This window comes from Mustelus asterias, chromosome 9 (assembly GCF_964213995.1).
Source record: "Mustelus asterias chromosome 9, sMusAst1.hap1.1, whole genome shotgun sequence".
NCBI lineage: Eukaryota > Metazoa > Chordata > Chondrichthyes > Carcharhiniformes > Triakidae > Mustelus > Mustelus asterias.
In genome coordinates, this window is record NC_135809.1 from 28,377,976 (window position 1) to 28,522,154 (window position 144,179).

The 144,179-nt window shown below is 42.8% G+C and overlaps 1 protein-coding gene across 1 annotated transcript; it reads left to right on the top strand.

The window, feature by feature from the left end:
• Positions 1–31,876: 31,876 nt before the first annotated feature.
• Positions 31,877–113,327, top strand: tfec (transcription factor EC). The gene is made up of 8 exons (XM_078221169.1): positions 31,877–31,944; positions 76,428–76,676; positions 82,632–82,730; positions 96,402–96,534; positions 101,495–101,551; positions 101,663–101,738; positions 102,638–102,785; positions 109,595–113,327. The coding sequence occupies exons 2-8, from the start codon at positions 76,584–76,586 to the stop codon at positions 109,970–109,972; spliced, it is 984 nt and encodes a 327-aa protein (XP_078077295.1). The 5' UTR covers positions 31,877–31,944; positions 76,428–76,583; the 3' UTR covers positions 109,973–113,327.
• Positions 113,328–144,179: the final 30,852 nt, after the last annotated feature.

Sequence of the window (144,179 nt, forward strand, 5' to 3'; positions counted from 1 at the left end):
GTTTATCCCTAATCCTCAAATAATGACCCCCTACTTCTGGACTTTTACATAAAGAACATTGGAGGCTGGGTTATTTAATATATTCAAGGCTGAGTTGGACAGATTTTTGATTGACAAGGGACTTGAGGGTTATGGTTGACAGGCAGGAAAGTGGAGATCAACCATGCTGTTATTGAATGGTGGAGAAGTCTTGAAGCACTGAATGGCCTAACACTGCTCCTAGTTCCTATGTGCTCACATTGCCTCTCCTCAATCTTCTTACCAAAATGTATCACTTCACACTTCTCTGCTTTAAACATCATCTGGGATGTGTCTGACGAATTCACCAGTCTTCACTTGGGAAGCTAATCCTTCCCGATGGATTTCATCAATCTAGTGCTACCCTGGTTAATCCCAGCTTCAGAGATTTTCAACTGGGTTGGCAAAACACTAAATTCAGCACCTAGAATGCATTCAAAATAACAATAAAACAGGAAAGTTTAGAATTATTTTGATAATTAATTGGCATTTGAATGGCGGAGGAATAATCTGCCTGTATAGGGGTAACCTCAAGGACATGACGGCACAATATGTGTGGCATAATTTGACCATTTTCATAGTGCAGAGAGGATTACCTGGGCTTATTAACATTCCCCTAATGTCACAATGGTCAGAGCACATTGTTTTTGGGATCACTGAGCAATTATATGTGCCCTTCACTTGCTCAATCAACATCAAACCATAAACTGTATAATTCCCTTCTTCCGTCTTTTACTGCCACAGGAATGGAGTCTTGGTAGCTCAGCCTCTTTAGTGTCATTAGGAGGATTGCAAATTCTGGGTAAGTGGCAGTAGGAGGACATTTTAACTTTGTTTTGGTGTAACTCCTAATTTACTCGCCTTTTTCTGCTGGCTCAGTAATGTCCCGCAGCCGTGTAGACATTATGAATTATGTAAATATGAAATTGAAGTGATTCAATAAGGTTTTAATGATTTTTTAAAAAGTTCCATGATGAAATAAAAACTCTGTCACAATTTCTCAACATCCAGATATATTCTTATAGAAAGATTTTAAAAATTAACTTAATTGTCTAGTATAATGAACAGTTCATATGAAGTGTACTAACGCTATTTAAATAAAAATAGGGTCTGAAGTAACTATAGTTTCTAAAATAAAGGTGGCTTCAATAGAATAAGCATGCTAACAGAATATTGAGCTGATTTTGACTAAAATGGGTCTAAAGGTTGTTGAGACCTCGCACCATTGCATAGCAGAATTGCATACGGGCAACAAGGTGGCACAGTTGTCAGCATTGCTGTCTCACAGCGCCAGGGACCCGGGTTCAATTCCTGGCTTGGGTCACTGTCTGTGTGGAATCTGCATGTTCTCCCCATGTCTGTGTGGGTTTCCTCCGGGTGCTACGGTTTCCTCCCACAGTCCGGAAGACGAGCTGGTTAGGTTGTCATGCTAAATTCTCCCTCAGTGTACCCGAACAGGTGCCGGAGTGTGACGACTAGGGGATTTTCACAGTAACTTCATTGCAGTGTTAATGTGGGCCTACTTGTGACACTAATAAATAAACTTTAAAGAAATACAGAAGTCCAGTTTAACCATAATGTCTACCAACATAATAATGTTATTGATTTGTCTTTATTTGTAAGTTGCCAAATGAAACCTTAAGAAAAATCTAGTGATTATCTTTAAGAAGATGCTGTGTCATTGAATGGTCATGGGAAGCAAGCCATATTCTCCTGTGCTTTCAGGAGCTGAAAGAGATTTAAGTAAACCATGCAGGGCACAACAGAAATGTCCGTTGACCTCAGGCAGGAATTTCCAGTCTTGCTCTAGCGAGTCCATAAAATCTTGCCCAGGGTCTTTGAAGGATCCAAATGCATTTTATCTCATGGCATTATTGACCTTGTTAAGTCCAGCAACTTCCTAAAACATAATTACTCAGACAGAACAACCAAGAAGACTAAGAAGCTAAGTTGTCTCTTTTTCCCATTAAATCGTTGGATAGCAATTTGAAGGTCCTATATAGGGGAGACATTGGAGTAGTGACGGACATTTCATCACTGACTCTAATAGCAGCCCTATGCCATGTTAATGGCCTGCTATTTCAGATAGGCACTGGTCAGGTCAAACGCAGAGCCTTTTGTGTTACCTTTCAAAGATGGCAGATGAATATCATAGTCACATGCACGGAATAATTTTGATACTATTTATGAATGCTCAGTAAACAAATCACTACGTTAACCATGAAACGTTGACAATACATTTATAGCAAGTGCAAGGCTGTTAATACAAAAGTTGTATTTATTTAAAAGTAGTTTGTGAGAAATTGTGAGTTAAACTGTCCAGTTTTGCAACAGTACTGATATTGAACTTTGTTCTTCTGTGCACGTTGTAAGAAAGAAAATATTTTCTTTTTAACACACTGGAGCAACAGAAGAGAAGAATAGTTTCACCAGATGATCTGAAGTGTTTGAGTAAATTTAAAACTTTCTACGCCGCTTGTATTTTCATGGAGTTTTAAGAGTCCGAGTACATTTTACTTTCTGACATTACTGATCTTATTAAACCCAACAACTTTCTGAAACAGTATTACTCCGTGTAGCAGGTGGCAGCTTAAGTACCTCTTCTCTCCAAGTCTTCAGTTTATTACCAGTGTTTTAATCCTATTACTGCTAACTGAGTGAAGCCTGCGGTTCTTTTCGATGATGCAAAGTTGAAATCATAATGAGAATCAAAGGGGAGTAAGGAATCTCGTTAATACCAGTACTTAGCTCTCGCCAGCTTAGTTCAAAAAATTACTTGTTTTGATTGTCGGGGAAATTTTAACATAGCCAGACAAAGCAATATATAATCTTCTTTTGCGCACGTTAATATTTAGATACCCGACAGTGAAATAGAAACAGCAATCTAAATCTGTGCCTGAAAATACATCAACAGCTAATTCATATATGTTAGAGTAGAGATGATCATTGAATCAGGGAATGGTTACAGAATCCTTCTTCTGAAAGAGGCCATTCGGCCCATCGAGCCATTAATAGAAGGATATGGTCCCCGGAACTCTAAGGGGTTTTAGTTCAGTCGGGCAGGATGGTCGGTGCAGGCTTGGAGGGCCAAAGGGTCTGTTCCTGTGTTGTAATTTTCTTTGTTCTTTGTACTTTGAGCCTGCACTGACAACAATCCCACTCAGCCCTATCCCTGTAATGTATTTACCCTACTAGCCCTCCTGACACTAAAAGGCAATTTAGCCAATCAACCTAACCTGCAAAGAAGGAGGTCATTCAGCTCCTCACCCTTGTGCTGGCTCTCTGCAAGAATAAACCAGCTGGCCTTTCTCCCTGCCCCTCTCTGTATCACTGCAATTTTTATTTCCTTTCAAGTACTTACCTAATTTACTTTTGATAAGTTAACAACCAACCTGAATATATACTGGAAGAATGGAACTAAAATACCTGGACATAGACTTGACATGTATTGCATTTTTTGTATTCATGCAGGTATAATTTGAATATGAAGTCTCCCAAATCCAATTCAGCAAACAAGTGTGGAGCCATCTTGATGAGGTTGGCTGCTATTGTTTAGGCTCCATACCACTGGCGGTATAATAATAGTTTGATGTCATGCAATGTTTAGAAAGTTCCCTATGCTATATGCTCACATTAAAACTTAAATAGCATTTGGATATCAATTGCCTGGCTGAAGAATGATACACAAGCAGCAACATTTTCTGAATCTATCAGTACTGGTTTGAGATGAGTAGCTTCAGTATCATTATACCTTTCTATAAAACAAAATTCAGAACACAGAAATTCAATATGATGTAGAAATACAATTATTCTTGAATTGCGTTGGTGTAAAACTATCTATGTGTCAGATATTACATTGAAGAACACACGTGGCCAATCTTCCTACACCATTGCGCATGATGTGGGTGAAATTGGTCAACACCAGAGGTAGGGTTTTGAGACCCTGCCAAGGTTGGAAGTAGAGGCGGATGAGGCTCGGAAATACCAGCTCTGACCGATTTCCAACCCCATTCCTGGTTCTGGCATGGTTGGGGCTGACAGGTTTGGGATTAGCAAATTTGGGGTTGGCAGGGTTGGGGGTGGCAGCATTGGGGTTGGCAGAGTTGGGGTTGGCAGAGTTGGGGCTGGCAGGTTTGGGATTGGCAGGTTTGGGGTTGGCAGGGTTGGGGGTGGCAGTGTTGCGGTTGGCAGGGTTGGGGTTGGCAGGGTTGGGGCTGGCAGGGTTGGGGTTAACACAGTAAGAAGTTTAACAACACCAGGTTAAAGTCCAACAGGTTTATTTGGTAGCAAAAGCCACACAAGCTTTCGGAGCTCTAAGCCCCTTCTTCAGGTGAGTGGGAATTCTGTTCACAAACAGAGCTTATAAAGACACAGACTCAATTTACATGAATAATGGTTGGAATGCGAATACTTACAACTAATCAAGTCTTGAAGAAACGAAACAATGTGAGTGGAGAGAGCATCAAGACAGGCTAAAAAGATGTGTATTGTCTCCAGACAAGACAGCCAGTGAAACTCTGCAGGTCCACGCAACTGTGGGAGTTACAAATAGTGTGACATGAACCCAATATCCCGGTTGAGGCCATCCTCGTGTGTGCGGAACTTGGCTATCAGTTTCTGCTCAGCGACTCTGCGCTGTCGTGTGTCGCGAAGGCCGCCTTGGAGAACGCTTACCCGAATATCAGAGGCCGAATGCCCGTGACCGGTCACGGGCATTCGGCCTCTGATATTCGGGTAAGCGTTCTCCAAGGCGGCCTTCGCGACACACGACAGTGCAGAGTCGCTGAGCAGAAACTGATAGCCAAGTTCCGCACACACGAGGACGGCCTCAACCGGGATATTGGGTTCATGTCACACTATTTGTAACTCCCACAGTTGCGTGGACCTGCAGAGTTTCACTGGCTGTCTTGTCTGGAGATAATACACATCTTTTTAGCCTGTCTTGATGCTCTCTCCACTCACATTGTTTCGTTTCTTCAAGACTTGATTAGTTGTAAGTATTCGCATTCCAACCATTATTCATGTAAATTGAGTCTGTGTCTTTATAAGCTCTGTTTGTGAACAGAATTCCCACTCACCTGAAGAAGGGGCTTAGAGCTCCGAAAGCTTGTGTGGCTTTTGCTACCAAATAAACCTGTTGGACTTTAACCTGGTGTTGTTAAACTTCTTACTGTGTTTACCCCAGTCCAACGCCGGCATCTCCACATCAGGGTTGGGGTTGGCAGGGTTGCCTTTCCCACGAGATGAGCAGCCAATTTGACTCATTCATGGCAGGTCATGGAGGCTGATTGGGACTTTCAAATCAGTTATCCATTTCTTCACACGACTGGGGGGCAGTTCAACTGCCCAAAAGAAGGACCCAGTGTTCGACTGTAATGCCAGCACCCCCGACAGACCTACAGTCCTTCCTTCCTGGTTGGAAGTGCGGCCAAAGACCATCTAGTAAAGGCATTACACAGCCTCTGTACAGTGGTAGTCTGGCTGCTTTTTCTATTTTTGAATGAAGTGTTGAAGCAAGTGGCTGAGAGACACCTTCATGATGTTAGAGTGTCAGCCATGGCTCCATTGGTAGCACTCATGACCATGAGTGACAAGCTTCCAGGTATAGGAGTTTGCTGCGTGCAGATTGGTTGCTATATTTCCTAAATTACACAGTGGCCACACTTCAAAAGTACTGCATTGCCTGCAAAGTACTTTGAATTTGTTTTCTTCTGTTTTTTTTTACTTTGTGGATTACAGGGTCAAAGGTAGGGTTCTGAAGACTGTGGAGGAACAGAGAGATCTTGGGATCCATATCCACAGATCTCTAAAGGTTGCCACTCAAGTGGATAGAGCTGTGAAGAAGGCCTATAGTGTGTTAGCTTTTATTAACAGGGGGTTAGAGTTTAAGAGCCGTGGGGTTATGCTGCAACTGTACAGGACCTTGGTGAGACCACATTTGGAATATTGTGTTGCAGTTCTGGTCACCTCACTATAAGAAGGATGTGGAATCGCTGGAAAGAGTGCAGAGGAGATTTACCAGGATGCTGCCTGGTTTGGAGGGTAGGTCTTATGAGGAAAGGTTGAGGGAGCTAGGGCTGTTCTCTCTGGAGCGGAGGAGGCTGAGGGGAGACTTAATAGAGGTTTATAAAATGATGAAGGGGATAGATAGAGTGAACGTTCAAAGACTATTTCCTCGGGTTGATGGAGCTATTATAAGGGGGCATAACTATAGGGTTCATGGTGGGAGATATAGGAAGGATATCAGAGGTAGGTTCTTTACGCAGAGAGTGGTTAGGGTGTGGAATGGACTGCCTGCAGTGATAGTGGAGTGAGACACTTTAGGAACATTTAAGCGGTTATTGGATAGGCACATGGAGCACACCAGGATGATAGGGAGTGGGATCGCTTGATCTTGGTTTCAGTTAAAGCTCGGCACAACATCGTGGGCCGAAGGGCCTGTTCTGTGCTGTACTGTTCTATGTTCTATGTTCTAATTGATGCATGGACTCAATAACATGCAAAAATGCCGTTGGGATAATGAATCCTGCAAAACCTTTCCGGGTTGATACTTATTGTTGGGTATTAGAGCAAACTACTGCCTAGGAAAGCAACCCTCCTTGTCAAACTTGGGAGAAAGAAATCTGGAACTTTCTAGCCCTGAGTTTAAAATACTTCCCCATGCGCAATCATGCACAATGGTATGCCACATGTTTATTTCAGAGGTGAATGGATCAGGATTGCCAGTCACATAAGAGAGTCACATCTTAGAAAGAACTGAATGAACAAAGACTTTGGATGCTTCAGCTGCCATTATTTGCAATATGTCTTTTTTTCTCCTGGTTTTTGTTTGGATGGATTTTCTACCATTTCTGAGAGATCTGCACTGCCTGGTCAAAGGCGTACCTGCTATTTCCGGTCCAACCACATAGCTGCCACCAAACCAGTTAAGAATCTTCTTCCATTTTCAAAATAATTTTTGCGAGTCTTATCTGAAACATAGGTCTTTGGGCGGTGGGGGGGGAATGGTCATAGAATTATAGAACTCCTCCAATGCAAATGGAAGCGATTCGGCCCATCGAGTCTGCACCGACCACAATCTCACCCAGGCCCTATTCCCGTAGCCCCACGTATTTACCCTGCTAATCCCCTGATACTAGGTTCAATTTAGCTTGCCCAATCCACCCAACCCGCACATCTTTGGAGTGCGGGAGGAAACCAGAGCACCCGGAGGAAACCCACGCAGACATGGGGAGAATGTGCAAACTCCACACAGACGGTGACCCAAGGCCAGAATTGAACCCGGGTCCCTGGCGCTGTGAGGCAGCAGTGCTAACCACATCAAACAAACACAATTCATAGGATTGATGGAAACAACCAGACGAAGAAAGAAATCTGGTAAAGGCTATTAGTACAGAAATGTTAATTACTCTGACTATCAAAGCAGCTTTCTAAAATTGCCACACAGCAGTAAATGCATAATCAGATTTGCTCGTCCTACTTAACAGCCAGAGTTTTGTCAGTTCTTTGTTGGGCCACAGGATGGAGCTTATTCTAGAAGCGATTTGTTTCACTTTGAATCGGAGACAGAGAAAGAAGTGGTGATGCCCCTGCCCGTCAGTGATGACAGTACAAAAGCCAAAGGCCTTGTTTGCTTCCCTCAATCACCCTCCATCCACACAGGAAGTTTAATGATAAACAGGTAAAATAGAAATCAGAATGATGAAATCTTAAAGGTTAATGGATGATCAGGAGCTATTTTCATGATGTGATCAGATAATTAAATGTGAGGCATGGCCTGGAAAGTGTTGGCATTCATGGCATGATGACCAAGAAAGGAAACTTGATAAAATACTGATTGGGAGTGTTGGAGGTAGTGGGGATGCAGGAGGGGTTGAAGGAGGAGGAGGCAGCAATATATAATAATTTATGTACACTGTTGTTTACATTTTGAGTTGCCCACTTTGGTTTATTTGCCTCATGCTTTGGTAAATATACAGGCAGTCTTGATGCTGTCCATGAGTTCACTATCACCATGCTTCAAATGGTGCTGGTATAGTGAAATTATTTGCAGTATGGCCAGCAAAGGTTCAACTTTTTAGTTTAAAATATATACCATTATCTTATATCCAGTACATTAACTTTCTGAATCTTGCTGAAATATAGTGGGTGATTGCTCCTTTCATTTCAAAGACCTGACACAATTTTAAAAAGAGTAAATGCTGGTAATACTTTGCAGTCACTTTATTTAAACAAAGTGAAGGTTCCCACATATTAAAAACCTCAACTAGAATCAAACTGTGGCATAATTAATATGGTTTACAGAGACATGGGTAGGCAACTTGCTGAATAATTAGGGACAGGCATGCGTAACACCCACCCTATATCTGCGGTAGCACAGTGGTTAGCACTGCTGCTTCACAGCGCCAGGGACCTGGGTTCAATTCCCTGCTCCGATCACTGTCTGTGCGGAGTCTGCACATTCTCCCCATGTCTGAGTGGGTTTCCTCCGGATGCTCTGGTTTCCTCCCACAGTCCAAAAAACCTGCTGATTAGGTGCATTGCCATGTTAAAATTCTCCCTCAGTTTACCCGAATAGATGCTGGAATGTGGCGACTAGGGGATTTTCACAATAACTTCATTGCAGTGTTAATGGAAGCCTATTTGTGACACTGATAAATTAACTTAACTATAACTTGAGGAAATGTCAATTTAGTGATTTTTTGAAATGTAAGACAGTAGATTTTCTCCAAGTTATATAACTGCAATTTAAAACTAGCTGCTCAAGGTACTTTTATTGCTGTTTTTATTTAGTTCAATGATAGGACATTAATGAAACAAGTTTAATTACAATTTTGCTCCAACATTTCAAATATCCACAATTTTACCAGAACAAGTCCACAAGGTATTTTAAACAAATTTGAAACTGCTACTGTACAAATGAACATGTATTCTGTTTAAGCTGGTGCAGGAACAGATACATACCACTACACCAGCTTGCCAGAGACTAGGCATATTTTAATAACTAGCCTCATATGAAGTAGGTGTCACAGTCTTTCTCTTCCACCAGTAACTGGTTGCACATTAAAAGAGGTTAAAGTTAAAGTTTAAAGTTTATTTATTAGTCACAAGTAGGCTGACATTAACACTGCAATGAAGTTTCTGTGAAAATCCCCTAGTGGCCACACTCTGGCGCCTGTTTGGGTACACTGAGGGAGAATTTAGCGTGGCCAATGCATCTGACCAGCATGTCTTTCGGATTGTGGGAGGAAACCGGAGCACCCGGAGGAAACCCATGCAGACACGGGGAGAACATGCAAACTCCTCACAGTGACCCAAGCCGTGAATCGAACCCAGATCCCTGGCGCTGTGAGGCAGCAGCGTTAACCATTGTGCCACCGTGTTGTGTTCCCCTCCTCAGGTAGGCAGCCCATGGGATAAATGGGAAAAGTCGGTTGTTCAACTCAGAATCACAGAATTGTTATAATGCAGAAGGAGGCCATTTGATGCATCGTGTTTGCACCAGCCCTCCGAATGAGCAATTCACCCAGTCCCACTCCCCCGCCTTCTCCCCATAACCCTGCACACTCTTCCTTTTCAAATAACAATCTAACTCCCTTTTGAAAGCTTCAATTGAATCTACCTCCACCACTCTCTCTGGCAGCACTTCCAAAGTTTAACCACTAGCTCCTTGAGTAAATTTAACTGTCTGCCTGACCTGTTTGCTCATGAGGAGGTGAAAGCTCCTGTTCTGCACCTATTCAGTTTGTTTGTCCTTTGAAAGAGAATCCCTGCAGTGCAGAAGGAGGCCATTTGGCCCATCCAGTCTGTACCGACTCTCTGACAGAGTACCTGACTGAGCCTCTACCTCGCTCTCTAACCCCATAACCCTGCACATTGATCATGAGCAATCCACTTAACCTGCACATCTTTGGACTGTGGGAGGAAACAGGAGCACCCGGAGGAATCCCACACAGACACAGGGAGAATGTGCAAACTTCACACAGAAAGTTATCCAAGGCAGGAATAGAACCCAGATCCCTGGCGCTGTGAGGCAGCAGTGCTAACCACTGTGCCACCTTGCCGAGATGAACATGACCATGTTCTTCAAGAAGGTTTTGCTGCAAAAGAACTGGATAACTACATACAACTGAATTTTAGACAAGTTGCTAGTTTGGGGTGTCCTCTCCTTGGGTTTTCTCTCTGCCTCTGATGTGCATTTTGCTTTTGAAGGTGGCCACACTGTTTTTTTATTTGAATATGTCAGATGCAGCAATCCGTGGCAAACTTCTCTTCAGACTTGAAGTCAACATCAAAGATCCTAAGTAAAGCTTTTCGAGGGTTAGTGTCGCACTTCCTTTGACCACCATGAGAGCACACCCCAAACTCAAGTGGGGGGGAATTTTCCCATCCTGCCCGCCACAGGAATCGTAGTGGGCATGGGGAGGGAGGGGGAGCATGGGGGGCATGGACCATGCAAAGGTCAGTTGACCTCAGACACGATTTTCTGGTTTTGGGATGAGCGCGGGTGGAAAATCCGAGGAAAGTTTGCTTTGGTAAGCGAGTGTCCAGACATTCTGGCTACATGGCCAGTCCAACTTAATTCTCACTGTCTCAATATGGTGCGATACTTGGCAAGTAGGCTGGGTTGAACACTTGTGTCGGGTTTAAGTCCTGTCCTCTGATTTTCAGGAGCTTCTGAATGCAACGCAGGTGTAAATGGTTGGGCTTCTTGACATGACGCTAATACACAGTCCATAGAACGAAGTGTGCAGGACTAATAATGCTCTATAAACTTTGATTTTGTTTGGCAGACTTACTCCTCTTTGATCCCAGACTAATGTTCAAAGTCTGATACATTTGCTTTGGTGATTCTTGTATGGGAGCCATTGTCAAGAGACAGGTCAAGAGAATGTGCCACTGAGACAAGTGAACTTACCACTGCTGACAGGTCTGGTCACAGGCTGAAAGCTTGGGCTCATGATAGGGATTTCCTGGAGCAGGCTGATACACTACTTCAGCTTTCTTCATGTTGATCGTAAGGCCGAAGTTGGCACAAGCATTGGAGAACAAGACCATGCTAAGCTGCATTTCCAGTTCTGAACTGAGAGCAAGTACACGGTCATTGGCAAAGAGGAAATATGCTAATGGAGATCTTATGCTTTGTCTGGAGCCATTTCAGATGAGCAGTTACTATCCATGTCCATGTAATATCTGATTTTGATGCAGGATCACCATCATGGCAGGCATTGGAGAGCATGACAGAGAATAACATGCTGGAGAAGATTAACTCTAGTACACAGTGCTGTTTAATTCCATTCGTGACTGGGGATGGGTTAGAAGACTCACCATCATCCAGTACACATGTGGCCATGCTGTCATGGAACTGTCGAACCATTGTGATATATTTCTCAAGGCAGCCAAATTTCTCCATTACCTGCCAAAGGCCCTCATGGCTGACTGTGTTAATGCCCTTGGTCAGGTCGACAAAGTAGAGATCAATATTCTGTTCTTGGCATTTTTCCTGGAGCTGTCTAACTGTAAACACTGTATCAGTGGTTCCTCGACCCTTTCTGGAACTGCACTGATTTTCTGGCAGGAGATCCTGGTCAAGATGTTGCAGCGATGATTTTGCCAGCGATGGGAAGGAATGAGATTCCTCAATGAATCCTCAATGATTGCCACAACATTGGCGAGTTCCTTTCCACTTGTACGAATGGACAATAGAGGCTCTTTGTATTCTTGCTGGATGGCTCCTTTCTTCTACATAGACTGAAAGAGTTCAGTAGCTCCTTGACCAGATATTAACCTTTAGCCTTGTCAATCTCAGCTGGGGTAGCAGCAGCTCTTGGAGCTTTGCCACGAGACAGGAGTTTGATTGTGTTTGTTGTTTCTAACAGCTTGGGAGGGTTGTTAAGAGAGCAGTTGATGAACCAGTAAACTGGGGTCTGTAAACATATTTCAGTGCATTATAGAATCTCTTCCAGGCTTTGTGGTATGCATACGACTCAAGTTGGTCTGTTTTTTTGATTCAGCCAAGTGTTTTGCATCACTCTGAGTTTACAATGCACAGACCTGCAGATGTTGTAGTGGGCGTCATGCTGGCGTAGTGATGACTCATCATTGAGGTAAGCCCAGTAGACACCAGGTTCCTTCTCCACTAGTTTCTGGATTACTGGTTCATCTCCAGTCCTCCTTAGTGCTGGCAGGTCAATGCTGCTAAAAGAAAAAGCCCAAATTCCAAAGAGATGGGCATAGCTCTTTAACCATATCCTCAATCGAACTTCATCCACCAATGAAGAAGTAATCGACAAGCTGCCACAGGTTGCCATCAACTGCCTTCTTGATGACCCTCCCACACTGTGAATAAAACCAAACTTACAAGAGGCACAGCCAAGAGCCTCCAGAGCAGTGAAGTACACAATATCTCTGAGTACACTCTATCCCTGAGTACACTCTATCCCTGAGTACACTCTATCCCTGAGTACACTCTATCCCTGAGTACACTCTATCCCTGAGTACACTCTGTCCCCGAGTACACTATGTAGGGCAGGTGGTAGTACAGTGGTGTTGTCACTGGACAAATAACCCAGAGATCCAAGTAATTCTCTGGGGATCCAGGTTGGAATCCCACCACAGCAGATGGTGGAATTTAAACTCAATCTGGAATTAAAATGATGACAATGAAACCATTGTGGATTGTCATAAAAACTCATCTGGTTCACTAATGTTCCTTAAGGAAGGAAACCTGATGTCCTTAGCTGATCTGGCCTACATATGACTCCAGAGCCACATCAATATGGTTGACTCTTAAATGCTCTCTGAAATGGCCTAGCAAGACACTCAGTTGTATTCAACCGCTATGAAGAAAACACAAAGGAATGAAATCAGACGAATCACCAAACATCGAACTAGGCACCAGAAATGACAATGGCAAACCCAGCCCTGTCAACCTTCCTAACATCTGGGGACTTGTGCCAAAATTGGAAGAGCTGTCTCACAGACCAGTCAAGCAACAGTCTGACATAGTCATACACATAGAATCATACTTTACAGATAATGTCCCAGACAATGCCATCACAATTCCTGGGTACGTTTTGTGTCACCGGCAGGACAGATCCAGCAGAGGTGATGGCACAGTGGTATACAGTCAGGTGGCAGTTGCTCTGGGAGACTGCAACATTGACTCTGAACCTCATGAAGTCTCATGGTACAAGTCAAACATGGGCAAGGAAACCTCCTGCTGATTACCACGTACCATCCCCCTCAGCTGATGAATCAGTACTCCTCCACATTGAACACCACTTGGAGGGAGCACTGAGGGTGTCAAGGGCACAGAATGTACTCTGGGTAGGGGACTTCAATGTCTATCACCAAGAGTGGCACGGTAGTACCATCGCAGACTGAACTGACCATGCCCTACGGAACACAGCTGCTAGAGTGGGACTGTGGCAAGTGGTGAGGGAACCAACACGAGGGAAAAACTTATTTGACCTCATCTTCACCAACCTGCCTTCCGCAGATGCATCTGTCCATGACAGGATGAGTAGGAGTGATCACTGCACCGTCCTTGTGGAGATGAAGTCCCATCTTCACATTGGGATACCCTCTATTGTGTTGTGTGACACTATCATCGTGCTAAATGGAATAGATTTTGAACAGATCTAGCAACTCAAGACTGGGCATCTATGAGGTGCTATGGGACACCAGCAGCAGCAGAATTGTACTCAACACAATCTGTAGCCTCATGGCCCAGCATATCCCCCACTCTACCATTACCATCAAGCCAGGGGATCAACCCTGGTTCAATGTAGAGTGCAGAAGGGCATGTCAGGAGCAACAACAGGCATACCTAAAAATGAGGTGTCAACCTGGTGAAGCTGCAACACAGGACCACTTGTGTGCCAAACAGCATAAGCAGCAAGTGATAGACAGGGCTATGTGATCCCACAACCAACAGATCAGTTCAAGCTCTGTAGATCTACCACATCCAGCCATGAATGGTGATGGAAAATTACACAACTCACTGGAGGAGGAGGTTCCACAAATATCCCCATTCTCAGTGATGGGAAAGCCCATCACATCAGTGCATAAGATAAGGCAACAATCTTCAGCCAGAAGTGCCGAGTGGATGATCCATCTCGGCCTCCTCCATAGGTCCCCAGCATCACAGCTGTCAGTCTTTAAGGAACGGTTGTTAGGGCTACAGGACAAGCATGTGCCTGTAAAAAAGAAGGATAGGAAGGGTAGGATTAGAGAACCGTGGATAACCAGGGAAATTGAGGGACTGGTCAAAAGGAAAAGAGAGGCGTATGTTAGGTCCAAGCAGCTAAAAACGGAGGGAGCTCTGGAGGAGTATAATGAAAGTAGGAAAATACTCAAACGGGGAATTAGAAGAGCAAAAAGGGGTCACGAAATGTTCTTGGCAGACAGGATTAAGGAGAATCCCAAGGCATTTTATTCATACGTTAGGAACAAAAGGGTTGTAAGGGAAAAAATCGGACCTCTCAGGGACAAAAGTGGGGACTTATGCTTGGAGCCCAAAGAGGTAGGGGAGATCCTAAATGAATACTTTGCGTCGGTATTCACTAAGGAGAGGGATGTGTTGACTGGGAGTGTCTCGGAGGGGAGTGTTGAACCGTTGGAGAAAATCTCCATTACAAAGGAGGAAGTGTTAGGTTTGTTAGAGAATATAAAGACTGACAAATCCCCAGGGCCTGATGGAATCTATCCAAGGCTGCTCAGGGAGACGAGAGGTGAAATAGTTGGGCCTCTGACGCAAATCTTTGTCTCGTCACTGGACACAGGTGAGGTCCCAGAGGATTGGAGGATAGCCAATGTGGTCCCGTTATTTAAGAAGGGTAGGAAGGATAACCCGGGTAATTATAGGCCGGTGAGCTTGACGTCCGTGGTGGGGAAGTTGTTGGAGAAGATTCTTAAAGATAGGATGTATGCGCATTTAGAAAGGAATAAACTCATTAACGATAGTCAACATGGTTTTGTGAGAGGGAGGTCATGCCTCACGAACCTGGTGGTGTTTTTTGAAGAAGTGACCAAAATGGTTGACGAAGGAAGGGCCGTGGATGTTGTCTATATGGACTTTAGTAAAGCGTTTGACAAAGTCCCTCATGGTAGGCTAGTGAAAAAGATTGGATCCCATGGGATAAAGGGGGAGGTGGCTAGATGGGTGGAGAACTGGCTTGGTCATAGAAGACAGAGGGTGGTAGTGGAAGGGTCTTTTTCCGGCTGGAGGCCTGTGACTAGTGGTGTACCGCAGGGCTCTGTATTGGGACCTCTGCTGTTTGTGATTTATATAAATGATCTGGAAGAAGGAGTAACTGGGGTGATCAGTAAGTTTGCGGACGACACAAAACTGGCAGGACTTGCAGATAGTGAGGAACATTGTCAGAGGCTACAGAAGGATATAGATAGGCTGGAAATTTGGGCAAGGAAATGGCAGATGGAGTTCAATGCTGATAAATGCGAAGTGATGCATTTTGGTGGGAATAATGTAGGGAGGAGCTACACGATAAATGGAAGAACCATAAAGGGTGTAGAGATGCAGAGGGACCTGGGTGTGCAAGTCCACAGATCTTTGAAGGTGACGTCACAGGTGGAGAAGGTGGTGAAGAAGGCATATGGCATGCTTGCCTTTATAGGACGGGGCATAGAGTATAAAAGTTGGGGTCTGATGTTGCAGATGTATAGAACGTTGGTTCGGCCGCATTTGGAATACTGCGTCCAGTTCTGGTCGCCACACTACCAGAAGGACGTGGAGGCTTTGGAGAGAGTGCAGAGGAGGTTTACCAGGATGTTGCCTGGTATGGAGGGGCTTGGTTATGAGGAGAGATTGGGGAAACTGGGGTTGTTCTCCTTGGAAAGACGGAGGATGAGGGGAGACTTAATAGAGGTGTATAAAATTATGAAAGGCATAGATAGGGTGAACGGTGGGAAGCTTTTCCCCGGGTCGGTGGTGACGTTCACGAGGGGTCATAGGTTCAAGGTGAAGGGGGGGAGGTTTAACACAGATATCAGAAGGACATATTTCACACAGAGGGTCGTGGGGGCCTGGAATGTGTTGCCGGGCAAGGTGGTGGAGGCGGACACACTGGGAACGTTTAAGACTTATCTAGACAGCTATATGAACGGAGTGGGAATGGAGGGATACAAAAGAGTGATCTAGTTTGGACCAGGGAGCGGCGCGGGCTAATTGTTCCTGTTTTCTCGTTTCAAGGCTTCATTCTACGATCATCTTGCTGGTGCCAGTACAGAGTGAGACTGCGGATAGTTGGGAACCTGTCTCGGGGGCAGGGGATTCATATGGTGTTCGTGGAAGTGGAAATGACTAGGGTTGGGAAGCATTTTCCGATCGGGGCCATTGTGATCTCCTGGACTCGTTTCGATCGCCTCAGGGGGTCGGAGAGGAATTTCCCAGATTTTTTTTCCCCATATTGGCCCTGGGGTTTTTCACTCTGGGTTTTCGCCTCTCCCTGGAGATCACATGGTCTGGAATGGGGGGGTGGGGGTAAGTTAATAGGTTGTAATGAACAAAGCATCGTAGCTGTGAGGGACAGCTCGGTGGATAGGATATTGGTATGTAGATAGGCTGGAAAATTGGGCGGGGATCCTGGATTCAGGATTCAATCCTGGACCGGGGAGCGGCGCGGGCTTGGAGGGCCGAAGGGCCTGTTCCTGTGCTGTATTGTTCTTTGTTCTTTGTTCTTTGTTGTCTTCAACCATTTCGATTCATTTGAAATGATATCAAGAAACGGTTGAAGGCACTAGATACTGCAAAGGCTATGGACCCTGACAATATTCTGGCAGTAGTCCTGAAGACTTGTCCTCCAGAACCTGCCCTGTTCCTAGCCAGGCTGTTTCAGTACAGCTACAACACTGGCATCTACCCTTGGGCTGACAAGTGGCAAGAAACATTCATGCCACACAAGTGCCAGGAAATGACCATTTCCAACAAAAGAGGATCAAACCATTCAATAGTTTACCATCACTGAATCCTCCACGATTAACATTTGATTTGAGTTGATTTATTATTGCCACATGTATCAGTATATAGTGAAAAGTATTGTTTCTTGTGCGCTATACAGACAAAGCATACCGTTCATAGAGAAGGAAACAATAGAGTGCAGAATGTAGTGTTACAGTCATAACTAGGGTGGAGAGAAAGCCTTGCAACTTAATGCAAGGTAGGTCCATTCAAAAGTCTGATGGCATCTGGGAAGAAGCTGTTCTTGAGTCGGTTGGTACATGGCCTCAGACTTTTGTATCTTTTTCCTGACGGAAGAAGGTGGAAGAGAGAATGTCTGGGATGCGTGGGGTCCTTAATTATGCTGGCTGCTATGCCGAGGCAGCGGGAAGTGTAGACTGAGTCAATGGATGGGAGGCTAGTTTGCATTATGGATTGGGCTATATTCACCACCTTTTGTAGTTTCTTGCGGTCTTGGGCACAGCAGGATGAGTGCGTATTCATCAGGTGAGTGAGCAGTGCTCCGAAAGCCCGTGATTCCAAACATGCCTATTGGACTTTAACCTGGTGTTGTGAAGCTTGATTTCAATCCTGCGGCCTGTTGAGATGAAGGAGGGTCACTCATGTGGCCCATTCACTTGCCTAACTTGCTCATCACTGATCTCGGAGGTCTTGTGGCATGTTTGAACACTGTCGCTTGTAATGATGGACAATTACCACAGTCGCTAATATCCAAACAAGAAAATTATCAAAACATAATTGGTGTACGATACTGTTCAGAGATATTCAGTGCATCCTTGTAGTGTAACTAATGGGCTTCAAAGTCTTTCAAGAATATTGCATTGGATCAACTACTGTGCTAGGTATTTGCAGAGAGAAAATGCCTTTAAAACTTCAAAACTGCATGAGTAAAAATATCAAAGTACCATAATGTAAGAATGTGAGGTCAAAAGATTTGTGCCAGGAAGCTAATGCCTCATGAAATCTTTGGCTTGAGAGGCTAACTTGAAGACTGTTCAAAACAAGATTATTTCACATATTAATTGGAAAACTTATAATATATATAAGTTTTTAAAGTTTATTTATTCGCGTCACAAGTAGGCTTACATTAACACTACAATGAAGTTGCTGTGAAAATCCCCTAGTCGCCACACTCTGGCGCCTGTTTGGGGACACTGAGGGAGAATTTAGCATGGCCAATGCACCTAACCAGCACGTCCTTCAGACTGTGGGAAGAAACCGGAGCACCTGGAGGAAACCCACGCAGATATGGGGAGAACATGCAAACTCCACACAGTCAGTGACCCAAGCTGGGAATCGAACCTGGGTCCTTGATGCTGTGAGGCAGCAGTGCTAACCACTGTGCCGCCCTAAATCAGATGAACATAAATATTCTGGTGATATTGACTGGGAAAGCTGTGTTTTACAGATTCATCCATTTCACAGTTGCTTCATTTATCTCTCCAACACATCTATGATGAATCATATATTTGTCAGCTTCAATCCTACTGTGGAGTCCAAATAAAATTTATTACTGTAAAGTTTACAAGTGTGATAGGAACCATCTTTATCAGTTTCTTCTCTTCCCCTTCTTTTCTTTTTTGAGTCCGATAATATGTTATCTAATTGTTCTTTATGACCCTTACACTGGCTTGAATGCTTCAGTCTTGCTAACTGCTGTGGTGATTAGTGGAAAGGATTGTCTGCATCACCAGTTATTCAGGGCTTTTAGTATGCTGTTAATTCACATGAAGCTCCACAACCATCTGTTCTTGGTTTGTTCGGCTGCAAAGCTTTATTCTTACTGCTGTGCCATTTAGTTGGCAACAGTGTATCTCCTGTCGGAGTTGGAACCACATAGGAAGAGTTTTAGAGGATCCTTAGAGCAAGGAGACAGGTGGGGAAGGGGAAGACATAATTCTAGCAAAAAGATGATGGGTGTCAAGCCCCTAATGATTTCTCCTCATCCACATTATAGAAATGTTTAGCTTTCTAAATGTGGAACTTAGTACCACAAGTAGCAACAAGTATAGATGCATTTAAGGGGAAACTAGATAAACATGTGGGGAAAGGAGTATGGGGATCTGCTATTAGGGTTGGATGAAGAAACATTGGAGAAGACTTATGTGGAGAGCCAATATGGGACTGTTGGCTTGAATGATCTGTTGCTATGTTGTAAATGCTACGCAACACTTCTATTCCTTTGACTGCAAAACAGCTGCCTATCTGAAGTGAAGTCTGTCACTACAAATTAATTCTGGCAGGTGCCAATTTGTGGGAGGTATGAAGGACAAATGAGCTCACTCGTCATGGTATGTCAGGTCATTGTCTTTTCTTCAAGATTGCATTTTGTGGTTTCGCCAGCATTTTTTTTTCCAGGACTGAACTGCAGAGTGTGCAATAACTGCAAAAGTTAGATGGTTCCTCTTTCAATCAGTGTCACACAGTTCTAGTTATTCTGTGTAAGTGAGGAAATGTAACCCAAGAATTGCTCCTGGAGTTGCACAATTCTGTCAGTGGTATGAATTCAAAACCTCCTCCGCACCCTATAACCCAATAAAGGTACCAGTGGGTGTAGGAACAGCATTGTTTGTGAATGAAAGTTTGAACAAGTTTCTTCCTGATCAATTCAGTAAAAAAATCAGATGAAAGAGTTTTTTTTAATAAAAAAAGATTCTCAATAAATAGAAAACTGTTTTCAGATTAAGATAACAATGGTAAGCAACATTTTAATAGTACACCAATGCAGTTTAAAACAGTTTGTGGGGAGTGGTTATAGAGTTTGAATAAAATTAGCATTATATTAATAACAATAATTAATTGAGACTTTTAGTGAAAATTATGATTTGTATTCTTGAGTTTATATAAAGTTACAAACCCTTAGGAAACAGATGCTCAATGACAGTGAAAACTCTCTTGTCAAGATAGGTGTGCTTAAGTTTGAACACAATCCTTCCTGATAACATTAATCTACAATTCCTCTTAAGATAGTTTCAGATTAATTTAATGACATTATGCAAACAAAATATGTCACTCCGTTAATTATGTTTATTTATTAGTGCCACAAATAGGCTTACATTAATGTTGCAATCAGGTTACTGTGAAAATCCCCTAGTCGTCACACTCTGGTGTCTGTTTGGGTACAATGAGGGAAAATTTAGCATGGCCAATGCATCTAACTAGCACATATTTCAGACTGTGGGAGGAAACCGGAACACCTGGAGGAAACCCATGCAGACACGGAGAACATGCCGGGAATTGAACCCTGGTCCCTGGTGTTGTAAGGCAGCAGTGCTAATGACTGTGCCACTATGTTTTAAAGGGAATGTACTATCAGTAAGAAAGTGCAGAGAAACATAGCAGCAGGAGTAGGTCGTTCAACCCCTTAAGCGTGTTCTGCTATTCAATTAGATCCTGGCTGATGATTTATATCTTTTCACGCAAGTTCTACCATATCCCCGGATAAATTTTCCTAACAAAAATCTATCAATCTCAGTCCTGAACATTTCACTTGACCCAAAACCCACAGATTTTCATTTGAGTGATGTCTAGATTTTAACTACTTTTTGTGTGAAAAGGTGGCTTCAGATTTCACTCCTAAATGGCCCAGCGCTCATATTAAGATTGTGCCATCTCGTTCTGGATCCCTCGACCAGAGAAAATGGTTTCTCTATCTACCTATTGAATCCTGTTACCATCCTAAGCACCTCAATTAGATCGCCCCTCACCCTTCAAAACACAAAGACACTCAAGGGAAGTTTATCCAATCTGCCTCATAAAGTTGGTTTATCTGTTTAGGATATAGGGGAACTCCTCTTATTCAAACACATCAGACAATTTCCATTTTGCAACGATTGCATTTTTGAATGTAGACAGAAGTCTGCAGCATAATTATACAAGGATGATCTCGGATTGCAATCAAGCACTTGAACCATATCCAAGCTTTATACGGGATTAGTAACATCTTTTTGCATAACAGCATTTCAGGAAAAAAATGAGATTAAAATCATAAGTGTCAGAAATTGAGCTCTTCCACTCAAAACTTGAAAGGGTTAGTTTAGTGAACTAGGAATATTGAGTTCTACACAATTGAATCCATTGTTCGGGAATATTGACAATGAATGTAGCGATCCATTTGCGCAAGGAGAAAGCCGAGCAGTTGGAGCCCTAACATTGTGCAGAGGATGAGCAGTCCAGGGCCAGTGGCCAATGGCCTCCACTGGTGAGGAAGAATTCCACCGCAAAGCAGACCCACAGGCAATGCCTCAAATCCCCTCCTCTCCACATTGCGGCAGGCGACCTAAAGGAAACTTTAGAGCAGAGATTAGAAAAGAACTTGGGATGGCGTACAAAAAAACACCAAGAATTGGATTAATTGGCATAGCACAAGGTGGCTGGGCACAGTTGGGGAAAGTGTCAGTCTTGGAAGAATCCCTACCAAGTACGAGTGTCCATGCAATTAGCTGTTCGAACTCTAACCCTTTCAGAATAATTAATGAATAACAGAGGGGATCAGGACAAAGACACAAAGTGATTTGGTGAGTCCTAGCAAGTAATACATCAAAGAATGTTGGTAATTGGCCCTGTGGATTTCATTCTTTGCCCTATTTCTTTCAATTCATTGACTCAAAATAATGGGTTCAGGTTCATTATCAACAGGTTTAAGTACTAAGATTCCAACACTCCAACAAAGCTCTGATTGTGGCTGTACTTGTGGCTAAGTAGTAGGTATAGGTCTGACTGCGTATGTTTGAAAGGTAACACGGTCGCTTAACAGTGATTTTTGAATCTCTCTGCAAGTTAGACCGCTAAACTACGGCCATTTATCTTAGTCAAGATTTCCTAAATTTAATGATGTTGGAATACAGCTGGTATGGGCAGGTAGGTACTGTGCCAAGAGCTTCTTTACACTTTTTAAAAAAATCACTGTGAGCCAATCTTTACTAATTTATAAGTCTCCAGGGATAACTGGATGCTTTTAAAATAAACTATCTGTTATCGTGCAAATGGCATGTACGATGTATCGAGGAATGATTTATAATTAATTTCCGAATAGTACATAGTTTTAAGATGAGCTTGGATTTCAAGCGGATCTCAGCATTTTATCATTTGTGCTTGTCTTGCAAAAAAACGCTGTGTGTGATGTGTGTCAGCGAACAGTTTTGCAGTTGCTCATTTTGCAATGCCTCTTGTGGGTTAGTGGTTAAGTGCAATAGCGAGAGGTTATTTCATACCCGAGTGTGAATGTGGAAATCTGAACAGTTGCAGTTTTCAAACTAATCTTAATACTGATAAGTAACACAAATTGATGCCGTTATCAAGGAACTGGTGCATGAAACAAAATCCATTGGTTTCAGTTTAATAATGGCTGACCCTTTTTTCTATTAAGCATACTCCGTAGCTTAGAAAGCAATATCTTAATAAAAACTATAAGTCAGTTAGGAGGCTTTGATTGTCATCAAATTGATTAGATTTACACTTTTTATTATCAAGGGTGATAAAAGGAAGGTTTTGGGTAAGAACTCTGTGAAAAGACTTATCTGGAAATAAAAGTTTATTTAAATAAAATAATCACTGTCTAAGCTGCTCCTCCATAATTTTAATTTTAGATTTCCTACGCTTACAATTATTCACTAAGGGGGGAAAGAAAAGTATTGCATTTATGTATCATCTTTCCCAACCTTAGGACATCCCAAAGTACTTCTGCACGTTCTCCCCGTGTCTGCGTGGGTTTCCTCCGAGTGCTCTGGTTTCCTCTCACAGTCTGAAAGATATGCTGCTTAGGTGCATTGACCATGCTAAATTTTCCCTCAGTATACCCGAACAGGCGCCAGAGTGTGGCTACTGGGGGATTTTCACAATAACTTCATTGCAGTGCTGATGTAAGCCTACTTATGACACTAATAAATAAACTTTAACCATTTGAAGAACTTGTTTTGTGTTTTCACTGCTGTAGGACAAGAAGATAAAGGCTATTCAAAATAATTGTGCATTTCAAATTGTTTAAAACAGTTTAAACATTTGCAGAGATTTACAAAAAAGGATCAGCTGTTTGTTTATTCATGGATATTTTCATTTAAATTGAAAACATTCTCCAATAACACTATTTTCCACTAGGAAACTGATCCTTCCCAATATGATTGTATAATACCTCTAATTGCAGATACATTTTATACCATGCATTAGAAATATGACTCTTACTATCCTGGCTCCTTGTATAGATTTTCTTCCATCATTGCGTCCAATACTATTTCAGCTCCTGATCTTGCATTGATTTCACTCTTTTTTATAACTCAGGTATCCGCGATTTCTGGCATTGGTGTAAAGTCTATCGTGATGCCTAATTGTAGTTGAAACTTTCAGCAGGATTCTCAAAGCTCTTTTAACTTAGACAGTGGTCAGGTGGCTTCACACAGGGTAGTTCAGGAAAACAGTGGCCACATTCCACGTGCAGTCTCAGATAGATCTGCTGGCCTGAGCTGCGTGCTATGGTATCACACCATCACATCCCACCAAAGAGAGATTCAAATTCGCCATTCCCACTGAACTGTTGTAAAACGATTTTAAAAAACCTGTATCAGAGGAATATGGAGGTAAAATAGTATCCAGATAAATGGTTATAGATTAATTTAATGAAGAAACTCTAAAAATGTGGTTGCATTTTTTTATTCATTTGTGGGACATGGGCGTTGCTGGCTGGCCAGCATTTATTGCCCATTCCTAGTTGCCTTTGAACTGAATGGCTTGCTAGGCCATTTCAGAGGGCAGTTGAGAGTCAACCACATTGCTGTGGCTCTGGAGTCACATGTCGGCCAGACCAGGTAAGGACGGCAAATTTCCTTCCCTAAAAGACATTAGTGACCAGATGGGTTTTTCCAACAATCGAGAGTGATTTCATGGTCATTAGTAGATTCTTAATTCCAGATATTTTTTATTGAATTCAAATTCCACCAATTGCCAAGGCGTGATACGAACCCAGGTCCCCAGAACTTTAGCTGAATTTCTGGATTAATAGTCTAGCGATAATGCCACTCGGCCATCACTTCCCCTGTATTGTCTGTAGCTGTCTGTGACTATTACAAGGGCTACAGGCCCTCTTTAGATTCCAGGTGACAGGAGTGTACTGGTGAGAATTGTGTGAGGCACTTGAGACTGTGCCTGCGGTCAAAGAACAGGCAGACAATGCATGAGATGTGAGGTGTGGATAGATGCGGGTTCTAATAATGGTGAGTGTGCAAGTGTAAAGAAGGGGTGTCGTGAGGTGTGGTGCAGTGATTGTAGGATATTGAAGGGAATCAGGGAATGGGTAATCTTGAGTGGTGTGAGTCTCATGATTAATGAAGCTGTAGGTGCTGGAGATGTGAGCAGAGCATAGGAGAGCAGTATTCTTATTTTGCCCTACCCACTGTGATCATAAATCTCTTCTATATTTTAGCAACGCCCTGGGTACAAAACACCTTTCACATCCTATGCCACCTCTTTCCATTGTCAATGGAGTTAATACCTGCAAGGGTTTCTTGCCATCAAGATTGAAAAGGCCTCCACCCTCCCCAACTCTCCCCCCCACCTCCCTGCATGGTCCCCCCACCCGAGCAAGGTCCCCCCTAACATCCCACCTTTCCATCGCCTGTATCTCCAAGGCAGCATCCCTGAACCTTGATGCTCCTTCAGCTCTTGTTTCAGCATTTTCTCCCTTCATGTGTTCCCTTGTTATCTGTAGCCAGAATGTCCAGAATGTCCCTCCCCTTTAAGGGAGTGCTGGCTGCCTTCAAGTGGTGTCAAATACCCCTTCCCTGTAATAGATATCTAATGCATAGAATGGATGATGCTGTGTGTATAATTGCATGATCCCGACAGCATCCCACTCTTTTCCGGGTTTCACCTGGGTGATGGGGGGGGAGCACCTCTGCACTTGGAAGGTAAGTAATTAAGATATTCAAATAGCTCATTAAGTATGGTTTACCCTCAGTTCTGGATGAAACAGCTAGAGTACCTATTTCCTAACCTTGCAGCTACTCTTCAAGGTCACCATGACAGATCCACAGTGAGGAGCTGTTTCAGTGAAACTTATAAGCTGGCTTTGATCAGTGAAACTGAAGAGTTCCAGCCTTGTCCAGGAAAGAGGTTGCTGTTCAAAGCGCTTCTTCTCTCAGGGAGTGCTACCACTGGTGATTTCCAACTTCTTCGAAGATCTATCTAGCACTTCACTCAGTGGCACTTTCCCACTGCCTGCCTTCATCACAACATGGGAGCAGGTTTCACAGCTCCACCTTCCACCTCTGATGAGGGATAAGAAAAACAACACTATAAACAATAACAGTTGCACCAGTAGCAACAGCTGCTTCCTCCTTAGCCATGTCCCAGCAGCCACTTCTCCTTAGCCATATCCCAGCAGCCACTTCTCCTTAGCCATGTCCCAGCAGCCACTTCTCCTTAGCCATGTTCCAGCAGCCACTTCTCCTTAGCCATGTCCCAGCAGCCACTTCTCCTCAGCCATGTCCCAGCAGCCACTTCTCCTCAGTCAAATGTCCACTCACAGGGCATATGGGATGAACATTGAGATCCTGTTGGGAGGAGGTGAAACCTGCAGTGAAAGGGTTACAGGATCATCTGCCACGAAATGTGGCACCAGGGCCTCAGGAGACTCAAACTTTCACAGCAGGTCACTGCTGACATCTGCAGTCTCCCAGAACAATATCTCATTCCTAGTGGGCCAATTGGGCATGCTTTGCCAGTGACAGATAGGGTGCCTGTCATTGGATGACCAATGTTCCATGAGTGAGTAACTCACTCCCTGAAGCCTGTCCAGTATCTACAAGACACAGATTGGGAGAGGTGAAAAATTCCCCACCTGTCTGGATAAGTATAGCTTCAAAATTACGACCAAGCTCAACAACATTCAGAACAAAGAAGCCCACTTGATTGGCACCTCATCGCAACCTTAAAACTTCACTCCCCCCCACCACCACTGTCGCACAGTGGCAGCATTGTGTACCATCTGTAAGATGCACTGCAGCAACTCACCAAGACTTTTTTGACAGCACCTTCCAAAATCCATAACATCGGTCACCTAGAAGGACAAGGGCAGCAGATAATGGACACCAACATCTCCAAATTGCCCTCCAAGCAATGCACCATCTTGTCTTGGAACTATATCACTGTTCCTTCACTGTTGCTGGACCAAAGTCCTGTATACGTGAACTATGATTAATATAAATGTCAGGTGAGACACGAAGGGCCCGATTTTACCATCGCGTTGCGCCTGTTTTTGGGTGTACAAACTTGGTAAAGTCAGGCATAAGATGAGAAGCACGATCCGCGCCCACCTCCGCGCCAGTTCCCCCTTTACCAAGGCTTAAAAATGGCCGCGATCAGGACCGCCCCTGAGACGGGCGCGACGGCTATTTAGATGCATTTGCATGCATTTAAATTGACTTAATGGGCTGCACGCCCAACTTTACTGGCACTTCCCCCTTTACCACCGCATTTGGCCATCTGGAATCGGCGCGAAACAGACATGCTCCATAGAAGTCCGATTCGGGCGCTCCAGTTAGTGAAGAGGTAAGTGTCTAGCATCCGACGGCTCTCTGCTTGAGATCAGTGGGGTGGGGGTGGGGGGAGAGTCCACTGCCACTCTGCCTGAGATAAGTGGAGGAGAAAGGGGTCCACTGCCACTCTGCCTGAGATCAGTGGGGAGAAGGGGGGATGGGGTCGCGATCTGTCTGGGTGGTGGGGGAGAGGTTGGATAAGGGGGTCAGTAATGTTGTGGGGGTGGGGCAATGTCTGTGGGGGCTAGGGGGAGGCACTATCCGGCCCGGGAGGAATGTGGCAGGGGAGCAACATTCTATCTTTTTTTTCTGCGCATGCGCAGTTGGAGGCGCCAATCGGAGCTGCAGGATTTTGGGAGCCTTAAGCCCCACCTACAGGCTTGTGCAGCATGATTTGGAATTGCTGATAATTTTTCCAGGCAGAGCGCGTGTGGGACCACCTCAGAACAGGCAGCGGAACCCCCCCTTCCTCCCATTGATCTCAGGCAGAGTGGCAGCGGACCTCCCCCCCATCCCACTGATCAAGCAGGGAGCTGTCGGATCCATCTCCCCCCGCCACCCCCCCCCCCTCCCCGCAACCGATCTCAAGCAAAGAACCCCCCCGCCCCTCCCCGCAACCGATCTCAAGCAAAGAACCATCGGACGCTCAGCACTTCCCTCCTCACTAATTGGAGCGCCCGAATCGGACTTTTATGGAGCATGTCTGTTTCGTGCCAATTCTGGATGGGCGAATGTGGTGCTAAAGGGAGGGGGCCGGTAAGGTTGGACGTGCAGCCGATTAAGTCAATTTAAATGCATGCAAATGCATTTAAATGGCTGTCGCGCCCGTTTTGGGCACAGTTCCGATCTCGGCCATTTTCGGGCCTTGGTAAAGGGGGAACCAGCACAGAGGTGGGCCCGGATTGCACTACTAACACCTGACTTTATCAAGTTTTTGCGCCTGAAAATGGGCACAACATGATGATAAAACCAGGCACGTAGTGTGCCTAATCAGAGGATGAGGTGCTGTTCCTTCAGTTTGTGTTGGGCTTCAATGGAACTTTGCAACAGGCCAAGGATGGACATGTGGGCATGAGAGCAAGATGCTGAGTTGAAATGGCAAGCGACAGGGACGTTGGGATCATAGCTTGCGGATGGAGCGAACATATTCCACAAAGTGATCACCCAGTCTAGATTGAGTCTCCCCAGTGAGATCAGTGAATACAGGAGGCCAAAATGAAAGAGGTGCAAGTGAAATGTTGCTTTACCTGAAAGGAGTGTTTTGGGCCTTGAACAGTGTGAAGCAGGGAGGTAAAGGGGAAGGTGTTACACCTTCTGCGATTGCAAGGGAAAGTGCCATGAGCAGGGGATGAGGAGTTGGAGGGTGATGGAGACATGGACCAAGGTATCACGGAGGGAGCAGTCCCTGCGAAATGCTGATGGGGGCATGGGGAAGATGTGTTTGGTGGAGGCATCAAGCTGGAGTTGGTGGAAATGGCGCAGGATGAACCTTTGAATGCGGAGGTTGGTGGGTGACATGTGAGGACAAGGAGGACCCTATCATAGTTCTGGGAGAGAGGATAAGGGGTGAGGGGCAGAGGTGTGGGAGATGGATTGGACCCAGTTGAGTGTCCTGTCAGCCACAGAGGGAGGGAAACTTCGGTTAAAAAAATAAGGCAGACATGTCAGAAGCATTATTTTCGAGGGTGGCATCATTTGAACAGATGCCACCTTGGATGTCATAGGAAGTTCTTTGCTTTCCAACATGGCCATCATGTTTCATAAACAATCTTTAGTGGTATTGCTCTTTGACCAAGCTCTTAGCCATCCTTGCTAACACTTTCTTATGTGGCTTGGTGTCAGATTCTGTCTGATACCATTCCTGTGAAACATCTTAGATTGTTTTACTACATAAAGGCTCAGTTTGAATATAATTTGGTGCGATTGTTTTGTTGAGAAGACCCACTCAGCGTCAACATCCATTCTGCCCCGTTTCTGCTGGGTGCAAGGTGTTAAATGCCTCCCGTAACTTTTGGAGACTCTATTCTTCCCTCCACAATTACCTTCCGGTGCATCGAATGTACTTAGCCAGGTCCCAACAACTGACTAGCTTTTCATTTTTTAGACTTGATGCACTTTTATCTAAGGTTCCATATAAAGATCTTGGAGCCAGAGATTGCCACAATGTGGAAACACAGGTTTGGTAATTTGGCTGATTGAAGTCAAATGGAATTTTCTTGCTAGTACGAGAGAGGGTGTTTTTTGATTTAGAATGATAAATGAAGAGAATAATGATGACTTTGACATGCATGCACTTGATGGTAGATTGGAGACAATGAGAAAAGCAATCGATCACCAAAATATCTTATCAATCTGATGACAGGGACACAGAAGTGCAAACTTGACTTCACGCCAGCCCCCTGACCCAAGGTATCTTGAAACCAATGAAGTGATTTTGAAGTGTAATCACTGGCGTAGTGTACGAAATAGACACTAACCTTTGCAAGAATCTATGTACTGCTCTTTGGAATAGCACACACACTTAATGTTCAGTACTGGCTGCTAAGGGGTTAAAGCTATACCGAGGCAGAATTCTGAAATACCAGCTTAATGATCTTAATCACTGACTTAAACAAAGTTTATTTTTTTTCCATAATACCATTCCAGCAAATAGACCTTCAAGAGTTCAGCACATCTCCAGTAATGGTGTATTGGACCATTATTGATTTAATCTGCATTAAGTCTTTCTGTCTGAGTAGTTGCCGCTGTGATGAAAGAATGGCGTCACATTGAATTAGTTGCACTTGTTCGTGATTTCCAAAACATTCTTTCATTCTACACCTATCAGTAGAGGGTTGTTAGTATTTACTTGGATAGACATATACAGAGGTCTACGCTTTATAACATCTGAAGATTCCTTGTGCCCTCCATCAGCAGAAGATTATTCTCGGTGCTGATGTGTTTAAGTGCAGAAAATGACCTTCTGGTGGTGGCAGAAACAATAAATCTTCAGCTGCTGTGATGTACGGACCTCTGCAAGGCATATCTTATTAATAGTAACAATTTTAATAGTATCGCTGAGAAAAAGACATACGGTCAAAATGTTTCTTGTCTTGCATTTATCAAGACAGGTGCAAGAATACCAAATTTTAAAGGGAGCAATAATTTATACCGAGAATCATAGAATAATAGAATCCCTACAGTGCAGAAAGAGGCCATTTGACCCATCGAGTCTGCACCGACCACAATCCCACCCAGGCCCTGTTCCCGTAACCCCACATATTTACCCTGCTAATCCCCCTAACACTAGAGTCAATTTAGCACGGCCAATCAACCTAACACACACATCTTTAGACTGTGGGAGGAAACTGGAGCACACGGAGGAAACCCTCGCAGACACGGGGAGAATGTGCAAACTCCATACAGACAGTGACCCGAGGCTGGAATTGAAGCCGGGTCCCTGGCACTGCGAGGCAGCAGTGCTAACCACTGTGCCACCGTGCTGCCCCTTCACAAGAAAAGGATGTTGATTGGTTGGCGAGTCGGCTTTGAGTGGTTGAGACGTTGCCATGGGAAATGGATGAAGATGATATGTTTCCCCCATGCTTTTGTTGAATTCAGCAAAGGTGCAATGCCTGGACATGTTTCTTTTGCCTGAAGGCGACATGTCAATGCAGGGATACATGCATGTCAATGAGTAGGAAGTAAATACTCTAGCTCGACAAAATGCTGTTGTTCCAGTTATTGTCACAAAGACACTAGCTCCCTGAAGACAAATAGGGTAAAGGTTAGATAAATGTTGAGAAATATTATTCTGTGCCTTACAGAAACATAGATTAAATCAAATGTTGGGTTGGGATGCAAGGTCCCTTAAGAACATGATCCTGAATTTTACCCTCCCCTAGGCAGGTTCTAGGTGGGAGGGGAGGGGGGGTGCGGGTCTGCGTGAAATTGCATGGATGGGATTCCCACTGGGATCCCACCTGTCTCAACCCGGTTACAATTTCCAGGGCCTTGGATGGGAAGCCCATGCTTGCCCCAATTAAGACCCTTAAGTGGCCACTTAAGGAGCTTTACTTGCTGAGCCTCAATTTTTAGGCTGATGGTTGGATGACAGATCAGGACAGCAAACCCGAAAAGGAACAGAATTTGACCTCGGATGGGAAGGTGGTTGGGGGGGTTGGGGGGGTTGGGGGGGTTGGGGGGGGGGGTTGGGGGGGGGTTGGGGGGGGGGGTTGGGGGGGGGGGGTTGGGGGGGGGGGTTGGGGGGGGGGGGTTGGGGGGGGGGGTGGGGGGGAAGGAATGCCTCCATCAGAAACCCCCTGGGGACCTTCTTCCTCAGCCTTCCCACAGGCCTATCTTCCAGGACTGCTATCCCCCCCTCCTTGGTGAACTCCTCCCCCCAGGCTTTCCTTATCCAGGGGCCCATGACACTTACCCTTCCTCCAGTGCCCAAGTACTGAGTTCCAGGCAGCTTGCTGAAGTGCCTCTTCTGGCCACTGCAGCGCTGTTCCTGGAGGGATTGGAGAGCTGCCATTCAATCTGATTCCTCTCAGGGAACCAGCAGCAGCCCCCCCACCCCGCCCACCATTTTGAAAATTCAGGCCATGGATATATGTAGATTCTAGCTTGATAGTAATTGAAGTTAATTCGAGCAGTGTTTTTCTTTCAGAAGTGATGTTAAAAATGGAGAAGTACTACTTAGTTAAGTTCCTAAAACAGAATGCTTCTCACAAGCTGCTAACTTTTAATACAATTATTTTGTAAAAAAGACATTATAGGCTGGAATTTTACCACCCCACCCATCACGGGAAACAGAGCGGGCAAGGGGCGGACAATGGAAAGGTCCGTTGACCTCAGGTGGGATTTTAGGGTTTCGGGACGAACGAGACCATAAAATCCTACCCTTAGTGTGTTAAACTATTCAAATGAAAACATCTGACAAATTGTGCATCAGCATTACTCAAATCACTTTACTTCAAAAGTAAAATGATTAGATTTGAATTAAATATGTTTAAGCTCCATGACTTGACAACTTCTGTCATAGCGAGAGTAAATTCAATGTAGTTTCAAAGCAACTGGAGTTTGAAAAAGTCTCCCATCCACATTTTACATTTTTTTTCTAATCTCTTCAGTTTTTCCCTCCCCCAGTCATAATATTCAGCACTATGACATAATCATGCTGATTGCACAAGGGTCGAACAAATGATTTCAGCACTTTTCAAAGCAAAAGCACCAGAATTCTCACTAGTACTGTAAACAAGTCGATTAGGTACTGTCTCTTCCTGCTTCAGCTTCAACAGAGGATCTTACTCAGTACTTTCTTGTGACTTAAGTGCTTCAGTGACCAAGATTTTACCAAGAATGATAACAGATGTTCAGGGATTAGACAACTATGGGCCTTTGTACCAATACTCTTGCATTTGTCTGTGATTCCAGGTAGGAATTGTCAGTGAAGTAAAATCTTGTTTTGGGTCAGAACATCTTTTGTTTCTTGGAACCAGTGCTGTAATGGAATGTCAACACCTGCAGTGTAACTGTGTATTTTCCTGGTACTGTATGCATCTTCTTGGACAATCCTGGTGATCTAGTGAGAATATTTTCTTTATCAGTGTCACAAGTAGGCTAACATTAGCACTGCAATGAAGTTACTGTAAAAATCCCCTAGTCGCCACACTCCGGTGCCTGTTCGGGTACACTGAGGGAGAATTTAGCATGGCCAATTAACTTAATCAGCATGTCTTTCGGACTGTTGGAGGAAACCAGAGCACCCGGAAGAAACCCGCACGGACACGGGAGAACGTGCAGACTCCGGATAGATAGAGTCCCAAGCCGGGAATCGAACCCGGGTCCCTGGCGCTGTGAGGCAGCAGTGCTAACCACTGTGCCACCGTGCCGCTGAATATTAGTTTCCTGGAGGTTAATGAGGAAGATCGACGTGTCCATGCTCTTCAGGGGCTTTGAACCCAGCCCTACATTAGATTTAATCTACGTTCCTATAACGCGCAGACTAAGATTTCACAACAGTCGACTAATCTTTATCCTAGATGTTTTAAGGGAGCTGGTGTCCCGTGAGAGTGACTGGAACAATAGCTTTTAGCCAAACTAGAGTTTGTACTTCCTAGTCAGTTACTTGCATAACATATTGCTCTAATTGAAAGCAATTTCAACAACCTTTACTTCTCAATAATTAAAAGGGAATCAGAAGCTGATTGTTTAAGTTATTTTGTGAGAATTTTAGACTAAATAAATGCTCCTGTAGAGTGCAGCTTTAGGCTCATGGTTCCGACTGGGAGAGAGAACTTGTGTTTCTCTTTTTTTCTGTGTCTCTTTTCTTCCCCTCGCTCCCCTGAGTTAATCAGCTCTGTCTCATCTTCGGCTTACACTTTGTTAGCTGGAGCAAGGGGAAATTAAGGCAATTAAATAGCAAGCGTCCTCAGTCAGGCCGTCTAAGTTTCTGTGACTGTGAAAAGCTGACCTATTGTGCAACTATTCATCTATTACATTTATGTTGATCAATACGATCAGTACAATGTTGTACCAGGTCACACTTGATCTAATTTTACGACTAACATTGCAAATTATGACTGCCACGCATTGATTGAATTCCACATAAAACTTAGTTATATCGCATAATTGGTAATTTTAATTAAGGAATAAAGGCATTCTTCAATTAGTCAGTCTGGCCAGAAATCATATAGACTGGCCTTTTAAACTGTAATCTTATTTACAAATTCCTAGCCTGTAATTATAATTGGTGAATACTCGATAGTGATTCATCTTGGTTCAAATTGTTACCCAACTATTTCTAAAGTATTAAAAATTACAAGTGTGCCCTTTAGGATTTACTTTTATTGTTGATAGCAAAATGACAATATTAATATTTAATGAGATTGTGAACAGTAAAAGATTGATTTGACTTTTAAAATATCCATTGTTTGGCTGGCGACATTTCCCACATAGGTGGTCAAAGTTTGGAAATCTAAGATTAAGCATAGGGTGTTGGGTTCATTTTATTTATTCATTAGTGTCACAAGTAGGTTTACATTAACACTGCAATGAAGTTACTGTGAAAATCCCCTAATTGTCACACTCCGGAGCCCGTTTGGGTACACTGATGGAGAATTTAGCACCGCCAATGCACCTAACCAGCACGTCTTACAGACGGTGGGAAGAAACCGGAGTACCTGGAGGAAACCTATGCAGACACGGGGACAGCGTGCAGACTCCGCACAGTGACCCAAGCTAGGAATCGAACCTGGGCCCCTGGAGTTATGAGGTAGCAGTGCTAACCACTGTGCCACCACACTGCCTTTCTTTATCTCATTCCAGCGGTGGTGCTAGTCTGCCTGTACTCAGTTTGCTGGTTTGCTTCTCTGCACTATGTACTCAGATTAATTTTCAGGCGGCTCATCTAGAGTCATAGAGTTATTACAGTCGGAAGCTATTCAGCCCATTGAGTCCATGCAGGCCCACTGTAGAGCAGTCCAATCAATCCCATTACCCTGCTCTATGCCCTTGGCCCTGCGAGTTTATTTCCCTCAAGTGCTGATCTAATTCCCCACTGAAACCATTCATAATTTCCACTTTCATCACCCTTGTAGGCAGCAAGGTTCCAGATCATTACCACCTACTGCATTAAAAATATCTTCCTCGCACCCCCTCTGCATCTTCTGCACAAAACCTTAAATCCTTATACCATCAGTTAATGGGAACAACTTTTCTGAAATTCTCCTTCTATGCTACAACAATTCTGTGCTCCTTTGAAAACGTGTTAGGATGTTCCTTACTAAATGGCTCTCTTGTTTAATATCTATAATTGGACTTTAGCGCTGTTCTGTACTCTTGGTACTTTTACAAAGTATATGAAGACATATTATCTTTCCAAGGCATTGAGAAAGTAAGATTAATTTAGATGCTCTCATATATTGTGGACCATGAAGTATCTCTTGACCTTGTTATTTAAGCCTTCACATTCCTGCCTTTGTGTGTAAATGCCATGAAGAAAATCTTTTTATAGTCAAAGAGTAGCCTTGACCTATTTGGACCTCTGATCCTGGCTGTGTCTTTTTTAGGGCAGCTCTTATGATCTGAGTACTCCAGAAACATTGGCTGTCAGTTAACACCCAGCGCAAAATGTTTATCTTTTCAACCGTGGAACAAAGCAGAAAGTCTAACACACACATTCTCAGGCTGAATATACAAGGGCATCCAATGTTTTAGAAATAGAGAGGGCATGGTTTATTTGATGTTTTTTTTTAACTCTTGCGTCAGTGGATCACTGTAAAATGGAGATAAGCATTATATCATTGGTGAATACATTTGGGGTGAAGAGTTCCTCTGTGTGCTGGCGTTACAAATTTAGGTCTGCCATAAATACCTTCAGTGGCAATTTAGTTCTGCTGATTCAAAATGACTTTTATCTACTTGTTCGATGGTGTATCCCAGGGAATATTTTGTGATTTTGAGTGTATATTTGTTTCTTCGACACATATGTTTTGCAAATGTGGATCTCTTAAACAATTGGTGGGATGATGCATGGCATGAGTTAGAACAAAGAACAAAGAAAATTACAGCACAGGAACAGGCCCTTCGGCCCTCCAAGCCTGCAGCGACCATGCCGCCCGACTGAACTAAAACCCCCTACTCTTCCGGGGACCATATCCCTCTATTCCTTTCCTATGCATGTATTTGTCAAGACGCCCCTTAAAAGTCACTACCGTATCTGCTTCCATTACCTCCCCCAGCAGCGAGTTCCAGGCAGCCACCACCCTCTGCGTAAAAAAACGTTTTAAAATACTTTACTTCAATGCATGTGAGAATACTGACAAGCAGTTAAAATCAGATTTACTTGTTTCAGTTGATACAACTGGCCTTCCTGTAATAACCAACCCACGTAAACTTAAATTGGAAATATTCCCAGTGTGTTTGAATTCTTTCTGAAAGCTAAAACATGGATCTCGAAAGTACCCTCCCACCAAGCAGTGGCCCCTGAATTTTATGTGTCTCATTCTATCATGTTAAAGTCAGAACATCCGTTAATGTAAAAGAAATGCTCATGCTTATGAATTTTGGGTTACTGCCTGGTCACCACAGTCAAAGCGAAGAAGTGACCACTAGTTTGAAATCCCTGGCTTCATTTATCTTATCCTAGTCAACCCCCTTCTGACACAGTTGCTCAACTGGCCCATACCCCATCCACCCAAGCTTCTGTATTTGCCTGAGGGTTTCAGCAATACCCAATCTTCAAACAAGATTTGCTTTGTGGGGAATAAGAAATAGTTCGCCAGCTGTAAGGAAATGAAGTCTTGGAACTCACTGATCAAGTGCAGGGATCCTACCTTATGGTCCACTACCCTGTTAATTATGCCAACCAATCCTCCTGGGAGCTTTCTCATCGGCATGGTAGTATAATTAAAATACCAGACATAATGCAATGGATGGGACAGAGTATTGATCAATCTTAAACAATTGAAGGCCTCACACTGGTTTGTATTTCTGGATGAAATTCCTACCATACTAACAGAAGCAGCAGAGCATTGCCTGTGAAATTACAATCGGAGCAATTAATTGAAAATATTTTAATACTTGGATGTAAGAAAGTGGGCACTTAATAAATGAATAAATTTCTTCTTTGACTTGCATGTTTATCATATACCCAAATAATTGAAAATAACACATTGGCCCACAAGTACATGTGGGAAACATATCTTTGGGTTTACAGCATGCTGTTTGACTCTTTTTGACATTTCATTCCATCAGATATTCTGAAAATTATTCTTCTGTGACATTATTAGCTAGTTATAGACAGATAACAAATGCATGGTGTGTATAAATGTCTTTCCTTGTAAGACTTATAAAAGGGAATACCGAATTTACAAACAATTTTTATCAAGAATTTGCAGCTTGTAAAACAACCTGGGGGTTACCATTGACCAAGAATGGAACTGGACCAGCCATATAACTATTGTGGTTACAAGGGCAGGTCAGAGGTGAAGGATCCAGTGGCGAGTAACTCACCTCCTGACTCCACAAAGCCTGTCCCCTTTCTACATGGCACAAGTCAGGAGTGTGATGCAATACTCTCCACTTGCCCGGATGAATGCAGCTGCAACAGCATTGGAGAAGCTCAACACCATCTGCTTGATTTGTACCCCATCCACCTCCTTCTCTATTGATGCACAGTGTGTACCATCTACAATATGCACTGCAGAAACTCACCAGGGTTCCTTAACCAGCACTTTCCAAACCCATAACTACTCGCCTAGAAGGACATGGGCAGAAGATGGATGGGAACACTACCGTTGGAAACTTTCCATCCAAGACTTACCTTGCATTAAGTTGATCTTTCTCTACACCCTAGCTATGACTGTAACTCTACATTCTGCACTCTCTCGTTTCCTTCTCTATGAACGGTATGCTTTGTCTGTAGAGCGCACAAGAAACAATACTTTTCACTGCATGTTAATACATGTGACAATAATAAATCAAATCAAATCAAGTCACTAATCATCTTGTTTTGGAAACATTCCTTCATCACCACTGGTTCAAAATCCTGGGACACCCTTCTCTAACAGTACTGTGGGTATACTTATCTACACTACATGGACTGGAACTGTTCAAGAAGGCAGCACACCACTACTTTCTTAAGGACAATCAGGGATGGGCAATAAATGCTGGCCCAGCCAATAAAAAAGATTGTAAACTCCTAATGGAAATACAAAAGCAAAATCCTGTGTATGTTGGACATCTGAAAAAGATACTCAGCAGGTCAGGTAGCATCTGTGTTGAGAAACAGATTAACATTCTTTTTATAGAGTGGGAAATTGGTTGTGGTACAGAAGGAAGCTGCACATTCATGTCAGGTCTCTGCAAGAGCAACTCAACTATTCCCACATCTCCGCTTTATCCACATTGTGCTGGCAACTTTTCTTTTTCCATCAGGTTCTTATCCAATTTCCTTTGGAGGACCAGGATTGAATCTTTCTCACCACACTCTCAGACAGTGCTTTCCAGATCTTAACCACTCACTGTTTAAAAAGCATTTCACTGTCCTCACCGCTGGTCCTTTTGCCAATCATGTTAAATTGATGATTCTCAATTGTTCCACCAATAAGAATGGTGTCCCTCCCTCTGAGCTGTCTTGATCCTTTATGATTTTGAACATCGCGATCAAAACTACTCTCAATTTATCTCTTTTCTACAGAAAGAAAGCTTAGCTCCTTACCCATTTGACGGAAGTCCCTCAAACCTAGAGTCAAACTTTGGTTTAAATTTACCTAGACCAGATCTGTTCTTATCCCACTAAAATTAGTCCTCCTCCAATTAAGTTTTTTTGATTCTAAATTTCTTCTTATCCTTATCCATAAGGCCATAAGATTTAGGAGCAGAAGTAAGCGGTTTGGCCCATCAAGTCTGCTCTGCCATTCAATCATGGCTGATATGATTCTTATCCCCATTCGCGTGTGTTCTCCTTGTAACCCTTGATCCCCCTATTGACCAAGAAGTATTTATCTCTGTCTTGAAGACACTCAATGACCTGGCCTCCACAGCCCTCTGTGGCAATGAGTTCCAGAGATTCACCACTTTCTGGCTGAAGAAATTCCTCCTCATCTCAGTTTTAAAGGAGCGTCCCTTCTCTCTGAGGTTGTGCCCTCGAGTTCTAATCTCGCTCACTATTGGAAACATCCTCTCCACGTCCACTCCATCAAGGCCTCTCGATATTCTATAAGTTTCAATTAGATCCCCCTTCATCCTTCTAAACTCCATTGAGTGTAGGCCCTCAACCGCTCCTCATATGACAAACCCTTCAATCCTGGGTTCATTCTTGTGAACCTCCTCTGGATCCCCTCCAAGGCCAGTCCATCCTTCCTTAGGTATGGGACCCAAATCTGCTCACAATATTCCAAATGAGGTTTGACCAGAGCCTTATACAGCCTCAGCAGTACATCCCTGCTCTTGTATTCTAGAAATGAATGCTAACATTGAATTTGCCTTCCTAACTGCTAACTGAACCTGCATGTTAACCTGAAGAGAGTCCTGAACCAGGACTCCCAAGTCCCTTTGTGCTTCAGATTTCTGAAGCCTTTCCCCATTTAGAAAATAATCTATGCCTCTAATCTTCCAGCAAAGTGTATAAACTCACACTTTCCCAATACAATTCATATCTGATGATATCTGATGTCGGCATGGTGGCACAATTGTTAGCGCTGCTGCCTCACAGTGCCAGGGACCTTGGTTCGATTCTGGCCTTGGGTGACTGTCCATGTGGAGTTTGCACATCCTCCCCGTTGTCTGCATGGGTTTCCTTTGGGTGCTTCGGTTTCCTCCCACAGTCCAAAGATGTGCAAGTTAGGTGGTTTGGTCATGCTTAATTGCCCATTAGTGTTCCAAGATGTGTAGGTTAGATGGATTAGCCATGGTAAATGTGCAGGGTTATGGGGATAGGGTGGGGGAAAGGGCCTGGGTAAGATACTCTGTCAGAGAGTCAGTGCAGACTCGATGGGCCAAATGGCCTCCTTTCACATTGTAGGGATTCTATCACCTTGGTTGAAAAATTCTGGCTGGGATTTTCTGCCCCATTTCTGGCAGGTGGGAATGGTGACAGGGACCCCCTGGCACTGCACCCTGGGGTGTTTCCTTGGGAGCGGGTTCTCTGGGGGTTGGGGCAAGTCTGTGGAGGGGGAGTTCCCTGGGGGATGGTCCCCTTACATCTTCTTTTAGATCAGGGCACCCTCTTTAAAGCCATTTTCAGAGCCCGTCCCATCAGCATGATGTCATGGGTCCCACCTCCTGCATTCTTTTTCAAAGTGTTCAAAATTTCAGCGGGAAGGCAGCACAACTGGTGGGCTGCATGCCATTTTCCCACCCGGGATGACACTTGAGGAAAAAAAACTGGGAAGTACCACCCTTTATTATCCAATCATTCCATGGCTTCACCTGTCCCCAGCTGTGTCATTTCGTCCAGTCACTCGATCCTGTGAAATATCTAGACTCCTCTAATTCTGGCTTCTTGGGCATCCTTGATTTTAATCGCTTTGACATTGGTTGCTATGCCTTCAGCTGCCAAGAACTAAGCTCTTAAATTCCATCCCTAAACCTCTCTTGTGGATAGATATTTGATAGATCGAGGAATAGCAGGCTATGGAGAGACGGCACAGAAAAGGAGTTGAGGTCGGTCTAGATCAGCCATGGTTGTATTGAATGGCAGGACAGGCTTGAAGGGCCTGATGGCCTACTCACTGCTTCTACTTCTTGTGTTCCCTGCCTTTGCTCCTTGCTTCCTTCCATGAACAAACCCAACTTTTTGACTAAGCTTTTGTTCACGTACCTTAATCTAGCTTGGCGTTACATTTTGCTCTATAATTCTCCAGTTAAGTATCTTGGAATGTTTTATCATATTAAAGGCACTATATAAATACAAGTTTCTTTAAGTTAGTTTTAAACAGCTTAAGTACAAGCCTCTATAGCTAGGGGTAAAGACTTAGGGTGACTGCCTGTGGTGAACCATCGTTGGTTCCCACTGGATAGTACTGGGCCAGGGCTGGCCAGCACTATAGGAATGTATATAGGTTACTGTGGGATTGTACTAATGTTGTTGGGCTAGGGTGGGATTGATACACCTGTGGTTGCTACTGTTGTGGCACATCCCAGTCGGGCTCCGCCTCTTGGGAGAGGTATAAGACCCCCTGCTCGGACGGGACCCCTTCAGTCTGGGATAGTGTGTTAAAGTTCTGATAGTTCCATTGTTAGTTAATAAAAGCCTTCTTTTACCGAAGCTTTGAGCCTCGTGTCCAATTGATGCGCATCACTGCCAAGAGGGGAAGGTGATGGCCTAGTGGTATTATTGCCAGTCTATTAATCCAGAAACTCAGCTAATGTTCTGGGGTCTCCGGTTTGAATTCTGGCATGGCAGCTGGTGGAATTTGAAATCAATAAAAAAATAACTGGAATTAAGAATCTACTGATGACCATGAGACCATTGTCGATCATCGGAAAAACCCATCTGGTTCACTAATGTCCTTTAGGGAAGGAAATCTGCTGTCCTTACCTGGTCTGGCCTACATTTGACTCCAGAGCCACAGCAATGTGGTTGACTCTGAACTGCCCTCTGAACAAGGAAAACTGCGGATGGGCAATAAATGCTGGCCAGCCAGCGAGGTCCATGTCCCACGAACGAATAAACAAATGTGACCCAGATTATTTCACCATGCTCCTTAAAGACTCAAGTCACTTTTAATGAGAGTAACTCACAATAGAAAGGCATTGGGTTAACAAATGGCAGCAAAAGCTTGTCCTTGGCAGGTGCAATGTACAAATATGACATAGATAAAACTGGTGTACAGCAGCACAGCTTTAAATGCAAGGGTAACATTTTTTTGCAGGCAATTTCCCAATTATAAGATTGGATTAAAATTAATAGAACTTGCTAAAAGGGAAACGTTATCTTACTTAGGATGTTGAGTAAATTAGATTTTTGAAAGGGTTACACTGAAGGTCACTAAGAAGGATGTCGCAGCAGTATTAAAGTACAGTATTGAACTAAAAACAGTAGCAGTGGTATCTCTAGCCAATGGGCTATTATTTAACTGCAAACCATTGAAAATGAAGTCGACAGAACTCCCATTGAATTTTATTAAATCTTATCATTGAGTTTCAAGTACAGTTCCATAATGAGTAAAAATTTAAAGGACAGTGAGAGTATTTAGAACACATAAACCGTGAAGAATTAGTTCATGGATTGAACAATTATGGTTTTAAAAATAGAACTTTGGAAACATTTATGGGATGGTATGAAGAATTTGGATTGGACTGTAATTTAGAGAATGTTGGTGCATAAACTTGATGGCACTGGACTCGAGCACAAAGATTGTGATGCATTTGAACCTCAAAAACATTAATTGGGGAAGGTTCTGGTGCTTGTGGCTCCCCAGCTAACAGCTGGTCCATTTAAAGGAATGAATATTAAACTACTTGCATCACAAACTGTGGCCAGAAGGTAAATCCCAGGAAGGGGGAAGAATGCATAATGGAACAGTATGGATCTGAAGGAGAATGTCTGCCCACCCCCCTGGTTACACAGAAGTGATTTTGTGGTCTTTACTTTCCTTGCTCATGTTTGGCCAGTAGAGCCACTCTCTTGCCTTTCTGAGATTTGATTCAATTCCTCGACAGCTTACATGGAAGCATTTCAGCGCCTTTCCTCTCATCTCCTTAGAGAAGATGACTCTATTTCCTTGTACAAGATGCCATCTTGGGCTGTCAATTCATCTCGGTGTGCTCAATACGCTCGTATGACCACAGATGTGTCCTTGACGTTCTCAGGCGGTGGTGTAATGGTATTGTCACTGGATGAGTAATCCAGAGACCCAGGGTAATACTCTGGGGACCCGAGTTCGAATCCCACCACAGCAGATGGTGAAATTTGAATTCAATAAAAATCTGCAATTAAAAGTCTAATGATGATCATGACGCCATTGTCAACTATTGTAAAAGCCCATCTCGTTCACTCATGTCCTTTAGGGAAGGAATTTACAGATGCATCATAGAAAGTATTCTTTCTGGTTGTATCACAGCGTGGTATGGCTCCTGTTCTGCCCAAGACCTCAAGAAACTACAAAAGGTCGTGAATGTAGCCCAATCCATCACGCAAATCAACCTCCCATCCATTGACTCTGTCTACACTTCCTGCTGCCTCGGCAAAGCAGCCAGCATTATTAAGGACCCCACACACCCCGGACATTCGCCCTTCACCTTTTCCATCGGGAAAAAGATACAAAAGTCTGAGGTCACGTACCAACTGACTCAAGAACAGCTTCTTCCCTGCTGCTGTCAGGCTTTTGAATGGACTTACCTTGCATTAAGTTGATCTTTCTCTACACCCTAGCTATGACAATAACACTACATTCTGCACTCTCTCGTTTCCTTCTTTATGAACGGTATGCTTTGTCTGTATAGCACGCAAGAAACAATACTTTTCACTGTATGTTAATACATGTGACAATAATAAATCAAATCAAATCAAATCTCCCATCCTTACCTGGCCTACATGTGACTCCAAATCCACAGCAATGTGGTTGACTCTTAAATGTCTCTGAAAACTCAGCTCAAGGGCAATTAGGAATGGGCAATAAATGCTGGCCCAGCCAGCGATACCAAATCTCAAAAATATCTTGCAGCATTTGGAGAGTTGCATCTTGTTGGGTAGTTCGCTTGATTTGAGCAAAGCGCTTGTTTGTCAGATCCACTATCTCTGCTGGATTGATGACTTCTAGATCATATCTTGTTGATGCTTCACATTGAATCGGGATGATTTTGCATTCTGTTGTAGCATCCCCAAATTCCTCCACTGGGAATGCTGCTGTCAACAGCATATCTGTGATATACATCTGTTTCCCTTGATTGTATTTCATGTCCAGATGATACCTTTGTAAACGAAGTGACATTGTTTGCAGAAGCTTTGGAGCAGATAGAAGCCATTTGTGAAAAATGCTTTGAAGTGGCTTGTCAGACACCACTGTTTCTCCCAAGCAAAAATCATCCCCTGTACGTTTTGTTAACTGTTCTCTCCACTTGTCCTGCCACCTTCAATGATCTATGCATGTGCTCACCCAGGTCTCTCTACTCCTGTGCCCTTTAATAATTGTACGCTTTGTTTTGTATTGTCACTCCATGTTCTTCCTGCCAAAATGCATCACCTCACACTTCTCCGCATTGAACTTCATCTGCCACCCATCTGCCACCTATCTGCCACTCCACCAACTTGTCTACGTCCTTTTGAAGTTCAACACGGTTCACTTCACAGTTTTACAATTCGTACACGTTTTGTGTCATCAGTAAATTTTGAAAATGTCCCCTGCACACCAAGATCTAGATCATTAATGTATATCAGGAAAAGCAAGAGTCCCAACACTGGGGAATACCAGGGGCGGCATGGTGGCACAGTGGTTAGCACTGCTGCCTCACAGCGCCAGGGACCCAGGTTTGATTCCCGGCTTGGATCACTGCCTGTGTGGAGTTTGCACATTCTCCCTGTGTCTTCATGGGTTTCCTCCGGGTGCTCCGGTTTCCTCCCACAGTCTGAAAGACATGCAGGTTAGGTGCATTGACCCAAACAGGCGCCGGAGTGTGGTGACTAGGGGAATTTCACAGTAACTACGTTGCAATGTTAATGTAAGCCTTACTTGTGACTAATAAATGAACTTTAAAAAAAATACCACTACAAACCTTCCTCCAGCCCAAAAAATATCCATTGACCATTTCTCTCTGCTTCCTATTATTCAGCAGCTGTTATATCCACATTGCTCTTGCTCTTCTTATTCCACGAGCTACAGTTTTTTTCACAAGTGTGTTGCGTGGTATTGTATTGAATACCTTCTGAAAGTCCATGTACATCAGAGCATTACACCCATTGACCCGTTCTGTTACCTCCTCAATAAACTCCAGTAAGTTAGTTAAATGCCATTTTCCCTTTAGAAATCCATGCTGGCTCTTCCTAGTCAACCCACATTTTTCTATGAGACTATTAATTTTATCCCAAACAAAACGGGCGGCACGGTAGCACAGTGGTTAGCACTGCTGCTTCACAGCTCCAGGGTCCCGGGTTCGATTCCTGACTCGGGTCACTGTCTGTGTGGAGTTTGCACATTCTCCTCGTGTCTGCGTGGGTTTCCTCCGGGTGCTCCGGTTTCCTCCCACTGTCCAAAGATGTGCGGGTTAGGTTGATTGGCCAGGTTAAAAATTGCCCCTTAGAGTCCTGAGATGCGTAGATTAGCGGGTAAATATGTGAGGGTAGGGCCTGGGTGGGATTGTGGTCGGTGCAGACTCGATGGGCCGAATGGCCTCCTTCTGCACTGTAGGGTTTCTATGATTTCTATGAATTCTTTCCACCACTGACGTTAAACCGATTGGTCTTTGTAATTGCTGGGGCTATCCTTACAACCGTTCCTTAAATGAAAATAGAAGAATGATGATTGTGAATGCACAATCTAACAGACAGATTATAGGAAGTTGGTGCATCCTAAGATAAGCTTAGTACAGGAAAAAGGGGATCTGTGCACGTACGAACTTTCAGCTCCTGTTTTCAGAGGAAGTGGTGATGACGAGACAGGAGCAGTAAGTTCAGAATGTGGTCCAACATCATACCCTAGATTTAAGCAAGCACCACAGCTGTATTTTTTAATATGGTTGTATACTGGCATTTGAGATGGGAAGTCCTTTTACTCGAAAGTGCTGTGTCATTTCTTTCTCATCTTTTTCTGGAATTCAAGTTCTGTTGAATAGGAACAAAGTTAAGGCATGTTGCTTCTCCTTTGCAACTAGGCTTTAGACTGAAATATCCCTAAGATCTGCATTCAGCTCTTTGTTAAGCACAGTGAATCTTATTATTGAGTTGTACATGTTGCGCCGCCTGATGCATCAGTGAGCATGAGTCAATGCTATGTTGTGGAGCTGATAACACTGACAGAAATCCAATTAGTGCCAGTAGGTAGCACATTTACCAGTGACTTTATCTGTGGATTCTGGTTCACTTACAAAGACATATTGAGCTATAAAAAGTGAGAGCTCTGCCTTTTGCAGTTTATTTCTGCAGGTTAAGAGTGCGCTGAACAAAAGGAAAAATCCGATTCACAAAATGATGCAGTTAAAAAAAAGATTAAAATTGCAATGATCAAATTAATTTGGCAATGCTTTTGATGAGTTATTTTCAATTTTATTGTATTCATCAGCCAGGCTAGAAAACTCTTACCAGTGTTATAATTATTTTTAGAAAAATGAATCTAGTTTCACAGCATTTCGTCACTGACATTCGGAATGGAAACGATGATTAATAAAGCATCCAATCCATATGCTTCATTTAAAAGAAAAGTTAATACGATAATTATCAATTCAATTCTAAATTCTCAATCATTTTTTACATCCTGTTAAACTGCATTGTGTCGACAAGCAAAGATTCATACATGAGAGTATATATTACATTCACAATAAATTTCTTTAAAAATATGGTATAGACTATAATTGATTTGTTTAGATTTGACAAACAAAATCCCATGTTTCAAATCAATGTAGTAACAGGTTTATTTCCTAAAAGAGTTAATTTGTACTAACCTTAAAACAACAACGGGCGGCACGGTGGCACAGTGGTTAGCACTGTTGCCTCACAGCGCCAGGGACCCAGGTTCAATTCCAGCCTCGGGTCACTGTCTGTGTGGAGTTTGCACTTTCTCCCCGTTTCTGCGTGAGTTTTCTCCGGGTGCTCCAGTTTCCTCCCACAGTCCAAAGATGTGCAGGTTAGGTTGATTGGCCATGCTAAATTGGCCCTTGGTGTCAGGGGGATTAGCAGGGTAAATGTGTGGTGTTATGGGAATAGGGGCTGGGTGGGATTGTGGTCGGTACAGACTCGATGGGCTGAATGGTCTCCTTCTGTACTGCAGGGATTCTATGAACAACTTGTATTTATATAGTGCCTTTAACTGTGTGGCATGACAGAGGAGCATTATGAAGCAAAGAATGCCATCAAATCACACGAGTCAAGATGACTAAAAGCTTGGGCAGAAAGGCTTGTTCTAAAGGAGGAAAATGAGCGAAAGACACTGTGATGGTGTACGGATGGAATTCCAGAGCTTGGGCCAAGAGAACTGAAGGCATGGCCACCAGTGGTCTCTTGCGCATTCCTCTTGGGAATGCGCAAGAGGCCAGGGCGCAGATATCTTGGAGGTCCTTGGGCTGGAGGGGCAAAGTCATGAAGGATTAAATTAGAGACCCCTCATTTTAAACTGTGTTCTGTAGCTCAAGTTCCCACCTGAAAAGAAACATCCTATCAGAACCTATACTGTCAAGTCACCTCACAATCTTATATGTTTCAATAAGATCACCTCTCCTTCTTTGAAATTCCAATAAGTTTAGACCCAAACCTGTTCAGTTTTTCCCCATAAGACAATCTCTTTGACCAGGAATCAATCTAGTCAACCTTTTCTGAATCACTTCCAAGTCAAGGGCATCCCTTCATAAGTAAGGATGCCAGAATTGTACACAGTATTCCAGGTGCAGTCTCAGAAATGCCCTGTGCTGTTTTAGCAGGAATTTATACTTTTATACTCCATTCTCCTTGCAATAAAGGCCAATCTTTCTTTTGCCTTCCTCATTTCTTGATGCACCTGCATGCTTTTTTTTGTGATTTATTTACAGGGAGACCCAGATCCCTCAGTTCTGCAGCGTTTCACAGTATCTCGCTATTTAAATACTATTTCGCTTTTCTATTATTCCTGGCAAAGTGGACAGCCTGACATTTTCCCACAATGTACTCCATGTGACAAATTTTTGCCCGCTCACTTAACCTATCAATATCCCTGGCAATGGGACCTTCAAGAAGGGTGGGAACTGCTGGAGTTGCGGATCTCTGTGGGTTATTACTACACCAAAGATGCAGGAATATCCTTGCATTGGAGTGCTGTTGTGCAATTTCCTTTGCTGGAGCCAGCAGAATGAATACACTTGGGTTAATGCTATTTGTGCCAGTCTGAATGCTATTGCCCTGATCCCAATGAAATCCTGGAAAATTGCAAGAGAGAACCATAGAACATAGAATCCTACAGTGCAGAAGGAGGCCATTTGGCCCATCGGGTCTGTACCGACCACAATCCCACCTACCCTATCCCCATAACTCCATGTATTTACCCTACCTAGTCCCCTGACACTAAGGGGCAATTTAGAAGAGTTACATGGATAAGATGGTTTAGAGGGATATGGGCCAAATGCGGGCAACTGGGGACTAGCTTCGGGATTTAAAAAAGGGGCGGCATGGACAAGTTGGGCAGAAGGGCCTGTTTCCATGCTGTAAATCTCTATGATTCTAATTTATCATGGCCAATCAACCTAACTCGCACACATTTGGACTGTGAGAGGAAACTGGAGCACCCGAAGGAAACCCATGCAAACACAGGGAGAATGTACAAACTCCAACAGACAATCACCTGAGGCCGGAATTGATCCCGGGTCCCTGGTGCTGTGAGGTCGCAGTGCTAACCACTGTGTCATTGTTAGCAAGGAAGATGTAATTTTCCTAATATATTCCATTGCAAACTACCAGCATGAAATAAATTTGTTGTATCACGATCCTTAAAAATAGTAACCAATGCTATGATTTGATATCATGCAAGTGCTATCTTAATATTTAAACCACATAAATTATATTCTGGCTCTTTGTGTTCTGATCAACATGGATGTGATTAACACTTGTTTTTCACATTTTGCATCAAATGTCTAGAATTTGCTTTCCCATTTCAATGTGAGGTAATGCATTTTGGAAGGTCTAATACAGATAGGAAATATACAGTAAATGGCAGAATCCTTAAGAGTATTGACAGGCAGAGGGATCTGGGTGTACAGGTACACAGGTCACTGAAAGTGGCAATGGAGGTGGAGAAGGTAGTCAAGAAGGCATACGGCATGCTTGCCTTCATCGGCCGGAGCATTGAGTTTAAAAATTGGCAAGTCATGTTGCAGCTTTATAGAACCTTAGTTAGGCCGCACTTGGGATATAGTGTTCAATTCTGGTTGCCCCACTACCAGAAGGATGTGGAGGCTTTGGAGAGGGCATAGAAAAGATTTACCAGGATGTTGCCTGGCATGGAGGGCATTAGCTATGAGGAGAGGTTGGAGAAACTTGCTTTGTTCTCACTGGAGCGACGGAGGTTGAGGGGTGACCTGAAAGAAGTCTACAAGATTATGAAGGGCTGGACAGAGTGGATAGTCAGAAGCTTTTTCCCAGGGTGGAAGAGTCAATTCCTAGGGAGCATAGGCGTGAGGGGCAAGGTTTAAAGGAGATGTACAAGGCAGGTTTTTTTTTTACACAGAGGGTGGTGGGTGCCTGGAACTCGCTGCCGGGGGAGGTGGTGGAAGCAGATACGGTAGTGACTTTTAAGGGGCGTCTTGACAAATACAGGAATAGGATGGGAATAGAGGGATATGGTCCCCGGAAAGGAAGGGGGCTTTAGTTCAATCAGGCAGCATGGTCGGTGCAGGCTTGGAGGGCCGAAGGGCCTGTTCCTGTGCTGTAATTTTCTTTGTTCTTTGTTCTGAAGTTGGGAAATATAACTGTAGGAAATGAGACAAGGGGGCATTACCAACTGTAATGACTTTAATCAGGCAATTGAGGTTGGCCTGTTCGAATATGAACTCCCTGAGTAAGGGCCAAATTGATGGGCCAATCAGGGAGCTTTGTATTGAACCAGGAGTGTCAGTTCCTCTGGTACTCCAAGTGTAGACTGCAAACTGAAAGCACTCGGTATGCTGTTGTCAGACTTGTAAATAAAGGGATTTTGATGAAGGGACTTCTGCCTCCGAGGACTCATTATACCAACCTTACTAGCACTGCCAAAAATCTTTTATCTCCATTCCAGGAGGCAAGCGGATCAGTTGGCCTTTGACCATCTCGCCGCATGCAAGTGACAGCAGTGAAACAAGGCCTGAAAACCCAGATAATTTCCCAGTCCAACCACAACCTGGTCTTCAGCTCCACCATAGTCAAACTGATGGACCGCTGAAAAATAGTATGTGGTAGATCATTGTGGCAATGATGGAAAGCTGCTCGATTGGGCAAATTGGGTCTGGTAGTATCCATCTCTGTCTGAGACCGAGTGAGAAATACTTTGCATGGACTTGGTTGTTTTAGTGTCAATTAGAATCACAAGTGGAAATTGTGAAAGATTTTCGAACAGAATGTCAATTTTAAGAGGCAATTTTAATCTTGACTTCCCAGCAGAAATTGTACACAGGCTGGAAGTGGACTGCTCCGTTCTATCAGCCATAGTGCTGAACCTAGATCTTTCAGTCCCTGTTTGTAACAGTGCTTGGGAATGGATAGAGCACATGACTGTGCATCTTCGGGATGTTTTTTCTCTGCCAAGGTTTCTTGAAAAATTCATTCAAGGGGTGTTTGTGTCACTGGCATTTATTGTCCACCCCTAATTGTCCTTAAGAAGATGATGATAAATTGCCTTCCTGAACAGCTTCAGTGCTCCGGTTTCCTCCCACAGTCCAAAGATGTGTGGGTTAGGTTGATTGGCCATACTAAATTGACCCTAGTGTCAGGGAGGCTAGCAGAGTAAATATGCAGGGTTATGGGGATAGGGCCTGGGTGGGATTGTGGTCGGTGCAGACTCAATGGGCCGAATGGCCTCCTTCTGCACTGTAGGGATTAGATGATTCTATGAGTATTGTGGAGGAGGTACTCCCACAGCATTGTTGGGTGAGGAGTTCCAGGAATCTGACTGACAAGCGGGGATATATTTCTGAGTTAGGAAAATGTGTGACCTGGAGAGGAACTTAGAGGTTGTCATGTCCCTATTTGCTTGTTGTACTTGTCCATCTAATTGGTAGCGGCTCCTGGTTTGCGAGGTACTGTCAACTAAATCTCGAAGGCATCTCATACAGGAAGCTTTTGCAACTGACAAAGACCAATTGTAAAGAGAAATGGGACAAGAGTTAGAATGGCACTGAGAGGCTGAAGAGTAGCAGGTGACTGTCTTCAGAAGGCAGCTTGCAGTTACAAAGCTTGCTGAATATTTACTGAGGTGAATGAAGAGTTACAAGTAATATAAGTGACATTCTGCTAAATCGAGCCCCCACCTTCACCATCCCTGATTTGTAGGCTTTTTCCTGCCTCCTAATCTCAGAGTTTCCTGCTCAATTTGGGGTGTTTCTATTAAGTCTTGCCCACATTTTTCACCTCTTCCTTTCAATATGCCTGGAGCAAGGGAGGATGAGAGTCAGTGAGTGGAGATATGTGGGGTTTGTGTGTTAAGAGCTGAAGGAGGAGGAATGTGGAATATGCTTGGAGATGATGAATATAAACCCAACTATGCGTGGAATGTAAAGTGGGAAAGGGATGCTGGGAGAAGTTGTTTTCTGTGCAGATGCTAGGAGGTAGGCAAAGAAAGTCTGTTAGTGTATGGGCTGAAGGGAGCAAAAGAAAAGTTTAAGGTATTTGAAATAAAAAAGGAAGAAGTTTAATGTGCCCATGTGATTGAATACTAATGGATTTTTAAAAATTCATTCATGAGACATGGGAGTCGCTTGCAGGTCAACATTTATTGCCCATCCGTAGTTTCCCTTGTTCAGAGGGCAGTTGAGAGTCAACCACATTACTGTGGCTCCGGAGTCACATGTAGGCCAGACCAAGTAAGAACAGCAGATTTCCTAAAGGACATTAGTGAACCAGATGGGATTTTCCGACAATAGACAGTGGTTTTGTGGTCATCAGTAGATTCTTAATTCCAGATATATTGTATTGAATTCAAATTCCACCATCTGCCATGTTGGGATTCGAACCTAGGTACCCAGAACGTTAGCTGAGATTCTGAATTAATAGTCTCGTGATAATACCACTAGGCCACTGCCTCCCCAATAAAGAGGAAATGGATGATAATGGTGGGAGAGTAGGGTGAAAGAGGGGTGGAGATAGAGAGAGAGAGGAGGGCTGTACACACCGTTGCTGCTCTTGTGAAGTAATTGAATTTCTTCCTACATTACGCCCAGGCATTAGAATGATGTTACTGGTTGTAGACGGGGGTTTCCTTTCAAGGCTATGTATTTGCTCAGACTTAAGCTAAATACAAAAATTCAAAATGCAATGTACTGATGTTGAAGACGTGACTTTATTTAACCAAACGATCGAATGGGAGAATAATATGAGGAAGCCCTGCACTCAAGGTGTAGATTGTGGGTAGCCCGATATTAGTCTGAAGAACAATGCCCCTGTGAAGGCAATTATAGATTCCCAAAATCATATTGCCCACCTTTCCAGTGGGCATTATCCAGTAAACATTAATACAAATCAGTCAATAACCATCCTGTCATTAACTCCAGCCAATAACAATATACATCATGACCTAATGGGATTTCATTTGTTATTAATTTACGGATGTTAGCGCCCTTCTGTTGCCCAGCAATATGGGACGCTGGACAGTGAAATGATTCCCACCGAATTGAACCCATGTGACTCTCGTCCGACCCTGAGAAATTCTTCATGTCTGCTTGCCACCTGCTTATCTCTCAGAATTGTATGACCCCATTCATAAGGCTAGCATTGGTAGCCATCTTGTTCCCTACCACAGCTGATAGCATTACTGCTTTTAAGGGGATCTATTGTTCCTCATTTCTCCCACCTGGCCTGCTGTATTTTGTCACTGACTGAAGTTTCACAAAAATGTAACCAGAAGCAAAACACATCCATCTTGTAAACTCAAAATACATGTTTTAAATTAGAAGTATTTGTTAATCGTTCAGAGCTGTCTTCTATGGCAACAGCCCTGGCTGGCTTACGTTCCCATAATCCAAGATCATTCATTCTAAAGTTAGTGTTGTGTCAGTATTCCCAAATCTATGGTTGTGTTTATTAGCCTAATTTGCACCCCCCCCCTCCCCCTATATCACTGGTACTGATGTTGTCGTCCACTTCTGTGTAAGCCTGCTGGAGAGTCCCCTATGCATGTGCGCCGATACTCACGGGGAATAGTACTTTCCTGACCTCCCCATGAAAGGCATCTGAAAATGTGGAGGCAGCCCCCAGACATATTGTTGCAATCATAATTCTCTCCACACTGTTTTATGTGGCAATAAGGAATGTAAGCAGGCTTTAAATAGCTCTCAAGTGACTTGCTAGAATTAATACAATAAAAATGGGCAACCGGCCTCTTGGTTGTGTTAAACAATTATTGTATGTTATTTGTCACACTTTATGGCATCAAAGCTGTTTAGAATGAAATGATAATTCTACCTAAGCCTGTTCTGAGGCGTTGATGTGAAGTGAACAGTAAGATAGAGAACTAGCAACAGCTATTGCAATTTCTAAGACCATCAAAGGAATATTCTGACCATGATTGTCTGGCTACACCACGCTCAGTGCAGAGTAAGGCTGAGAATTGCGGGTGAGTGGTTTAGCATGTTCTGTGCTAGTCGAAAATTCATCAGTATCTTCCCACCCACCACTCCCAGGTGTAATCGGTTCCTGCCCAATAAGTGTTTTAATATGCTGAATCCATTAGAGGCCGGATCTTTCCCGCTCCCTGGATTTTCCGACTCTCGGGCTCAGCAGGAACCCGGTGAGAATCACTACTGGTTTCCACAAACAGACCAGATGTGATGGCCATGCCAATAAAGATGGGGGGGAAGGTTGGGGAGTGCGGGGGGTGGTGCTAGGAGGCCATTGAAGCACCTGGGTGGCTAGGGACATAGCTGGGCGTTGCCCATCTTTAGCAGTGCCAGCCTGGCAGTGCCCATTTGCACCCTTTCAGTGCCAACCTGACAATGCTAGGTGGGCACTGCCTGTTGGGGTGCTGTGGGCAGTGCCATGGGAGCTGGGACATGAGGGGCGGTGGAGCCTGAGCGGACTGGGGCACTGGGGGGGGGGGTCATGAAGGGGAGAAAGAATTTAGGGGTCATGAAGTGGGAGCATGAGGGGTGGTCATGAAAGGGGACCCAATGAAGGACCCCAACACTAGTGATCCATATTGGGAAGTGGAGTGGGTAAACATCCCTTCAATGAGGGGAGGTGTGGGGTCCACGATTTCAGTTTGATCGCTGTGAAGCTGGGCCTGCCGCACTCAGAACCGGTGCAAAACTCACCATTCTCCCAAAAAATTAGTAATCACAATCTGATTACACCGGTTGTCTCGCCCAAAATGACACAGTAAGTTTATGAGAAAAATTCTGCCCTCGTTTTTAAGATCCCATAAATAGTCCATAGCGATCTCACATTCTTTTTCCTACTTTGCAAAATATGCAGAACTTTGAATTAATTTATTTAGACAGGCTATCAAAACCTTCAATTAATAACACTTGTCAAATCAACTCGGTCACTAATCAAAGGTTTGCATTTTGGGTCAGAGTAACAAAATGTCTGCATTCCATTCATAAAGAGAATTCTATTCAGTAAATCTCTGAGAACGTGTTTTGAGTCTTCACATGCAACTGAAACTTGTCTAGACTTATTTGTCTCGTTGCTATTTGCTCAGATTAGAATTTCAATCCTATATTCTGATTAAAATAAAGGCTACTTTTAAGATGATTTACCGTAACATCATTTATTTTAGTCATGAAAGACATCTTTTCCACAAAAATTCCTCTCAGCAATGCAGAATTCCATAATTAAATCAACTGCATGATTAGCCTCGCAGGGTGCAGCTCTTTTGCACCTCAATGATCTTGTGCAGTTAGGTACGCTGCTTGTGAAAGATATTAGGGTAGATTTTAACCTAAAGTTTATTTATTAGTGTCACAAGTTGACTTATATTAACACTGCAATGAAGTTACTGTGAAAATCCCCTAGTCGTCGCACTCCGGCGCCTGTTCGGGTACACTGAGAGCGAATTTAGCATGGCCAATGCACCTAACCAGCACGTCTTTCGGACTGAGAGAGGAAACCGGAGTACTTGGAGGAAACCTGCGCAGACACGGGAAGAATGTGCAGACTCTGCACAGACAGTGACCCAAGCCGGGAATCGAACTTGGGTCCCTGGTGTTGTGAGGCAGCAGTGCTAACCACTATGCCACCGTGCCACCCCTTGTGTAATAATGGAAAACAGCAGCTCACTATATTCTCTCACAATATTTCTCTACACTGACTTCAGCAGGAATTAACATGGAGAGAAATGTAAACAGGCTTGCACCTTGCTTGCAATCACTTAACGCTATTGCATAAAGTCAAAATTCTCATCAAGTTGAATAAATGCATCTTATTCTTTAAACTAAAGTGATCAGATACAGCTTGGAGCCTAATAGTAAAAAAAAAGACAAGGATTTAAAAACACCTCACTGAATGAGATCATGGAATAAAATGCATGACTGCATTCTTCAGATTCTGAACATGTTGACTGGAAACTAAACCACTGGAAATGAATGAAAGTAACAGGTTTTTCGAATTAAAGTGTAGAATTGCAAATGAAATGGTCATGACTGCGTCCTGGCCAGATTTATTGCCGTAATAATGAGAGATGAAAGTACTGTATTGTGCAAAACTATTCATGAGCTTGATCTAATTTTAGTATTCTGTCTATGTAAAAGGACATTTTGAAGGATGTTCACCAGCAAGGTCCCTCAGTATTCTGAGGATTTAACCAGCCTAACCTGCGTAAATGAGTGTTCAAAATAAAAATATGTTGTGCCAAATGCTGAACGAATTATCGACCGTTTTTGATGTTGCTTTGACACCACTTTGATATCTTGCTCTGAGTAAATAAGTAATCAATAAATTCAAAGATAAATTAAAAGGGTGAGAAATATATGTGGGCAAAGTAAAAATAAAAAGGCATCTTATGATTCCAGTCGTCTTTTCAAAGCTCCAAATACGGCTATGGATCCCAGGATATTTGGAGTCTCGGTCTCCAAAAAAAGTACCTAAAATTTATTTATTATTGTCACAAGTAGGCTTACATTAACACTGCAATGAAGTTTCTGTGAAAATCCCCGAGTCGCCACTCTCTGGCGCCTGTTCGGGTACACCGAGTGAGAATTTAGCATGGCCAATGCACCCACCAGCACATCTTATCGACTGTGAGAGGAAACCGGAGACTATGCGCTGCCAGTGACCCATGCTGGGAATTGAACTCGGGTTCTTGGCGCTGTGAGACAGCAGTGCTAACCACTGTGCCACCGTGCCGCTTACACTATGCTGAGAGGGAGCCTTCTTACACTTAAGATTTGTTTCTTACAGCTTGCCTACGATTCCTTAAGAAGCGAAGTGTTTTTGATGGGCCAGGATCATAGAATCCCTAGAGTGCAGTAGGAAACCATTGAGCCCATCAAGTCTGCATCAACCACAATCCCACCCAGGCCCTATTCCCGTAACCCCATATATTTAACCTGCTAATCTCCCTGACACTAGGGTCAATCTAGCATGGCCAATCAACCTAACCCGCACATCTTTGGACTGTGGGAGGAAACCGGAGCACCCAGAGGAAACCCACGCAGACACGTGGAGAATGTGCAAACTCCACGCAGATAGTGACCTGAGGCCAGAATTGAACCCTGGTCCCTGGCGCTGTGAGGCAGTAGTGCTAACCACTCTGCTTGCAATGGTTGTTTAGACAGTGAGGGAGTCTAGGAGGAGACAGAACTGAGATGCTGGACCATTTTTACTACCTCTCTGTACAGGGTTGGTAGCGGATCTGGTTCATTAAGAACCACTTTAGGCCAGTTAAAGGTGGCTAATTGAGATTTGTCAGTCAGCCTCCTGGTAACCATAGGTAGCAGGGGCCAGTTGAGTTGTCTGGAGGCAACCCCTCTGTGGCAGCACTCCAGCTAAGTTTGGAGCCTCCCCACCCCTGTTTACCTGGGTACAATAGCAGCCATAGCTCATCCTGTAAAGCAGCTCACTCCAGACTGATGGCAAAAAGCATTTTTACTTATCATAGAAGCCTATAGTGCAGAAGGAGGCCATTCAGCCCATCGAATCCTAGGGCCTAGTCCCCCTGACACTAAGGGGCAATCCACTTAACCCACACGTCTTTGGACTGTGGGAGGAAACCGGAGCACCCAGAGGAAACCCATGCAGACACGGGAGATGGATATTATTAAACTAAAAAGAGTGCAAGGATATTACTAAACTAGAAAGAGTGCAGAAAAGATTTACTAGGATGCTACTGGAACTTGATGGTAAGGATGATAAGGAGAGGCTGGATAGACTGGAACTTTTTTCTCTGGAGCGTAGAAGGCTGAGGGGTGATCTTATAGAGGTCTATAAAATAATGAGGGGCATAGATCAGCTGGATAGTCAATATCTTTTCCCAAAGGTAGGGGAGTCTAAAACTAGAGGGCATAGGTTTAAAGTGAGAGGGGAGAGATACAAAAGTGTCCAGAGGGGCAATTTTTTCACACAGAGGGTGGTGAGTGTCTGGAACAAGCTGCCAGAGGTAGTAGTAGAGGCAGGTACAATTTTGTCTTTTAAAAAGTATTTAGACAGTTACATGGGTAAGATGGGTATAGAGGGATATGGGCCAAATGCAGGCAATTGGGATTAGCTTCGGGGTTTAAACAAAAGGGCAGCATCGACAAGTTGGGCCAAAGGGCCTGTTTCCATGCTGTAAACCTCTGACTCTAATGTGTAAACTTCCCAACGCAGACAGTGACCCAAGCTGGGAATCGAACCCGGGTCCCTGGCACTGTGAGGCAGCAGTGCTAAGCACTGTGCCACAATGCCGCCCTTATGTTGGAGAGCGGGTTCTTCCATTTTGATGCAGCCTCTCTCTCCCTGACTTGCCATCACAGTCTGCTGTTGCTGCCAAGCTGAATGGCCTCTGATTGGTGGCCCTTTCACTTCGAGTCCGCTTGTTGTTATTAATTAGATGGTGATCCTGCGCTCTGGCCATTAATTGGCTGCTCTGGGGAAAATCACAATCCTGCTTTCCACACAATGCAGGCTTTGCCCCCTCCATCACCATTTGAGGCTGATGGTGGGGTTCAGAAGTTTGCAGAATCTAAATTGAACATGGGTTCTTCCAGGTCTGCTTGGCTATATTATACATTGCATTTTACTAACGGACACAAGAAAGAAAAATGCTTGGATGAGCTAATTTTGTGTGTGTTTAGGTCTTGTGTTAAATAAAAAATAAAATTAAAAAACTTCATCTCAAATTAATAGTAAGTTATCCTTGTGATATCTACAGTTAAGATAATAGGACTCATGATTTTGAAAATAGAGCTTAAAGATTGTAACTTGTTATCTGGTCAACACATTCTTCTATTCTCCCCACTCTGGATCACATCCTGTATAATCCCCCTCCTTTCCTGAAAGAGTCTCCTCTGACCTTTTGCCCATTATAATAAGCGTAGTGTTCAATTTTTCTATATTTAATCACTATTGATTTGCCATTGATACTCATTGTGCTTGATTAGCTAAGCCTGGGTGTGGACTCAGAGAAAAGTACAAGTTGCTGGAAGCTAGAGTTAGAAGAATAGAACAGACATTTTAAAAAGAACTATGAATAAAACCTGTTACACACATAGACATTGTCATAGAATCCCGACAGTGCAAATGGAGGCCATTTGGCCCATCAAGCCCGCACTGACAACAATCCCATCTAGGCTCTATCCCTGTAACTCCATGCCTTTATCCTATTAATCCCCCTGACACTAAGGGGCAATTTAGCATTATCTATCAATCTAATCTGCACATCTTCGGACTGTGGGAGGAAATCGGAGCACCCGATGGAAACCTACGCAGACACGTGGAGAATGTGAAAACTCCGCACAGACAGTGACCCAAGGCCAGAATTGAATCGAGGTCCCTGGCGCTGTGAGGCAGCAGTGCTAACCACTGTCCCACTGTGCTGCCCTCATCACTGCATAACTCTCAGATACAAAATATATAACAATAAGCACAGCTAAACACTATGCTGAGGGAAGTGCTGGGGTTTTGCATGAGGGGGGCTTGCAGGAAGGAAGTTCCATTCTAACTTTAGTGTACTGGAGTGGCCTTTATAAATGGCACCTCGATTTTTAAAAAACTAAGTTGCCGGTGGGGTGTGCTCTGATGTTTTGGACCCACCCTTCGTAGTTTTGTTAACTAGGTTCTAAACAATACAGCAGAGCAAACCACTGTTGGGACCAACAATTTCAATGCATCTTTTCACTCCTGCTGCCACACTGTATAAAAAAGGAAACATTCCACCCTGTGTTTTTTAAGTACATGTTTTCTTTAAATTGTAATAAAGCCTATGGAATGTATTAGAAAACTCTCCCCTCACATTCAGAGTCCAAGCTTCAGTCTAGCTAGGAATAATGGATGCAGACCTTTAGTAGATATAGCAATTATGAAACTTGCATGCAATAAGCTTGAGCAGATTAGATGCTGTTTAATCACACCCTTGGTAAACTTTGGGTATTGAATCTACTCAAAGGCTTCTCAATGTAATTTCATTTTAATTCATCTCGGATTAATGCACACATTTTTAGAAGTTCCCTATTTAGCACAGTTGAGAAAATATGGGTCAATGTTCAAGTTTGCTTCATTCATTATAAATGAAGAATAGAGAACAAATGCATGGCTATATTCACAGCAAATGCCACTACACATTTTTCTTAATTAAACTTCGTGATATCTTGGCAGGACAAAAACACTCGTGCATACCTATGGAGTTCTAGTACCCAACTGAACTGGTTTATTCTGATTTTACCTCTATACATACATATGCAAATGGTCACACGTGCGTGCTTTATTATACTCTGTCCTCCTTAATGAAAAAGTTACAAGGGGCGATCTTACCAAAAAGATTCCAAGTCCAGGCCATTGGGAAAACGGGAGAGCTTCTCATCCATTTTCTGGGCGAGTCCAAATCTAGAATGTTATACACTCAGTGTGTGAAAACATGGGCTAAATCATTCCTCGCCTGTAGGGGAAGGGGGCAGGGCTTAAATCACCAGTCAGCCTGCGATAGCAGTGGAGGTGCTATTGCGCATGTGCAGACCTCTGTGACGCAGCCTCCCCGGGTCACAGAGGCCGATTGCGAGCCCCACACCACCTGGAAATATTATCTCATTCCCCTTGCTGCCCAGACAGGTCCCCTCCCCCCATCCCATGATGCAGTGCCAGTGTCCCCGCTTGTAAAAGGACCAAGAACACGAGGGCACAGATTTAAAATGATTTGCAAAAGAAGCAAATATGATCTGAAATAAACCTTTTTCAGACAAGTGGTTCAGATCTGGAATGCACTGCCTGAAATTGTAGTGGGGGCTGGTTCAATCAAGGCATTCAAGAGGGCATTAGATGATTACTCGAATAGAAACAGTCTGCAGGGTTATAGGGAAAAGGCAAGGGAATGGCACTGAGTTATGATGCTTATTTGGAGAGCTGGTGCAGGCACGATGGGCCAAAGGGCCTCTTTCTGCATCTAATAATTCGGTGGCATTGTGAGGTGTGTTATGATAAATAAACGAAGAAAATCCCCAGTTTGCGTTTCAATGGAAACTGACATGACTTCCAATTGTTATCTATCATTTGTTTAAGTCTATGTGAACCTCTGTCACATTCTAGCTGTCCATTTCCATGTTTGCAAAGATACCGATAATGACTTCATTTCTATTGCTTTACATACGCTTCACTGTTTCACTATATCTTCTATGTCCTCATTTAAGCATGACCACCAAAGGTAGCTTCTCACTAAACTCTTTGCCAAGCTTGCCCCTAAGTTGAGATTGATCACGAAGATTGCATAGTAACTATGATCTGTGCCTTTCAGGAATTATCATTCTGGCTCCCCACATAATATAACGTTTATCAATTGACAACTCATTGCCAGACTGTAATATTTTGGCAGGAGAAAAGTGTTGGTCTGTCCACTTGAAATTCTAGCTGGACTAGTTTATTCTAGTTTTGTTGTATATACATACAAACACAAATGGCCACTGGAGGGTGCTATTACGCACCTTAATTTCAAGCAGCACTAACAGTTCATAAAATAGCACAATGCAACAAAAATCATTAGAGGAGAGATTTCTCAATGGGAGCATACAAATTTATTACCACAGGAAGGTACACTCCATCTGCCTGGAGCTGGACCTACCACTGGAGGATCAAGGAGTAATCAGTTCAGAACCAGAGGACCTCAGAATGGCTGCTGACATTGTGACGTTTTGCCTGTTGGAGAGCCAAAAAGTACTCTCCATAGGTCAAGTTATTTCCTTCTGCCTCTTTGGCTTGCTTCATGACCTTGGCAGATCCTCTGGTCTTATAACCATCCCAAGGCAAGACCTATACTGAGTTTTATCAGATGCTTTTACCCTAGAGCATCCAGCAATTCTAAGCATAGTAGGATGAGACAAATGGCCAGGTATGACCTCTCCTGTCTTATTAACGTGGTAATGTTGGGCCTGCTCCTCCTACAGAGCCAGGCCTGCTGATGACTGCAGGGAAAATCCTGGGCAGAACAATGGGAGAAGACATCTGGCATAACTCCAGAAAATCTTCTTTGTGCATGGAAAATGATGATCTCCTAGGTCTAGTGAAGAAGAAAATCCACTCATATACATGGCAATAACTCAAATTTGCACTGGTAAATTAAGACATAAGACTTACAAAAAGGAAAATTGGACAATGTGCACCATGGGTGGTTGATCCACTATAAATTGTTTTGTGCCCCTGCTGAATGTCAGTCTCACCTCTAAATCTTTAAATTAGCAGACATTTTCTCCTTAACCAAAAATATAACTTAGTAGTCTTTGCTGAGGGAATGTTGTGCCCCATTTTAAAAGATCAATTTATTCAGTATGGTAATTAAGGTCGTAAATACACTTCTTTCCACAAGTGCTGGAATACCACATGCCTCATCAACAACCCTTTTGTAAGGAAATTTGCACTGTGCATTTTACGGTGACTTTTTAAAGCTGGTGAGTGACTGATAATCATAGAATCCCTACAGTCCAGAAGGAGGCCATTTGGCCCATCAAGCCTGCACTGGCAACAATCCCAGCCAGGCCCTATCCCCATAATCCCAGGTGTTTATTCTGTTAATTTCCCTGGCACTAAGGGGCAAATTACCATGGCCAATCAATCAACCTGGACTGTGGGAGGAAACCGGAGTACCCCGAGGAAACCCATGCAGACATGGGGAGAACGTGCAAACTCCCCACAGTCACCCAAAGCCGGAATCAAACCCGGGTCCCTGGCGCTGTGAGGGGCAATGCAAACCACTGTGTCACTGTGCTGCCAACTAATACTCTAAATAATGGTCTAGAACTTCTCAAAACATAGGTGACTGTGTTACAAAATACAGTAAATATTAAGCAGCAAATGACTCTTTAGCAAAGTTATTCTGATACTATGCTGAATGTGCTGTGAAAACAATATATATTATATGTAGGATATAGGAATGAGTAAGAAAGTCTAGAGACGATTAACTCCAGGACCAACTGACAAATGTACTTTTTCCTCTTTCAAAATTCAAAATACAGTCACTGTGGCATTTGGATACAATGGCCCAGATTTTCCCAAAATAAAACTAAATGCCCAACAGGCTGGGAAACGGGAGAATTTCCCACTGGTTTTTTGGGGATACATACCTGAACGAACCTCTGACACTCTGCCCTCCCCCGCCGCTTACGTCTCCCGGCCCACTGCGCTACTCGAGCAGCGCAGCAGGTTAGGAGGATCCCAGTTTCCTTGTGGTCAAAATGATTGACCCTTTGTGTCTTGTCCCAAACCAAACAAGAGGTTTGCCATTCATTTCCCAGGCCCAAAATGTTGTTTCGTTACAGGAAACGTGTTGTATCGTCATCCCTTGATGTAAATGGCGCTCACTCGCGCTGTTCAATTCCCCGGTATAGGGTCATTCGCCTGCACTGTTCCCAGTCCTGCTGCCAATAAGCTGAAAATGGGAAATTTGTGTTTGCATTGTCTGTGCTGCTCAAGCCAAGTCACACAAAATTATGAATAACGCACAGTGCATTCAGTAATTGTTGCTAGTGTAACATTAATTTTAATTCATGAAAAGATTTGGATTTGATCTTAACGAACACTTGGTGCTCAGTATAACATTTACAATTTCCACATTGGATGGACTAAACAGCAGCTTATGATAGATGAGCATGGGGAAATACAGAGCTCCGAGAGTAAAAGTTACACATTCAAATGTCAACAACTGTCTACTATCTGTATATTATTAACCAACGACCTTTTGAGAACATTGCATTTCTTGTAATAAATAATCTAAAGTCTGTTACCCTCCACAATGCTATTTTTATACTGATGTGTTTGTGCACTTTATAAACTTGCTGATCTTTGACAGCTTTGAATATTTGTTTCATTTTAAGCTTGGGGCATTTTGGATCAGCCAGAGCACCACAGATGTTAATTTATATATTTGACCTGCTATTTTTAGTTGCTAAAATCCATAAGTTATGCAGTTTATAATAACGTTCTGTGGCATTAAACATTTGGGCTATTTATCGTTTAGCAACAAATCCCATTTTAGACTATGAATTTTTGCATGGTAATTATAGGCAAATGTCAAGAGATTAGTTTATAGATCAAAAGTTGGGGAAGTCTGGCAGTGAATAGACCTTTCTCTTCTAGATCAGCTGTGAAACTCATTAGTGTAATCTTTACTTGACAAGAACACAGTTGTCTAAAGAAGCTCACAGATACTTATAGAATGGCTATAGCACAGAAAGCAGCCATTTCGGCCCATCTAGCCTATGCTAGCTCTCTGCAATATCAACTTACCTGGACCTAACCCCCCTGCCTTTTCCACAATTATTTTTCTTTTTGCATAATTGTCCAATTCTCTTTTGAAAGCCACACTTGAATCTGCTTCCATCACAATCTTAGGCCATGTATTTCTGATCCTAACCATTCACTGAATAAAATGGTTTCACTTACATTGCCATTGCATCTTTTGTCTATCACCTTAAATCGGTGTCCTCTGGTCCTTGAGCCTGCTGCCAACTGGACCGGTTTCTCCCTATCTGCTCTGTGCAAACCCCTCAGAATTGTGAATGTCTCTAAAAATCTCCTTTTAATCTCCTCGTCTCCCATGAGAAAAGCTACAGTCTCTCCAATCTGCCCAAGTAACTAAAGTTTCTCATCCCTGGAACCATTCTTGTGAATATTTTTGGTGCTCTCTCAAATGCCTGCACATCCCACCTAAAGTGTGATGCCCAGAACTGGACGCAATACTCCAGTCAAGGCAGAACCTGGCCGGAATTCTCCGACCTCGCCCGCAGCTGGGATTCTCCAGTTCCGCTGCAGTGAATGGAGATTTGGCTGAGTGCCAAATTCTTCATTCTTGTTGGCAGTGGCAGCAGGGAGTGCAAGACTGGAGAATTAAATATGTTTATCTTAACTTACTTATAAAGCTTGTAAAGCTCCCATAAGCTTTATTGACTGCTTTCTCAACCTGCCCTGCTGTCTTCAATGTTTTGTGCATATATACTCCCAGCTCCTGCACCCTCTTTAGAATTGTACCCTTTATTTATATTGCCTCTGCTTGTTCTTTCGAAATGCATCATCACCCACACTCTGCATTAAATTTCATCCGTCACTTAGCCACCCATTCTATTGACCTGTCTACTTCCTCCTCAAATTTATCACTATTTTTCTTATATTTTCCTTATGTAGTTCATCCAAGTTGTATGACATCTGCAAATTTAAGATCATTAATGTAGATCAGGGACCCAGTACTTACTCTTCCAAAATTGTTCAGGCATTATTGGCTACTGGAATGAAGACATTTTGTCGCAAGAGCCCCACTCCAAAAGAATAACTGGAGTTTAAGTGTCAATTCTTAACTAAAACCATAGCCAAACCTGCACCCCACCTGCCGGACCCTCTCCCATTTCTTTAATTTCCTGCAGCCCCACACCCCTCCAAGATATCTACATTCATCTAATTCTGGTCTCTTGAATATCCCTGACTTAATCACTCCACCATTGGTGGCCATGCCTTCAATTGACTAGGTCTTAGGTTCTAAAATTCTCACTAAACCTCTCCAACCCTGTAGCTCTCTTTTCTTTTAAGTTCCTCCCTAAAACCTATTTTCTACACCACACTTTTGGCCTAATAGGGTGGGATTTTACAGCCTCGCTCGGGCGAGACCGGAAATTCCTGCCCGGGGTCAATGGAGATTTCCGTTGTCAGACTCTCACCCGTGCCGATTCAGAGGTAGGCGAGGTGGTAGAATTCTGACCATAATTTCGTTAAAGAAATCATAGAAATCTCCAGCACAGAAGGAGGTTGTTCAACCCATCATACCCATGCTGGCTGACCAGTAGCCATCCAGCTTATGTGCATATCTGAGTACTGTTAAATGATTATGAGGGTTTTTGCGTCAGGCAGTGAGTTCCAAATCCCCACCTTTCCCTGGATGAAAAAAATTCCCTCGGTTCCCCTCTACACCTCCCACTCTTACCCTTAATCCTTGGTTGTGGACCCCTCAACTAAATAGAATAAGACCTTCCCATCCCCGTCTGTTCCAACAAAAAATCCTAACCTTTCTAATCCTGCCTCATAACTAAAAGTTCTGGTCACATTGCGGTGTTAATGCAAGCCTACTTGTGGCACTGATAAATAAAGTTATAAACTTATAAAACCTATTCTTCTAATCTCCTTGGGTGAGTGCAATCATATCTTTCCTAGAATGCAGTGAGCAGAACTCCAGCTGTGATAACTAATATTTTATACAATTCCAGCATAACTCCCAGCTCTTATATTCTATGCCTGGGCTACTAAAGGCAAGTATCCTGCTTGCTTTCTTGACTAGTACAAAAACCAAACACTGCAGATGCTGGAAATCTGCAATAAAAACAGAAAATGCTGAGATATACTCAGCAGGGCAGGTCATTGACCCAAAATGTTAATTTTGTTTCTTTCCACAGATGCCACCTCACTTACCTATCCAGCTACCATCAGTGATCTATAGACGTGCACTGCAAGGTCCCTCTTTTCAGTGGCATTTCTCAATATCCTATCATTTATTGTGTATTCCCTTGCCTTGTTAACATTTTGCAAATGCATTACCTCACACTTCTCAGGATTAAACTCCATCTGCCATTCTCCCACCCACCTGACTGATCCATTGATGTCTCTCTCCTGTCTACAGCTTTCTTCTTCATTTTCAACCACATGGTCAACTTTTGTATCATCTGCAAACTTCTTGATCATGCCCATTACATTCAAGTTCAAATCACTGATATATACCACAAAAATCAAAGGACTTGGTACCTTGGTCTCATTTGGCTTGATGTTAAATGTTGTTTTATAATGTAACCATGAAGCACCTTGAGATATTTTATTACAGTAAAGGTGCTACAGAAATGGAAGTTATATTTGTAGTAATATCAGTGAAGCTTTTTCCCTTCATTCAAGAGTCCGAATGGTCTGTGTGACAGCAACATTGGGACCTGTAGCAGACATCCACCCAAGTTGTGACCAGGGACTAGCCAGTGCCTCCATCTCATTGGAAGTACTCATTAAACTTGTGTAGCAATAGGGGAGAAAATAGGCATTGGACCAGATTCTCCGACCTCACCCATGGCTGGGATTCGCCAATCCTGCGGCAGTGAATGGAGATTTGGCTGCATGCCAAATTCTCCGTTCTCACTGGCAGCGGTAGCGGGATGTGAACAGCCAGAGAATTCCAGCCATTATCTTGCATACCAGCTTCCAGCCCATGGCAGCTACAATGCATAGTATTGTCTGCCAGGGTTTCTGGGAAATAATAGCTGCTATTAGATCAGCCTCCCACTGACCCAAGTGCTCACTGATCCAATAGAATGGTGATAAGTTGACTTGTCCTGTCTGGCACTACTTTCTTAAAGAACAGCAGCATCTGACTTTCTCTATAAAACACCAAATTTGAACGTGGGGGATGATACCAGGATGTCCAGTAACAGGCTCAAGGTATGCAGATAGCTAACACCTTCCTCCAGGAACAAGCTATCATAGGTCAAAACAGAAATATTCAACAGATCAGGCTGCATCTGCGGAGTGAAACAGAGTTAATATTTTCAGATCATGATGAACCTTCAGGACACTGCCTGACCTGCTGAGTATTTTCTGTTTTTATTTCACATTTCCAGCAACAACAGTATTTTGCGCTTGTGTAAGCTGTCATAGGTTCTAATATCTTGGGTAGGAAAAGAGCAGCCACCCAGCCTCACAATACCAGCTCTCAGGTTGTACATGCATAAAGCACTAGAATAGATGAAAGAAAGGCATTCAAGGGAAGTTGCAGTTAGGAAGAAATAGGTTGTCTTGTGTTCACTGCAGACTTTATTGTTAAAAAAATAGATTGTGTGTTGATACCCACTTTCTTTTTGTGGGAGCTAAAGTGAAATGGGAAAAGGTACCCATCTGCAATGGTCTCATTTAAATTGTTTCAAGGTGAGAGGTCACACGACACCAGGTTATAGTCCAACAGATTTATTTGAAAGCTTTTAGGAAGCTGCTCCTTCATCAGGTGAAGTGTTTCAGGTGCTGTCAGGTAAATTGTTTCAACAACATTTCTGGCAGAGCTGGAGAAAGCTTATGGGATTGGATTTGATTTATTATTGTCACATGTACTAGGATACAGTGAAAAGTATGATTCTTGCGCACTATACAGACATAGTATACTTTTCATAGACGACATGGAGGAGAAGGAAAGGAGGGGATGCAGAATGGAGTGTTACAATCATAGCTAGGATGTTGAAAAAGATCAACTTAATATATGGTAGGTGCAATCAAAATCTGACGGCAGCAGGAAAGAAGCTGCTCTTGAGTCGGTTGGTACGTGTCCTCAGACTTTTGTATCTTTTTCCTGATGGAAGAAGGTGGAAGAGAGAATGTCCGGGGTGCGTAGGATCTTTGATTATGCTGGCTGCTTTTACAAAGGCAGCAGGAAGTCTAGATGGAATTAATGGATGGGAGGCTGGTTTGCGTGATGGACTGGGCTACGTTCACAACCCTTTGTAGTTTTTTGCGGTCTTGGTCAGAGCAGGAGCCATACCAAGCTGCGATACACCGAGAAAGGGTGCTTTCTATGGTGCATTTGTAAAAATTGGTGAATTAATCCCTTTGCTGAATAGTCTTTCAAAGGACATTTATTCGTGCTAAAAGGATCCAATTACATCTCAATTCCAGTCTGACTAAAGATATAAGGGTAATGTAGGTTGCTGTCCTTATTCTGAAACTGTGCGCTTGTGTGTGTTTAAAACCCAGAAATGCTTAATGTCATGGTCCCGCTCTAAGTCTCCCAAACTTCAGAGGTCTCCTTACTTTGTGTCACCAAACCCCCTCATTCCCCACAGTTTTCCCTGCTTCCAGTGGTCTCAGGAAAGTCCATGTGCCTCTATAGAGCCCAGCTTGGGTTTTACAATGCCAGTGAGGTTAGTCATGGGTCATAAGATAAAATCAATTCCTGTGGTTTCAGTTAATGTTTTATGTCATGGTTTTGAAGGGATAATATTGGGAATTTTTGAATCTCCGTTAGCACCAAATCAGAGCCAATTCCTCCAGGAGATTTTGTTTGAAATTTACTTTCATCTTCCGCGGTCTACTGGATTGTTGATCTTCTACCCATCCCATTCCCCCCTTCTACCCTACACATCTAAAGATGTACATTTCATGAAAAATCAAAATACTGCAGCACTTGTGTTCTGATGGACATGAAGGATCATCAATAGATCTCCCTGTGGGCCTCGTAGAGCTCCCCTATTAGGCATGTGGAGGGAAGGAGCTGCAGGGGGTTTAAAAGCAGCTGGCTCCACTTTGGCCAGCAGTCGAGCCTTTAGCAATCTGTTTGGAAACAGAAAAACTTTAGACGCTCCAAAATATTTACTGGACAAAGAACAAAAGACAGTAGAGCACGGTACAGGCCCTTTGGCCCACCAAGCTTGTGCTGACACATGACACCTTTTGCCTCTACGTAGTCTGTATCCCTCGATTCCCTGCCTATCTTGAATATGAAATAGAATACAAACTTAGATTTCAAATTATACATAATTATGTTAAGGACTAATTAGGAGGGCATTTTACTTGTCCAACAGGAAAAGATTTGGGACTTTCAATATGACCTAGAGTTCACCATATAACCCAAGCAATCTAACAAGTTTCCATTCTATAGGCTGTGTAATGTGTCATCGATCACGGCGTACAAGTCAACTAGGCAATGCCATTTTTTCTGGCCCTGCACATAACTCTTTGGTTGTACTCGGTGTAGAAATGGACTCCTCCTTCTTCAGCTGTGACATACTATACTCGCCTCCCAGAGTATACTAAACTCAGGGAGGCTTCGTGGTATTAACGCTAGACTATTAATCGAGAAATTCAGCTAAGGTTCTGGGGACCCGGGTTTGAATGCTGCCACGGCAGATGGTGGAATTCGAGTTCAATAAAAATATCTGGAATTCAAAATCTACTGATGACCATGAAACCAATATCGATTTTTGTAAAAACCTATTTGTTTCACTAATATCCCTTTAGGGAAGGAAATCTGCTGTCCTTACCTGGTCTGGCCTACATGTGACTCCAGAGCCACAACAATGTGGCTGATGCTCAACTGCTCTCCAAGGGCAACTAGGGATGGGCTATAAATGCTGACCAATCAGCGACGCTCATGTCCCACAAATGAATTTAAAAAAGAGTTTGTTTTTTTCACCCCACTAGTAAATGTTTTGCTTACTGGTACCTTATAATTTGGTACAATGGATCAAGCAGACAATATGGGCTGTTGTGAAAATGCGTAGGAGTTTAAGACATGCCCACATGCAGCAAACACTGCGTGAAGAAGAACAAAGATGATGGTCACTCACAGCAATGCTGATGGGTCACTTTTATACTTGACCTTTCAGCCAACCCTAATTTTTGGAAGGATTTTTTGAGGCCAATTTATATGCTGACATTTACATATTGGATTGAAGGGACCATTTGAAAATATAACTTACCAGGATGCAACTGGTCATTTAAAAAATGTTTTAGCATCTAATATTTGTCATTGCGTTGTACCCTTAATTGTTACTTATTAAGTATTGCACTAGAACTGTAAATCTTTCAAGAGGTGAGCTAAAGCAGGTAAAAAGACATATGAACCAAACTACATGGCATCATAAAACCGGGTACTACTATTGCAAGAACAATTTTCTCTCTCAAAGTGAAAATAAGAAGCATGTTATGCATAATATTCTAAAGCTTCAATTTAAAGGCTGTTCCAATAATAAGCAAGTGCCAAACAGTTGGCTCTGTGTGATCTATAATCACAAAGGCCTTCCATCTCTATCATATCACCTACCTCCACTTTACTATCTGAAAGGCTGTAAATTGGGGGGAGGGAGTGTGCAGCGGGACCTGGGTGTCTTTGCGCACCAGTCACTGAAGGTAAGCTTGCAGGGACAGCAGGCGGTAAAGAAGGCAAATGGCATGTTGGCCTTCATTGCAAGAGGTTGAGTACAGGAGCAGGGATGTGTTGTTGCAACTATACAGGGCCTTGGTGAGGCCACACCTAGAGTATTGTGTGCAGTTTTGGTCTTCTTTTCTGAGGAAGGATGTTCTTGATCTCGAGGGAGTGCAGCAAAGGTTCACCAGGCTGATTCCGGGGATGGCGGGATGTATGAGGCGAGATTGACTAGGTTAGGATTGTTTTCGCTGGAGTTCAGACGAATGAGGGGGGGAATCTCATAGGGACTTATAAAATTCTCACAGGTCTAGACAGGACAGATGCAGAGAGGATGTTCCTGATGGTGGAAGTGTCCAGAACCAGGGGTCACAGTCTGAGGATTCAGGGTAGACCACTTAGGAAGGAGTTGGAGACATTTCTTAACCCAAAGAGTGGTGAGCCTGTGGAATACATTACCACAGGAAGTAGTTGATGCCAAAACATTTAAATGCATTCAAGAGGTGGCTGGATATAGCACTTGGGGCAAATGGGATCAAAGGTTATGGGGAAAAGCAGGATTAGGCTGAGTTGGATGATCAGCCATGATCTTAATGAATGGCGGAGCAGGCTTGAAGGGCCAAATGGCCTCCTCCTGCTCCTATCTTCTATGTTTCTGTTTCCACCCTTGCCTCAGCTTATCTGAAGCTGAAATCTTCATCAATGTGTTTGTACCTCTTGACTGGACCATTCCAATGTTTTTCTGTCTGACCTCCAATCTTTCACACTCCATGAACTTTGGACTTAACCAAAACCGTATCCTAAGACACAACAAGGCCTGCTTATCTATCACCTCTGTGCTTGCTGACCTATATTGGCTTCCAGAGTACCAGTACCTGGGTTTAAGAATTGTAGCCACAGCTAAGATTTTCCGGCTGTCCCTGCCGGCAATGAACCTGCTGCCGGCCAATGACGGGCCACCTCCACCGCTGCAAAAACATATCTTGGGGAAGGGGGGTGCATAGAAAATCCCGCCCCATGCATTTAAATCCCTTTATATAACCGTGTCCCTCCCTTTCTCGGTGATGTCCAGCAGCTGTACAAAACTCTAATAACTTTACATTGCTCCACCTCTTCTTGAACCTATTTGTTTGGCCATGTTTGTAATAACACCTGACATATACTTCTGTGTCTTGGTGTCAATTTTGTCAGATTTAACACTCTTGGGATGTTTTCTAATAATTGGCATTATGGGCGGGATTTTATTACCTCGCTCGACAGAGACAGGAAAATCCAGCCCGAGTCAATGGACCTTTCCATTGTCCGCTCCTCGCCCACTCCGATTCCCATGTTGGATGGGGCAGTAGAATTCCGGTGTACATAACTGTGAGAAGGAAAGACTTTCATTTACATTGTGAAATGCACTATGTCAGGACTTTCCAAAGTGATTTACACTTTAGACATGCAGTCACTGCAGGAAGGGCTGTCAGTCAATTTGCACACCAAAATCTCCACCAATGCAATAATGACTGGATAATTTCCTTTTTGTAATGTTGATTGAGGGATAATTATTGGCTATAAGTGCAGGGTTGACACCCTTGCTCTCTTTTGCAATAGTGCCATGGAGTCCTTTACATGAAAGGGCAGAAAGGGCCCCAGTTTAATATCGCATTTGAAAAGGGACAGCTCCAACCGTGCCCGGATTTATTTGCTTAAGAGGGGCTTCAACCCATAATATTTGACTCAGAGGCAAAAATGCGACCAACTGAACAACGGCTGACACACTAGGTGCTGACTAAAAAGTTTACTTTTATTAAAGCTTATTTATTAGTGTGACAAGGCGGCTTACATTAACACTGCAATGAAGTTACTGTGAAAATCCCCTAGTCGCCACGCTCCGGCGCCTGTTCGGGTACGCTGAGGGAGAATTTAGCATGGTCAATACACCTAACCAGCACATCTTTCAGACTGAGTTAGAAAGTGCTTAATTTTGACAGGAACAAAGAGACAATGCAGGTAAATAAATTGCCTTCTGTCCAAGGAATAGAACCGAGATGTCACACTGTTGCTGAAAAGCTCCATCCCCATTTGTGGCTGGGAATCTCCAGTGCCACTGAAAGTGAATGGAGTTTCGGCTGGAACGCCAAATTTTCTGATCTCTCAACTGTGCACTGGCCATGGATAAAATCGGAGAAAATCAGAGTCCTGTATTTCACAGGCTTGGGCAAAATGCCGTCCCCCACATGCCATATTCACAATAAGGATGCAAGATAGCAAAAAGGGCTGAGCTTGCTTTGGAATGTATCTTGAAGAATTGGACAGTTTCTGAAGTTTATCATTTTTGGCAGTGTTTTTCTCTATTTATGGGACAGATTTTTAATTCCTGGCAGAGTTGGTGGGTATGGTACAGGTGGCGAGGAGGGAAGTGTGGAGAGGGAGGGGGGAGTAAGTCCCAAAAATTGCTGGTGTATCTGCAACCCAATATAATCCTGCTCACTTTTGGGCCTTGAAGGAGTGTGGGAAGTCCTGTGGAACTTTTAAATATGTAAGAAAGCAATTAATGCAGACTTTAATCCAGCATTCTTGCTTTAACAACCAGCACATGGGTTTCTTGAGCTATATGAAACCCAGCAGGGTCAACAAGGTCGGGGTGCAGCAGGCATTGATACGGTTCTGTGAAAATAACAGACTTGAAAACCTTGAAATAAAAAGCTGCTCTCCTCCCTAAGTGAAATATGCTCACAGGAGATGCTCACAGGTTCATGCTTTACAGGAGATTTCTAACTTTTTGAAAGTCTGTTCACCTATCTCGTAATTCATTCACCTTGGTTTTATCTTCCCTGCTGTCAACCTTCATATGGCATGTGAGCAGCTCATACAGTCCTCCCTAGGATCTCTGATAGGGGACAAGAGGAGCAGCAAAACCTACAACAGCACAATAAATAGGAATGAAATAGGCCATAAGGCTTGTTGAGCCTGCTCCACCATCATGGCAGGTCTTAGGCTTCAAGACCACTTTCCCAGCCACTATCCATGTCCTTTTGCTTTGAGAAATTAGAAATCTGTTTAACTTATTTTAATGTGTTTGATGAAGGAATATCAGCAACCCTCAGGGGTAAAGAATTCCAAAGATTCACAACACTTTGAGTGAAGTCATTTCTCTTCATCTCGGTCCTAAACAATCAGCTCCTTATCCTGAGACCTTGCTCCCAAGCTTTAGATTCCCCAACCAGTTTAAACAATCTCTGTCCATTAACCAATCCTCTATTCATTATAATATATTACCCCAAACTTACTTATACTATTCCCAATTTCCATCCATACTGATGCTACTGCACGATCTTCTGAAAAGCTTAATTACAGGGGGGAATTTTCACATTCCACATTGGTAAATTCCTATAAATATAGGATGACTTTTTATTGATTGTAACATGGAATCGCATCCCAGAGGCATGTAATTTGACCTAACAGGTCTATGCTGGTGTTTATGGATCACATGAGCCGCCTCCAACATTTATTTCCATCAATATATGCTTCTATTCTCCTCTTCCCCATGTACTTATCTTACATCCTATTAAATGCATCTAAACTATTCACCTCAACCTCCCCATGAAATTATGCTTACCAGATTCTTACTACTCCCCAAGTTACTATGATTCTTGAATCATAGAAGTTTCACTTAAATTTCTGGCTAGATTTATGAGTGACATCTATGATCCATAGTTTAGTTTTCCTTACAAGTGAAAACATTTTATCTATATCTATCCTGTTAACCCCATTGCTAATCTTAATGACTTCTATTGAGTCTCCTCTATTGGACGGAAGAATAGCCCCAAGTTTTTCCACACAGAGGGTGGTGAATGCCTGGAACGCGCTGTCGGAGGAGATGGTGGAAGCAGATTCTATAACAACATTCAAGAGGCATCTGGATAGGTACATAAATAGGCAGGGAATAGAGGAAGATGACAACAGAATTTTATGGTCTTGGAGTATAATCATGAAAAATCACAAGTAACAGCAAATTAAAAGAAAGTTTAGTTCTCAACTAGTTGGATTTAAACTTTGAGGCAGTACCTTAGCATAAATGCCATTGATCTTCAGAACTTACATGTGCACATCTTTTCCTTGTACGATAATCAAGAGATTGTGCTTTGTATAGTTTATTTATGAACACTGCAGTGAATTTCACTGCATGTGAAAATCCACTAATCGGCACACTCCGGCACCTGTTGGTGCACCCAACTAGCACATCTTTCAGACTGTGGGAGGAAACCGGAACACCCGGAGGAAACCCACGCAGACATGGGGAGAACATGCAAACTCCACGCAGACAGTGACCCAAGCCAGGAATTGAACCCACACCCGTAGTGTGGCTAACCACTGTGCCGCCGTAAAGTAAAGTTTATTTATTAGTGTCACAAGTAGGCTTACATTAACACCGCAATGAAGTTACTGTGAAAATCCCTAGTCGCCACACTCCAACACCTGTCGGGTATACCGAGGGAGAATTTAGCATTGCCAATGCACCTAACCAGCACATCTTTTGGATTGTGGGAGGAAACTGGAGCATCTGGAGGAAACCCACACAAATGCAGGGAGAACATGTGAACTCCACACAGATGGTGACCCAAGCTGGGAATAGAACCCAGGTCCCTGGTACTCTGAGGCAGCAGTGCTAACCACTGTGCCACCGATAGCTGAACGTAACAAAATTGTTAATTCATTGAAGAATACTGTGCAAATGTATTTTCTAAGGACATAATAAAATTCACCTCAGAACATGGTATTTTTGCATTTTGAAACCTGGCTCTGAAAATAAAAGAAGAAATTCATTATCCAATTAAGCTCAAAAATCTAGAAGAGCATTGTATTAAAAAAAACCTGTATGAGGATGGTTTAAAAGTGACACTTCAGCTCTAAGGTAGCTTTGTAGCAAGAATACAAACTGTCCCTCCTGTGGCTTTGTAAAAAAGGTGAAAGCAACTCTCTCTTCAAATCTAATGAGCAAATTGAATAAAAGCATAATGTGGTATTTTTGTTTACAGTGGAATTGTGCCCTGACCATTTCAGAGTCAGCATGATGAAAGTATACTCTATGTAAATATGAGCAACACAATGTGCTATAGAATAAAGTAATACAAATGACTGGAGCATGTTTTGGAAGAGGAAGAACAAACAGTGTATTATCCTCAGAGACCCTGGAGGAAAATATGGCTGAAGACAGTTGAATAAATAGTTGCGACTTAATAACAGGCAGAGTAGTGCTGGTCTGTGGACTTCTTGGTAACAAGACCATACAGAATTACTGTTGTGATCAAACTGAGGGAAAGCGACGTCTTTCCAAATCAGTAGCTCTCTGAAGTAATTGACACACTGTGTAATGGAAGAATGGTCCTAGCTGCGCCAATTAGATCCTTTAGCATTCCTTGTCAGTTTATAAAGTCTTCTGCTTGGCCTCGGCAGTAGCACTCTTCCGAAGATTGGCTGCAGAAAGATAATTCAGCAGAACAAGTGTGGAATTGTTGCCCTCACAAACTTCAAGTGAACTACGTACTCTTCTTCGGGTGATCCACAATGCCGCACATATCAGAATATGCATACTGCAAGGTGAGAATTAGATACATGATGATGAATAGTTTAACCTTTGTCATTGACTGTAGTAGTGAACTGAGAAATTCAAATATTTAGTACATTGCGCTGATTGAGGTACATTTGTCCCTCTGTGTTTCCAATGACACAATGGTCTTGCAAGGAGAACGTGAAGAGGTTTTGTTTATTTAATTTGGTGTGTGTGTTTGTGTATGAGACAAAGTGCAATTACAGCCTAGCAGTATGACCTCCATTTAATCCAGTTATTACCATTGATGATTTAAAGTATTTCGCTAAGAGATAAATTACTCCAAGTTTCAGGACATTATTTTATTGTGAAGTTAGAGATGATGTTTTTGCCATTTTTAAAGATAGCTAGGTTCATGGATTCAACAGATTTTATGACTTCAAAAATGTCAAAAGTTTAAATATCCTTTATAATAAATCCTACAAATAGATCAGCAATCCCAAAATTCGGAAGTATGGAGACAAAGCCCAGTTGCACTTGGGTAGGTGAGGGTGGAAGATTTCCTCCAGTGCCACATAGCAAACCCGCTCATTTCCAAACAGGTTTAGATTTTTGTTGAATATTGTAAACATGGAAATCTTTTAGCTTAACGGGATTTTAAAAATATTATTCTGTTTCAATCTCTTTCTGCAGTTAGGAAGAATGTGGCTAGTCTAGAAAAATTTTATCATGAAGTTGTATAATATTACTAAGGCATTAATTGAATAGTTTATTGGCAATTTAAACAAGTGGAAGTTAAAATCTTCGGATAAAATTAAGCTTATTTAATCATTTTTTAAACTGCATCTTGTATGAATCTCTTTACACAGCACAGAGTTAATATATGTCATGAGGGAATCAGAAATCATTCAGTTGGTAATATTTTCTATCACAGGCAAGGTCTTGGAAATCTTTCTGTGTATAAAATACACTCTTATAGAACAAAGCAAAGACAAAATGTAGGATTCCTGTAAACATAACTGCAGTCAAATGATTGATATTACCATTTATCTTACTGCAATATTTCAGTTTCATAAAATCATAAGAAATGGAGAAGGAGGCGGCCATTTGGCCCATTGAGCCTGTTCTGCCATTCAATAAGATCATGGCTGATCTGAACGTGTCCTGAAATCCACTTCCCTGGCTTTACGCCATAACTTCTAACACCGTTATTGATCAAAAAACTTGTCTAAGACAAGCCTGGGATATATTCAGTGATTCAATTGCTGCTGTCCTCTGTGGAAGAGAATTACAAAGACTAATGACCCTCTATCTCTGTTATTGCACAGGCACAGCGAAAGCAATAAGGTAGTTCATATTTTGCTGCTTCTGTCAAGTACAGTGACCTAGATCAAAAATGTACCTTTTCTCGCCATACAGGGTGAAAATACATTTTTTAAAAATCAACACTCTAACAAACGGCTATCACTTTTACAATGAGTTATTAATGGCAGGTCTTCAAAAAAAGATTTTTACATTATTTTCAACAGGTTCAAACACACCTGGAAAACCCAACAAAGTACCATCTTCACCAGACACAGAGGCAACAGGTGAAACAGTACCTGGCACTGGGCACCAAGCTTTCCAATCAGACATTCTCCATTTCTCAGTCACACCCTGGAGAATCTGTTAGAACAACGCCTATTATGCGAAATGCCCACATTCCCTCTGGCAATGAAAATAATATGCCGGACAGTCCAATCACACTGCTATCTCTAGGAGTAAATCATGAAAATGAGGTAATCTCTCTTTTTAGTATATTTGCATCTCTTTCTTGTGATCAATTAGTTACAACTTAAAGCAAAAGTATACACGTGTGCCTGTAATTTTTATCCGACTTCTGGTTACTTTTCTCATGAGCCATTTCTGGGTTATGCAATAAACTATTTCATCACTTGATTTGAACAACATAATAACTTATTCTTATACATCTAGAATGTAATGACAAGGTACTTCACAGGGACATTATTAAACAGAGCCACATAATGAGATATTAGGGCAGATGACCAAAAGCTTGAGCAAAGGAGATAGATTTTAAGAAGAATCTTAAAGTGGGAAAGGGAAGTAAAGATGTGGAGAGGCATGGTGAGAATATTACCATGCTTGGGGCCGCCGATGGGTAGAGCAATTAAAATTGGGAAGTTTGCAAGGGGCTAGCATTAGAGATAGCAATAGCATAATATTGGAGGATCATGGGGCTGGAGGAGATTCAAGTGATAGAGAGGGGAGGGGCCATCAAAACAAGGATGAGACATTGCTCGGCAGGGAACTGTTGTAGGTCAGCGAGCACAGGGGTGATAGTAGAATTGGACTTGCCGTGAGTTAAGACACAAGCAGCAGAATTTTGAAAAAACTCAATTTTCAGAAGGTGGGAGATCAGCCAGGGGTGTGTTGGCATAGTCACGTCTCAAGATATGGATGAGGTAAGTGCAGCACATGAGCTGTGATGGGGTGAAGTCAGGCAATATTACTGAGGTGGAAATAAATGTTTTAGTGATGGTTTGTTTTTGCCAAATCTCATGAATTTGTTTGAAAAAAAAAGTGTTAACAATGAACTCATTATTGTACTAATTTAGTTTGTATATATTCTGGGCATATTTAAATAGCATGGTCTTCATTTACAAATAGTCCAATACATTTTTTGTTTGTTTAAAAATATAGTGATGTCAAGCCATCTAAAGTATATAATTCTGTTACTTAGCTCTGCATTTCTCAGAGTGCAGCTTTTCCACAGTGTAACAGAATCTGCACATAGTCATTGGACCTAAATAATTTGCAGAAAGACCATTTTGCATTGACTGTAAGGAATGTCTACGCACATCATTGCCTCTTCCTCCAAATGAAAAGAATCCAATGTAAAAGTTGCACAGCATTAACCATTCATCACTTACATGAATTATCATGACAAAACCTGCCCTTCTGATTATATCCCACTACAAACGTAAAGAAAAAAAAAGGGAAATATAATGGCAAATGAGCTTTTAAGTTGGAATTAAATTAGATGAAGATCATGGTTTTCAATATACACAGTCTGCCAAGCTGATATTTGAGTAACATCGGAGTGAAGGGAAAAGATAGTGGGTTGGATTTTACGATCTTGTTCGTCCCAAAACTGTAAAAACCCGCCTAAGGTTAACAGGCCTTCCCATGGTCCACCCCTTGCCCGCTCCGATTCCCGTGGTGGGCGGGACAGTAAAATTCCGGCTAGTGAGTTCAGGGAAGGAGAATTAATGCAATTTAACACATGTCATACACTTTGAGATTTATGATTTACTTTTAAAGAGTTGGTCATTTTAATTTAATTGCTTCGAAATGGCTGTCATTTTAGTTTCTAAATGTAAAAGTTCATTAAAATTACATAACTTTAATTTTAGTTAAAGACAACATCCCCTGCCGCTGGTGAAGGACAAAACAAGCTTTGCTGAAGTATGGAATTTATTGCAGCACATTTTTTATTATTTTGAACTAAAATTTTCTTCACTCTTTTACCATGCACTTTCTGCAGTTCAGAGGTCAGGTGGGAAATTTTCTCCAAGTTATCTGCCAGTGCCACTTCTCAGCTATTTGTGAGGAGATGGCAAAGGGTGTCTTTGGTGACACTTCCTCCTAATGTTCTCAGTCTTTATGTGGGAATACCTTACTCATGGCACAGCTTGTTGAACCTCCATTCTGCACACCCAATGATTTCCTCTTAAATCGTCGATACATCAGGACTGTCTTTAAATTTTGTTCAATTCTCGCTCTATGTACAATTTGCAAGTACTTTTTTTAAATGAAAATTTAAAATTTCTTCTCTGGACTTCATTGTGCCATGGACAATATTCCAGCTTAGTCTCGGACAGCTCCCTGTGTTCTATGACAAACTGCACATGAACTTTTGTTAAGAGGCAAGGCAGGAGAATGGCCAGGCATCCACACATTTCGGATGCTCTACCCATTATAATAGCAATCTGCTCTGGCTTGGTTTTATGATGATTTGTGCTTACTCTCCCTTGCTCACTTTCAATCCAGCCCACGCCTTAGTCACACACCTTTCGTGACTGAATTAACATGGTCCTCTCGATGCACTGTCCCACTCAGGGAACTGACAAGCTATGTGCTACAATCTCACCACAAGGGATCTGACTGCTTGCCAGCTCTTTACTTGAGTCTACGTCAGTGTTGTGCCTTCAAAGTTTTTCTTCGCAGTCACCCACTGCATTTCCAATACTGACCAAAATATCAAAAAGGTCTTCTCATGCCATGTCACATGATCTAAGGCTGTTCACCATGATGCGTCTGTGCTTAGTCTTGGTGCCAGTCTGTCTGACCACTGCTGAATACCATGTCATTTTTAAAAATAATATAAAAACACACATTCACTCAAAAGGGATTGGGAAAACACGTTGTTGAGTTCATTTATTTAGACCAGGCACATGGGAACATATATACATGGATGTAAAGCTTGAAGACATCAGCTGCAGGGTTGTGTGTGCTGCGTTCTGTTCACAGGCCAAAGTGAAACTAAGACTGGTTCACATGAAACACCCTGTTTGGTGATGGCATGCTGCTGTCTTTTAAAGGCATATTACTTGACATTCATTTGTAAAGATAGATATGGGCCAGGATTTTACCACTCCTCACTGCATTCACTGAGACGAGACACGCTATGGTGGGACCATAAAATCCTGGCCATGCTTCCTGCGTAAGTAACAACATAATGGGCAGAATTTTATGTCCTCGCTTAAGCGAGACCGGAAAATCTCGCCCAAGGTCACCAGACATTTCTGTTTTTCACCCCTTGCCTGGTCCGATTCCGTGGCAACTATGTCCCATTCAATGCTATATAATTTCCAATAGACATGTGGAAATGTGTACCAGTGCTCCATTTACACTGTGTACTATATGCCACTCATTGAAAATAATAATCGCTGCTGAAAAACAGCATGTAGAATGTGACAATTTATCTGAGTTCATGAAGTTGTTTGCTGGATAAAATTAAATGGCAGGAGGATAACTGATAGAGTCGGCCTTCCATCCTGTAAAATGGTGGTCAACTCTGTGTTAACCATCACCTGGTGTGGCTCAGGAGTCCCAAGCTGGCATGGTAGTTTCTACTGTATTTGCTGCAGAGGAAGACAGTGGGCTGAGGTGGACAATTTGCCGTCAGTTGTTTTCTCAGCCAGCTGAGATGTTCATTTCCACTCACCTCTTCCAGTGCCCTTTTAAACAGTCAGTGTCTAGAGGTCACAACTGTTAGTAATCGTCTTCCAGTTGTCAGTGTCAATATCCGCTATCTTCAAATCTTACTTGCAGGGATCCACGTAGCAGAGGTTATAGACACCCAGGAGGTTGTGACCCGGTGGCCAATTCACCGCACAGAAAATCTCTTGGATTACGGCATCATCCATCCAATGAGTGTGGCTGAGCCAATGCAGATGTCATTGGCTGAGCAATGAAATTAGCACACTCTAGGGACCTCCGTGGCCTTATTCTGTCAAGAGATGCCAACGATACATCCAAGACTGCAAATGTGATAACAATTCAGCAATTTTTACTGCCATTGCCCAGGTCTCACCACTGTAGGGGAATGTACTGAGGATGCAGGCTTGGTAGATGTGCAGTCTGGTGTTCTCAATCAGGTTGATGTTGTTCCACATTCTCTTACTCAGCTTGCACATAACAGCTGGAGTTTTTGCAATACGCTTGTTGGTTTCAACCTCAAGTAGTTCACCATTGGTTCTGGTTTGCAAGTTGACACCTTTCGTAGATGACCTTGAATAGGAAAGCAGCAAAGAGAAGAATGTGCAAAAGAGTGTTGGTGCCAGAACACAACCCTTTTTGACTCCACTGCAAATTTCAAAGGGTTGCGATGTTGCCCCCTCATAGCGATTGTACCCATAATGTAATGGAAAGCGGCTTTGGCAGCCAGCCAATTTTCTCCAGCAGCTTAAATAGACCACCTCTGCTCACATGGTTAAGTACCTCGATGAGATCAGTGGAGGCAAATATAGTGGTCTCTTTTGTTCATGGAATTTCTCCTGCAGCTCCCATACTGAGAAGATCAATTGTAGATCTTCCAGTTCTGAAACACATTGGGACTCAAGATTCATGCGTTTCAGCCAACATCTGCCTCCTGCCAAAGTTAATGTATGTTTCCTGTGATGCTCACTCAGTAGGGAGGTGCCTTGATAATTGTAGCAATCACTACAGTTGCCCCCGTTCTTTTCCGGAGTCACAATCTTTGCATTCCACATATCCTGGAGCATTGCTCCCTCCCACTAGCAAATGCTGCAGGAGTGCTGGTTTCCCATGCTCCATGCAGTATAGCATTAGCATCTGGAGCTTTGTCAATGGCAAGTGAATGAACAACAATGCTTAGCTCCTTGCAGCCCAGGCTAAAGATTCAGAGGAACTCGGAGAATGATTGGCCCCCTAGACATGCAACATGCAGGCCCACTGGCAAGTGGACACACCCAGGCACACGTGAACCAATCTCCCAGTGATGAGTGAATAGTTCCAGTGCCTTGTGGGTACATCAGCAGAGTTGAAGGTTAAGGGAGTAAACCTTGACAAAATACCTGGAGCAGAGCTCATAGGTGGACTGATGTCTAAGGAGGTCATATTGTCAGCAGCTCCTGCAACCAAGCCAGTGCAAAACATAGTTCTGTGTGTTCCTTTAGATGCAACTGGTGAGAACCCTGATGTTAGGTAGTCCAAAATAAAATTTTCCCAAGCTTGTATCCTGGAGACAACACTCCAGTATCGCTGCAAAGTGTTAACAGAACACAAGAGACAGCAGCAGTTATGGACTTGATTGGCATTGAGAATGGATCCTATGGGCTGTCCCTGACAGTGGGAAATAACAATGTGTCCCACTGGTCAGCTATTGGCCATCTCAAGTTGGTCAGTTTGTCTAGTAAGGTGCTGACCCATCAACACTCCATCTACTTTGATGGGTGTATGGAGCTTAAGAGTCTCTGCTTAACAAGTGGACAGCATTCATTGCACCAAACAAACAAAAAGAAAGAAGATGCCAACTCTTCAATTGGCAAGTTGGAACATTTGGGACTGACAGACGACTTGCAGTTGATTGATAATGCACACAAGTCAACTGTGATCAACATGAACTTTATAGACTTAACATTGATGCAATATCCCTACAAAGTTAGTGGACAATAACTTGCAAACCAAGGCTATCCAGTCATTCAATGGCGGTACCTCATGACCACAAAATATATATTTTTTAATTTCTCGAATCAATGTCATAAATACAAAAACTGCAACACATTAACAACGTAATTGTTTTGAGTTTCTACCCAAACACACATTTAACCCGGATGTGGAGATGCTGGTGTTGGACTGGGGTGGGCACAGTAAGAGGTCTCCTGGTGTTGTGAGACTTCTTACTGTGCATACTCAACCCTGGATGTGCGAGTATTTAATGGAGCTGTGTTTTGTTCCCATTTCTAAAAGCTATGCTTTTAAGTGAAAATACTGTATATGTAAGTTGTAATAGTCATGCCAACATGGGTTTCCTGTCTGCACTCTCTCATCACTATGATTAAAGACATGGGCAATGCAATGACCATTCAGGATCTGTGAGGTATCACAGCTCATAGCCCATTCCCTTTCTGATTTGCATTTAAAATGAAATTGAGGGCGCTTTACGCTGGAAATGTCATCTTCACCTGCACAACACATGTTGTTTTTAGATGGATGATGTCATCGATGATATAATCAGTTTGGAATCGAGCTGCTTCAATGAAGATTCTCTCAGCTGTATGGAGCCACACTCTCTCATCAATAACACAGTAAGTACTCCTTGTGGCAAGGGAGGCATCTTTAGCAGCCGGTAGATTTTGGGGTACTGGAGAAGGGTGTGGGGAGGATTAAGGATCCAATGTTGGGTCTACTCCAAATGTTTTGTTCTTTTCTTCTATATCACTTAAAATGGGTGAAAACATTTATTCTTACCATTCACCATGGCATTTCTTTCATGACAAGGAAAGTAGCTGAAGTAATCATGAACAGATGGAGAAGCAACTCCATGATGGGCTGAATGGTCTCTTTCTGTGTTCTGGAACCTTAGAACTACTAAGCATGCTGTAGTTCTATGATTCCACTTAAACTCTAATTTATTTATTAGCGTCACAAGTAGGCTTACATTAACACTGCAATTAAGTTACTGCGAAAATCCCCTAGTCGCCACACTCCGGCGCCTGTTCGGGCACACTGAGGGAGAATTTAGCATGACCAATGCACCTAACCAGCGCATCTTTTGGACTCATGGATGTCTTGAATATGTTGTTTAATGTTTAGGCTAAAGCATTTTTTACATCCTGTTGCATATTAGTTGCTTTAATATGCACCAGAATTACATCATCTAGGGGAGGCAGTGACCTAGTGGTATTATCGCTAGACTATTAAGCGAGAAACTCAGCTAATGTTTTGAATCCTGCCACAGCAGATGGTGGAATTTGAATTCAATAAAAAAAAATCTGGAAGAAAGAATCTACTGATGACCATTGTCGATTGTCGTGAAAACCCATCTGGTTCACTAATGCCCTTTAGGGAAGGAAATCTGTCATCCCTACCTGGTCTGGCCTACATGTGACTCCAGAGCCACAGCAAAGTGGTTGACTCTCAAATGCCCTCAGGCAATTAGGGATGGGCAATAAATGCTGACCAGCCAGCGATGCACGAATGAATAAAAAACAAATTCTATTATTGTGCTGGAGAAGACTAAATCACTATGATATTGTGCCTGTTTCTAAACATGTACAAGAAGTTCTTTATCAAAAAACCTATAATTTTGGTATTAATTTTAAGGGAGGATTTAGCTTCCTCTGTGATGTCATAAAAAGTGTTTGCAGAGCTGTCCATGCCACATAACACCTTCCGACTCTCACGTAAATTGAATACTTGATTCTGTTTCTATGTGGCAGACAAGGAAGGAAGGGGGGGGGTGGAGGGGGAGTTGAATTAAACATACTGTTGTATGTCATCAACATTAGATTACTTTCTATCCAAACGTTCAGGTTGCAGATTTCAACCTAACAGTGCTGCTATGATCACTTAGCACGTTTTACAATGACAATAGTAAAATAAAACTCTGATTCCAAAAATCACTTGGCCAGAAGAGCATGTTTATGCTGTAATTTGATGAGTCCAAACAGGGCATTTGATTTATTTTTTTCAAATGTCACTACGAATCTTTACCCTGACTCCACTGTGGGTGCTGAAGGATTCTGATTGCTCACTGCAATGTTGCCATAGTCTATTGTTCATGCGTGTTCTGTAACAGAAAGTGACAATAGATTCTGTGACCACTACTGTGTATTATTTTGGTCTCCTTATTTTAAAAAAGGTATAATTGCTTTAGAAGCAGTTCAGAGGAAGTTCACTTGACTTATTTCTTGGATAAAAGTGTTGCCTTACTGTGATGACTCAGTAAGCCAACTGCAAAGGAATGGTGTTTTATTTTAATCATAGAAAAATAGAATCTCTACAGTGCAGAAGGAGACCATTCGGCCCATCAAGATGCACCAACAACAACCCCACCTAGGCCCGATCCTCCTAACCCCACGTATTTACCCAGCTAATCCACCTGCCACTAAGCGGCATGAACTTAGCAAGGTCAATCAACCTAACCCGCACATCTTTGGAATGTGGGAGGAAACCGGAGCATCCGGAAGAAACCCACATAATGAAGGAAATGTTAAACCACAAACTTGTGGTACATGGACAGACGTCCCGTCCAGGACAATAAGATATTGGACCTGCTCAGGGGCCCGCCTTATAAATGACTTGGGACACGAGTTCCACCTGTTTAGGTAATTACCAATACCATGGGAACCCATATTCTATGAGTCCTACTGGGAGGTCAATCAGGGATTCCCACGTATGTCCTGAGAGTTATCACATGTATGAAGAGAGGTTGAGCAGGCCTATACCCAGTGGAGTTTAGAAGAATGACAGATGATTTTATTGAAACATATGACCCCGAGGGAACTTGATAGGGTGGATATCTGGAAGATGTTTCCTCTATTGGGGTACTAAAACCAGGGGACATATTCTGCCCTTTAAGACTGAGATGAGGAGAATTTTTTCTCCCAAAGGGTTGTTGGTCTGCGGAACTCCCTTCTCCAGAAAATAGTGGAGGCTGGGTCATTGAATTTATTCAAGGCAGAGTTAGACAGGTTTTTGTTAGACAAGGGAGTCAAGGGTTATGGGGATCAGTCAGCAAAGCTGAAACCACAACCAGATCAGCCATGATCTTATTGAATGGTGGAGCAGGCTCGAGAGGCCTAATGGTGCCTTATATTACGATAAGGGATGTCATAGCTGAGCACAGTACTGTCTTTGAGACACAACCCTTGCAGAAGAAGCTATTGGCGAGGGATGAGAAGCAATAACTTTGGATGATGTTTTTTGCTCTCTAGTGGCTACCAATGCCAAAAGTATCAAAAGGGAAGTGAGTATTCCCAAGCTTATTCTTGATTGAATAAGATGTCTTCCCCAAATAGACGCCTGATAAACAAAATCATAGGACCTACAGTACAGAAGGAGGCCATTTGGCCCATTGAGCCTACACTGACAACAATCCGACCCAGGTCCTATCCCCGTAACCCCACATATTTACCCTCCTAGTTCCCCCTGACACTAAGGGGCAATTAATCATGACCAATCAGCCTAACCTACACATCTTCAGCCTTTAATGAAAATTAATTGGAAGACTGACTCAGTCTGGAATAGTTCAAAGGAAATTAATCTTTGGCAATGAATGTTATTGATCCTAGAGTGCAGAGAGAGTAAGATAGAAATTTGTGCAATGCTCAGAACCAGGGAAACTATGTAAACAGATCCATTAGTCTTCCTTCCATTCCATGTAGAATAATTGAATCTGTTACTAGAAATAAACCAGTCTAATAAATGTTGCTGAAAGAACTTTGCAGGAATACCAATGCCAGGGCAATGCCTTGCCCAATCAGAACCAAGTTGCCTGGTTTACATTTCAAACAATGGTTGGCAGTTAACTGCCAGTCACCATCAACTGATGCAATCTCCATTGTAATGCCTCTCCCAATAAAAGTCCCCACTTGACAACAAATCAACATTTTCTTCTCAAAGCACAAATTTGTTGTTTGCCCTGATACTGGTATTCGTGCAAAGTCTCCTGATGACTGCATTTGATTCAATTTATTATCACATGTATTGGGATACAGTGAAAAGTATTGTTTCTTGCACACTATAGAGACAGAACATACCATTCAGTGAGTACATTGGGGAGAAGGAAAGGAGGGGGTGCAGAATATGATGTTACAGTCATAGCTAGGGTGTAGAGAAAGATCAGCTTAACATATGGTAGGTCCATTCAAAAGTCTGATGGCAGCAGAGAAGAAGATGTTCTTGCATCAGTTACAAAACAAAATGCTTCAACAAAAAAGGTCCTTTTTTTTCGGCAATGCTCAACTTCTGTACTACCAGACACCAATTTGTATAATGATAGTTAAAAATAGAAAAATGCTGAAAATACGTTGGCAGTATCGGTGGAGAGAGAATCAGAATTAATATTTCAGTGTAATCACAATCTAGGCTGTGTTTTGCACCCATTTTACACCTGAAAAATGGGCACAACAAACACTAATATCACCCTTATGTTTTTGCATGTCTAAATTGCGCAATGAATATATCGCTTATCAAATCAAACGCAATCCCGAAAATCCTGAAACTATTATTACTTTGTCAGTTGCAATGGACGACAAAGGTTTTGCTTATTAGTGTCACAAGTCGGTTTACGTTAACACTGCAATGAAGTTACTGCGAAAAACTTTGAATTCCAAGTATGACAGCCAAAATTACTGTTGGTACTTACTACGCTGAATGCAGCTCGGAATTAATATTTCCAGAAACAAAAAGAGAAAATTAACGATAAAGGCAACTTATTCATGACAAGTCCTGGAAAGTAAAATCTCTAATATCCAAATTGGGATTTCCCTTTCAAATATCTGACAGTGAAGCACAGCTCTATTGATTTATCGCGCTGTTGTTTAACATTTGTTTAAATAGTTTCTTGCAAGCCGGCAAACATTAACAATTGCGCTGCTTGATGCAACATCAAAGAGCTGAACCAGCCTGCAGGAGAACGATTTTACTCTTAATAAATTCTATATCAGACTAGTGTTAAAGTCCAAGGAGCCAGAGTTCACTTGTTTATGTGAATTGATGTTCAGCACATGTGCTTTAACTTCTGCTCACATCGTCGCTCCAAGAAAGAAGGAAAGTTAAAATGAAGGAAAAGAACAAAACAATTGCTATTGTGGAGTTGATAGAGCCACAGAAAATAAAATTGGTAAGAAAGAGATGTTCTTGCTGTTTGGACTAGACTTCTAATCGTCAGTAGATTTGGGAAATATTTTATTGAGAAATGTGTGCAAAAGCAAAATATCTTACCTGAGAAAACCATAATGGAGTACATTACCTCAGTACAGAACCGCTATACTAAATGCAAATTCCTGAAAGGGCAGCAGCATCAGCATTTGTGCATCAGAAGGCGGCACGGTGGCCTAGTGGTTGGCACTGGGATCCAGGGTTCAATTCCTGGCGTGGGTCATTGTCTGTGTGGAATTTGCACATTCTCCCCATGTCTGTGTGGGTTTCCTCCAGCTGCCCCGGTGTCCTCCCACAGTCCAAAGATGTGCAGGTTAGGTAGATAGTGTCCCGGAATGCATCGGTTAGAGGGATTAGCGGGATAAATAGTTGGGATTACGGGGATAGGGCATGGATGGGATTGTTGTCAGTGCAGACACGATGGGCTAAATGGCCTCCTTCTGCACTGTAGGATTTCTATGAAGTAAAGGAGTAGCAAACTTACAATGGCTTTGCTTATTCAAATAATGGTGCAAATTTAGAATATTCTTGGCATTGTGCAGCTTTCGATATTTCTCCTTTAACATAGTAGTAAAAATTTACTGATAATTTTCCTTAAGCCAACCAAACGGGATTCTCCGGTCTCATCCATGGCAGGCGAGGACGGAAAATTTGGTGTTCCATACAAAATTCAATTCACTTTCAGTGGCACCAGAAAATACCAGCCGCAAACAAGGAATTTAGGCCACTGTATTTTTAGAAGCTGCCTTCAAAATGAGTCCACAAAGCAGCATGTTTGAACAATGTTATTTGCCTTTTTAAAAAGGACATCAGGCAATACAATTGCCATAATTCTAAGGGCAATGTACTGCAGGGTAATGCAAAAATAGCAATGCAACATTTTTAGTCAATGTGTTAGCATGGTACAATGTTTCAAATGCAGTTTAGATGTTCTTCTCTGCTGTGAGGCCTTTCAACTTTCAAAGGTTATCAATAGATTATAAAGTAACGAAGTATAAAAGGGAGAGCGCAATGTCATGCCTTATGTGATGTAATAATTACTAGTTTTGCAATGACTTTAATCACTGACTATAACATAGAATGAGTAAGTGGTTATGTTATTTGAATTTTCATTCTTTTTTGACATTTTTCAAAACAATCCAAATCTGAGCATTTTCTAAAGGCAAAGTTAAAATGATTGACAGTAAGAACATTTAGTTTATAATAGACATTCATATTTAAATGTGTCACTGCAATATTTTACCCTTTGTGCAGGTTCCTTAAAGTATTAGCTAAATTCAACATTATTTTTCCCGTGTAGAAAAGCTGTCTTAAAGTTTTCTAAAGTTTATTTATTAATGTCACAAGTAGGCTGATATTAACACTGCAATGAAGTTACTGTGAAAATCCCCGAGTCGCCTCACTCTGGCGCCTGTTCGGTTACACTGAGGGAGAATTTAGCATGGCCAATGTTCGTCTTTTGGACTGTGGGAGGAAACCACAGCACCCAGTGGAAACCCACGCAGACACAGAGGACATGCAGACTCTGCACAGACAGTGACCCGAGCTGGGAATTAAACCCGGGTCCCTGGTGCTGTGAGGCAGCAATGCTAACCACTATGCCACCGTGCTGTCTCTAATACTGAAACGTGACATTTTGCGGAGGCAATCTTTCAAAGCTGCATTAGTCAGTCTGCAGTATTGTTACAAATTCAATTTGGTGTAGGTTCAAAATTCCTCCATTATTTTTTGCGATTTGACTACTTTACATGGGGTTAAACGTAGAGTTTAAAGTGGAATGGAATTTGGCACTTTAATTCAATGTTTCTTCCTCAGTAAATTCCCCATATCACGCCAGCCTTACTTATTGGAAATGGTGAAACAATGTGGAAATAATGGACAGGCATTGCAACATTTCGAGAGCTTTCACAAGTGAAAGATAAACATTAGAAGCTGGATAAATCAAAATATACGAGAGCAAGTCTAAAAGCACCCATGTCATTATTCAAAGAAGAGCCAGGAGAGTTGTCCCCACCACTGCCCAACCTTTGTTGTTCAGCAATATAACTTTACAGCGCCAGGGATCCGGGTTCAATTCCAGCCTTGGGTCACTGCACATTCTCCCCATGTCTGCGTGGGTTTCCACCGGGTGCTCCGGTTTCCTCCCACAGTCCGAAAGATGTGGGAGGAAAGATGTCATTACCTCATCGCTCTTTGTGGGAGCTCACTTGTGTGTGGTTTGTCTGCTGTGTTTTCAACAGTGTCTGCCTTTCAGAAAGCAACTTTAGTAGCTGGAAGGTTCTTTGGGACATCATGAGGTTACAAACAGTGCTGTGTTAAGTACAACGCTTTTCTTAGGTGTGACTTCAAGTAAAAGGAATACGTTAAGGGACTTAATTCCACACCATTGCTGATATAAAATCTATTCTCCCTAATTATACCATAATAGAATTCTTAGCCTCGTCAATCTGGTCTCAATGGTAACCCTCCCACCTCTGACTCTTGAGGCTGTGGATACAAGTCTAGAGATTTGATCAAATAGGTTGGCACTCCATTGCAGCATGGAGGGAGTTAGCACCATGGTTGGCACTGCTGTCTCTCAGCATCAGGCATCCAGGTTCAATTCTGGCCTCAGGTGACTGTCTGTGTGGAGTTTGAGTTTGCACATTCTCCTCTTGTCTGCGTGGGTTTCCTCCAGGTGCTCTGGTTTCCTCCCACAGTCCGAAGATGTGCGGGTTAAGTTGATTCACTATGCTAAATTGCCCTTTAGTGTCAGCAGGACTAGCAGGGTAAAACTTGGGTTGCGGGGGTAGGGTGGGATTGTTGTCAATGCAGACTCGATGGGCTGAATGGCCTCCTTATGATTCTATGAGTGCTGCACTGTTGAAAATGACATCTTTCAGATGAAATGTTAATCAGTGTGGCATCATGCAAAGGAGAGTGGAAGATTTCTACCGGGTCCCAGCTAACATTTATTTCTCAAACTACATCATTAAAACAGATTATTTGTTCACTTATTTCATTGCTGTCTGTGCAAATCTGCCATATGCAAATTATAGGGACTACAGTTCAAAGGTATTTCATAAGGCAGTAAAACATTTTGGAATGTCCTGAGACTGTGAAGGTGTGATTTGAATGCAAGATCACTCCTTTCTCTGTTTGTATGAACTCTAATTTGAAGCTATGCAGTAAAACCTCATTAATAACTCCTAAATAAATGCACCATAAGTGACTAGAAATTTCTCCAAGTGCTCTTGGAGGGAAAGCAATAGTGGCTTCATAAGTTGCCAATGGGATGAATAAAAATCTTGAAAGAATTTGGAGTCCATAGAGAACTGTATTCATCCATTCATACCTGGACAATACAGCTTTGTTCAGGATTTATATTGTTTTAAACTTCAAAGTTTTTTTTATTAGTGTCACAAGTAGGCTTACATTAACATTGCAATGAAGTTATTGTGAAAATCACACCCTGGCGCCTGTTTGGGTACACAGAGAGAATTTAACATAGCTAATGCGCCAGGGCCAGCATGGTGGCACAGTGGTTAGCACTGCTGCCTCACAGCGCCAGGGACCCGGGTTCGATTCCCGACTTGGGTCACTGTCTGTGTGGATTCTGCACATTCTCCCCATGTCTGCGTGGGTTTCCTCTGGGTGCTCCAGTTTCCCCCCCACACTCCAAAGATGTATGGGTTAGGTTGATTGGCCATGGTAAATTGACCCTAGTGTCAGGGGGACTAGTAGGGTAAATGCATGGGGCTATGCGGATAGGGCCTGGATAGGATTGTGGTCGGTGCAGACTCAATGGGCCGAATGGCCTCCTTCTGCCCTGTCGGGATTCTATAATTCTAACTTATAGATCTTTTGGACTGTGGGAGGAATCCCATGCAGACAGAGGGACAACATGCAGACTCTGCACAGACAGTGACCCAAGCCGGGAATCAAACCTGGGTCCCTGGTGCTGTGAGGCAACAGTGCTAACCCCTGTGCCATGAATCAACTGAATTATCTCAGATGCTACAGAGAGGAGAGTCAGCGTTTCCTTTCCTGGTCACTATCTACTTGGGGTCAAACAAGGCTGTGTCACTGCAGCAACCCTCTTCTACACCTTCCTTTCTGCAAGACTGCACCTCTCCTCTAGCAAATCCTCCAACAGCCACCAAGAGACAGTAAACTATCCAACCACCGTGACCTTTGATCCAGTCCAACCTCAATCACAGAGCTTCAGTATCCAGATGATGCCGGTTTGTGCGCTAATGCAGAAACAAAGTTCCAGGTCTAGATTACCATGATATCGTGATGCAGAGTAAATATCTATGATTTCCTTGGGCAGTACATTGTTGAATTGGCTAGCAGTGTCAAATGAGCACACGGGACAAGGCATCTCTGATGGTATGCAAGTCCTGAATGGTCTTCGCGAATGTGAAGGAATCCTTCCACTTTGTCACAATGTAGGGACACAATGAGTTGTGAGATTGAATCCTGTACATATGGGTTGCACAAGACACACGAAAATGATGTCCCTTTATACCCTAACTTATATATGACTGGTTCTACACAACATGAATTGGCTAAATGTTTGGATAGTTGCTTCAATCAGTTCTGAACAAATGGATAATCATGAAGTGCTTTTCTTAACTGCAAATCTAATTAGTCAAATACAAACAAAATCAAGATGGCAGGATAGGTGAGGTGTTGCAACTGAAGAACGTGGGTCTAGTGGATACCTGTGTGATGCCAAGGGAAAGCACATCTACAATAAGTGCCAGCGGCATGAGGAACTTTGGCTCAGATTTGATGGGGTAGAGTCCAAGATTTGGACACAGTGGTGCATTAGTGTAGGGGAAAGTTATGTGGAGACCCAGCTCCTGACTTGTTTGCAGCCTTGGTTCAAACATGGACAAAAAGGCTGAACTTCAGAGGTGAGGCGAGTATGACTGCCCTTGACATCAAGGCAACATTTGACTGAGTGTAGCATCAAGGAGCCTGAGCAAAACTCGAGTCAATGGGAATCAGGGGAAAATTCTCCACTGGTTGGAGTCATACTTATTACAAGGTAAGATGGTTGTGGTTGTTGAAGGTCAACCATCTCAGTTCCAGAGGTAGATTTACAATGAAATACAATGGTCCTGGGCACAGTGCACTCACCAATGCAGGCGTGGGGGTGGGAAGGGGGGCCTCACACTGGACAGTGCACTGAGCTTCCAATCAGAGTCTGATTATTTTGCATTTGCTGAAAAGAGCGGGAAAACACTGATTTGAACCATACTAATGATTAATTGAGGTGCGTGTGCACGACGCATGGAGAGGCGATTAGGTGAGGGGGGGGGGGGGGGGCACGAGGCAGAGGCTGATGAGATTTTACTTTGTGAAAGGAAAGTAGGTTCATGACTCGACCCAGAACAGACCAACAACAGAGGTGCCGAAAACCACCAGGGAGGTGAGGTCAGTTGTTGAGGAGGAGCAGCAGGAGAGGTCAACAGGCAACTCAACCCAGGGCAAGCCAGGAACATTGAGGCACCAAAATCAAGCCACCCCAAGGTGAGGTCAACCACTGAGCAGACAAGGAGGTTTGAGAATTGACCCACAGTAGGTCAGCAACAGTGAGGCATGAGACACAAAGCCCCAAATCAAGCCTTAGCCACAAGGAGATGATAAGTGAGGCAGGAGGCTGCCTTAAAGGCCCCAGGCGAACGAGGTGGGTGAAGCTGTGAGAATGGGAAATTGTGACAGGGGGTGTTCAAGACTGTGGGGAACGTGATGTCAGGCAAGGGGGGGTAAGTGCAGCGCCCCACGAACTGTAAATCCACCTCTGGTTCCAGAATACCACTGTAGGAGTTCCTCAGAGTCTTGTCTAAGGCCCAATCATTTTCAGCTGCTTCATCAATGACCTTCCTTCCTTCCTTCATAAGGTCAGAAGTGGAAATATTCACTGATGGTTGCACTGCACCATTCTCAACTCCTCAGATACTGAAGCAGTCCATGTCCAAATGCAGCAAAACCTGGACAATATCCAAGTGTTGGCTGACAAGTAAGATTGGTGCCAGCGAGTGCCAGGCAACGGCCATCTTCAACAAGGGAGAATCTAAACATTGCCCTTCGACATTCAGTGGCTTTATTGCTGAAACCCTCACCATCAACATCCTGGACATTACCATTGACCAAAAACTGAAGTCGCCTAGCCACAGAACCAGGTTAGAGGCTAGGAATCCTACGGCGAATAACTCATCTCCTGACTCCCCAAAGCCTGTTCACCATCCAGAAGGCGCAAATCAGAAATGTGAAGGAATATTCTCCGTTGCTTGGATGAGTGCAGTTCCAACAACACAAGAAGCTGGACACCATCTGGGACCAAGCAGCCTGATTGATGATACCCCAGCAACAAACATTCACTCCCACCACCACCGATGCATAGTTGCAGCATATATACCATCCACAAGATGCACTGCAGCAATTCAAAGACCCTGAGACAGCACCTTCCAAACCTACCTAAAAGGCCTCCTTCTGCACTGTAGGATTCTATGATTAGGACAGTAGATACATGGGAACACCACCACTGCAAGTTCCTCTCCAAGCTACACATCATCCTGACTTGAAACTCTATTGCAATTTGCTCACCGGTGCTGGGTCAAAATCCTGGAAGTCCCTCCCTAACAGCACTGTGGGTGTACCTACACCACATGGACTGCTGCTGTTCAAGAAGGTTCACCACCACCTTCTCCAGGTGAATTTGGGATGGGCTGTTCTACATCCCATGAATGAATTTTTAAAAAAGATCTTTGCTCCAGGAGACAGCCACACCCCTTTGATTGGGTACTTCAGATTTGGTTTATGACCAGTAATCGGAGAATGTGACTTTCGGAGAGGGGAGTATGGGGATCCAAAAGTTGGCAATGCAGGAGCCTCAGCCCTTGCAATTGTCCAACAGGCTCAAGGTTCTTGCGATCTGTTTGGACATTCAAGTTGGGGGAAGCAAAAAGGGATGTGATTCTGCAGCTGAGTGCGCAAGACTTTTTTTCTGCCTGGTGCTAGGGTTAAGGACAACTCCTCAGAGCTGGAGAGGAACATGGAATGAGATGGGGATTATCCAATTGTAGTGGTTCACATGCATGTTAATGACAAAATTGGATGAAGAAAGCCATTCTGCTGAGTCAGTATGAGTAGCTAGGAACCAAATTAAAAAGTAGAACTACAAAGGCAATGATTTTTGGAATATTACCAGGGCCATGAGCAACTTGACATAGGGTAAATAAGATCAGAGATTTGAGTGTATGACTCAGAGATTGGTATGGGAGAAATGGGTTTTGATCCATGGGACACTGGCACCAAGACTGGAGAAAGAGGCAGCTGTACCACTGGGATGGCCTTCACCTGAACTCTGAGGTTTATCATGCAATATGATTAAGTTACTTTATTCCAAAATATGTAATCTTTCATCATACATAGCTGATATTGGTTTTTAACTATTCACATCCAACAATGATACGGAGATGCCAGCGCTGGACTAGGCTGGGCACAGAATCATGCCCTCTGAAAGCTCATGATTCCAAATAAACCTTTTGGATTTTAACCTGGTGTTGTGAGATTTCTTATTGCTTCCAACAATGTCCAGCAAGGTGTTGTCATTCATTTCACTAACTGGATAGTTTATATTAGAGATACTTATGGACTTCTACTCACTACTAACCTGTTTGAGAGAGAAAGGATGTGTGACATAGCTGAGCTTTCAGTGCAACTGAATACAAGTAACACGAACAAAATTTATCAGAGGGGACAGTGTTGGACACACAGAGCATCTTACAAATATCTAAACAGCTGCACATGGCATGTAACAACTTGTCTGATGTCACATAAATGCATAAATATCAACTTTGCATACTCATTACAAATTAAGCAAAGGACCCAATTTCATGGAACCTAGGATTAATAAATTGCTTATTCTAGACCTCACAGTGCATGTCTGCAAATGGAGTTACAGAGACAGAGGTATACAGCACAGAGAAAGGCCCTTCAGCCCATTGTATCTGTGCCAGTCAAAGACAAACTGCCCAACTATTTTAATCCCATTTTCTAGCACTTGGCCTATAGCCTTGTCTACCATGGCATTGCAAGTGCACATCTGAATACTTCTTAAATATTACGAGAGTCTTTGCCTCCACCACCCTTTCAGCAGGGAGTTCCAGACTCTCGCCACCCTTTGGGTGAAAAAGTTGATCAGCGCACCCTCTCTAAATCTCCAGCCCCTTATTTTAAATCTAAGCTCACTGGTCACTGATCCCTCCACCAAGGGGGCAGGTTTCTTCTTATCTACGCCTTTCATAATTTTATACATCACAACATTCTGCCAACCTTTTAGTTCCAACAATTATAATAACAATAGCCATTTAAATTGTAACTCTGACTTGAGATTAGTGAATAATGAATAAAATCAGAACTTTAAGTATAAAAGTAACTCAGGTAACCAGATACGAGAAGATAGCCACTTGAAGTGCAGTAGCCTACAGAGCTACATACCAAGAGCTTGAAAGTGGGATGAAACTGGATAACTCTTTTTCAAATAGGTGCCTTCTGTGTTATAAATCCTCCTAAATTTAAGTGAAAGACACATTCATATTTGCATTTGAAAGAGGTGGTGTATTATTTGTCCATTGCATTCTATAGCATTCATTTTGCCTGCTGAGTAGCTCTTCTACATAGCACATCTCATTCTTTTTATGTGGAATAAGTGCCATCGATCCATCACAATAGTTAATTGATTGATTGATGCATAAGAGATGCTTACCTCATAAATTGCATAAAAGCATGGAGTTTAAATAGTTGGCTTCACCTGTGATTGTTTTCAATTAAGTTAAGGTGCAGTTGATTATTTTTTAAGCTGCTAAAAACTATTGAATAGATGGCAATTGAAGTAATTGCTTTCAGCATGATATTTACTAATTTCTAGGGCTCCACTGTTTTCAAACTAAAGGAAATTCTAAGCATGTTTTCACAGCAGTGACAGATAAATGTAAATGTAGATCTATACTCTTAAAGTGTCAGATAGCAACACCTTGACACTATTTTCAAAGCTTTGAATTCTTGCCTTTTTTATTCTTTTCCTCTTGCTTTATCAGATGCCATTGTCCAGCAGTATTCTAGATGTTTTTGGAGAACAGGGAATGACTGCGACTACTATTGGACTCACTGGTACTTCTTGCTCTACTAATCTTCCAGTGAAAAGAGAAATTACAGCTACACAGCCTGGAAGTAAGTGTTGTATCAATCAATAGTGCATTGGAAACTCTTGTGTGATCATTGTGGTCAAGCCTTTTGACTTTGTTTTAGATTCCATCTGGAAAACTTCTGATGGGACAAAAGGTAGCTCTGATAGTAATCTGCTTAAATTAATGCAAATGCATCTTATTTTTTGTTTTTTGAAAGTGTATTCCAAATATGCTTTAGGGAGCACATGGCTGTTAGTATTAGGTACCATTAGGAATAATTGGGCTGGTACATCTGAGGGAAATAAACTAGCTGCACTATTTTCAAAAGTACTGTCCTATCCACAATATCTATACAGGTGGGATCAATTCTTGTTATGGTCGGGCAGCACATGTCCTGGATATGGACATCAGGGTTTTTCTTGGACTGATGCTTGTAATGGTTGTAAATCAATTGAGATTATGTCTGCAAAGGATACTCCAATTATTTCTCACTTTGGCTTAAATCTCAATGTATGAGATGTTTGTGATGTAAAAGAATCCTAATGCTGGGTTTCAGGAGTACCATTGTGATAATTTGTCTACTTTTTGCAAATTTAAAACACATAACTAAGCTATTATACGTATCACTGTTATACATATCTTTTAATAACGAGTTTACTGGCAAAGATTCATCCCTTTGTTCATGCTTTAGAATAGGATAATGAAAGAATTTCTTTAAGGATAGTTTCTTGTCTTTAGCAAAAGTAAACACTGGCTGCCTCTTTTTTTTTAAACATCTGGCTTCACCTCTTTATTGACCTTCATCTTTTTATTTCCAATGATTGAAATTGGAACTCCACTATTGTTTGTTGGAAAAGGTGACTCCAAGAAGCATCTTTGACAACCACTTCCTTTCCCTAGCAATTTTTAATTCACTGATGTTCAAGCCCTTTGAATGATACGTTTTGTATTTCAGTTCTGAGACCAATAGCTGCTGTTTAGCTTTCAGCCAAGCCATGTCCTATTTAAATTGCCTGGTGAAACATGGAATTTTGTTAATAAAGAACTCTCCGCGTGCATGAATGTAGAGTTTCTCTTCTCAGAATTTGTATATTTTAGATTCCTAATTCCCTTTTCAAAAAATAATTGCATTAACTGCAGCTTAATATAAAATCTGTTAGGGAGTATCAAGGGATGGTGCCCCTCCCAACTTAACGTTCTCAGTTCTTTTTGCATCTGGTTTGACAGCTGTGAAGTTGAATGTCAGACTACAATCCTTAGGGGCTCCCACACTCTGTCCGGAAGGTCAGAATCTGATGCTACAACTTGGTGTTGGTGGAGAGCAGACAATGCTTCTGCACTGCTGACAGTTGTGGTATCATAGAATCACTACAGTCCAGACAGAGGCCATTTGGCCCACTGAACCTGCACCGACAATAATCCTACCCAGGCCCTATCTGCGTAATCCTGCGTATTTATCCTGTTAATTCCCCTGACACTAAGAGCAATTTAGCATAGCCATTGTGCCTAACCCACGCATCTTTTGACTGTGGGAAGAGCACCTGGAGAAAACCCATGCAAACTCCACACACAATCATGAGGCTGGAATTGAACCTGGGTCCCTGGCACTGAGGGAGCAGTGTTAACCACTGTGCCATATAAAGGCACCTAATGCCTTGTATGCCATTCCACAACTGGGACTTGTTCTGACAATACTTGTGCTTCTCGACACAATGAAGACAAAAACTTGATTCTAATAGATTATTCCTGTTCTCTTTTGGTCTGTTTCCATCTTCTTATCTCCATCATAATCAGCTGTTTCTTTGAACTTTATTTGTTTCCAGACATAGCTGGAATAGGTTTGGAGATGAATATTATTTTTCTCTGGATACTTTGAGTGGGACGGTAATTAGAATATCTAATTGCATTTCAGATAAGTTCTACTGGAATAATTTAAGTAATTCAAGAATGGGGACTTATTGTTTGCAAAGGTAGCTTACTGGGATATGTTTATAATAGAACATCAAACCTTTCCTCATCCGTACTGGCTGACAGCATTGAAATCAAATGTAGCCTTTTACTCCTGTTTTTGTCTCAGCACCTCCCAAAGGATTTTTTATGCCTCCGCATAATTTCTTTCCTGACAACATTTTTCAGATGTTGAAGAGCTTTACATCGACTCTCTCATATATTGTTGCACCTCTGACCAGAACTGCACACAATACTTTAGTTATGGTCTCCTGTTTCATCATTGTATCCCTACTTTTGTATTCTATATCTCTGCCAGGATATGGGACAAGTGCAGGAAAATGGGATCAGCGCACCTTTAGTGGTAGTTATTGTCGGTACACTCAATAGGCCGAGGGGCCTTTTCTGCATGGTGTGACTTTATGGGGTGAATTTCACCGTCTCACGCACTCTCTCGTTGCAGCGGGTGAGGGGCGGACTATGGGAAGGTCCATTGACCTTTGGGTGGGATTTTCCAGTTTCGGAGTGAATGAGGCTAATGACTCTAAATGCGTGCATTGCAGGGGGGTGGGCCTGGGTAAGATGCTCTCTAGGTGCCGATTTGATGGCCCGAATGGCCTCACTCTATGATCCTATGATTATTCGTGTCTGTACAATGGACCTGGAAACATAAAAACTAGAAGCAGGAGTAGGCCATTTGGCCCTTTGAGCCTGCTTTGCTGTTCATCTTGATCATGGCTGATGATTGAATTCAATATCCTGATTTCCCTCCCCTGATCCCTTGATCCCTTTAGCCCCGAGAGCTACATCTAATTTCTTGAAGTCAGACGTTTTGGCCTCACTACTTTTTGGTGGTAGTGAATTCCCCAGACTCACCACCCACTGGGTGAAGAAATTTCTCCTCACCTCGGTTCTAAAAGGTTTAGCCCTTATCCTCAAACTATGACCCCTAGTTCTGGACACTCCCACCATTGGGAACATCTTTCTAAATCTATTCTGTCTAACCCTGTTAGAATTTTATAAATTTCTATGAGATGCCCTCTCTCTCTTCTAAACTCCAGTGAATATAATCCCAACCGACTTAGTCTCTCCTCATATGACAGACCTGCCATCCCAGGAATCAGCCTGGTAAACCTTCGCTGTACTCCCTCTATAGCAAGGACATCCTTCCTTAGATAAGGACACTAAAACTGCCAGTATTCCAGTTGTGGCCTCACCAACATCTTATACTATTGCAGCAGAACATCCCTATCTCTATAATCAAATCCTCTTGCTATGAAGGCCAACATAGCATTCACCTTGGATAAAAGCAAATTACTGCGGATGCTAGAATCTGAAACCAAAAGAGGAAATGCTGGAAAATCTCAGCAGGTCCGGCAGCATCTATAAGGAGAGAAAAGAGCTGATGTTTTGAGTCCCGATTACCTTTTGTCAAAGCTATTGCTGCCTTTACTGCCTGCTGTATCTGTGCATTTACTTTCAGCGACTGATGCACGAGGACTCAAGGTCTGAGTATCCACCCCTCATTCAAGTACAGTGCAGAAAGAGGCCATTCGGCCCATGAAATCTGCACCAGCCACGATCCCTCCCAGCCCCTATCCTCGTACCCCACATATTTACCCTGCTAGTCCCCCGATACTAAGTGGCAATTTAGCAAGGCCAGTCAACCTAACCTGCACATTTGTGGGAGGAAACTGAAGCACCCAGAGGAAACCCACGCAGACATGGGGAGAATGTGCAAACTCCACATAGACGGTGACCCAAGCAGGGAATCGAACTCTGGTCCCTGGCGCTGTGAGGCAGCAGTGCTTGCCACTGTGCTGCCCAATAATAATTTGTCTTCCTATTATTGCTACCTAAGTGGATAACCTCACATTTATCCACACTACATCTGCCATGGAGATGCCCACAAACTCTGCCTGTCCAAATCATGCTGAAACATCTCTGCATCCTCCTTGCAGCTCACTCTTCCATCCAACTTCATATCATCTACAAATTTGGAGATAATACACTCAGTTCCCTCTTCCAAATCACTAATATATAATGTGAATAGTTGGGTCCTAGCACAGATCCCTGCAGAACCCCACTAGTCACTGACTGCCAATCAGAAAAAGACCCATTTATGCTCTTTGCTTCCTATCTGCTAACCAGCTTTCTATCCATCTCAAGACATTACCTGCAATCCCATGTGCTTTAACTTTACAATAGTAGCCTGTTTTGTGAAATCTTGTCGAAAGTCTAAATAAACCACATCCACTGGACCTATGCCTTTGTCACTTCCAATATCGCTTTTATGAAAAAAAAGTACTCCATTAATTGTGCTCTTAAAAAGAATAGATTTTTTTCTGGTTTGTGACACATTTGTACAATTCTATTACCCTCAGAAATTGCAGGCAGGGGAAATCCCATCCATTTTGGAATCTGTTTGCCTGTAGTCCTAGGGAAAGCGAAAAACTTAATCTATTAAAGAACAAAAAGACTTCTATCACATTCCACCAATTCAACATGAAAAGATGGTTTCAGCTGGTGTTTTAACCACTTTCCGTAACCAAGAATAAGACCCTCTGTCTGACATTTTAATTAACATCATGCTCTATTAAAGCCTAATGAATTTAGGAAGCTGAGTAAACTCCTCCCTTCAATATTTAAATCAATATAGCAGTCTTTCAGATTGTGATTTACTTCGAACACTGGCTTATTATGAAAATTCACAATTGCGCACTTGAGTAGCTTTTGCTGGTTAACTGGATTAAGATTAGTTGCTGTGGTGACAAATACTATTTCTCTCTGGATATTCTTGTGGGTGGGGGCTGTATATAAGAAAATCTAATTTCATTTCGGGGAAGTTCTAGTGGAATAAATTAAGTAATTCAGGAATGGGGACTTATTTGGAAATTGCTTGCAAAGATGGTTTACCAGGATGTGTTTATGAATGACTATCATAGACTTGTGCCCGCCATTTCAATAGTCTATCAATGCATATGGTTGAATCCGTTTAATTTAAAATGGAGCTCATGGTTACTTGAAACTAACCAAACCCTCATTAACTGCTGCAGATGCTGAAACACGTGCACTTGTCAAAGAAAGGCAAAAGAAAGATAATCACAACTTGAGTAAGTATGAAAAGAAAGCTAATCGAGAAGTAGTTGTTCCACCAGACTATATTCAGATTTCATTGAATTTAACTACCTTGTGTGATTAGTTTAACTCTTGTTATTTAACAGTTGAACGAAGACGAAGATTCAACATCAATTATCGTATCAAAGAGCTTGGTACCTTAATTCCAAAGTCCAATGATCCGTAAGTAAAGATGCATATAGATCAAACTCTTAATGTTTGGGTTTCAGTTGCATTTCTGTGGAAACCTGAATTGATGACTTGCACAGTGGAAAAACAACCCTAAAGTATACTTCTGAACTTGTAAGCAAGTTATCCTTCTGGATTTAAATGCTTTAGAAATGAACATTAACAGCTGTAAAATCCATTGTGACAGGAACCAGTTAACATAACAGCCTAGGCTATGTGGAAGATCCCAGATTCTATTTTCAGAAACTTGTTGTTGGTATTAAAGAATAGGATTGATGCAACAGAATTCATTGTGAATAACTCACTTTAACCCAAGTAATTAAAATTGGGACAAAGGCACTGAGGCAAATGTTTGGTAGTATATTTAAAAACATGTGCATCCTTTCCACATGCCAAAGATGTGCAGGTTAGGTTGATAGGCCATGATAAATTGCCCCTTGGTGTCAGGGGGATTAGCAGAGTAAATGCATGTGGTTGCAGGAATGGGGCCTGGGATTCTATGAATAACTGGTTTCAAACCAGACTGCATAGGATGCTAATCTCCAGTCTGATGGATTTGATGGACTAAACTTCTTAGTTCTTATGAATTGGCATCCAGTCTGAAATGATGCCATCCTATAAATGACTGAGGTTGTGGGTTAAGACCAGTTGTTATGTGTTTCATTGATTGGTGAATTAGGTGCAAATATTAAATGCATATCCTATTGCCGTCTCCGAACTCGCACTTAACCGAGAATCCAATACCCTCTTTATGTTGTCATTTTTGTTTTGACTTTTAAAGTAACTGTTCAGCAATTTCCTAGCTTTTAATATTAATTTGAATAAATTTCTCCTTTTTTGATAAAATTCTGCTGAGGCAGACTTTTATTAAAAGATGACCTTTTGCTCTGCAGTGATGTGCGTTGGAACAAAGGTACCATTTTGAAAGCATCTGTGGAGTACATCAAGTGGCTCCAGAAAGAACAGCACCGTGTCCGGGAGTTAGAAAACAGGCAAAAGAAACTGGAACAGGCTAACCGGAGACTACTGCTGCGGATTCAGGTTTGTAAGGATCCTCCAGGCCAAAATGTGTTAGTTGCACTAGGCAAGCACTTTGGGAGAGGAGAGGGAAGGAGAACTCCAGTGCTGTCAATGAAAATTCATGCCTCTATCATTGGTGAAAGCAAGAGTTTGCTTTTTCTTCACTATCCCTTGCGCAAATAAATTAATGTGGGTGTCACTGGCAAGACCAGCAGTTCTTTTCAAGTCTTGCTGCTTTTGAAGGCGATGGTCAGCTGCAGTCCATGTGGTGAAGATGTTCCAACGATGCTGGCAGATAGGGTGCTCCAGGATTCTGACTCAGTAACAGGGAAGGTGTGATAGTTGCAAGTCAAAATGATATGCCGTTTGTAGGACCACTTGGAGGTTGTGGTGTTCCTATTATGTGTTGCATTTGGTTGCCTTGGTGGTGGTGATTGTGGCTTTTTGATTTATTATTGTCACGTATTGGGAAACAGTGAAAAGAATTGTTTCTTCTGCGCTATACAGACAAAGCATGCGGAGACGGTTAGTCATAGCTAGGGTGTAGAGAAAGATCGACTTAATGAGGCAAGTCCATTCGAAAATCTGATAGCAGGAAAGAAGTTGTTTTTGATTCATTTGGTATGTGGTCTATCTTTTCCCGACGGAAGAAGGTGGAAGAGCGTATGGTTGGGATGCATGGGATCCTTGATTATGCTGGCCGCTTTGTCGTGGCAGCAGGAAGTGTAGACAGATAATGGATGGGAGGCTGGTTTGTGTGATGGACTGGGCTTTGGTCATGATCCTTTGTAGCTTATTGCAGTCTTGGACAGAGCAGGAGCCATACAAAGCTGTGATACACCTAGAAAAGGAGGTCCTGCCAGTGGAGGTTTGGCAAGTTGCTGCGCTGCATCTTCTAGATAGTACACACTGCACCTGTGATGGTGGTGGATCGGATGTGATCAAGTGGGCTGTTTTGATTTGGAAGGTGTCAAGATTCTTGGGGTTTTGTTGGAGCAGAACTCATCCATGCAAGTTGAGTATTCCAGCATACTTCTCACCTTCTGCTTTCATAGATGATGGATTTGGTGAATCAGGTGGGGCACTAGCAGAATATCCAGATTCTGATCCACCCTTTTAGCTGCAGTACGTGTGGCTGGTCCAGTTCTGGTCAATGGCAAACTCCTGCCATACTTCACCCATGATGTGGAGATGCCGGCATTGGACTGTAAACACAGTAAGAAGTCTAACAACACCAGGTTAAAGTCCAACAGGTTGATTTAGTGAGACAGTGGGACAGCCTGTTCCGAAAGCGAGTGGCTTTTGCTACCAAATAAACCTGTTGGACTTTAACCTGGTGTTGTTAGACTTCTTACCATACTTCACCCACCCAGACCCGGGATAATACAAGAACATCAAGGTTAGGGAGGTAAAGTCCTGTTAGAATGCCTGGTGCTTTTGGGGCATGATGATGATTTTACCTTTTGTCAGCCTAGCCCTTGGTGTTGTCCAGGTTCTTCTGCATGTGGGAACAGACTGTTTCATTAGCTGAGGAATTGCAAATGGAATTAAACATTGCATTCATCAACAAGTATTCTCGAACATAATTGGTTGGAATTCTCTGACCTCCCATCAGCGGGTTCTTCAGCAGCGAGAGGCGGCATTCCATTTGCTAGTGGCAGGATCTTGCAGGGTAAATGTGAGGTTACAGGAGTCAATTAGGTTCAGCCACCCAACACCACTAAGAAATGAGCGGTGAAGGCTGTGCTGTTGGTGGGACTAGAACATCCACCACTAACAAACAGCTGGAGGGTTTTGGTCAATATCTTATGAACTTTGCGCTGGATGGCAGGTCATTGATGAAGCAGCTAAAGATTGTTTGGCCCAAGGCATTGCAAAATTTGTCCAGCCAATGACTAATTTTCACCCTGATCCCCATTCATTCCAATGTTATTGGGGCTTCCAGATGCCACAATTGGCCTTGAAGTCAAGGGTATTCATAGAATCCCTACAGAACAGAAGGAGGCCATTCAGCCCATCAAATCTGTACCGACCACCATCCCACCCAGGCCCTATTCCTGTAACCCCATGCATTTACCCTGCTAATCCCCCTGACACTAGGGTCAACTTAGCATGGCCAATCAGCCTAACCCACACATCTTTAGACTGTGGGAGGAAACAGGCACCTGGAGGAAACCCACACAGATACAGGGAGAAAGTGCAAACTACACACAGACAGTGACCCAAGTCTGGAATTGAAATGGGACCCCTGGCACTGAGGCAGCAGTGCTAACCATTGTGTCACCCTTTGCTTTCATTCATTGCTGTCAAAGCTGCTTACCAGAATTTTGCCTACCTGTCATTCCTGTGTGAGCTCACCGTGAGTGCTACTCAACCACAGGGCAAAACCCTCATCCTGTTCATTCACCTTGCTCCTGGAATTCCACTCTTTGAACACTTTTGAACAAAGGCTGCACTGAGGTCTGGAACCATGTGATCTAGGGAGAATCCAAACTGCATAAGTGTGTAGGTTGGGGGGTTGCTAAGAGTATACCAATTGGATATGGAGGAATGGTTTTATCCTGTAGTGGACTGCCAATTTTGGGCAGTTTTCCACATTCCCTGATAGATGCCAGAATTATAGCTGTACTGGCGAGGGAAATGGCTATTTCTGCAGTGCAAGTTACTGATACTATAGCCATAGCCTGTGTGTGGTCAGGGCCTATACTCGTTGCTGTTTGCAGTAGGCTTAATTGTTTCTTTATCAAGTGGAGTTTTGGAAACCATTTTGGATCATTCAATTGGTATTTGTAGCTGAAGGGGACTGAGTGCTTCAACTTTTTATTCCCACTTGTGCACTGGATTCCATTTCCTTCCATTACTAATTGTCCACCTGCATTCATGACTGAATGTGACAAGTCTACAGAACTTGCATCTGATCTTTTTATATTCATTTTAATTGGCTGTCTATATTCTGCTTGAATACACATTACTGTGTTATGGCTTCCTCCAGTTGACACCTTTATTTTAAGGTGTGCCTGGCATGCTCTTCTACACCAAAGTTGATCATGTTGTTTGATAATGACAACATCAAGAGATGCACCAGGTCATGCAGTCACATTGCTAAATCCCTCAGCACTATCTAGAAAATATCTTCACCCTCTTGAGACTTCGATAGCCTTCCTAGTGTGTGGTGCCTAGAATTGAACCAATTCTCCAGCTGAGGCCTGTTTTTATAATTTTGTATTCTAATAATACCAATAATTCTAGAAGCATATTTTTGAAAGAGCGTTCAAACTTGGTCCTACCTTCTGCAAAGGTTTCTGTGTATTCACCCAGCAAATGTCTCTGTTCTACCCTTTTGAAAATGGTATCGTTCCATTTATATAGTTTCCTTCTTCCAAAATATATAACTTCTCCAGTTTTGGAACCATTTTTTATTTCTGATCCAGCTATAAAGAATATATAGTTGTATAAATAATAAACATTCAATTCTTTACCTGCTTCCATACAGTTTTCCCCTCAGCCGCCTTTTCTATTCTGGAGCCTATTGCCAGATACTTTTGTGCTTAATCTGAATGAAGAACTTCCATTAAGAATTTGACTCTCAAAATTAAGTTGTACTGTTCATGAGCTGTAAACTAATCATAACTCTCAATGTCACTGCCCAGCCACTCCAGATTACAGCTATCAGAATTTATCTAGCCCCAAGTCTAAAATGAAATAGATAGGCAGTGTTTTTGAGATAAGTTGGATAGAAAGCTGTTGTGTTTTGTATTGCCCACCAGAGATCAGACAGAACTTTGGAGTTTAAAATCGGTCTTTATTACAAGCTATTGCTCAGACTCCAGTCTGGCAGTGATGCAGTCCAGAGCATCTAATACAGCATCACTCTGACAGATATACTTCCAGATTGAATTACATACACCATTCAGATGTACAGTTGCACAGAAGTTATCTATATCAGCTCATAACTAACAATTTAATGTATAACATGGGTATAGTTATCCAATTACAACTTGTGCACGTCTACCTAATCATAATATCACCAAACACTTATTTCTTTTTAATTATTTCCTTCCAAACATGATTATGATAGCTACATTTTGAACCAGTTATACCCACCCCCCCTAACTTCATTGTCCCTTGTGAGGATAGATACTAACAAGCTGCAGCTGTGCATAATTCAATGGCAGCCTTGTAACTGTGAGTTTTATGGTCCTTGACTCTTATCTGGGTCTGCTTTAATGAAGACCTGTGATTTTCTATGTTCCCTGTGTGACTGGGTTTAGCAGCTCGCAGCTTATGTGACTTTTAAAGCTGTGATTATTAACTCAGGCAGGCTGGAGTTAATAAACACATCACAGAATGGCTTGTGTTCATTTAACATTAAATAAAATCTTTAAAAATGCATTCCAATTTTCTAATTGTGAAAACAAAAAAAATTCTCCCAGCTACAACAGCCTGAATTAGGTATCTGAAAAAACAGCCGTCACTGTTGTTAGTCATTCCACAAGTGGGGTGTCACTGACAACACATTTATTGCCCATCCTTAATTGCTCTCAACTGCCTTGAACCTCTGCAGGCATATGCTGTAGGTGCATCCTCAGTGCCATCAGGTAGGGATTCCAAGATTTTGACCCAGTGATAGTGAAAGAGTAGTGATATAATTCCAAGTCTGGGTCGTGTGTGGTTTGGAGGGGCATTTGCAGGTGGTGATGTTCCTTTGCATCTGCTGCCCTTGTGATGAGCGGTTGTAGGTTTGAAAGATGTTGTTGAAGGAGCCTTGGTGAGTTATTGCAGTGCATCTTGCAGATGATGTACACTGCTGCCACTGTCCATCGGAGGTGGAGGGGGTGAATGTTTAAGATGGTGGGCAGGGTGTCAATCAAGCCATCTGCCTTGTCCCTGATGGTATCGAGCTTCTTGAAAATTGTTGTTGCACTCAGGCAAGTGGAGAGTATTCCATCACACTCCTAACTTGTGCCTTCTGAGTGTTTGGCAGATTTTGGGGAATTGATAGTAAATTCCACACTGCAGAATTCCCCGCCACTGACCTGCTCTTGTAGCACAGTATTTATATGACTAATCCAGTTTAGTTTCTGCTCAATGGTAACTCCCAAGATGTTGACAGAGTGGTAATTTAGAATGATAATGCCATTCCAATTCAGATGGATGATTGGATTCTCTCTTGTTAGATATGCCATTGCCTGGCATTTGTGGCATGAATGTTAATTGCCACTTGTCTGCCCAAGCCTGAGTGTTGTCCAGCTATCTGAACATCTGAATGGCACTGAACATCCCACTTCATCCCTTATGATGAAGGGATGGTCATTGATGAAACAACTGAAGATGATTTGGATCTCGAACACCAACCTGATGACCTCCTGCACCAATGCCCCTGGATTGAGATTATTAACCTCCAGTAACCAAAACCATTTTCCTTTGTTACGTATGTTGGAGAGTGTTTCCCCACCCCCCTCCCTGATTTTAGTTTTGCTCGGATTCCACAATGCCACACTTGGGTAAATGTTCCCTTTACATTGATGGCAGTCCCAATTGTGTTCCCCCAGCTTTTTCCATTCTAGAATGTTGATTTGGTGATGGAAATGCTGTTGAATGTCCATGGAGAGCTGATTAGACTGTCTATGGTCATTGTCCAGCACGTGGGTAAAGTGAATGTTACTTGTTGTATATTTGCATCTGAGCAATGCAGAGATGACATCAGTCTGATGGTTGTTTTCAGTATGTTCCATACCGTACAGTTCTGGTCTCCAGCTCTTTCTGTAGTCCGCACCCAAGCTCAACTAATCGAGCACAATGAGCTTCAAAAGCAATCCGATTCACACAATTGAGCATGACACTTGCCACTTTTCAACCCTGGGGCAGAATTTTCCTGTCTGCTCTAATTCCTGTGATGGCAAGACATGGACCATGCAAAGGCCTTCAGGTGGGATTTTCCAGCCTTGAGGGTGTGTATAGCTGGAAAATCCCACCAAGTCTGAATGTTATCAAGGACTTGTTGCATTTCGGCATGGATTGTTTGTGTCTGAGTTATAGAACTGACCGCTGCACTCTTAGACTAACATCCCTTTGTGCTAGACTTGAATCTAGCCCATGATTCCCATTACATTCAATTTTACTTGGGCATCTTAATACCACACTCTTGTTAAATGCAGCAGTCACTCTCACCTCCCCTCTGGAATTCAGAGCCTTTATCCATGTTTGGACTATGGTTGTAATGAGGTCTGACTTGATGCACTGACAGTGCTAGTAAACTGTTTCTCTTGGGATTTTAACTTTAAAAAAAAAAATCATATTCTCTTATGCCCTCAAGATTGATTCACTCCCTGGGATTGTTCAATTAAAAATCAGACCAACCTTGGTATTGCAGATCAGTTTTTTAAAAAACATATTCTGATGTAACCAATAAATGTTTCATCTAAATAAGGAGCTGCAATTAAGATCTGAAAGCAATTCTTGTGTTAAATTTCCTTCCATCACCCCGACGCTGCAATTCCTTTACGACAAAGGGTGGAAATGTTCAGCTACATAACTGCACCAAAAGCTCTCAAAGCCCTAAAATATAATTTTGACACTTATTTGAAATGGACCTGATGTATTTGATAAGTGTCTTGTAAGTTTCTCCTCTGATCCAACACCTCAAAGAAATGCACTCTTGAGTTTCATTTCACATTGTTGTAACTTAGTCCAAGTACTGGAAAAGTCTTGCAATCAATACGAATTAAGGATTGAATCTTTCTCCTTTGTTGTTTTAATGCATGCTATGGTTTTGTTTTGCATTTATAAATCACTTGATATATCTTAAGGTGGTTTTCTCTCACTTTCAGGAGCTTGAAATGCAGGCCCGAGTCCATGGGTTACCCACGATGTCCTCGACTCTTAGTCCAACAGAGCTGGTTACCCACCTGGTCAAGCATGAGTCCTACCAAGGAGACAATTGCCCTGATTACCTGCAGCAGCCAACCTTGCCTCAGATGTTGAGTGAACTCAATGAAGGATCCTGTAGCTTCCTGGATCCATTGTCCCATTTCACAGACTTGTCATTCAGTGCTGCTTTGAAACAGGAAAACCGACTTGACAACGTCCTAATGGATAACACAATTTCTCCATTGGCTGCTGACCCTCTGTTGTCAGCAACATCACCTGGCGCATCTAAAGGAAGCAGCAGGAGAAGCAGTTTCAGTACAGATGATGAGGAATTATGAAAAATATCATTTGTGACGCACTGAAGGACGATAATCATTTCACTACTTAAAAATGATTTGCGTACTGCTTGATGCCGTGTGCCAGTTGCACATCAAGTTGTTAAACTTTTTACTCTGAAGGTTAAAGTCCTCTCCACAGGTTTGTTCTTTATTTCACCTTTGGTGCTGCTATTAATGATCCTTCACGAGGGAAATTGCGATTTAGCATTCACATGGACAAAATAAGCGTTGCATATTTTCAGAGGAAATATGTAATGGTGTGCACAATTCATGGGGAAAGTAAAGCTCCAACATTTCTTTCCCCAAGTAGATTTGCATATTGATTGGTAAACTCGGGCTCAAATTGAAGTGGAACAGTTGTTACTTTCCCAAAAATGAATCTGCCTAATTTTGTGGAGGAGACATGGAGACAGAAATATCGAAATAAGAATCTGCCAAAAAATGAGTCGGATAAATGCACATTAAACTATTTTATGTAAATACAACATTACTGTCTCCGGTTTGAGTGGTTATAGACACTAGATGGTTTATTGAAGGGTCAGCTGGAATTGCATTTTTCTGAATACAAAAAACGTTTGTATCGTTTAGAAATGTAAGGTATAATGTTTCCTCCCCGACCCTTTGCCACGTACATTTTTTTTTTGGAGTCCCAACTACATTCTTGTGCTTCAAGGGAGATTTTCAGCTTGGCGAACTGGGTGCGGATTAGAATCATGCATTACTTCCCATTTTTGTTTCTTTTTGAACAGTAGCTGAGCAAAAGGGAGAGGGTGAGTTCATTTTGAAAAATAAGTGCCCACGTGAAACTTTTTTTAAACTGTTGTATATACTGGCTCTTCCTTTCTGGACATATGGAAGAATTATGTTGCAGTATTACACAAGAACCCTTGTTTAGAATATAACTAAGTTGTGTATATTAGTTTGTTAGTAATGCATTAAGCAAGTGTATATTGTAGGAAGTACTTAATACATTCTTGATTTTTTTTTTAAAACATTGAAAGAAAGCTCCCACAATTTCAAGGAGTCTTCAGAAAAAAAGTTTAGTTACGAAGGAATGTTTAGAAACTTTGTATTTTGCAAACGGTCTTGGAATTTACATTGTTTTGTTTCATAATGTGCTTTATTTCATAATGCGCTATAGTGATCTTCCTTTTGAAATAGAAATGTACCTCAGAAGCCATCTTTCTTAAAAAGAGTAACCTATTTTCCTTGGTGTCAGAGCTATCTTCCCTACAATGTATTAATTGTCGGATCCCGTTGATTGGTAGGCAAGAAAGGCATAATTAAAAATGTTGCAATTAGCAAAAGGGCATTGCAAGAGCTTTTTTCTTCATTGTTTCTCTTTTTTTTTTCAACAACGGTATTCATTTGTATTGCAAAATATTTTGAAGTGCTTTTAAAGGAACAGGAAATAAAACATATGGGACACTGAGCCAAGAAATGGGGACGAGAAGTGACCCAAAATAAAAAAACGTATTCAAGGCTGAGTTTTAAGAAGGTCTTAAAGGGAGGTGGAAAATTGAGGGAATTCTTTTCTGCATGCGTGTGTGGCTGAGGTCATGGCTGCCAAATGTAAGGGGGTAAATTCAGAAGGGGCCCCTCAGAGTCAAGAGAAATGGAAAGTTCCCATCTCACTGTAGACTTGGAGAATTATGAGGTTGTGAAGAGGTTAAAAGATGAGGATGAGAATCTTAAGTTTCTAAAATGCTCAGGGGGGAACCAGGTGCCAACGTAGACTGGCAAAGATAAGTGATGGGGAAGCAGGACTTGATCCAGGCAGTATAAAATGTTGAAACCTGTGATCTTTTATAATTAGTCTTTCATCATTTAACTGATGATGACGATTGCACCAGTGTACTTGAATACAATTTTGGACCTGCTGGAACTGTCCTAAACTGATCAGAGATTAATGTGCCGTGTGGAACACTTGTGATATCCAAGTGTTTTTTTTTACATAGATCAAATTGCAATCTTGCTATGGAAGGCTGTTCTTCAAACAACATAGAGTTCCTGAAAGTAATGCAGACTGTATGAATGATTTAACACTGTAGAATAGAATGGGAAAGGAAAACCTCATTCAAAACTCAGCCAGTCTTTTTTTAGAAAGTCTAAATGGGTTTACAACTTTGTAACAGTGCACAGATAATATGCTAGTTTTGACATGAGGGAAGAAATGAAGATTTTGACAGCTTAATGATGGCATTAACTAAATACTTGTGCAACGATTTTTGGGCTTGAGCACTGATGATGATTGAGTCTCCCAATCTCTATTCAAGGTCATAAACTACTGAAATGTACTGTCATTGTATAATTACAATTTTTTGTATGCAATAATCATTTGTAAAATTTGTATAGATTTTTAATCTTGTGTAAAAGATCCATGTGCTAAATCTTTATGTACATAGTCAAATGAAATGGACGTTACTAAAACCAGTAAACTCGCCACAAAACAACAATGGAACTTGTGATCTTCATATTCAGCCTTGTCATCATATGTCCTCACTTGTCATTTTAATATAGCTTAAAAGCTTGCTCAAAAAAATGCCACAATATGTTCATTTTAAAGAAAATGGGATGGCTGCTTCTGTCAGTGAATGAGAGGAGTTGATGGCCACAGCTGGAATTGCCCAGCTATGACGACTCAATGGCAGGCCTTGGCAAGGGGAGGGAGCAGGTGGTTGGTGAGGGCAGGGGGTGACCATTGTTAGGGGTGCCTGATTAGGAGAGTGAATACTATGGTTCAACACTTGAGTGGCACAATTGGCCTCTGGGTGTAGTGTATCCATCAACTTTGCCACCTCTGGTAAAATGTCATGGTGGTAGGAAGCTGACGGATATGCCACTCAACTTCATTTTGTAGCCCCCACATCATGCCCTGCTCTTGCAGGCCCTTTAAAATTCAGTCCCATGAGAGGCCTTGGAGGCAGTCCCTCGGGTGGGAATGGGCACAGGTGCCAAGGGAAATCAGTTCATGGGAGTCTTTGTTCCAAGGTTCTGGCAGCAATGCCACAAGAAATAAAGACCTTTTATTGGTAAGGGGTATCTTCTGTTCATCCATACCACCTCTTGCTGCTCAATGCACTACATCCTATTCACTCCTGCAGTACCAGTTCCTAGCACTGGGGACTTGCACCTAAAATGCAGATACTCCCTTTTACACCTAATGCTTCCAGCCTCAAACTTGCCTCCTGTCTCCTCCACAGATCTCTCAACTATTGACCTGCAGGCAACCCAACACTTGTAATACAATCACTGACATTCTGCCTTCTGTGAGGTGATGCATTTTGGAGGATCAAATTTGGGTGTGAATTATATGGTAAATGGCAGAACCATTAGGAACATTAACATAGAGGGATCTGGGTGTGCAAGTCCATGGTTCCCTAAAAGTGGCAACATAAGTGGCCAAGGTAATTAAGAAAGTATGGCATGCTTGCCTTCATCAACTGGGGCATTGAGTACAAGAGTTGGGGAATCATGTTGCAGCTATATTAAACCTTTTGGTTAGGTGCATTTGGAGCATTGCACCAATTGGGAATTGATTACAACAGTAGGGAGGTTATGCTTCTGTTGTACAAGGCATTGGTGAGACCACATATGGAGTATTGTGTACAGTATTGGTCTCCTTATTGAAGGAACATAGAACATAGAACATTACAGCGCAGAACAGGCCCTTCGGCCCACGATGTTGCACCGACCAGTTAAGAAAAAAAAAAAACTGTGACCCTCCAACCTAAACCAATTTCTTTTCGTCCATGAACCTATCTACGGATCTCTTAAACGCCCCCAAACTAGGCGCATTTACAACTGATGCTGGCAGGGCATTCCAATCCCTCACCACCCTCTGGGTAAAGAACCTACCCCTGACATCGGTTCTATAACTACCCCCCCTCAATTTAAAGCCATGCCCCCTCGTGCTGGATTTCTCCATCAGAGGAAAAAGGCTATCACTATCCACCCTATCTAAACCTCTAATCATATATGTTTCAATAAGATCCCCTCTTAGCCGCCGCCTTTCCAGCGAAAACAATCCCAAATCCCTCAGCCTCTCCTCATAGGATCTCCCCTCCATACCAGGCAACATCCTGGTAAACCTCCTCTGCACCCTCTCCAAAGCCTCCACATCCTTCCTGTAATGTGGGGACCAGAACTGCACACAGTACTCCAAGTGCGGCCGCACCAGAGTTGTGTACAGTTGCAACATAACGCTACGACTCCTAAATTCAATCCCCCTACCAATAAACGCCAAAGATTCTAAATGTGTTGGAAGCAGTTCAGAGAATGTTGACTAGACTAATACTAAGAATGAGTAGGTTGTCTGATGTGGAAAGGTTGGAGAAGTTAAGTTTGTATCCATTGGAATTTAGAAGAGTAAGAGGCAACATGGTTGAAACCTTTAAGATCCTGTGTGCTATTGAGAGGGTGGATGTGGAGAGGATGTTTCCTCTTGTGGGAGAATCTAGAAGTAAGGGTCCCTGCTTAAAAATGTGTTACCCATGTAAGACAAGGATGGGGAGATTTTTTTCTCTGAAGGAGGTGAGTCTTTCGAGCTCTCCCCCTCAAAAGGTGATGGAAGCAGAGGGCCTGATTTTACCATTTTGATTCTAAGTGCTGAATCTGGGTGCAATTCAGCCGACTTGGAAACCTGGTCTCAGGCGCCCCCATACACACTCAGCCTGGAAAAAAAAAATTGCAAGTCTGAATCATGCTGTGGGTGGGGCTTATCACACCCGAAACGCTGCTGGTCTGATCGGAGCTTTGAACAGCGGATGCGCAGTGGGAAAAATATTTGAAAAATGCATCCCTGTCACATCGCTCCCGGGCCGCAAATAGCGGGAGCGATAGTCCCCACAGACATCGCCTCGTCCCCACAATGTAACTGTTTCCCCCTTATCCACCCCCCCCACCCCCGATCACCTGCAGAGTGGCAGCAGACGCCCCCTGCCCCCCCCCCCCCCCACTACAGATCTATCTGGCTGTCTCCTCCCCCATCCCCACCACTCCCCCCAGCAGAGAGCAATCTGGTCTTCCTACCCCTGCCCACAGAGAATGATCAAGCCTCCCACCACCCCCCTCCTCCCCCATCCACCCCCCTGCACCATCACCACCACCAGAGAACCATCTAGTTTCCTCTTCCTCTTTTTCCACCCCTTCCCTACCACCGATCTTCAGAAGCTGGAGAACCCGAAACAGACGTTTGCCGAGCATCTCCGTTTTGCGCCGAATCTGGATGGGCAAACGTGATAAAGGGGGAAATGAAGGTAAGATTGGGCGTCCAGCTCATTACAGATGTGTGGCGCATTTCGGATCATGGTCATTTGAGCCTTGGTAAAGTGGGCATTTGCATGGACATGAGTGCAGATCACACTAATCGCCTCATGCCCTACTTTACTAAGTTTTCACGCCCACGCAATGGTAAAATCAGGCCCAGAGTCTTTGAATATTTTTAAGGCAGAGGTAGATAGATTCCACATTACCAGAAGGATGTGGAAGCTTTGCAGTGTCCCAGGATGTTGCCTGGTCTTGGGTGTTGGCGAGGAGGGGTTGAACAAACTAGGATTCTTTTCACTGGAAAGACAGAGGCTGAGGGGAGACCTGTTAGAGGTCAACAAAATTGAGGGGCATTGACAGGGTAGATAGTCAAAGGCTTTTTCCCAGGGTGGAAGTGTCAATTACAAGGGGGCATATGTTCCAGGTGAGAGGGGGAAAGTTTAAGGGAGATGTGAGAGGGAAGTTTTTCACGCAGAGAGTGGTGGTGCTACCAGTGGTGGTGGAGGAAGCAGGCACATTAGCAATATTCAAGAGGCATCTGGATAGGTACATGAATAGGGAGGGAATGGAGGGATATGGACTGAGTAAGGGCAGAAGGTTTTTTAGTTTGGATACGACATCACGATTGGCACAGGCTTGGAGTGCCAAGGGGTCCTGGTCTGAAGTGTTCAAGTCAGGTGACCCTGACCTATACAAGAAAGCCAGGTACGATCTAAGGAGATCTATCAAAGATGCCAAAAGACAGTACCGGACCAAGCTAGAGTCCCAGGCTAGTCGCACCGACCCCTGCTGACTATGGCAAGGTCTGCAAGACATAACAGGCCAGAGGATGAAGGCATGTAAAATTGCCGGCTCCAACGCACCTTTCCCTGATGAGCTCAATGCATTCTATTCTGTTTTGAGCAAGAGGTCAGCAAGAGCCTGCCCTCCACCCTGGAAGCCCTGGATGAACTTGTATCTGGGGTCACCATTGCAGATTTCAGAGCAGCCGCCTTGAAGGTCAACCCAGCAGAAAGCAGCTGGCCCGGATGGAGTACCCGAACGAGCACACAGATCCTGTGTGCATCAGCTGGTGGAGGTATTCGCAGACATTTTCAATCTCTCTTTACAACAATGAGGTCCCTATCTGCTGCAAGAGGACGACCATCATCCCAGTACCAAAGAAAGGTCAAGCTGCCTGCCTCAATGACTATCGTCCGCTGGCACCAACATCCATCATTATGAAGTGCTTCAAAAGTTTAGTCATGGCACGAATCAATTCCAGCCTCCCAGACTGCCTGGATCCACTACAGTTTGCCTACCGCCGCAACAGGTCCATAGCAAACGCCATCTCCCTGGCCTTGCACTCAACCCTGGAACACCTAGATAACAAGGACACAAATGTTAGACTCCTATTTGTTGACTACAGCACAGCCTTCAACACTATTATTCCTACGAAACGCATATCCAAACTCCGTGGCCTGGGCCTCAGCTCTGGTCGCACAGTGGTTAGCACTGCTGCTTCACAGCGCCAGGGACCTGGGTTCGATTCCCGGCTTGGATCACTGTCTGCGTGGAGTTTGCACGTTCTCCCCGTGTTGGTGTGGGTTTCTCCCGGGAGGTCCAGTTTCCTCCCACATGCTGAAAGACATGCTGGTTAGATGCAATGACCCAAACAGGTGCCGGACTGTAGTGACTAGGGGAATTTCACAGTAACTTCATTGCGGTGTTAATGAACCCTTACGACTAATAAATAACCTTTGCTTTACTTTTCCTCTGTGACAGGATCCTGAACTTCCTAACTCACAGACCACAGTCAGTAACAATAGGCAACAACACCTCCTCCACGATCATCCTCAACACCGGTGCCCCACAAGGCTGTGTTCTCAGCCCCCCACTATACACCTTATACACCTATGACTGTGTGACCACATTCCCCTCCAACTTGATTTCAAGTTTGCTGACGACACCACCGTAGTGGGTCGGATCTCCAACAATGACGGGACAGAGTACAGGAATGAGATGGAGAATCTGGTGAACTGGTGCGGCAACAATAATCTCTCCCTCAATGTCAACCAAACAAAGGAGATTGTCATCGACTTCAGGAAGCGTAGTGGAGAACATGCCCCTAGCTACATCAATGGGGACAAAGTAGAAATGGTCGAAAGCTTCAAGTTTGCAGGCGTTCAGATCACCAACAACCTGTCCTGGTCCCCCCGTGCTGACACTAGTTAAGAAAGCCCACCACCGCCTCTACGTTCTCAGAAGACTAAGGAAATTCAGCATGTCAGCTACAAGGCTCACCAACTTTTACAGATGCACCATAGAAAGCATTCTTTCAGGATGTGTCACAGCTTGGTATGGCTCCTGCTCGGCCCAAGACCGCAAGAAAGTATAAAAGGTCGTGAAAGTAGCCCAATCCATCACGCAAACTAGCCTCCCATCCTTTGACTCTGTCTACACTTCTTGCTGCCTCTGAAAAGCAGCTCGCATAATTAAGGACCCCACGCACCCTGGATATACTCTCTCCCACCTTCTTCCGTCGGGAAAAGATACAAAAATCAGAGGTCATGTACCAACCGACTCAAGAAAAGCTTCTTCACTGCTGCCATTAGACTTTTGAATGGACCTACCTTGCATTAAGTTGATCTTTCTTGACACCCTAGCTATGACAGTAATACTACATTCTGCATTCTCTTGTTTCCTTCTCTATGAACGGTATGCTTTGTCTGTATAGCGTGCAAGAAATAATACTTTTCACTGTATGCTAATACATGTGACAATAATAAATCAAATCAAAAAATCTTTGTTCTCTCTCATGGGCCAAAAAAGGGAGCAAAATTGAAATGGGAGAGCATAATATCTTCATCCCCTGAGCCTTATGGAAGAGAGAGAGTGAGTTCCTGGTATCGTTTGGCCAGCTTTGACAGCCCTGGCTGAGAGCAATCAAGATGTGGTATTTTGCTGTCTTATACTCCTTCTCGACTCCCACCTTTACCTTAGACCTTGCCATGTGGTATGTAGTGCAAGATGCAGATAGTCTGATCATCTTTGTTTTCTTCATCACTTTAAATCACCACCTTCTGATTTCATATTTTCTGAAATCCCCAAGAACTGCTTGCCTGGCTAGCACAATACATGCAGGAGGACAAGAGGAAGTGGCTGAGACCTCTGGAAGAAGGACCATCACTTAATTCAATAACCTCAGCCACAAACTCTGATAATAGCACACTGCATACCTCAGAGGCTAGTCTAGTATTGGGATCTATGCATGGGGGACTCACTGGACAACGGGTCGTGATCAGGTCAGGGGGAAAGGATAGATGACAGATCACTGGAGGGCTGGCTTTTAGATGATTCTTCTACAGGGGACACTGATGAGGAACTCCAGGAGCTTAAATACAGGAGAATGTTACATTCCTGACAACCAGTTGGTGAAGCAGCAGACTCGAAGCCAATATTCAAGTCCCAGACAAAATCTCAGAACCCCATTCCTAGCATGACTGTGGGTGTACCTACACCAGATGGACTGCAGTAATTAAAGAAGGCACAATTCTGAAGGGTAATTAGGAATGGGTGACAAATGCTGGTCTTGTAAATAATGTTCATGTCCCATGAAATAAGTGCGCACGAGATTATTTATTTATAATGGGATGGTTATATCAGATGGACAGAATCCCTTTTTAAAATGAATTCTCTGAAGGTGGGCCTTGCTGGCAAAACTCACATTTATTACCCATCCCTAGTTAGACATGAGAAGGTTAGGGGTGGGCCTTCTTCATGAATGGCTGTAGCCTGTGTGGCAAGTATAACTCCCGTGATACTGTTGCTTATTTCTTATTCAAGCATAGTGAATTATATTTTTTTGCAAATTGCCAAAGATTTCTTTCTACACTGAACGTGGTTTGTTGGTGCCAATTATTTTTACTTTCTCATTTATGTTCTTACCCTTAGGAGGGGGACACTCCGCAATAATCCATTTTCAATGATGGGGGATCCTAGCACATCAGTGCAACAATCTTCAGCCAGAAGTGCCAAGTGGATGATCCATCTCAGCCTCCTCTGGATGGCTCCAGTATCATAGATGCCAGTTTTCAACAGATTTGATTCATTCCTGGGATTTATTTATTTATTCATTGCCCATCACTAATTGCCCCCCCATTTGATAGTCAACCACATTCCTGTGGGTCTGGAGTCACATGGAGGCAGACTTCTTTCCCTAAAGGTCATTGGTGAACCAGATGGGTTTTTATGACAATCGACAATCATTTCTGCATCTTTCCTTAAATTCTCTCCTATGTACTCCATGAATAGTATGTTTTGTCTGTATAGTGCACAAGAAACAATGCTTTTCACTCTATACCAATACATGTGACAATAAATCTTTTAAAATTCCAGGTTTTTACTGAATTCAAATTTAACCATCTGCCATGGTGGGATTCAAATCAAGGTCCCCAGAGCATTTCCCTGGATCTCTGGATTCTAGTTGAGTAACATATCACTATGCTACTGCCTCCCCTAATATCAAGGAATGGCGGAAGGCACCAGTTACTGCAAGGGCTATTGGTCATGACAGTTTTCTGGCAATTGTACTGAAGACTTGTGCTCCAGAACTTGCTGCGCCCCTAGCCAAGCTGTTCCAGTACAGCTACAACAGTGACATCTACCTGGCAATGTGGAAAACTTCTCAGGTATTTCAATTCACAAAAAGCAGGACGAATCCAACCTGACGAATTACTATTCAATCTGTCGACTCTGGATCATCAGTAAAGTGATGAAAGGGGTCATTGACAGTGTGACTAAGTGGCACTTACTCAGCAATAACCCGCTCACTGATGTTCAGTTTGGGTTCCACCAGGGTCACTCAGCTCCTGACCTCATTACGGCCTTTGCCCAAACATGGACAAAAGATCTGATTTCAAGATGTGAGATGAGAAAGACATCAAGGGAGTACTGACCAAGTGTGGTATCGAGCAGCTTTGGCAAAACTGGAGTCAATAGGAATCGGGGCGAAAATTCTCCACTGGTTGGAATCATACCAAGCACAGAGGAAGATAGTTGTACCTATTGGAGGTCAATCATCTCAATCCCTGGACCTCACTGCAGGGGTTCCTCAGATAGTGTCCTAGGCCCAACCATTTTCAGCTGCTGCATTGATGACGTTCTCTCCATCATACAGTGAGAAATGAGCATGTTCGCTGATGATTGCACAAAGTTCAGCACTATTTGCTACTCAGGTACTGAAGCAGTCCCTGCCCATATGTAACAAGACCTGGATAATATTCAAGCTTAGGCTGATGAGTGACGAGGAACATTCATGTCACTCAAGTGCCAGGCAATGGCCATCCGACATTAGAGAGAATTCAACTGGCTTCCCTTGACATTCAATGGCCTTGCCATTGCTGAATCCTCCCACTATCAACATCCTGGCGATTACCGTTGACCAGAAGCTGAACGGAAGTAGCCATATCAATACTGTGGCAGCAAGAGAAGGTTAGAGGCTGGGAATTCTGTGGAGAATAGCTCACCTCCTGACTCCTCAAAGCCTGTCCACATTTTAAAAGGCACACGTCAGGAATGTATTGCAATACTCTCCACTTGCCTGGATGAGTGTGACTCCAACAACAATCAAGAAGCTCAACTACTAAGCAGCCCACTTGATTGATACCCCATTCACTACCGTCAGCGTCCAATCTGACCACTGACACACAGTGGCAAGAATGTGTATCATCCACAAGATGTACTTCAGCAACGCACCGATACTCCTTCGACAACACCTTCCAAACCCATGAGCTCTACCACCTAGAAGGACAAGGCTGGCAGCTGCATGGGAACACCACCATCTGGAAGATCCCCTCTATGCCAGTCACCATCCTGACTTAGAACTATATCGTCATCCCTTCACTCTCCTGGGTGATTATCCTGGAACTCCCTCTCTAACAGCATTGTTGGCGTACCTACACCAGATGAACTGCAGCAGTTTAAGATGGTAGCCCGCCATCACCTTCTAAAGGGCAATTAGGAATGGGCAATAAAAATGCTGGCCTTGCTTGTGGCCCCTACATCCCACAAAAGAAAGAAAAATCCTGAGTCCACCTGCCTGTAATTCCACCCAAACCTCAGTTATATAGCACAATTTGTAACTTTAATTGTTTCATCTTCTTGGTCTTGCTACATGTCAACAAATAGTCTAATCATAAATTAAATTACATACAGATGATGCATTTTTGTTTAACCAGAACTATTATGCAAGGTTTGTGAATTTTTGCTGTTATTTACTTTGGCATTTTAAAACTGGTTAAAAATTATGTAAGTAAGCACCGATTTATATGGTTTGCAATTCATAATGTTTTTTAAAGAGAATCACAGACATTTTCATCCAAGCACTAGTTTTGTGTTTCCTGAGAATTTTTCAAATGAATGCTTTAATATGGCAGTATTTTTTAATGATAATATGGACAATTTAACTACAAAAATATTACTGGTGGCTGATGACATCAAAATACATAACATCACATCCATTAGTTCTTTTTGATATTGGCTTTTTTTTGTGGGGATCTTAATATTACAAAAAAATCAGCAATTTCTTTTCACACAGCCTGTTTCATTGGTTATACATGAATGAAATATCAAACTGCAGGCAATATAAAACTTCAGGCAGTTACCCAGTGGAGAATCTGTTCATCTCATCAACCAGGCAGAAGCACCACAGATTCTGATATACAACCTATCATTGACAGTAAAGTTGGAATTGCTCAAATCTACCAGCTCAGTGGGAGTGACCTACCAACCTGACCTACACTACAAATGTGATAAAAATACATTAGCAGTAATAAAGGATGTCGAATGGAGGCCAGAGTTAAACTTCAAAGATAGCTACACTTAACGGAGTCTGAGCTATTTATTTTTAATGAAAAAAGTCATTAGATTCTAAAATGCTTTTCTTTCCTAAACCGCATTAAAACTATTACCCCCAAGAGCGGCACAGTGGTTAACACTGCTGCCTCATAGTGCCAGAGACCCGGGTTCGATTCTGGCCTCGGGTGACAGTCTGTGTGGAGTTTGCACGTTCTCCCTGTGTCTGCGTGGGTTTCCTCCGGGTGCTCTGGTTTCCTCCCACAGTCCAAAAATGCGAGGTTAGGTGGATTGGCCATGCTGAACTTCCCCTTGAAGTCCAAAGATGTGTAGGTAAGGTGGATTGGCAATCTTGTGACTTCATTCCTTCTGTAAATAACTGGGATTTCAGATTTCTTTCTTTAAAAACATTACTGGTCTCAATTGAAATCGTAACACTATGTTCATGTCAGCTTTGTATTTCTAATGAAAATGTTCCAGAACTGACAGTGGCACAGTGCTGCCTCGCAGGGGCCCAGGTTCGATTCCCAGCTTGGGTCATTGTCTGTGCAGAGTCTGCATGCTCCCCCCCCCGTTTCTGCAGTTTCCTCCGGGTGCTCCGGTTTTCTCTCAAGGCCTGAAAAACATGCTGGTTATGTGCATTGGCCATGCTACATTCTCGCTCAATGTATCCGAACAGGTGCCGGAGTGTGGCAACTAGGGGATTTTCACAGTAACTTCATTGCAGTGTTAATGTAAGCCTATTTGTGACACTAATAAATAAACTTTAAACTTTACTAGGGGCCAGCATTTGCTGGTTCACTGTCTTATAATAGGTTGTAGAATGCTCAATTTCACCTAACTTCACTAACCTGTATATTTTGCTATCATCATAATACTCAAGACAAATTGATTTGTGAGTGCTGCAACATGACATTATTTTTATCACTGAATGTTGTGTTTACATCTATTTTCAATGTTCTGATTCAAACGAATGTTAAGTAAAAGGCAATGCACATTGAACACATTGAGAACACTTTTATACTTAAGACTTTTTCCCCACATTTTTGTCTTGTAACCATTGTTCAATTTCTATCAGTAGACTGAGTCCTATAGGAATTGAATTTTCATTTTTCTATGAATGGTTTATAGTTTAGTGTGTCCAAGTTTAAGCAATTCTAATCTAATTGAAGTATATTGATCACTAGTGGAAACAATGAATGATCACCGTGTTCTATCTTTTTCAAAGATAAAAAGTACTTTGCCACTGTATTAATGTGTAAGGGTTAACGCTACTTATTCAAATACATCAAAAACAAAATGCAGAAAAGCGGGCCAAGGCATAAAAACAGCACAATACTTTCAAAAGCAAGCAAACTGAAACTGGAGTCCACAAGGTGCTACTACACTTCTGTCTTTTAAAGTGTTGTACAAGCAACAAGTTATTTGAATTAACAAGTCAGATTTGCCTCTCTGTAAACTTTAAAGATGCAGTGTTGGACATGGACGGTGCAAATCCTTTCACCCACATAATTTGGGTCATTTGTCAGTAGATGGGAAGAATTCACCATAATCAGAATATGCTGTCTTTTCTGGTACTTATAGCTGTAACACATGTTCTCACAGTAAGTGAATTCAGTTGTATTTATCTCAATCCTCTGACATACATCAACATTCAAATTAGCACTTTTTGACTACAAAACACAAATCAAATTAATTTTAACTGTCCCCAAATAATTATTCAATTGGTGTATTTATTCAGTTGCATAAAACATTTACCATTGCATGACAGCTTCAAACTGGTGTTAGTAATTCACAAAGTAGCTTTAAGAGATAACTTTCATGTTTCAGAGTAGTTCACAACCAATAAATTTGTTTTAAAGAGCGGTCACCATTCTACAGGAAACTTGCCAGCCAATTACACACAATAGAGTCTCATAATCAGCAATGAGATAAATGTCAACTTAACCTATTTTGGTGACTTGGATTAACATCTAAACTGTCGCTCTTCACAGATGATAAATTGACATAAAATTTATCGTCAAAAAAGTGGTATAATTTAGATGATTTGTTAAAATGTACGTGGCTTCAAAACGAAATGCAGAAAGCATACGGGCATGTGCAATTGACAAGAATGTCCCTTTTACATTATTTCAATTAAAAAAAAATCCTTACTATGCAAAAGTTTCAAAGTGGAAGTGGTTTGAGATGAGCTCATCAAGGAAAATTAATGGACTTGATTATTAAAGTTCATTAATTGTCTGAACATGAATTTCTTGAAAAAAAAGCACTCGTTCATTATCTTTTCAAATATGACTAAAGGCAAAACATAATTAGAAAAGTGCAGTTTAATTCATTTCTTTATTTTTGCAATTTAAAACCACTGTTATTAGCTTAATGAGATGCTCTTTCGGAACATGTTTAACATGGCATGAAACAGCTCCTCAGGTGGTTTTCTCCCCTTCTTTCTGGATACTCAGTCTCTCTCTCACACACACACACGCAGCAAAAGTGAAAGCAGTAGAATTTTTGCCATTACATTTTAAATTTGCCTTCATTTAAATGTCATTACCTTGTTACTGTAATAGCTCTCCATCAATTACTGATGGTGCAAAAAGATCATGATGATTGTCTCGTAGTAATATAAACCAGTGTCAGCTTCCAAGATCTAGGTCAATTAACCCATTATTCTATCCCGCATAAAATTTACTAAATCATCTTGAAACTTTTATCTAAGGCATGGAGGTAGAAGTAGAGCATGAAATAATATCCTACACTTGCTAATATTATGACTGGACACAGTCTAAATTCCCTCCCCCCCACCCAGGGCATCAGCCTAACCTCCAGTATCCATTCTATCTGCCGTTGCTAATTCTTTCTCAGCAATGGTACAAGCACAACAACATAAGAACTAGGAGCAGGAGTAGGCAATTCAGTCCCTTCAGCCTGCTTTGCCAATCAATATGATCATGGCTAATCTTGCCTCATCCTCAATTCCACTTTTCTACCCGTTCTCCATAACCCTTCAATCCATTACTAATTAAAAATCTGTCTATCTCCTCCTCAAATTTACTCAATGTCCTGGCATCCACCACACTCTGAGGTAGAGAAATCCACAGATTAATGACCCTTTGAGGGAAGTAATTTCTCCTCACCTCTGTTTTAAATCAGCTACCCCTTATCCTAAAACTATGACCTCTCATTCTAGATTACTCAACAAGAGGAAGCATCCTGGCCGGAACTCTACCACCTTGCCTGCCTCGGAATTGATGCAGGCGAGGGTTCGACAACAGAAATCTCCATTGACTTTGGGTGGGAATTTCTGGTCTCACCGAGTGATGTCGTAAAATCCCACCCGCGGTCTACATCTACTTTAACAGTCCCCTTTCTTATTTTATATACTTCAATAATACCTCCCCTTATTCTTCTAACCTCTGGAGCGTACAGGACTAAATTCCATCAAATCTCTGGAATCAATCTAGTGAACCTCCTCTGAATTGCCTCCAATGGAACTAGATCCCTAGATCCCTCCTCAAGTAAGGGGACCAAAATCATGCACAAACTCCAGGTGCAGCCTCACTAATGCCTTGTGCAGTTGCAACATAACTTCCCTACTTTTATACTTTATTCCTTTAGCAATAAACACCAAAATTCTATTTGCTTTCCTTACTACCTTCTGTACCTGCATACTAGTTTTCTGTGATTCATGCATGAGGACACCCAGCACCCTCTGCACTGAAGCATTCAGAAGTTTCTCTCCATTTAGATAATAAGCTGCTTTTCTATTTTTCTGACCAAAACAAATAACCTCACACTTATCCACCTTAAACTCAATCTGCCACATTTTGGCCCACTCACCTAAGCTATCCATGTCCATTTGTAAATTGCTTTTTTCTTCATTGCAACTCACTATCTTACTTATTTTAGTGTCATCTGCAAATTTGGTTGTAGTACCTCTATGCCTGTGTCCAAATCATTAATATAAATAGTTGGGGCCCAAGGACCAAACCCTGTGACATGCCACTACTTACTTCTTACTAACCAGAAAAAGACACATTTATTTAGGGTGGCACAGTGGTTAGCACTCCTGCCTCACAGTGCTCGGGACCCTGGTTCAATACCGGCCTCAGGTGACTGTCTTTGTGGTGTTTGCACATTCTCCCTGCGTCTGTGTGGGTTTCCTCTGGGTGTTCCAGTTTCCTCCCACTCCCCAAAGATATGCGGGTTAGGCATACTAAATTGGCCCTTAGTGTCAGGGAGCTCAGCAGGGTAAATACCTGGGGTAACGTAGATAGGGCCTGGGTGGAATTGTTGTCAGTACAGGCACGGTGGGCAATTGGCCTCCTTCTGCACTGTAGGGATTTTATGATTCTATGATCTCAACTCTCTGCTTTCTGTTGCTTAGCCATTTAAAATAGATGACACAGAATGTTAGCTGGTGTGCTGGATATGGTTACTAGTTAACACCACTTTAATACTGATGGTACTAATGAATTGAGGTGGCATTTCATCTTTACCATCTGGGTATCAGTCATAGAGTCATAGATGTTTACAGCATGGAAACAGGCCCTTTGGCCCAACTTGTCCATGCGCCTTTTTGTTAAACCACTAAGCTAGTCTCAATTGCCTGCATTTGGCCCATGTCCCTCTATACCCATGTAACTGTCTAATTGCCTTTTAAAAGACAAAGCTTGCCTGGATGGACTGCAGCAAAGGAAATCTGATGATGAGAATCTCATCATATTATCAAAATCCATCTAATTTTCCTTTTATAGGAATTGAGCTCACATTTCTTGCCTACAAAATCTAGGAGATAGCTTGAGGGCAGGCATTATACTCTTTAATGACATCCAATGATCTGATTTTAGCTCTGTGGTGATCTCTAAGGGACAAGCAGCAGAGGGGCATTAATAGGAGGAGGCAAGTAGGAGAATTTAACCTCACAAGGTGAGGACCCAGCTATGGGATGGGCGGATCACGAAACCTGAAAACCTATATATCTTGGGTTCACTGTGGGATTGGCTGATGATGAGTTGAAAGAGTCTTTCGCCGAATATGGGTGTAAGGCAAATGTATCTCCATAGATCAGAAGGCCAACCTGCATGTCCATCAGATCAGAAGTGAGGTCACTTGAGGTCATGGTAATAAAATGACTGCAAGAGCTTCTGAAAGCTACATAACCATGATAATACAATTATTAGAAGAGATTGAGAGAGTTAAGTGCATTTTACTGGCTTTGTGTTGTTATTCTCATGTCACTTTGATGTACTATGATTAAGTGAAGAAATACATGCAATGTAGGGATCAAACGTAGAATTAACGTAAGAGTTTCAGAATGCTTTCAGAAGCTCTTGCAAACAAATGGTCTAGTTGGACCAATGAGCAGCACAGGCTTGGAGGGCCGAAGGGCCTGTTTTCCTGTGCTGTACTGTTCTTTGTTCTTTGTTTGTTCGTTGTGACTGAACCATTGTGCTGCATTCACTTGTAATGGACTAGTGAAATGGTCTCTCAATAGAGACCTGATCCTGCATTGTTACAACTGTATGTGTGTGTATTCTAGTTTACAAGGTGACAAAATGAATGATAACAAGAAAGTAGTCTAACACCTTCCACTACTCTCAACCAGACCTCTCTGAAAGATTGCAGAAAAGACAGAATGTGGAGAGCAGCAATAAAAAACATGGTGAGTGGCATGATGGCACAGTGGTTAGCACTGTTGCCTCACAGTGCCAGGGACCTGGGTCACTGTCTATGTGGAGTTTGCACATTCTCCCTGTGTCTGTGTGGGTTTCTACCTGGTGCTCCAGTTTTCTCCTACAGTCCAAAGATGTGTGGGTTAGGTTGATTGGCCATGCTAAATTGACCCTAGTGTCAGGGGATTAGCAGGGTAAAGATGTGGGGTTACGGGAATAGGGCCTGGGTGGGATTGTGGTCGGTGCAGACTCGATGGGCCAAATGGCTTCCTTCTGCACTGTAGGGATTCTATGATTCTATGAACAAAAGGTCCTGGCTTTATGGATGGGGCTATCTCTTATAATTCAGTAAAATTATAACTTATTATTATCATTATTAATTATTATTAGGACTTTCCAGATATCCTGAGGCATGGATATATGTGTCAATTGCCCAGGAAGTTTATACTTCCATTTATCATATCCCTACTGCCCTGGAACTCTGCGAATATTTCCAACTCTATGCTTAGGGTGGAGACTTGGGCTAGGTACATGTGACTTACCTTGATAGTTACCCCAAACCAACATAATTACCCCCAGGACAACTAATTCCCGACCACCCAACTACCTTCCAATACAACCTGATAAACCTCCCCCACTACCTGACTTCCCCCTCCCACTACCCATCTACCCATTGAACATCCGACTACTTCAGACCCATCTCATCCATTCACCCTCCAGCCCATTCACCCACCTATTCACTCACCCACCCCCAACTAACCCATCACGCGCCTCCCAACTACTCACCTCCATGTCTATCCTTTCACCCATCAAGCCACCTCATTCACTTCAAGCTCCTCATCCACCTGCCCACCCACCTATGCACTCACCCCCCCTCCCCCCACCCCCCCGATCCGCATACACATTCACCCACCTATCCACCTCATCCACCACAATCACCTCACCATAAAACCATAGAAATGATACAGCACAGAAGGGAGCCATTCAGCCATCTTGTCCAGGCCAACGCAAAGGCACCTGAGCTGAGAAGAGCTGAGAAGGTCAAGTCTGAAGTTTGGATTCAAGACATACTGAATGACAATTCATGATGAGAACAGTGTGGCATTTCAGTCTGCAACCATTTTAAGTGTAGATCTATTTCAATTTCTGGGATTGAAAATGACCACAAATGGGGATAGCAGCACTGAAATTAAGAGAAAGCGAGTAATTGCCAGCTCTACAACTTGCCGCTGAACAAAATTCTTGTAATAGAAACAGATAATGCTTAAAAAGCTCAGCAGATCCAGCATCATCTGTGAGGAGATGATGGAGTTCATAGCCCAGATTTCGCAGTCAGTGTTAAATGAATGACATCAACTTTTCATTACAATAACATTTGTCCTCAGACTTTCTCTGGACTCCTGCTCTGGAAAAATAGGGTAGAAATTCAACTAGTGAACATTGGTACAAAGTAAAAGGAAGAAAGTTTGAAGGAGATGTGAGAGGTAAGATTTTTACACAAAGGGTGGTAAGTGCCTGGAATGTGCTGTCAGAGGAGGTGGTAGAAGCAGATACAATAGTAACGTTCAAGAGGCATCTTTACAGAGAGACAAAAGGTCTTTAATTTAGAAAGATGTCGGCACAGGCTTGGTGGGCTGCAGGGCCTGTTCCTGTGCTGTACTGTTCTTCGTTCGAATACAGCATAATGCTTTCCTCCAGTGACTTGAGACCTGTGCAAACAGGGCAAGCCGCTATTTATTTATTAGTCACAAGTAGGTTTGCATTAACACTGCAATGAAGTTACTATGAAAATCCTCTAGTTGACACACTCTGGCGCCAGTTCGGGTACGCTGAGGGAGAATTTAGCATGGTTAATATACCTAACCAGCACGTCTTTCAGACTGAGGGAGGAAAACCGGAGCATCTGGAGGAAACCCACGCAGACATGGGGAGAATGTACAGACTCCACACAGACAGTGGGCCAAGCCAGGAATCGAACCCAGGTCCCTGGCGCTGTGAGGCAGCAGTGTTAACCACTGTGCAACTGTGCCGCCCATGCATATCCTAATCAGATTCAAGAATCCTTAGTGAGACACGCAGAATTGGAGCCAGGAAGTGTAAGTTAGAACATAAGATTAAATGCAAAATCATGCGCCGAAAACAAAATAAAAAGTGGGAAAGAAGGGTGGGAAAGTGAAAAGGAAATCTCAAACAATAATTGAAATCTGATTAAATGAGACTCCATGCTTTAAAAAGTTAAGAAGTTTTCTGTGCCGGAGATATTGTAAAGCAAAAAATTAAAACTCATTGTGTAATCAAAATTCTGCTTACACTTGTGCTAAAGTGGACAAGCCATAAATTATTTTCTGACAAGTTTAGTGGATGTCTAGTGAGTACGTACAGCAACTTCAGGGCTGTACCATATGTTTCGATGCTGGGTCTCTTGATGCGCTACTGGCTTAGCAAAGTGCAATTACAGTATATTATGCCTGGTAACTAACTATATCAAATGGGAATTTAAAATATTTTTAGAATAAACTTAGACTTAACTAGATAACAAAAGTCAGCAGAATTCGGATTTCTGAACATATAGGCCGGAATTCTCCAGCTGTTCACGCCGGTGGGATTCTCCGGTCCCGCCGGGAGCGCACACCTGCCCGTGGGTTTCCCGTCGGTGTGGGTTGACTTCAATGGGAATTCCTATTGACAGCAGCAGGACCAGAGAATCCCGCCACCAGCAAACAACGTGCCACCTCCCGCCAGCAGGAAACACGCGGCTGGGAGGCTGGAGAATTTCACCCACAAATTTGAACTTGAAATATTAAATTGAAACCATTGGTTTGCCAGCAGTTTCTGTGGGTGGAAGCATCTTGTTTTAAATGCTCTCTGTATATTTTTGGTTGGCTACTTTGACTGCAGGAAGCACCTGCAGCGTAACATTACTGCCTGCAATTATATCAAAAGAAATTAAATTCTATTACTTCCACTGGCATGTTGTTCTGAGCCCATGAGGGAAATGAAACCAAATTTAACAAACAACCCCCAAGTGAAGACATTGTCAAAAAGATTTCCCTTTTTTGTAACCTTTACTTTAACATGAATTAGAACCGACAGAAGTTAAACATGAACTCACAGGTAAATGATCCTTTAAATAACGTTTCACTTTAAGAGCGAGATTTTGTGGGACATAGAGGGGGTGATTTTACCACTAGGGTGGGGCGAGCCTGTAAAAATCGCGCGACAGCCAAGAAATCAGGTTCACGCCCGATTTCTCGCCTTTCGCGATTTTATCGGCACTGGATATCCGGTGCATTCAGCCACCCGCCCATTGCCGGCAAGAGGCTGAATAAATTATTTAAATGTATGCTAATGCTCATTTTAATATAATTGACAAGCCCGGGACACAATCAACTGGGCTGCCTTGGCTTTGTGGCCTCACCAATTGGTTCACATTTATTGGTTACGTACCCTGAATATTAGAGTATAAGATAGATATGGTAAATTATTTTGGCTTTCTGAATTTGTATGTGTCTGCCAAGATATAGCTGGGGTGAGAGAATAGTGAATATTTGAATGCTTTTCTTGTGTCTGTACTGAGATCTTTCCAACCTTTAAGTCTGGTGTAATATACTTCATTTTTCTTGTTTCACAAATGTTCTGTATGTTAGAAGTTCATCTGCAGACTCCTGTGAATTTGTTCAGTACAGTTTTCATGGCTTCTAAAAAACAAGGTTAAGATCTATCAAGCCAAGTTTAACTCTGGGATATGACTTGTTCTTCATTAACTAGGATTGTGTTTTTAACAATAGAATAGCTCCTTCTAAATGTGAATTCTTTGATCTCCCCTTTGCTTTAGCTTTCCTTTGTCTTTAGCTCACCTTTGTGTTGGACCACATGGTTTTCTTATGTTAATATCCTTCCTGTTGGTGCTGCTTCTGGGTCAAGAGTCACCAGATCACTTGGACCACTTGCAAGGAAATTACAGTTGATCCATTTACAATTGACAGGAACTCTTGAAAGTTCCTTTCGAGCATTCTTAAAAATAATAATAGATTCCACAGGTATTTTAAAGAATTTACAATCGTTTTTGTACTGCTTCTGTGATAAAAGGCATCACAATATCTTATATATCCAATAGAAGGAGAGACTAGAATCTGAGGGCACAGCCTCAGAGTAAAGAGATAACCCTTTAGAACCGAGATGAGGAGAGATTTCTTCAGCCAGAGGGTGGCGAATCTGTGGAATTCACTGCCACAGAAGGCTGTGGAGGCCAAGTCATTGAGTGCATTTAAGACAGAGATAGATAGGTTCTTGATTGGTAAGGGGATCAAAGGTTACAGGGAAAAGACAGGAGAATGGGGTTGAGAAACATATCAGCCATGATTGAATAGTGGAGCAAGACCATTCTTGTCGAATGGCTTAATTCTGCTCCTATATCCTATCTGTATCATGATGCACTTTGGTTTTCAACTTATCAGGATGGCACTTATCATGAGCTTTAAGTGGAATAAAGATTAGATTATATGGCTAATAGTGATGGTTAGCATTGCGGCAGAGTGTCTTGGGCTACAAGAAGATTTAGACGGAATGGTCAAGTGGGCAGATAAGTGGCAGATAGAATTTAACCCTGAAAAGATGTGAGGTGATACACTTTGGAAGGAGTAATTTGACAAAGAAGTACTCAATGAATGGTAGGAAACTAGGAAGTTCTGTGGAACAAAGGGACCTTGGTGTGTTTGTCCACAGATCTCTGAAGGCAGAAGGACATGTTAGTAAGGTGGTGAAAAAGGCAGATGGGACACTTGCCTTTTTCAATCGAGGCATAGATTACAAAAGCAGGGAAGTCATGTTGAAGTTGTATAGAACTTTGGTGAGGCCACAGCTAGAGTACTGTGTGCAGTTCTGATTGCCACATTATCAGAAGGATGTCATTGCACTGGAGGGGGTGCAGAGGAGATTCACCAGGATGCTGCCTGCGATGGAATAGTTAAGTTATGTAGAGAGGTTGGATAAGCTTGAGTTGTTTTTGTTGAAGCAGAGAAGACTGAGGGGTGACCTGGTCGAGGTGTACAAGATTATGAGGGACATGGACAGAGTGGCTAAGGAGCAGCTGTTCCCCTTAGTTGAAGGGTTAGTCACAAGGGGACATAGGTTCAAGCTGAGAGGCAAGAGGGGGATGTGAGGGAAAAGCTTTTTACCCAAAGGGTGGTGATGGTCTGGAATGTGCTGCCTGGGAGGGTGGTAGAGGCAGGTTGCCTCACATCCTTTAAAAAGTATTTGGATGAGCACTTGGCACATCATAACATTCAGGGCTCTGGGTCAAGTGGTGGCAGATGGGATTAGGTGGAAGTTCAGGTGTTTCTAATATGTCGGTACGGACCCGATGGGCCTGAAGCCATCTTCTGCGCTCTATGATTCAATGATTCTATTTTTAACCCTGTTACACCATTTTAAACCATTCAAGCGAAAATATTCTGCATTACTTGTAATGAATTTGTCTCAGTCAGATGCCGACAAACAAACTGAGTGCGGCCAAGAATTTCTACTTTACAAGTGACAACTTACTATGTGTATGAAGTTGCACTTCCTACAGTTCAACAGGTATTTTTAATGGCAGTGTTTAAAGTATTGTTAAAATGCAAAGGTCTGACTATTTCTGAATTTCTTTATACTGCATCCTGGAATTTGGTCATCTTTACCTATATTAACATCAATGGTTATGGAAAAGCAGACTCTTTACAAAAATGTTTAGGACTATATATTCCACAAGGTCTGTGCCTCATTTATTATGTTAAGGTACCAGATCAGAAAACCTAAATTATGTTATGAAGCCTCACTAGACCCCTCTGATGCCCAAGTACCGTGAATGAATAATAAAAAAAGTAGGATCCTCACTTAATATTAATTTGAAAAAATGAACTCCTGTGCACTTCTCAAAGTGTTCTAATGTGTTGGACATCATTTTCAAATGATGCGCATGTGGAATGAATGTCCGGGTTACTACGAAGTCAGCCATCAGTGGTAACAGACTTAAGGGGATAGTAAGAAAATTAAGCAGATTTAAACCATCTTCCTCCTATTTTTTGGTTGGTTGGCTGTTTTTGTCTATCAATTTTTTGAACCACTGGTACTAATGCATTTCCAACTGAAATCCAGCTACCTGGGGTGTTTGGATGAATAACAGAAAGACTAATGGAGGAATACCAGAGAGATCAGTGTTGATTCTATGTTAGTTATGTGTTTAATTGTATACAGGTACTGGGCACTAACTGGATTCATTTGCTCTCCTATACATTGGAGCAGACCTAAACTTTGGTGATTGGGCTAGAAGGCACATGTTTGTAATGTGTATCTCTTTAAATAAAAGCTTTAAAACTGTGCAAAGATTACTCTCCAGTTTTATCTGTGTCATCATTGGGCTTCATGGAATAGAACAGCCAGATTTACCTGAGACTGAGATAAAATACCGTGGGCGCTGAAAATCTGAGCTATAAACAGAAGCTGCTGAAAGTACTCAGCAGGAGAAGCAGCCTTTGTGGAGAGGGAAACAAATGTTTCAGGTCAGTGACCTGTTGCCTGAACTGGAAAAGGCAAGAGATGTAACAGGTTTTTGGCAAGTAGCAAGGCAGGGAGGATGATGGGAGTGGGGCTTGGGTGGGGGGAGGGAATGATTCAATGATAAAAGGTATGATGGTGCAAGGCAAAAGGGACTGGCAATGGGGCCGATAAAGAAAAAGGGTCTCGGGGAAGTGGGAACAGCAATAATATCAAAAACTGCCATCTGAATAAATAATAAGAACACAAGAACATAAGAACTAGGAGCAGGAGTAGGCCATCTGGCCCCTCGAGCCTGCTCCGCCATTCAATAAGATCATGGCTGATCTTTTTGTGGACTCAGCTCCACTTACCCGCCCACTCACCATAACCCTTAATTCCTTTACTGTTCAAAAATTTATCTATCCTTGCCTTAAAAACATTCAATAAGGTAGCCTCAACTGCTTCACTGGGCAGGGAACTCCACAGATTCACAACCCTTTGTGTGAAGAAGTTCCTCCTCAACTCAGTCCTAAATCTACTTCCCCTTATTTTGAGGCTATGCCCCCTAGTTCTAGTTTCACCCATCAGTGGAAACAATTTCCCTGCTTCTATCTTATCTATTCCCTTCATAATCTTATATGTTTCTATAAGATCTCCCCTCATTCTTCTGAATTCCAATGAGTATAGCCCCAGTCTACTCAGTCTCTCCTCCTAAGCCAACCCTCTCAACTCCGGAATCAAACTAGTGAATCTCCTCTGCAGCCCCTCCAGTGCCAATATATCCTTTCTCAAGTAAGGAGACCAAAACTGTACACAGTACTCCAGGTGTGGCCTCACCAGCACCTTGTACAGCTGCAACATAATAGAACATAGAACATAGAACAGTACAGCACAGAACAGGCCCTTCGGCCCACAATGTTGTGCCGAGCTTTATCTGAAACCAAAATCAAGATATCCCACTCCCTATCATCCTGGTGTGCTCCATGTGCCTATCCAATAACCGCTTAAATGTTCCTAAAGTGTCTGACTCCACTATCACTGCAGGCAGTCCATTCCACACCCCAACCACTCTCTGCGTAAAGAACCTACCTCTGATATCCTTCCTATATCTCCCACCACGAACCCTATAGTTATGCCCCCTTGTAATAGCTCCATCCACCCGAGGAAATAGTCTTTGAACGTTCACTCTATCTATCCCCTTCATCATTTTATAAACCTCTATTAAGTCTCCCCTCAGCCTCCTCCGCTCCAGAGAGAACAGCCCCAGCTCCCTCAACCCTTCCTCATAAGACCTACCCTCCAAACCAGGCAGCATCCTGGTAAATCTCCTCTGCACTCTTTCCAGCGCTTCCACATCCTTCTTATAGTGAGGTGACCAGAACTGCACACAATATTCCAAATGTGGTCTCACCAAGGTCCTGTACAGTTGCAGCATAACCCCACGGCTCTTAAACTCCAACCCCCTGTTAATAAAAGCTAACACACTATAGGCCTTCTTCACAGCTCTATCCACTTGAGTGGCAACCTTTAGAGATCTGTGGATATGGACCCCAAGATCTCTCTGTTCCTCCAGTCTTAAGAACCCTACCTTTGACCCTGTAATCCACATAATCTCGCTGTTTTTAAACTCCATCCCCCTAGCAATGAAGGACAAAATTCCAATTCCCTTCTTAATTGCCTGCTGCACCTGCAAACCAACTCCTTGAGATTCCTGCACAAGGACACCCAGGTCCTTCTGCACTGCAGCATGCTGCAATATTTCACCATTTAAATAATAGTCCATTTTGCTGTTATTCCTACCAAAATGGATGACCTCACATTTACCAACATTGTACTCCATCTGCCAGACCCTCGTCCACTCACTTAGACTATATATATCCCTTTGCAGACTTTCAGCATCTTCTGCACACTTTGCTCTTCCACCCACTTTCGCGTCATCTGCGAATTTTGACACACTACACTTGGTCCCCAACTCCAAATCATCTCTGTAAATCGTAAACAATCATAAATAAAAGCTATGATTTGGGTGTAACTTAACTTTTTATCATAAAATCCTGACCACTGTCTCTGATTTTAACTGGCCGTGAAGGAAAATGCTTCACAAATTGTGGACTACGTCACTTTAGATATACTATCCGATAAAACATTTTGGATCATCGGAATATGAAGCTTTGTGATCTGTATAGATTGATGGTACTGCACCTTGAATATGGTGTCCAGTCTTAGCTATGAAGAAACAAGGAACATATTCAAGCACTGGGAGCATTGCAGAGAAGAGTCACATGGCTGATCCCCAGAATCAGAAATCTGGGGTTGCAGAGCCTGAAAGAAACATTTGTATTTGGTTAGCACCTTTCACAACGTCTCAGTCATTCCAAAATACTTCACAGCCGATTAAAAGTTTTAAGTGTAGTCACTGTGGTAATGTGGGAAAGCAGCAGTTACTCGATATTGGTCATGGTGTCACTGCATGTTGTGCTGTGTATGGTTGCACAACAGTGAGACATTGAGGGAGTGGTGAAATCTCTCTTGTAACGTTCAGCAGAGTTGACATGTTTAAAGTTTATTTATTAGCGTCACAAGTAGGTTAACATTAACACTGCAATTAAGTTACTGTGAAAATCCCCTCATCGCCACACTCCGGCGCCTATTCGGGTACACTGAGGGAGAATTTAGCTTGGCTAAACTTGCACATCTTTCGAACTGTGGGAGGAAACCAGAGCACTTAGAGGGAGCCCACGCAGACATGGGGAGAAGGTGCAGACGTCGCACTGACAGTGACTCAAGCCGAGTCCCTGGCACTTTGAGGCAGCAGTGCTAATCACTGTGCCACCGTGCCACCCTAGTGCCCTCAACGTGACGTACATGCAGTCAGAGGCACCCTGCACCCTGCCTGGGGATGTCTGCTATCCTGGTGAAGTCACATGCTCACTCTGTCTGCTGCTCTTTTGGAATCCAGAGCCTCAGTGATCTCTCCAACACAGCAATGGGCAGTAAACTGAAAGATATTGCAAATACTCTCAGCTCCATCAAGAAGCAAAAGGTTCACGGCCAGTCCCCTAGATTGCCGCTGGTAATGCCATCCCCATATTTCTTTGAAGCTGCAGTTGTGTCTGCAGAAGGTGGCTGATTTCATTGCGGAAGTCCTCCATGAAGTGGAGACATTTGACACACTCTTCCCTGTTGATATGCAAATTATTTCCGAAACATTCCATCTCCAACTGAAAGCCTCTCTTCTCCCCGATTCCTCCCACTTGCAGCAGTGAACCCTTTACCAATATTGCCTCTCCTCATTCTCCCTATAATGCTGCAATCCTGCAGTCCAAGGGGAGTGCAAGTTACTGCATCCACGCATGGGAGCAAATAGCTCATGCAAAATCCTTGCAGTCAGGACAAGGCATGTAATATACCACTTCCTTTCGACATCTGCAACTTGAAACAACTTTGAAAAGCTCAAAGTGCTTCTGCAATTGCAGCAAAAGCCAGTAGAAAATAAATCTGCAACTAACCTAAAAGCAGTTAGTTGATTCCTTTAAATAGCACACTGGTGGGGAGGGACCTCTCTGTTCAGCTGTGCGAGGTTAAGGCAGGGCATTTACCAAAATGGCATGAGTGCTGTCAAATCAGCCTTATTCACTGATTGATATCGCAATCTGTCCACTCTGCATTCTTCCTGGAGATGTTCCTTGTATGAGCGACATGCCCCCACCAGCAGAGTTTGCACATGTGGATGCCATTGTGGAGGCAAAATGCAACCGAGGTTAACGGAGCCACAGTATGTGGCATTTGGAGAATGACATATCTCATGGATGTTTCCAATGTAAATTATAATGACATCTAGTGGAAAGGAGTTGCAATGCCCTTTGGGCAAGGTGAGACAACCCTTTCTTTTCTCAGAAAGCAGATTAAACAGCCTTTTCAGCTACATAATAGGCAAAACACATTGGGCCAGATCTTCTGGTACAAGTAGCAATGTAGTGAACTTGTGTTGCTGTTACAGGCCGGAGCCTTGAGGAAGTCCTGATTTGTGTGCACCAGCACTGTAATTGCCTGGAAAGTTTAAACTTCTAACCTGCGCAAATGTCTCTTACACTGATATCAGCGTCAGACACTTGGGCTAGTACTTACCCAGATACTTAACCTAGAATTGTTACATCTCTGGTGTAACTCAGTGATTACAGTAAGAGTTTTAACAACACCAGGTTAAAGTCCAACAGGTTTATTTGGTAGCAAATACCATAAACTTTCGGAGCGCTGCTCCTTCGTCAGATGGAGTGGAAATGTGGAAATGTGAAACTCAGTGATTAACGGCATACTCAACTCTCCACCTCTCCCACACATATCCCTCACAACCACAACAAGCCTCCAACCGCCCCACCACCCTCTGGCACAAAACCCCATCCCCCATCCTGACCCTCATCCCCTGACTTGACTCCGTTGCACCCTGACCTCACTATCCACCCCCAACACGACTCCATCTGACTACTCTCCCTCCCCAACTCCCCATCACTATGACTTGACCCCCAATCCCCGACATCACTACCCTCAGACCCAATCATCCACCTCCCACCTAAATATCCATCCACTAACCGATCCAACTACCCTCCCCAACCCGGCTACCCTCTGACCTGACTGCCCACTCCAACCATCTAACCTGACTACCCTGTCCATTTCCATCACTCACTCACTCATTCACTCACTCACTCACTCTTACTCACTCACTCACTCGCTCACACTTACTCGCGCTTACTCACTCTCACTTACTCTTACACTCACTCACTCACACTCACTCACTCTTACTCACTCTCACTTACTCTTACTCACTCTCACTTACTCTTACTCACTCACCCACTCACTCTTACTCACACTTACTCGCTCTTATTCTCACTTACTTTTACTCACTCTCACTCACTCACTGACGCCACTGAAAGTACCGAGACTTTTAAAAACTTACCTGCATACAGCAAGTGATGTTGCAAAAAGTGCGGTGTGGGTGGTGTCTCTATGCTGCTCCTCATTGCCAGTCTTCTCCATGGATCACTGCGCCAAAGCTTCATCATTCCAGCCGGGAGTGGAAGGCATGACCTGGAAACGTGCAAAAAGTTAATCAAACAATTGCTGTAAACCTGGGTTTATAAGATTGTTTTAGGATATGGGCAGGATTTTCTAGCCCCGCCTGCCACCAGGATATGTCTGGAAAGTCAATGGACTTTTGGCTGGGCAATCAAATCCCCATGCGGCAAATTCCACCGCGATACGGCTGGGAAATTCCGGCCCACATCTTCAATGAGGATAAAACAAAAGGGGGTCATTTGACAGCACAGTGGCACAATGGCTAGCACTGCTGCCTCGCAACGCCAGGGACCCGGGTTCAATTCCGGCCTCAGGTGACTGCCTGTGTGGAGTTTGCACTTTCTCCCTGTGTCTGCGTGGGTTTCCTCCGGGCGCTCTGGTTTCCTCCCACAGTCCAAAGATGTGCGGGTTAGGTTGATTGGCCATGCTAACTTGACCCTAGTGTCAGGGGAATTAGTAAGGTAAATAACTGGGGTTGTGGGAATAGGCTCTGGGTGGGAGTGTGGTCGGTGCAGACTCGATGGACCGAATGGCTTCCTTCTGCACGGTAGGGATTCTATGATTCTATGATATGTTCTGAAGTCTATCCAACAACAGGTCTATGTGACATGCTGTTAAAAATTAAAAATTGGAGGCCCAAGTTGTTGTGCTGGGAAGGAGTAAGGTGTTCACTTTTGGAGAGAATGACAGCAGGACCCATGTTTATTGTGGTTACATTTCTAGTTTGCAAAGTCCCAGGAGGGTGTTGAGGGTGCTGGATTGTAAACGGTGATGCTTTGAATTGTACACTTACTTCCAAAGTAGAACAAGATTGGGGTCTAAAGAATGTCAGTATGGTCTACTCAGAGAATCTCACAATGCAGAAGAGGCCCTTCTGCCCATCGAGTCTGCACCAATATGTAAGAAACATCTGACCTCCCATCTAATCCTATTTACCAGCACTTGGCCCATAGCCTTGAATGTTATGACTTCCCAAGTTCTCATCCAGGTACTTATCAGGCGGCGCATTCCAGAAATAATCATTTCCACCTGGATGGGAGGCCCACATAATTAACCTTGCCATGGAGATGGGCTTTGAGAGGGAGAGGGTCCATTGGAAGCCATAAGTAGAATCAAGCGACAGGGGTTGCTTAACTATCACTGAACCTCACAGATAAGTCAATGTGCCAGGATCTGGGACACTGAGAGCAGCTGAATGTCTCAAATGTTCACTGCACAGGAATGCAGGTGGGAGCTCGCGCTGAGATTGAAATGACGAAATTCGTGATGATTTGAAATGGGGCTGGAAGATTTGCCGCTAGAGGGAGAATCACCAGAAAAACCTTCACTGTGAAAGATAGTTCAGGGTTACCAGGCTGGGAAAGGAAGCTAACAGAAAGAAACTCTCAGGGGCTCAGCTACTTAAGGGACGGTGTAAAGTATATCTGTGAAGTCGGCTTTTTGGTTGTGTTAAGAGTAAAAGGAGAAACTTCTATTCTGTATTTTGAAGAATAATTTGCCTACCAAAAATAGTGTTTAGTCAAATTGGATTGTAGGTAAAAGTTTTAGAACTTTTAAAAAGTTATCTGTCTCCACGGGTATCGTAACACAATGGTCACTGCAGATGGCGGCAATGTGTGCAGCATTGCTGTTGATCAGAAGGTTTGGCCCATTTTTTTGCAATTGTGAATTTGGTAGTGGAACATCTGTAACCATGTTCCTATCAAACTTTTGAAGCAACTAATAAGCTGTATAACATCTAAAGGTTATAAAGCACTTGGCTATATTATTATATTTATCTAATTATCATTACATTTTGAAGTCTGTACTCTGTCTCGTCATTGTTTGAGATCCGACCCACCACGGTGGTATCATCAGCAAAGCTTAGTCATGGCAAGAATCAATTCCAGCTTCCCGGATTGCCTGGACCCATTACAGTTCACCTACCGCCACAACAGATCCACAGCAGACGTCATTTCCTTGGCCCTGCACTCATTCACCTAGATAACAAGGACACCTATGTCAGACTCCTATTTATTGACTACAGCTCAGTCTTCAACACCATTGTTCCTATGAAACTCATCTCCAAATTCTGCGGCCTGGGCCTCGGCTCCTCCATCTGTGGCTGGATCCTAAACTTCCTAACTCACAAACTATAATCAGTAAGGATAGGCAACAACACCTTCTCCACGATCATCCTCAACACCGGCGCCCCACAAGGCTGTATCCTTAGCCCCCTACTATACTCCTTATACACCTATGACTGTGCGGCCAAATTCCCCTCCAACTCGATTTTCAATTTTGCTGATGATACCACCGTGGTGGGTCGGATCTCAAACAATGATGAGACAGAGTACAGAATTGAGATAGAGAATGTGGTGAAGTGGTACGATGACAATAATCTCTCTCTCAACAAAACAAAAGAGATGGTCATCGACTTCTGGAAGCGTAGCGGAGAACATGCCTCTGTCTACATCAATGGAGATGAAATAGAAATGGTCGAGAGCTTCAGGTTTTTAGGTGTCCAGATCACCAACAACCTGTCCTGGTGTTCCCATGCCGACACTATACTTAAGAAAGCCTACCAATGCCTCTACTTTCTCAGAAGGCTAAGGAAATTTGGCATTTCAGCTACGACTCACACCAACTTTTACAGATGCACCATAGAAAGCATTCTTTCTGGTTGTATCACAGCTTGGTATGGTTCCTGCTCTGCCCAAGATCACAAAAAACTACAAAAGATCATGAATGTAGCACAGTCCATCACGCAAACTAGCCTCCCATCCATTGACTCTGTCTACACTTCCCGTTGCCTCGGAAAAGCAGCCAGCATAATTAAGGACCCCATGCATCCCGGACATACTCTCTTCCACCTTCTCCCATCGGGAAAAAGATAGAAAAGTCTGAGGTCACGTATCAACCGATTCAAGAACAGCTTCTTCCCTGCTGCCATCAGACTTTTGAATGGATCTACCTTGCACCCTAGTTATGACTGAACATTCTACACTCTCTCCTTTCCTTCTCTATGAACGGTATGCTTTATCTGTATAGCATGCAAGAAACAATATTTTTCACTGTACACTAATACATGTGACAATAATAAATCAATCAAAAACATTTATCATAAAATATTTTGAAAACCTTCAAAAGCTTGTGAATTGTTTAGTGATGAAGTGGCAGGCCCTTTTCATGCACAGGGAAGACCCACCAATGTATCACAGATGGAAAATACTTTCTTATCACACAGAATGTGAATCTGGTATCCACTATTGAAATGTAAAATAAGTTACACAACTTTGAAAAAGCACATGACTATGATGAGCATATTAATATAAAGTAGCAAGATACAAGATATATGGAGAGGAAAAAATCCTCATCGGAGATGTACCTATCAATTTGAAAATGCATACACCAGTAGTAAGGGTTATGGGAATAGGGCCTGGGTTGCCAGTGCAGGCTCGATGGGCCGAATGGCCTCCTTCTGTATTGTATAGATTTACAGTCTATTCTGTTCTACTCTATTCTTTGATTAAGTAGCAGCAAGGGTAAAGGCATATTACAACACTTCCCTTCATCAAGTCAGAATTGGGGATGTTTGCTGTTGATTGCACAATGTTCAGCACCATTCACAACCTCTGGGATATTGAAGCAGTTCATGGCCAAATGCAGCAAGATGTGAAAAATATTCAGGCTTGGCTTAAAAAGTGGCAAATTATATTCATACCACAGAAGTGCCAGGCAATGACCATCTCCAACAAGAGAGAATCTAACCATTGCCCCTTGACCTTCAAGACATTACCATCACTGAATCCTCCATAATCAACATACTGGTGTTACCACTGACGAGAAACTGAACTGGATCAGCCATATAAATACCACGGTGAGAGAAGAGTGTGTCAGAAGCTGGGAATTCTGCAGGGAATAGCTCACCCCCTGACTCTCCAAATCCTGCCCATCATCTACAAAGCTCAAGTCAGGACTGTAAAAGAATGCTTGCCGGTATGAGTGCAGCTCCAACAACACTCAAGAAGCACAACACCACCCAGGACAAAGCAGCCTGCTTAACTGGCACCTCATCAACCATTTTCACATTCACTCCCTCCACTACCAATGCACAGTGGCAGCAGCTTGTACCAATTACAAGGTGCATTAAGGCAATTCACCAAGGCTTCTTCAACCACAGCTTCCAAACATGTCACCTCTATCACATAGAAAGATAAGGGCAGCAGATGCATGGGAACACAGCCACTTGCAAGTTCCCCTCCGAGCGACACACCATCCTGACTTGAAACCATATTGCTGTTTGTTCACAGTGGCTGGGTCAAAATCCTGGAACTTCCTTCTGAATAGCACTGTAGGTATACCTAATCCACATGGCCTGAGCAGTTCAAAAAGGCAGCTCACCATCACCTTCTCAAGGGCAATTAGGAATGGGCAATATATGCTGGCCTGGCCAATGATTTCCACATCTTATGAAAGAATAAAAAATCCCAGTCTCGAAAATTTATTAACACTAACTGACAGGTTCCAAAAAAGTTGTTAGGCCTGAAAACATATATCTTTAGCACCAGGATATAGAGCAGTTCGCCTGAAATTAGGACCTTTACTAGGTTAAAGATCCAATATTAAGATATAAAGGCAAGTTGTTGTTGCTAACATTTTTGATAATGTCCTACCTTATGTTAAGTTGATCTTTCTTTCCCCCCCCAGCTATAACTGTAACATTACATTTTGCACCATCTCCTTTCCTTCTCTATGAACAGTATGCTTTGTCTGTATAGCGCGCAAGAAACATTACTTTTCACGATATACCAATACATGTGACAATCATAAATCAAACCAAATCAAAATCAAATCAAAGTTAT

Excerpts from the sequence above, each read along its gene's own strand:
- tfec (XM_078221169.1), top strand. The coding sequence starts at position 76,584 with ATGCGAAATGCCCACATTCCCTCTGGCAATGAAAATAATATGCCGGAC. Across the intron at positions 96,535-101,494 it reads TACAGCTACACAGCCTGGAA|ATGCTGAAACACGTGCACTT; the intron begins GTAAGTGTTGTA and ends TAACTGCTGCAG. Across the intron at positions 101,739-102,637 it reads ATTCCAAAGTCCAATGATCC|TGATGTGCGTTGGAACAAAG; the intron begins GTAAGTAAAGAT and ends TTTGCTCTGCAG.